Source organism: Vitis vinifera, chromosome 4 (assembly GCF_030704535.1).
Source record: "Vitis vinifera cultivar Pinot Noir 40024 chromosome 4, ASM3070453v1".
NCBI classification, from domain to species: domain Eukaryota; kingdom Viridiplantae; phylum Streptophyta; class Magnoliopsida; order Vitales; family Vitaceae; genus Vitis; species Vitis vinifera.
In genome coordinates, this window is record NC_081808.1 from 21,708,420 (window position 1) to 21,847,744 (window position 139,325).

Below are 139,325 nucleotides of genomic sequence, written 5' to 3' on the forward strand. Positions count from 1 at the left end.
TATTATTTTCTTACTTCCAGAAAAAAATATAAGTATTTGGTAAAAAATTAACAAGTATTATTTTTTATGATTTAGTTAAACCAATCATAAAAAATAAGTATAATAAAAAGGATCGAATGGATAGGAAGAAATAAATATGAATAATATTAAATAAGATTTCATTTTATTTTTTAATTTTAGTTAAATTTTAGTATATTATTAGTAATTAATGTTCATTTATATTTTAGAGAGAGCAAAGTTTCTATTTTGGTTTTTGTTTTGCTAAAAAAAATTTACGTTAGGGATTTTTTTTTTTTTTTAAAGGAAAAGTGAGGGGGGCACGTGGACACAATTGAGTGGGGCCTTAGCTGGATCCGCCAGTGGACGCAACGGCTAGTAAATATACAACGGTCGAATTCGAATCTCTGATATATTTCAATCTCTCCCTCTCTCTCTCTCTGTCTCACTCTCTCCCTCTATCTATCTCTCTCCCTCTCCCTCTCCCTCTCTGAAACCCCCTCGTAACTCTCTATCTCTCTGAAACCCCCTCGCAACTCGCCCTCTCATCTACCGCATCCTCCTCCTCCTCCACCACCACAGCAGCCCTCTGAAATTCCCTTTTTTTTTTTCAAGGGGGGCACGTGGGCACAATTGAGGGGGGGCCTTAGCTGGACACAACGGCTAGAAAAATACAACGGTCGAATTCGAGTATGTTTTTCAATCTCTCCCTCTCTCTCTCTCCCTCTATCTATCTCTCTCTCCCTCTCCCTCTCCCTCTCTGAAACCCCCTCGCAACTCTCTCTCTCTCTCTCTCTCTCTGAAACCCCCTCGCAACTCCCCCCTTTCTCTCTCTCTGAAACCCCCGAAGATGCAAGACATGTGGAATGTTCCCCCTGGTTTCAGGCCCAGCACATCTGCGCCTTCGTCTCCCGCAAAGCCAATTGGGGTGTCAAGAACTCGCTCAGACTCCTTTCATGTCACCCACAAAGTCCCTGTTGGCGACACTCCTTATGTGAGAGCCAAAAAGGTTCAGGTAAGCTTCCGTTCTGGGAAATCTTGAAATTTGCCAACAAACCGAGGTTTCTTCTTTTGCGTGATTGATCTCTGTTTGATGGGTTGGATTATGACTTTTGTTGCATCAGTTGGTTGACAAGGACCCGGAAAAGGCAATTCCGCTATTTTGGTCCGCCATTAATGCTGGAGATCGAGTGGATAGTGCGCTCAAGGACATGGCCATTGTGATGAAGCAACAGAACAGGGCTGAAGAAGCCATTGAGGCTATTAAATCGCTGCGAAGTCGTTGTTCAGATCAAGCCCAAGAGTCTCTTGATAATATCCTTCTGGATCTGTACAAGGTCCTGTCCTTGCGAAATTCCTTATCACTTGTTTGTATCTGGCTATTTAAGGATTATTGAGTACTGATTTTTGTCTTTTGGAAATTCGATTCGACAGAGATGCGGGAGATTGGATGATCAAATTGCACTTTTGAGGCACAAATTGTTCTTGATTCAACAAGGGATGGCTTTCAATGGGAAGCGCACCAAGACTGCCAGATCCCAAGGGAAAAAATTTCAGGTGTCCGTGGGACAAGAAGCGACTCGGTTACTGGTAAGCACACGGTTTTTCTGCTAGTTTCAGTCCTCTATCTCACTCCCTTAAACTCCATATTGAGACGAATTTCCATTTCAGGGGAACTTAGGATGGGCATTGATGCAGCAGAACAACTATATCGAAGCAGAAGATGCCTACAGGCGGGCACTTTCCATGGCTCCAGATAATAACAAGATGTGCAATCTGGGTATCTGCTTGATGAAGCAAGGGAGGATTCTGGAAGCCAAAGAAACCCTTAGAAGAGTGAAACCGGCTGTTGCAGATGGCCCGAGAGGTGTAGATTCCCACCTCAAAGCATTTGAGAGGGCACGGCAGATGCTGCTTGACCTTGAGTCTGAAATGTTGAATAAGGGAAGCGACCCTGTCGAGCAGAGTCGGCTCTTTGATGCCTTCCTCAGTTCTTCAGCGCTCTGGCAGCCTCAGCCTTGTAAGGACCAGCACACAACGAATACAATCAAATCTCAAGATGATTTTGGGGATGAGAACTTCGACACCAACAGAGTCATGAAGGTTCTTTCTGGACAGAAGATTGCCAAACCAACGGCTGTTCATGCGAACTCACTCAACGTCGCGGCATTGCCATTCTACTCATCAAAGACGACCAAGGACCCAATTGGAAAACCACTGCAGGAGTCCCTTAAGAGAACAAGATCAGGGCATGGTGCTAATTCGATAGGAGTGAATGAAACGGGGGCGTTCAGAAAGCCCTTAATGGAATCCATGGAACCAGAAAATAAGACTAGAAGGCGATCTCTTTCACCCGAAGAAAATGGGGACAAGTGGGCAGACTTTCTGCCAGACAGCAAGGAGTTTGAAGCGGCTCTTATTGCTGCAGTTCTGGGTTCAGCCACTGAAACAGGGAAGAAGACTGTGGAGACTGGAAACAGTTCTGGAATTTTACAGAATAAGATTGAGAGTAGGTTTAAAGTCTTTCAAGACATAACACTCTCTCTGAGCCCAAGAGCCTAACCTCTCAATTAGTGTCAACTAATTCAATTTAGTTTTTACAAGCTATAATAATATAGGTTTTAGGTTGGAGATGATCTTGTTCTCCTGGGCTCCTGTTCAAGCAGAAGGGGGGGAGGAGGGAGTACGCAGCTATGCAGAGAGTATGGTAGCAGTCCCTGCTGGGGTAGTAGCAGCAGTAGTTATAGTAGATGCAATTCATTAATTCTTGTCTACCTCTCAAAATAAAGGGGGGCACACATCTGTAATAAAACATATTATTAGCTACATTTTGACTCAAGAAAATGAGGATCTTGCCTTGTTCTATATTGTGAATGCTGATTTCTCTTCCTCATTTCAAAGTGTATGGCATTTAATTTTGATCATATGAAGAGCTCCTAATTGTTTAGGAACATAGTTTTCTTCAATGAATCTTTGTGAGGTGAGATCTTCTAATAATACATGGTTTCTTCTTATACATGATCGATCCTGTTTTACTCCTGTTCCCTTTGACTTCTTCGTCTATAGTAGAAAGTAATGGCTATAGCAGTCGTCGCAAAAGCAACTCCTGCAGCAGTTTTTGCCATGGTTGAACTGTTCTTCACAGCTGTGATTACCCTGGAAAAGTCCAAATAGGAGGAACAAACCTTAGCTCCGAAAGCTGCTTGTGGGATGCCGCATAATCTCTGAAGAAAGCCTCCAAATCCTGCCATGTACCAGAAATAATATGATAAGAAAATCAGCAAAGGGGGTTACAAGAGAGACTGCATGAGACTTACGTGAACACCCACGAAGGTTCCAGCATAAATACTACATTACCTGTTCATACAACCTAACATATTCTAGGAATTTACCTGTTCATACAACCTAACATATTCTAGGAATTTAGGATCCTTTATTAATGCTTGGTCTGTGGAAAATATAAACAATCGCCTGCCTCCCTGTTGAATCCTCGCCTGCAGCTGAAGAAGAAGGTTTCTGCTGTGAATACCCTGTTGGAGGGTTACTAGTTGTAAGAGACTTGGTTGATGATTTCATAAGCTCCCTGATTACAATATTAATCATAACATATAGCCATCATATATAATTGAAACATTACTGCATTTATATGCGTTCCAATCAATGAATTCTCAAATGAAACCTTACTTGAAATACGAATTGTCGAACTTCCAGGGCTCCTCTGTCCACTTGCCATCAAAGCCTGGAACTTGCTTACGTGCCCCTCCCTACAACACCAAACCAAACAAAAACTACATGCATATGTGCGGGTGCTGAAAGAACTTTTTAAAGATAGCTGCAGATCTGTGGAGGAAGTTACCAATGTATGAGCTCCGGAGAGGGCCACAATATCCTTGTCCTCAAGACCCATCCGGTTAAAGACTGACCTTAAATGTTCAGCACCTGCAACAAAATTTAATAATAGAAATATAAATTTTATGCTTGGTCTTATATGGGAAGTATAAGACAGCTCTGATTTCTGATGCATAACAACCAAGAAACAATTTGTAGAAGGAGCACAGCTGAAAAGCTAGAGAGGGGACCAAGGGGTGAAATGACAGAATTCGACAAACCATAAGGTTCAAGTCTCTATGCATTATCTGAGTTATAGAGCAGAATAGGAAAATGACTTCTTTTCCATAAACAAGGCCAGAGAGCATAAATAGTGGGGCCTCCAATAATCTCAACTACAACAACACCAGCAAGCTGACAAAACCCCAAAGGAGTCGGGAAAGTGACCACATCGGCATCCAATTGCAAAGATGATACAAACCAGAGCTTGTTTTTATCTTAGCTTCTCAATGAATTCAAATTAAATCACAGAACAGTTGATTTCTGAAACAAGAGTCACCTGGTAAAGGTCAGCATATGTAATGCAATGATGCCTCCTTTTCACCTCCTCTGACATCAGAATAGAACCAGAGTCCATTAGAAAAAAAAAATTAGTATTTCAATTTCAAGTAGGAAAAACTGAGAGTTATGGTGGGATGAAGTCCCAATCATACCATCTCGGCACTGAACCTCATTAAAAGGAGTTTGATTACAATACAAGCAGAAAAAAAAAAAAAAAAAAGAAGAGGGGGGGGGGGGGGGGGGGGGGGGGGGGAGGGGGGGGGGGGGGAGGGGGGGGAGGGGACAAATCTGTTGCCAGTGTGCAAGGGCAAAAGGGAAAATGAATCTCACCACAAAGATCAACTGCCGTTTTCAAACCCCTATTTGCAGAATGATTAAGCTCTTGTGGGTTTCTAATGGAGCCATTTGGGCCCCCTGTCTTTGTGAGAGCATCATAAGTGCCTGCATCATGAAACCTGCAAACAAAATGCTATTTAGCTTTTGATCATTAAACCCCTCATGCATTAAAGCTAAATTATTTCAAAATCCAATAGAGCCAGAATGCAAAAAGTCGGCTCACGATCCCCCTCGTACATGCCAAATATTAAGTCTCTGTTAATTTGAACCTTGCAAAACACACACACACACATGTATGAGTCGTTTTGTTCATGGCCTGTTCATGGCCATATTTCTGAAACACCAAAAGTTATAACACCTAGAAAAGCTTTTTTTTTTCTTTTTTCTAATTTTTCTGAAATTTTTATCTTATCTTCCCCATCTATTAAAATGCAACCACTTATGTTTTCTCCATCTCCCTTCAAAATGTCACTTCTAACATTTACTAAAAGAAATGAAACGCAGGGGAAAGAAAAAAGAAGCATAAATTAAACTTAAGAGACACTACGCTAGACGGAGCTGTAAGATTATTACATGCAATATATATTTGATCCAAGTATATGAACATTTGCAACATGAATCAAATCTGAAAAAGACTTAGAATCGTCTACTTACCTCTAGCCATTGTTTTGAGTTACTGTAATCTGTGTAAGCCTTGATTTCCAAACTCTGATATCTCCTTTTAGATGGTGTATTTCTAAAGATAAAAAAAAGCTAAGAGACGAGTTCGGGACCATGAGAGATCTATATAACTGTGGCTTCCCATCATACCACGTTGTTTCTGATTTGCCACACTATGAGCAGTTTGTAGAACATGCTCCTTAACCGTAGGGACATAAGATGGTTGGTGGAGGACGTGGTCAGGTGTTGGACCACTTCAAAGTGGTGAATGTGTGTGAACATGTAGCTGATAACATTCTCCCACTTGATCCACACCTTTAACCTAATGTCCTATCTTAGTCCATCAATTATCCGCATTAAGTAACAAATACATGAATCATGGCAATAAGTCCTCAATATAATGAGTGTTACCTTCCATGTATTATAGTGTATTCATTCTTAACATTATAATTTATGTGGCAATATTACTTAATGAATAAACCCTATGTTCATTCTTGGTCCAATGAAGTTAAATTTTCTCAAAATTAAATAAAGGTGCACATCAATATGAGAAAATATCATAATAAGAGTTTGTACAATAGAAACTACATAAGGGAACTAAGTCCCATGTTCACTACATGATCCTTGAATTTCAACAGTGGCATGCCCTTAGTCAAAGGATCAACGATCATCAATTCAGTGCTAATGTGCTCAATAACCACTTTCTTTTCTTTAACACGTTCTCTTATGGCTAGATACTTAATGTCGATGTGCTTGCTTCGACTTCCACTTTTATTGTTTTTTGCCATAAAGACTGCAGCTGAATTGTTGCAATATATACTCAATGGGCTATATATTGAATCCATAACTCTAAGCCCGGAAATGAAACTCTTAAGCCATACACCATGTGAAGTAGCCTCAAAACAAGATATGAACTCAGCTTCCATAGTAGAAATAGCAGTTAAGGTCTGCTTAACGCTTCTCCAAGATATAGCTCCACCGGCCAATATAAAAATGTATCCAGATGTTGATTTACGTGAATCAACACAGCTAGCAAAGTCTAAATCTGAGTAGCTAACAACCTCTAAATTGCTTGTTCGTCTGTACATAAGCTTGTAATCTTTGGTTCCTTGAAGATATCTCATCACTTTATTTGTAGCTTTCCAGTGGTCCAAACCTAGGTTACTCTGATATCGTCCTAACATTCCAACAACTAATATAATGTCCGGCCTTGTGCAGACCTGAGCATACATCAAACTTCAGATTGCAGAAGTATATGGAGTGTTCTTCATTTGTTCTCTCTCAAGATCGTTTTTCAGGCATTGGTTTAGATTAAACCTATCTCCCTTCGCTATAGGGGAAACACTAGGTGAACAATCCTTCATCTGAAATCTCTCTAAAACTTTATTGATATAGGTCTCCTGAGACAGACCTAAGATTCCTCGAAATCTGTCTCTATGCATCTTAATGTTAATGACATAAGATGCCTCACCCATATCCTTCATGTCAAAATTTTTAGAGAAGAATTGTTTCACCTCATGAAGTAAACCTTTATCATTGGTTGCAAATAAGATGTCATCCACATATAAAACAAGAAAACAAACTTTACTCCCACTGACCTTAAGATATATGCATTGATCCATAACATTTTCTACAAAACCAAATGAAGAAATTTTGTTATGGAATTTTAAATATCATTGGCGGGATGCTTGTTTTAAACCATATATGAATTTCTTAAGCTTACAAACCAATTACTCACCATCACTAGAGGGGAATCCTTCAGGTTGTTTCATGTAAACCTCCTCTTCTAACTCTCCATTAAGAAATGTTGTTTTCACATCCGTTTGTTGCAATTCCAAATCAAAGTGGGCTACTAATGCCAATATAATGTGCAAGGAATCTTTCTTAGATACAAGAGAAAAGGTTTCCATGTAATCGACTCCTTCTTTCTGAGTGAACCATTTTGCAACAAGTCTGACCTTGTATCTCTCAATGTTGCTTAATGAGTCTTTCTTTGTCTTAAAACCCCATTTACAACCAATGGCTTTTGCACCATTAGGCAACTCAACAAGGCCCCAAACATTGTTGTACCTCATGGAACTCATCTCATCTTTCATGGCATTGTACCACAATTCTAATTTTTTGCAACTCATGGCTTGTGAAAAAAATTTGGGATCATTTTCAGCTCCTCTATTATAGTCCCAGATTCTTGTAGATACACTACATAATCACTAGGAATTGCTAACTTCTTAGGTTAATTAGACCTTCTTAAGGTTGCACCAATATCTTTTAAGGAAGTATGAAGTTCAACTTGTTGTTCAGAAGTATCAAGAAACTCCTGATCAACTTGATCTACTGAAATGTTGTCAACAACTTGTGGAACTTCAATAATTGGTTGAACTTCAGCGATTGTTCATTCTACACCCATTTGAACTTGAGGGTGTTATGAACAACAAACAATCTATCTCTTGAAGTGGAAAGTTGAGACTCTATATGATCAATATCAGAAACTATGTTTCTAAATTGATCGCTCCCACTGACCAAGTCATATTCAAGAATTTAGCATTTCTTCATTCCACAATCCTAGTGTTGTGAGATGGATAGTAAAATCTGTATCCCTTAGACTTTTCAGCATATCCAATGAAATACCCACTAATAGTCCTTGGGTCCAGTTTTTTCTCTTGTGGATTATAAATTCTCACTTCAGACGAGCATCCCCAAATGCGCATTTGTCGCAAACTCGGTTTCCAACCTTTCCATAACTCAAATGGCGTCTTTGGGACAACCTTGGTTGGAACTCGGTTTAATATATATATTGTTGTCTTAAGTGCTTCAGTCCACAAGAATTTAGGAAGTTTTGAGCTGCTAAGCATACTCCTCACCATGTCTAATAAAGTTCAGTTTCTTCTTTCTATTACACCATTTTGGTCTGGAAAACCAGACATGGTGTATTGGGCAACAATCCCATGCTCTTGAATAAACTTTGCAAATGGCCCAGGTGCTTGTCCATCTTCCAAGTATCTACCATAATATTCTCTACCTCTATCTGATCTCACAATCTTAATTTGTTTATCACGTTGTTTCTATACTTCTGCCTTGAAAACCTTAAAGGCATCTAATGCTTCATTTTTGTTATGAAGTATGTAAAGATACATGTATCGTGAGAAATCATCTATGAAAGAGATGAAGTATTTATGACCATGAGAGTCCATGTCAAGACTACATATATCAGTATGTATGATTTCTAATATGACGGAACTCCTTGTAGAACCTCTTTTTGACTTGTTGGTTTGCTTTCCCTTAATGCAGTCCACACAAGTCTCAAAGTCAGTAAAATCTAGGATACTAAGTACCCCATCATTCACCAACCTTTTGATTCTATCTATCGAGATATGACCTAATCTTCGGTGCCACAATATAGGGGAATCCTCATTAACAACACATCTCTTAATGCCAATTTGGACATGTAATGAATTATAAGTGGTATTATTTTGTAAGAATATGCAATAAAGACCATCAGACAAAATATCATTCCCAACACAATCAGATTTATAAATCAAACTGAAAGATGTTTATGAAAAATGAAAGGAATATCCAAACGGTACAACTCTAGAAACTGAAATCAAGTTTTGTGGGAAACTTGGTACATAAAAGGTCATTTTCAATTCCAAAACAAAACCACCATTTAAAGTTAAATAACATGTCCCTATTGCTTCCACATGCGAGCACATCTTGTTTCCAAATAATATGAATTGTTCATTTCTCACTGGTTTCCTTAGGTTTTGCATTCCCTACAAGGAATTTGAAATGTGGATTGTAGATCCAGAATCAATCCACCATGTGTTGGTATTTACATTAACCATATTAGATTCATAACAAACAAATGAGGTAGGGTTACTTTTCTTCTCAAATCATTTCTGAAATTTCAGACATTTCTTCTTGACGTGTCCTTTCCTTTTACAGAAAAAACATTTTTCGTCTTTCTTAATGTCAGATTTGGGAGGAACTTGTTTCCCTTTCTAATCGGCTTGAGATTTTCCTTTCTTTCATTTCTTTTGTGTCACCAGCATGACACTTTCTCCTTGTTCCATCATTAACCTTCCTTCATCTTGAACACACATGGTCATCAATTCATTGATAGACCACTTATTCTTATGTGTGTTGTAAGAGATTTTGAAAGGTCCATACTGAGGCGGAAGAGTGTTAAGGATAAAGTACACCAAGAAAGATTCAGTCATTTCTACCTCAAGCTTCTTCAATTGAGCCACTATGTCCATCATCTCCATGATGTGTTTGCGTACACGTCTTATGTCGATGAGCTTTAGGGATGTGAACTTCATAATTAGGGTGCTTGCCAAGGCTTTATCTGAAGTAACGAATTGCTTGTTGCTTGATTGAACCACGTATACCAGCACTAATTTTTGTCTTAATGTACATCACGCTGAGATGATTAGATTTCTCTCAGCGTTCGTACAATAGAATTTCATCAGGTGTGCTGGTATCAGTGATCTTATGTGGTTTATCTTTCCTTATGGCATAATATATGTCCATGCACCCTAATTGAAGAAGAATTCTCTCATTCCATATCTTAAAGTTATCTCCCTTGAGTTCGGGAACCTCACAACCAATATCAGATATGTTAGGTAAAACTGCACAAAAGGATTAAAAGCTTATTAAAATTTGAGGCTTTAATTTAAATTCATGTTTTACCAATGTAGAACACACTTAAAAAATTGAATCTAATTTTATTAAAAATTGTTCGTGGATCAAATCTTTAATTCAATCAGATTCATTATCTTTATGATAGATTTTATCAAACTATTTTACTGAATTTATGAAATTTATTATGAATATAGTTTGATATTTTCTATCTATAAGCTTTATAATAAACCTATTAAATTAATTATTCCTAACTTCTGTGGGTAAATTACGAAAAATTAATTTTAATATTTTATCCTAATTAATTATATAAACATAATGAAATCCCTATGGGGTAAAATTATCATATTTATTTAATTAATTACAATTAATGTCCATAATGTGATCCCTATTTTCTTAATATATAATTTTATATAATTAAGAATGTTGTAACTATTCCTTAATTATTTAAAATTATATGGTTCACTAGACATTAAAACTATATGATATAAATTTAATATATCTAACACAAATTTAGGCAATAATTTTGCACATACGAACATATAAATTAGAACAAAATAATTTAATTTACATGTATAAAAATCGCATAATAATTTAAAAATTAATTTAAAAGGATTTCAAATTATGAATGGGTGCCTAAATCCAACAAAATTATTTCAAACGTGCCATAAGGGCCTAAACTAGCCCAATTTGAACAATTATCCCATGGCCCATCAATTAAAGCCTTTTATTTTTTGCAAAATGGGCCACTGCCCATGCATTGAGCCTAATGGGCCTAATAGTCACTTATATGAAGGCCTAAAACAATAGTGGAACCAACTAGCCCAATTTTAACAATTATCCCATGACCCAACAATTAAAGCCCTTTATTTTTTGCAAAATGGGCCACTGCCCATGCATTGAGCCTAATGGGCCCAATAGTCACTTATATTAAGCCCCAAAACAATAGTGAAACCAATCTCTCTCTAGATTCAACAAATTAATAACACCTGCATCGAAACCCACCATCCTAACTTTCCGCTATCCCGTGGACTGCTTCATTCCCAATAGCGCCATGCACGCCACGATCCGCGTGGACTGCATCATCACCAACAGTGACGTGCTTGCCGCTACCCACGTGGACTGCACCATCATCAGCTAGCTATGGAGTCGCCTGCAACATATGGCAGGAAAAGCCCCACCACACGCGGTGCATCCACGCATGGTGGCTCACCAGCAAGAACAACTTATGTTCTCATCGGCCATATCAAGATGGTTGGTCGCGACGGCGTCAACAGTCACCACAAACGGGATGGGCTGCATCCACCGGAGTGCAGCCCTGATTCTTCCATTCCCGCCTTTACGCGAGCTTCTCCACGCCAATATCGATACCATGAAGGCCTATGACATGAGGTGGTAAGGTTAGTTCTGTTTGCGGTGGGCGGCACCGCCATCAAAGAGTGGGCCTGTGGCATGGGATAGAGAGGCTAGTGCAGTTTTTTTTTTTTTTTTAAGGGACCAGTTAGACTACCGATCGGAGCTTGAGCATTTCTGAGGGCCTGAGTGGTGATGCTTTAGGCATTTCATTTAAGTATCGGTTCATAGAAAGCATCGAAGGTTGCGACCTTTTGGCCGTGAGAAAACGCCTTGAGTTGGAACCTGAGTGGTTGCGCCTATTGGATGTTTCTATCAAGCATGGGTATTTCGTTTTTAAAATAGTGATTTGATAAATCAACTTATGGATGTTTCTATCAAGCATGGGTATGACTATATCTTACAATCAGAAGAGAAACCATTAACTAAGCGATTCTGGTGCAAAACAGATACCAAGGCAGAGGCAAGATTGAGTTGGCTCTGATACCAAATGTAAGATTATTACATGCAATATATATTCGATCCAAGTATATGAACATTTGCAACATGAATCAAATATGAAAAAGACTTAGAATTGTCTACTTACCTTCAGCCATTGTTTTGAGTTACTGTTATCGGTGCAAACCTTGATTTCCAAATTCTGATATCTCTTTTTAGATGATGTATTTCTAAAGATAAAAAACAACAGAGAGACGAGTTCGGGACCATGAGAGATCTATATAACTATGGCGTCCCATCATACCACGTTGCTTTTGATTTGCCACACTATGAGCCGTTTGTAGAACATGCTCCTTAACCGCAGGGATGTGAGATGGCCGGTGGAGGATGTGGTCAGGTGTTGGACCACTTTAGAGTGGTGAACGTGTGTGAACATGTCACTAATAACAGGAGCATCATGGGTGCACATTTTTTGTTGGAAATGAAAGCACAGAGATATCTATGAGCCCTTTCGATTTCTTTGTAGTATTCTACATTTACAACTAGTGGTGCTGGAGTTGGTGCTGGTGTAGAGGCTAAGGTTGAGGCTTGGGCTTCCATGGGAGCTCACCCACCCTGCAAAGAATTGAAGAGGAAAAGAAAAAGAAATAACGATAGTGGAGGGAGGACATATGATAAGTTTTGTCTTTATAAAGAGGGAATCACAACAAAAAAAATGGGTGGAAGAAAAAGGGTGGGGGAGAAAGGAAGCAAAGGATTGATTTTGCATGGAAAGGGAAACGGTTCCAATTATAAACATGCAAGGGACTACAACTATTGATTGTCTTCCTTCTTCGTCTTTTTCAAATCTTCTTCAAAATCTTCTTCTTCTTCGAAATCTTCTTATCTCTTGAGCGTTGTGTTGATAAAATGTAATATAACATTCTATGGATGCAATCCAAGATTGTTTCCATACAATTACTATGTAAGGATGGAATGAGCATTTGTTTCAATGAAAATGAAAAAACAAATAAATTGGTAATAACTTTCATGTATATAGTTTAATATATATATTTTTATTTAAAAAAACACATTATTTAAAATTATTATTTTTTAATTTAAAAAAAAATATTTGAAAGGTTTTTTTGCTAAATAATAAAAACTTGACCCTCTGATTTAAAAACATTTCTAAAAACCAAAAATTGTTTTTGAAAAATTATAACATTGTTTGGTTGTTGTTTTCTATAAATAAAAATAAAAATAAAATAAAAACAAAATAAAATAAGAAAATCTTTTTTAAAGAATAAATAAAAATTATTTTCACTTATTTAAAATATAAATAAATAAGAAAAAATAAAAATAAAAAACCATATAAACAAATGAATGTATGTATGAAATAAAAAAAATCGTTCATTTATATTTTTAAAATTAAATTTTATTTATTTTTAAATTCATTCAAAATAAAATAATATTAACAGTTATTAATTTTAAATTGTTATTATTATTATTATTTCTTTCCAACAAAATAAATCAATGATGCTTTTATGAAAATGTTAATATCCATTATTTATAATATTTATAAAAAATATGATTTTATTATAATATTACTATTCATAATTTATTAAATATATTTATTTTTTTATTTTTATAATTACAAATTTGTTTTTATTTTTAATAAGACTTGAATTAAAATTAGTTTACATGATATAAATTGAATTTATGGTTTTTTTTTTTTTTTACAAAATCAAACAAAAAAAATAAACAACTTATTTAAATAAGATTTTCGTTTTTGTTTTTTTTTTTTTTAAAAAAAAAAAAAACTTCTTTGAAAACAATCTGCATGTAAGGAACCAAAATACCTCATTCTCTTAAAGGTAAATTAAAATCCTATTTATAAGTAAAATTTTATTTTTATTGAAATAATTTTATTTTTTAACATTCTAGTTATTGACGGATATTTTTACTTGCTTCTAATAATTTTAGAAGAAAGCTTGAAGGCCATAAAATTGAGGGGCTTTTTGAGTGCTTATATAAGAAAAAGCTTCAAGTACGTGTACGTCATCCTCCATGACGTCTTCTTCAACCAAAAGATTCATGACTACTTCCAATACAGAGTTTTGGCTCAAAATGACCCATTTTTTAAACTTTTGAAAATAAGCACATTTTCAAACTATTATTCAAAATGCCCTCTTTGATGCCACGTAGGCGCCATATCATTAAAAAATATTTTTTTTTCGTCATTATAGTGAAAACCGCAGTTGGAAAACGCGGCTTCATTTTTGTACTAAAGCTACAGTTGGCAAATGCAGCTTCATTTTTACACTAAAGTCGCAGTTGTCAAACGCGACTTCATTTTTATACTAAAGTCGCAGTTGCCAAACGCGGCTTCATTTTTTAACTAAAGCCGCAGTTGGCAACTGCGGCTTTAGTTAATTTTTATTTAAATTTAAAATTTAATTAAAAAATTATTAAATTATAATTTATGAATGAAATTTAAAAATATACTTAAATAATAAATTATTTATATTTAAATTTAAAATTCTAATATTACTTCAACAAACATAAATTGATAAATAGAAGATATTATAAATGAATGTTTTATTTATTAATAAATTAATAATCTTAAAATAATAAATTTATATAACATATAAATAATATATAAAATTGTATAATTTATTAATTTAAGATATTTAATTTGTTAATTTTTAAGATATTAATTTATTTATATTATGATAAATTTATCTTTATCAAAATAATAGTATAGTAGTTAATAACTGAGATTTCAATTATAACATTTTTTTTTACTTTTAAATTTAATTAAAAACTATTAAATTACAATATATGATTGAAATTTAAAAAATATACTTAAATAAAAAATTATTTATATTTAAACTTAAAAATCTAGTATTATTTCAACAAACATAAATTGATAAATAGAAGATATTATAAATGAACATTTGATTTATTAATAAATTAATAATATTAAAATAATAAACTTATAAAACATATAAATAATATATAAAATTGTATAATTTATTAATTTAAGATATTAATTTATTTATATTATGATAAATTTATCTTTATCGAAGTAATAGTATAGTAGTTAATAACTGATATTTCAATTATAATATTTTTTTTGTACTTTTCAATTTAATTAAAAACTATTAAATCACAATTTATGATTGAAATTTAAAAAATATACTTAAATAAAAAATTATTTATATTTAAACTTAAAAATCTAGTATTACTTCAACAAACATAAATTAATAAATAGAAGATATTATAAATGAATGTTTTATTTATTAATAAATTAATAATCTTAAAATAATAAATTTATATAACATATAAATAATATATAAAATTGTATAATTTATTAATTTAAGATATTTAATTTGTTAATTTTTAAAATATTAATTTATTTGTATTATGACAAATTTATCTTTAACAAAATAATAACATACTCTTAAGCCATAGTTGTCATATATAGATTTTTTTTACAAAATTAGTTAATGAAATTAATTTCAAAAAGTCTACTACAAAATGTAATTTTTAATAGTTTAATTAAAGTCACAAAAAATATCCACTAAACATTAATATAGTGGAAAATAAAAAACATATGTAATCTCACATACCTCCACAAGGAGAGAACCTATGTGTAACTGGTATTCTCTTCCTTTTTGGACAAGAACCTATATATAATCACACATGATAAAATTTATTTCTCACATGGATACAATTGGCCGGATAAATGTCGAGGCTAGAAATTGGTTGGAGCAAATTCCTCTTGAAAAATCTATATATGACAACTACGGCTTAAGAGTATGTTATTATTTTGTTAAAGATAAATTTGTCATAATACAAATAAATTAATATCTTAAAAATTAACAAATTAAATATCTTAAATTAATAAATTATACAATTTTATATATTATTTATATATTATATAAATTTATTATTTTAAGATTATTAATTTATTAATAAATAAAACATTCATTTATAATATCTTCTATTTATTAATTTATGTTTGTTGAAGTAATACTAGATTTTTAAGTTTAAATATAAATAATTTTTTATTTAAGTATATTTTTTAAATTTCAATCATAAATTGCGATTTAATAGTTTTTAATTAAATTGGAAAGTAAAAAAAAAATATTATAATTGAAATCTCAGTTATTAACTACTATACTATTATTTCGATAAAGATAAATTTATCATAATATAAATAAATTAATATCTTAAAAATTAACAAATTAAATATCTTAAATTAATAAATTATACAATTTTATATATTATTTATATGTTATATAAATTTATTATTTTAAGATTATTAATTTATTAATAAATAAAACATTCATTTATAATATCTTTTATTAATCAATTTATGTTTGTTGAAGTAATACTAAAATTTTAAATTTAAATATAAATAATTTATTATTTAAGTATATTTTTAAATTTCATTCATAAATTGTAATTTAATAATTTTTTAATTAAATTTTAAATTTAAATAAAAATTAACTAAAGCCGCAGTTGCCAACCGCGACTTTAGTTAAAAAATGAAACCGCGTTTAGCAACTGCGGCTTTAGTACAAAAATGAAGCCCGTTTGCCAACTGCGGCTTTAGGGCAAAAATGAAGCCGCGTTTCCCAACTGCGGCTTTAGTACAAAAATGAAGCCGCGTTTTCCAACTGCGGCTTTCACTATAATGACGAAAAAAAATATTTTTTAATGATGTGGCGCCTATGTGGCATCAAATAGGCCATTTTGAACAATAGTTTGAAAATGTGCCCGTTTTTAACATTAAGTTTCAAAAATGGACCATTTTGACCCAAAACTCTCCAAAACACGATTGAAGGTATCCAAGGAAATGTTTGAAAGAGTCCTATGAAAAAGTCATTAATAAGTACTTTTGCAAAGCCCTTTCAACCATGATACAAAATTTTTCAAGTCTAAAATCTTTTAAATTAAACAATTTCTTCACATATTAACAACTATTGACTCAAAATAACAATAATTCTTTTCTCCTATTCTTGTAAAAGTTGTATTATTGCTATTGAATCATAGCTTATATTTTATCCTAAATTTCAAAATGTCACTATTAAATCATAGTTTATCCTTTATCCTAAACTTCAAAATGTAAGTGAATTTGCTAATACATCTCGTTTTTTTTTTTAAAATAAATTTTGATAATAAAAATTTAATTAAAAAAAAAAAAGATTTCACAAATTAAATCCTCTACCAAAACAATTCATAAATTTATGCTTCTTATCCACATAGATATCCATGACTACAATTTTAATTTTTTTAGATGATTAAAATTATCATTAGTAACTACGATAATTTTATCGTAGCTAGTCACTATGATAACCTTATCGTAGTCACAAACTACAATTTTATGTTTATAAAAATGAAATTCTTAGGTCACATGCTTGAAATGCACTAATTCAAAAAATTATTTTGGTATAAAATTATGGTTAGTTTGGTCATGTTCTCTAAAACTTGTTTTTAAAAACTGTTTTTTATTCTTTAACTTAATAACAGATTTTAAAAGCAAGTTTAGAAAACATGACCAAATAGACCCATGTTTTCATTTTGTTTTTAAAAATTGATGAAAACAACTTCTACTTGTTCTTTAAAAAATTATTTTCTATTTCACTTTATTTTTAAAAATCATTTTCAAAAAACAACAACAAAATAATGTTAAAAAAATAGTTTTATATCTTAAAAACAAAAAAAAAAATTGTTTTTAAATCACATGGTCAAACAGACTTTTAAATCACATGGTTAAAATTCCCAATTCACATGTACTAATTTAGGATGATTTTATACATAGAATATAAGTTTAGTTTGTGAACCAAATGAAAACCCATTTAATATTTCTTTTTCATGGCATGCACATGTTGAATGTGGAATCACAAGCCTGTAAATTTTTAAACTTTACCTAAGAAGAAATTGTTACCTTTTGGGATATTTTTAGGTGGAAAGTTGTAAATTGAAAAGTTTGAGAAGGGTATAGTTGTCCAAAAGGGAGGATATTTTTGGCATTTCCCCTGGAATGCTCTTCTCTGACAGATTGATTCCAGTGCCACAGTTCCCTGAAAAAAGCAAGCAAATTTATTAATATCCCAAAACACCCCAAATTTCAATTGGCAGATTAAAATTTTAGATCATGAAACGGTGTCGTTTCATCGGGGTCCATGCAAAACGCTTTACAAAAAATCCTTGTCTTCTTAAAATCTGGTTTTTTGATACAATACATTTATATCTTCCATTTTTGAAATGCATAGTTACCAAAACACCCCTCCCTTCCTTCCTTATTAGTTCCCTTGTTCTCCGCACGTCCCAAGGGCATGCCGTGAATAAAGGCACATTCTAGGGGCATTTTGGTCATAATACTTTATTTGATAAAATTACTCCACTGGGCACCCTGCCCAACGTTCATTTGTCTGCTTACATCTCAAAACTGCCGCTCCGTTGCTTTCCTCCTCACAACCAGAGAGTGGGGGAGAGAAGAGAGGAGATGAAACGGTGTCGTTTGTTTGGGAGGAAGTGAGGTTAAAGATTCTGAGACACAAAAGAAGTGAAGGAGAAAAACGGTGGCTTTTTGAGACCCGCCATCGATGAAAGCTTCAGAAGCTTTACCAAAGTGAGAGAACGCAGAAAACGTTTTGGTTGTTGTTTTGTTTTTTGAAAATCAGAAATGGGTTGTTGTTACTCGAGAATAGAGAGAGAAGAGATGGTTTCAAGGTGTAAGGCGAGGAAGAGATACATGAAGCAGTTTGTGAAGGCGAGGCAAGCCCTGTCTGCAGCCCACAGTATGTATATCAGATCCCTGCGTGGCACTGGCTCTGCTCTCCTTCAGTTTGCCACCGCCGAGACCAATCTCTACCACCACCATCTCACACCGATTCTACCCTCTCCACCGCCGCCCATGAGTCCCAGCTCCGATACGTGGACATCATCACAGCCTCGCCCTCTCATCTGCCGCCTCCGCCTCCTCCTCCTCCACCACCACAGCAGCCCTCTGAATTTTTTTTTTTAAGGGGGGCACGTGGACAAAATGAGGGAGGGGCACGTGGACACAATTGAGGGGGTCCTTACAACGGCTAGAAAAATACAACGGTCGAATTCGAATCTCTTTTTCAATCTCTCCCTCTCTCTCTCTGTCTCATTCTCTCCCTCTATCTATCTCTCTCCCTCTCCCTCTCCCTCTCCCTCTCTGAAACCCCCTCGCAACTCTCCCTCCCTCTCTCCCTCTCTCTCTCTCTCTGAAACCCCCGAAGATGCAAGACATGTGGAATGTTCCCCCTGGTTTCAGGCCCAGCACATCTGCGCCTTCGTCTCCCGCAAAGCCTATTCGGGTGTCAAGAACTCGATCAGAGTCCTTTCATGTCACCCACAAAGTCCCTGTTGGCGACACTCCTTATGTGAGAGCCAAAAAGGTTCAGGTAAGCTTCCGTTCTGGGTAATCTTGAAATTTGCCAACAAACCGAGGTTTCTTCTTTTGCGTGATTGATCTCTGTTTGATGGGTTTGATTATGACTTTTGTTGCATCAGTTGGTTGACAAGGACCCGGAAAAGGCAATCCCGCTATTTTGGGCCGCCATTAATGCTGGAGATCGAGTGGATAGTGCGCTCAAGGACATGGCCATTGTGATGAAGCAACAGAACAGGGCTGAAGAAGCCATTGAGGCTATTAAATCGTTGCGAAGTCGTTGTTCAGATCAAGCCCAAGACTCTCTTGATAATATCCTTCTGGATCTGTACAAGGTCCTGTCCTTTCGAAATTCCTTATCACTTGTTTGTATCTGGCTATTTAAGATTATTGAGTACTGATTTTTGTCTTTTGGAAATTCGATTCGACAGAGATGCGGGAGATTGGATGATCAAATTGCACTTTTGAGGCACAAATTGTTCTTGATTCAACAAGGGATGGCTTTCAATGGGAAGCGCACCAAGACTGCCAGATCCCAAGGGAAAAAATTTCAGGTGTCCGTGGGACAAGAAGCGACTCGGTTACTGGTAAGCACACGGTTTTTCTGCTAGTTTCAGTCCTCTATCTCTCCCTAAACTCCATATTGAGACGAATTTCCATTTCAGGGGAACTTAGGATGGGCATTGATGCAGCGGAACAACTATATCGAAGCAGAAGATGCCTACAGGCGGGCACTTTCAATGACTCCAGATAATAACAAGATGTGCAATCTGGGTATCTGCTTGATGAAGCAAGGGAGGATTCTGGAAGCCAAAGAAACCCTTAGAAGAGTGAAACCGGCTGTTGCAGATGGACTGAGAGGTGTAGATTCCCACCTCAAAGCATTTGAGAGGGCACGGCAGATGCTGCTTGATCTTGAGTCTGAAATGTTGAATAAGGGAAGCGACCCTGTCGAACAGAGTCGGCTCTTTGATGCCTTCCTCAGTTCTTCCTCGCTTTGGCAGCCTCAGCCTTGTAAGGACCAGCACACAACGAATACAATCAAATCTCAAGATGATTTTGGGGATGAGAACTTCGACACCAACAGAGTCATGAAGGTTCTTCCTGGACAGAAGATTGCCAAACCAACGGCTGTTCATGCGAACTCACTCAACGTCGCGGCATTGCCATTCTACTCATCAAAGATGACCAAGGACCCAATTGGAAAACCACTGCAGGAGTCCCTTAAGAGAACAAGATCAGGGCTTGCTGCTAATTCGATAGGAGTGAATGAAACAGGGGCGTTCAGAAAGCCCTTAATGGAATCCATGGAACCAGAAAATAAGACTAGAAGGCAATCTCTTTCACCCGAAGAAAATGGGGACAAGTGGGCAGACTTGCTGCCAGACAGCAAGGAGTTTGAAGCGGCTCTTATTGCTGCAGTTTTGGGTTCAGCCACTGAAACAGGGAAGAAGACTGTGGAGACTGGAAACAGTTCTGGAATTTTACAGAATAAGATTGAGAGTAGGCTTAAAGTCTTTCAAGACATAACACTCTCAATGAGCCCAAGAGCCTAACCTCTCAATTAGTGTCAACTAATTCAATTTAGTTTTTACAAGCTATAATAATATAGGTTTTAGGTTGGAGATGATCTTGTTCTCCTGGGCTCCTGTTCAAGCAGAAGGGGGGGGGGGGGGGGGAGAGAGGAGTACGCAGCTATGCAGAGAGTATGGTAGCAGTCCCTGCTGGGGTAGTAGCAGCAGTAGTTATAGTAGATGCAATTCATTAATTCTTGTCCACCTCTCAAAATAAAGGGGGGCACACATCTGTAATAAAACATATGATGATGTTCATTAGCTACATTTTGACTCAAGAAAATGAGGATCTTGCCTTGTTCTATATTGTATGGCATTCCTATTGTGTATGGCATTTAATTTTGATCATATGAGGAGCTCCTAATTGTTTAGGAACATAGTTTTCTTCAATGAATCTTTGTGGGATCTTCTTATTATACATGGTTTCTTCTTATACATGATCGATCCTGTTTTACTCCTCTTTCCTTTGACTTCTTTGTCTATAGTAGAAAGTAATGGCTATAGCAGTTGTCGCAAAAGCAACTCCTGCAGCAGTTTTTGCCATGGTTGAACTGTTCTTCACAGCTGTGATTACCCTGGAAGTCCATGTAGGTGGAACAAACCCTAGCTCCGAAAGCTTCTTGTGGGATGCCGCATAATCTCTGAAGAAAGCCTCCTCATCCTGCCATGTACCAGAAATATGATAAGAAAAACAGTAAAGGGTTACAAGAGACTGCATGAGACTATGTGAACATCCACGAAGGTTCCAGCAAAATACTACATTACCTGTTCATACAACATAACATATTCTAGGAATTTAGGATCCTTTATTAATGCTTGGTCTGTGGAAAATATAAACAATCGCCTCCCTGTTGAATCCTCGCCCGCAGCTGAAGAAGAAGGTTTCTGCTGTGAATACCCTGTTGGAGGGTTACTAGGTGTAGGAAACTTGGTTGATGATTTCAAAAGCTCCCTGATTACAATATTAATCATAACATATAGCCATCATATATAATTGAAACATTGCTGCATTTATATGCGTTCCAATCAATGAATTCTCAAATGAAACCTTACTTGAAATACGAATTGTCGAACTTCCAGGGCTCCTCTGTCCACTTGCCATCAAAGCCTGAAACTTGCTTATGTGCCCCTCCCTACAACACCAAACCAAACAAAAACTACATGCATATTTGTGGATGCTGAAAGAACTTTTTAAAGATAGCTGCAGATCTGTGGAGGAAGTTACCAATGTATGACCTCCGGAGAGGGCCACAATATCCTTGTCCTCAAGACCCATCCGGTTAAAGACCGACCTTAAATGGTCAGCACCTGCAACAAAATTTAATAAGAGTAATGTAAATTTTCTGCTTGGTCTTATATGGGAAGTATAAGAGAGCTCTGATTTCTGATGCATAACAACCAAGAAACAATTTGTAGAAGGAGCACAGCTGAAAAGCTAGAGAGGGGACCAAGGGGTGAAATGACAGAATTCGACAAACGATAAGGTTCAAGTCTCTATGCATTATCTGTGAGTTATAGAGCAGAATAGGAAAATGACTTCTTTTCCATAAACAAGGCCAGAGAGCATAAAGAAAACAGAATGGGAACCTTTGTTAGCATCTGGGAGGAGCCCTTCTTTTGGTGAAGACAAAGAGTCCTGGTTGAAAAACAGGGGGGAAAAAATTAGGAGTAATATTTGAGAAAGGTGATCAAAAGCTTCCTCCATGAACCAACCTGTCTACCAGGGACGAAGTGAATAGTGGGGCCTCCAGTAACCTCAACTGCAACAACACCAGCAAGCTGACAAAACCCCAAAGGAGTCAGGAAAGCGACCACACCGGCATCCACTTGCAAAGATGATGCAAACCAGAGCTTGTTTTTATCCTTAGCTTCTCAATGAATTCAAATTAAATCACAGAACAGTTAATTTCTGAAACAAGAGTCACCTGGTAAAGGTCAGCATATGTAATGCAAGGATGCTTCCTTTTCACCTTCTCTGACATCAGAGCAGAACCAGAGCCCATTAGAAGAAAAAAATAGTATTTCAATTTCAAGTAGGAAAAACTGAGAGTTGTGGTGGGATGAAGTCCCAATCATACTATCTCGGCACTGAACCTCATTAAAAGGAGTCTGATTACAATACAAGCAAAAAAAAAAAAAGGGGAGGGACAAATCTTTTGCCAGTGTGCAAGGGCAAAAGGGAAAATGAATCTCACCGCAAAGATCAACTGCCGTTTCCAAACCCCTATTTGCAGAATGATTAAGCTCTTGTGGGTTTCTGATGGAGCCATTTGGGCCCCCTGTCTTTGTGAGAGCATCATAAGTGCCTGCATCATGAAACCTGCAAACAAAATGCTATTTAGCTTCCGATCATTAAACCCTCATGCATTAAAGCTAAATTACTTTAAAATCCAATAGAGCCAGAATGCAAAAAATCAGCTCACGATCCTCCCCCCCATACATGCCAAATACTAAGTCTCCGTTAATTTGAACCTTGCAAAAAACACACACACATGTATGAATCGTTTTGTTCATGGCCTGTTCATGGCCGTATTTCTGACACGCCATAAGTCATAACACCTAGAAAAGCCTTTTTCTTTTTTTTCCTAATTTTTCTGAAATTTTCATCTTATCTTCCCCGTCTATTGAAATGCAACCACTTATGTTTTCTCCCCTCCCTTCGAAATGTCAGTTCTAACATTTACTAAATGAAATGAAATGCAGGGAAAATGAAAAAGAAGCATAAATTAAACTTAAGGGACACTACGCTAGACGGAGCATCATGGGTGCACAGTTTTTGCTGGAAATGAGAGCACGGAGGTATCTACGAGCCCTTTCGATTTCTTTGTAGTATTCTGCATTTACAACTAGTGGTGCTGGAGTTGGTGCTGGTGCAGAGGCTGAGGTTGAGGCTTGGACTTCCATGGGAGCTCACCCACCCTGCAAAGAATTGAAGAGGAAAAAAAGAAGGAATGATGATAGTGGAGGGAGGACCCTTGATTAGTTTGTCTTTATAGAGAGGGAATCACAACGAAAGAGATGGGTGGAAGAAAAGGGGTGGGGGAGAGAGGAAGCAAAGGATTGATTTTGCATGGAAAGGGATACGATTCCAATTATAAACATGCAAGGGACTACAACTGCTGATTGCCTTCTTCTTCTTCGTCTTCTTCTTCTTCAAAATCTTCTTATCTCTTGAGGTATGAAGATTAAAAAACCTAAATAGATAATAACTTTCATGTATATAGTTTAAAATAATTTTTTTATTTAAAAGAAAAACACATTATTTAAAATTATTATTTTTAAATTTTTAAAAATATCTTTGAGAGGCTTTTTTTTTTTTGCTAAATAATAAAAACTTGACCCTGTGATTTAAAAACACTTCTAAAAACCGAAAAATGTTTTTGAAAAATTATAACATTGTTTGGTTGTTGTTTTCTTAAAAAAAAAAATTAAAAACAAAATAAAATTAAAAATCATTTTTAAAGAATAAATAAAAATTATTTTCACTTATTTTAAATACAAAAGGAAAATGTAAATAAATAAGAAAAAATTAAAATAAAAAACCATATAAACAGATGAATGTATGTATGAAATAAAAAAATCATTCATTTATATTTTTAAAAATTAAATTTTATTTATTTTTAAATTTATTCAAAATAAAATAGTATTAACAGTTATTAATTTTAAATTGTTGTTACTATTATTATTATTATTTATTTCCAACAAAATAAATCAATGATGCTTTTATGAAAATGTTAATATTCATTATTTATAATATTTATAAAAAAAATATGATTGTATTATAATATTACTATTCATATTTTATTAAATATATTTATTTTTTATTTTTTGTAATTACAAAATTGTTTTTATTTTTAATAAGACTTGAATTAAAATTAGTTTACATGATATAAATTGAATTTATAGTTTTTTTTTACAAAATTAAAAAAAAATTAAAACAACTTATTTAAATAAGATTTTTGTTTTTGTTTAAAAAAAACTTTTTTTAAAACAACTTGAATCTAACGAACCAAAACACTTCATTCTCTTAAAGTTAAATTAAATTCTATTTATAGGTAAAGTTTTATTTTTATTGAAATAATTTTCTTTTTTACATTCTCCAAAAAAAATAAAATATTTATTCTCACTCCTCATTCCTATATAAAAAAAATGGATTTAACGTCAAATTTTAGAAGAAAGCTTGAAAGCCATAAAATTGAGGGGCTTTTTGACTGGTTATATAAGGAAAAGCTTTAAGTATGTCATCCTCCATGGCGTCTTCTTCAACCAAAAGACTCATGAGTCATGACTCCTTCCAAAACACGATTGAAGGTATCCAAGGAAATGTTTGAAAGAGTCCTACGAAAAAGTCATTAATAAGTACTTTTGCAAAGCCCTTTCAACCATGATACAAAATTTTTCAAGTCTCTAATATTTTAAATTAAAAATTTTCTTCATATATTAACAACTATTGACTCAAAATAACAATAATTCTTTTCTCCTATTGTAAAAGTTGTATTACTGCTATTGAATCATAGCTTATATTTTATCCTAAATTTCAAAATGTCACTATTAAATCATAGTGTATCCTTTATCATAAACTATTGAATTTCCTAATACATCTTGTTTTTTTTAAAAAAAAATAAATTTTGATAATTAAAAAAAAGGAATTCACAAATTAAATCCCCTACCAAAACAATTCATAAACTTATGCTTCTCATCCATGTAGATATCATGACTATGATTTTAAATTTTTTTTAGATGATTAAAATTATAATTAGTAACTACGATAACTTTATCGTAACTAGCCATGATGATAACTTTATGTAGCTAGCCACTGTGATAACCTTATCGTAGTCACAAACCACTGTTTTATGTTTATAAAAAAAAAACTCTTAGGTCTTTATACATACTTGAAATGCACTAATTCAAAAAATAATTTTGTTGAAAAATTAAGGTTCATTTGGTTATGTTTTCTAAAACTTGTTTTTAAAAATTACTTTTTATTCTTTAACTTTATAGTTTTTAAAAACAAGTTTCATAAAACATAACCAAATGGACCCATGTTTTCATTTTGTTTTTAAAAATTGATGAAAACAACTTCTATTTGTTCTCTAAAAATTGTTCTCTATTTCACTTTATTTTCAAAAATTATTTTCAAAAACCAACAACAAAACAGTATTAAAAAATTTTAAAAATAGTTTTATATCTTTAAAACAAAAAAATTGTTTTTAAATCATATAATCAAACAGACTTTTAACTTCATAAATTTTGTTTTTCAAATGAATTATTTTTGCTCAAAACTCATTTTCTCAAATTTGAAAAAAAAATAAAATTATATGAAGGATATTAAAATTCTCAAGTCATATGTACTACTTTAGGGTGATTTTACACATAGAATATAAGTTTAGTTTGTGAACAAAATGAAAACCCATTTAATATTTCTTTTTCATGGCATGCACATGTTGAATGTGGAATCACAAGCCTGTAAATTTTTTAACTTTACCTAAAAATCCAATGGTGTGTGATGAATATTTTAGTAATAAGGTATGATGCGGACCATGTGGTAATGGTGGCCCCTTGCTCAATTGTTTTAGATTTTGTTAGCTAAGTTCCAAGTTACCATTGTGGAACATATTTGGAACTACCACATGGTGCCCCCATTGATTTCACCTTCAAAAGGCTGCAACTTTTGATTTTCTTATTGTTGCTTTAGCTTAATGCTTTATAATCAATTACGAGATTATATATCATCTATTATTAGATTACTTCAATTTAAGTTAATCTATCAAAATCCGATACCTTATGTCGGATTAGGAAAAAAAACTTATAACACATAACTTTTTTTAACATTTTAGATGTCTATGTGACTCAAAATAGACGATATCTATTATCAAAATATAATATTTTTTTAGTACATAATATACTAGCACGAATAATTAAATTTAAACTATTAAATACAAAGAGAAATCACAATTTAAATACGAAACGACACCAAAATATAAAAATTAAAAAATTAAAACCCGAGTAAAATAAAATGAGATCAAGACTAAAAAACCAATCTTTTATCTTCTTTTGTCAAATACAGATACATACTAAAAATGTAACATAAAAATTTAACAAATTTAGGTATCATAATAGCACCCATGTGGACCTGAGAATTTTAAGATTCTCTATAAATTAAGAAAAGAAGAAGAACAAATTGTTACCTTTTGGGATATTTTTAGGTGGGAAGTTGTAAATTGCAAAGTTTGAGAAGGGTATAGTTGTCCAAAAGGGAGGATATTTTTGGCAGTTTCCCCTGGAATGCTCTTCTCTGACAGATTGATTCCAGTGCCACAGTTCCCTGAAAAAAGCAAGCAAATTTATTAATATCCCAAAACACCCCAAATTTCAATTGGCAGATTAAAATTGTAGACAATGAAACGGTGTCGTTTCAGCGGGGTCCATGCAAAACGCTTTTACAAAAAATCCTTGTCTGCGTAAAATCTGGTTTTTTGATACAACACATTTATATCTTCCATTTTTGAAATATTACCTTCCTAAGGCTGTATTGGCCGTTGAAATGCATAGTTACCTAAACACCCCTCCCTTCCTTCCTTATTAGTTCCCCTGTTCTCCGCACGTCCCAAGGGCATGCCGTGAATAAAGGCACATTCTAGGGGCATTTTGGTCATAATACTTTATTTGATAAAATTACTCCACTGGGCACCCTGCCCAACGTTCATTTGTCTGCTTACATCTCAAAACTGCCGCTCCGTTGCTTTCCTCCTCACAACCACAGAGTGGGGGGAGAGAAGAGAGGAGATGAAACGGTGTCGTTTGTTTGGGAGGAAGCGAGGTTAAAGATTCTGAGACCCAAAAGAAGTGAAGGAGAAAAACGGTGGCTTTTTGAGACCCGCCATCGATGAAAGCTTCAGAAGCTTTACCAAAGTGAGAGAACGCAGAAAACGTTTTGGTTGTTGTTTTGTTTTTTGAAAATCAGAAATGGGTTGTTGTTACTCGAGAATAGAGAGAGAAGAGATGGTTTCAAGGTGTAAGGCGAGGAAGAGATACATGAAGCAGTTTGTGAAGGCGAGGCAAGCCCTGTCTGCAGCCCACAGTATGTATATCAGATCCCTGCGTGGCACTGGCTCTGCTCTCCTTCAGTTTGCCACCGCCGAGACCAATCTCCACTACCACCACCACCACCACCACCACCATCTCACACCGATTCCACCCTCTCCGCCGCCACAGCAGCCCTCTCCTCCGCCTCCACCGCCGCCCATGAGTCCCAGCTCCGATACGTGGACATCCATCACAGCCTCGCCCTCTCATCTACCGCCTCCGCCTCCTCCTCCTCCTCCGCCGCCCCCGCCCCCGGCGCAGTCCAGCTGGGACTTCTGGGATCCGTTCGTGCCGTCTTCGTCAAGGTCCGTGACGGAGGAGGAGTGGGAAGCTACGACGATGGCGTCGGAAGCCCCTGCCACGACCGCCGTCTCCGCCAGCGTCACGGCTCCGCCTTCGGTGGTCAGTGGGTTCTCTAAGGACACATCGAGCGAGCTTGCTATGGTGGTGTCAAGAAACAGTAAAGATCTCGCTGAGATCGTCAAAGAGGTCGACGACTACTTTCTTAAAGCCGCCGACGCCGGTAGCGAAGTCTCATTACTCTTAGAAATTCCAAGGTCCACTTTCTCCAATCAGACTGGAGGTATTATTTTTCACAAGTTTATTCTATGATCATGGGTTTGCTTTAGATTTTCCTTTACTCTTGTTTGGCTGATGAGGAAGAACAAAAGAAAATGAGGAATGTTAATTTTGTCTTATGTTGTCTTGGCGTTAGGCACAATTGAGTGGACCCTTTTGTTTGGTAGCCCAGAAATAAATGAAAATTTGAAACACAAGTAATGGGTTTTGATTCTGTTGTTTACAGGTAAGGTTTATAGCTGTGGAAAGAGTTCGAATCCATTATGGTGTCCATGGGCTTCGAATTCGAAATTGAATGGGTTTGGGAGACTGTGTGAAGAGATGGTTGTTACTGATATAGCTGGTGGGGGTATTATCAGTGGTAGTAGCAGTCACTGTTCTACTGTGGAGAGGCTATATGCTTGGGAGAAGAAACTGTTCCAAGAGGTTAAGGTAATATAATCCTAAATTTTCAATTCCACCACCCCATAAAGAAATTCTCTCTCTGATGTCTTGTTTCTTTGCTTGCGTTTTGAAGAATGCTGAGAGTATAAAGATAGAGCATGAGAAATGTGTAGCCCAGCTGAGGAAGTTGGAGGTAAAGAGGGCTGCTGACTATGTGAAGACTGAGAAAACCAAGAAAGAGGTTGAAAAGTTGGAGTCTAGGATGATGGTTGCATCCCAGGCCATTGAAACTACCTCTACTGAAATCATCAAATTAAGGGAGTCAGAGCTTTACCCACAACTCCTTGACATCGTAAAAGGGTTAGTCTTCTTCTCACTCCCACCACCACCACCTTCACATGAATGTATTATTCATTTCTTATTTTTTTCATGTGGGTTAGTGAAATTCCACTGCAGAAACAAGACCATATAAAGAATGTGCACCACATAGAAAGGGAATACATTGCCTTCTTATGCATTAAAGCGCTCAAGCCAAGTCAGAATTATCAAGTGTCTAAGGTTAACAGCTTGAGCTTTCTGAACATTTGGCCTAAACCATATAAGAAATTGCTATACAAAGGCCTCAATGGAGACCCTCTATATTGGCCTAAACCGTGAAAAGAGCCACCCCCACTCCTGCACAGAGCAGCAGGTGATGGAGATTTGAAAGATGAGACTTTTTTTTTTTTTTTTTTTTCTGAACCATTGGTTATCAGAACTAGGGTTACCCAAATCAATGTCTAAAATATAAGGTATTATTTAGGTTGGGTCTATTTTCCCAGTATCCTGTTTGGTTCTCTAGGGGGTTTGAATTTATGCACAGTGAAGCAGATATACAACTTACCCACTCTGAGACTTGGTTGCTTCCTAAAGTCAAATTCAACTTTATTGTATTGGGATCAGATGGTATGCCATGGGCAATGGTAGTACAAGCAGTCAAATTTGCTTTTGACTGCTTTTACTGTTTGATTTCATGGCTTTTGTTTGCTTTTGTTGCAAAGACTTACTGAGCCCCGACCGTGCAACAGTTGAGTAATCCATTTGGGGGGGTGGGTTGGGGCTATCCCCAACCTTCAATTGGGCTTCCCTTTAGTGTGAGGAACCATCTTTTGTGAACCCTCTTTGCTTTAATGTCTTCCAAAAGGAGGCAATCATGTGGTTCTCGTTCTGACTGTACCATCTATGATGGGGTCCATCAGATTGGATAAGGTACATGGCCAACTGGGTAAGGTGGGGACTATAGATGTACTGGGTTGGTATTCAACTGGACTATGGTCTACAGTAATGCTTTACTAGGGAATTTAAAGTCTATTTACTTCTCTCTTGACAGTAGAGAAGCTAGGGCAGGGTTTTGTGGCTGGTTGTTTTAACTTTTAAGCCATTTGTCATGTTTTGATTTTCTAGACAAGCTTGATGAACTGTGCTCGATCCTCATTGCTACATTTATTTTCTTAGGATCATTATATTTATGGAAGTTATTTTCCACTCTTACTGATTTTACTTTCATTGCAGATCGATGAGCATGTGGAGAAGCATGTACGAGTGCCACCAGGTCCAAATGCACATAGTTCAGCAGCTCAAATATCTCAATGCTATCCCATCAACTGAGCCCACATCCGAGATTCACAGGCAATCAACTCTCCAGCTCGAGCTTGAAGTCCAGCAGTGGCACTCAACCTTTTGCAGCCTAGTAAAAACCCAACGAGACTACATCCAAGCACTTACGGGCTGGCTCCGTCTTAGCCTTTTTCAGTTCAGCAAAAACCCACTATCCAAAACCAGACAGGAGTCCATGATTTACTCCCTTTGTGAAGAATGGCACCTTGCACTTGACCGGGTTCCAGACAAAGTGGCATCTGAAGGGATAAAGAGCTTGTTAACAGTAATTCATGCCATTGTAGTTCAACAAGCTGACGAGCAAAAACAAAAGAAGAGGTCAGAATCTGCATTTAAAGATCTTGAGAAGAAACTGGTTGAGCTTAGAGCACTGGAATGCAAACAATCCCCATTTTCAACGCCTGAATCATCTGCCATCACAAGAAGCAAGGACCCAATAGCAGAGAAGAGAGCAAAGGTGGCAACTTTGAGAGCAAAAGCAGAGGAGGAAAAGAGTAAGCATGAAAAGGCAGTGAGTGTAACAAGGTCTGTGACATTGAACAATTTGCAGATGGGGTTCCCACATGTCTTTCAGGCAGTGACAGGTTTTGCAAGTGTATGTACTCATGCATTTGAATCGGTTCACAACCAGGCCAAGTGTATGGACCAAGAGCTCGATGTGAAGAGGATACTGCCTTAATTGAGGATCCTGCCTGCTGTCTCATCAGGGCAAGCATATACTGGAAAACCAAATGATCCAGAACTTGACGTCTGTCTATAGGTTTGCATTTCCATTTCAGTTGCCGGCTTGAACCCCAGAAATTTTCCGAATGCAGGTTGACAGTGACTTACCTCCTGCACAGATCTATGAGATACAATCTCAAACACAGTGCAGAATCAATAGCAATTATAGGTATACAGCCTTTTGTACGTAGTCTCTCCTGATGGAGGTAGAATTGGGGGTTTATACCTTTGTTTGAATGGTTTGAATTTTCTCTTTGTTAGAGAAGAAGCCAAAAAAAAAAAAAGAGGTTCTTTTTGTGAATCTTTGTGAAGGATTTTAAAGAGTTGTTTATTTATTATGCTGTTCAGAGAGGGAGTTTCTGTGTGGGTTTGTCACTGAGGGTTACATTTTTGAGAGGTGCCCAATTAGTGGGAAATGAATGAGAGGTGGCAATTTTTGAATAGAAAGTTGATTGAAAAATTCAAATTTTGAGCCATTTAATAAAAACCTTTGAAAATTTTGATCAAGATCATGACACAGAATAAAAATTTTCAAAAAATAAATATCTTGCAAGGGTTAAGAGATTCAGATGCCATAATAAGCTAAGGTATGTACATGATACACCAAAATCTTACAATTGATGGAAAAATCCCTAGGGGCTTGTATCCGGCTTGGTGTTAAACCAAGAAATTGATCCTTCAGCAATGATTGAAGTATAACAATAGAAGTTAACCAAAAAAAAGTCTGCTATCTGGTGCTTATTAGGTTATAGAACAGATGGCACCAAACACACAGTTTAGTATAAGCCTATGGAACTAACTAGGTGAGACAGTACACTTACCACACAGCCATGTATACCGTTTGTCACTCTTGAGAGACAAGAATATTTCCCTGGCATTGGGGTTGTCAAATAAATCCAGAGCAGCAAAATAGACTCGCTCATCAACACCTTGTATCTCATCCAATGCTTGAACACAGTTGGTTATAGAGAATTTGGCATTCCGTTGCTTTATAGCAGCTGTCCTCAGTTTTGAAGCAGCTGCCATTTCCAGTATAGCCCCTGCAATAACATTGTCAATTCCTCTGCGGCCTCTTTTGCGAGAACTAATTCCAGTAGGTAGAGTAGACTGAAAATTGTCTTGCCCGTCTGCCATCTCAGCCACATCATCTGACTCTGATGAGGACTCCTCCCGGTGCATGCTCAAAGGTTCTGGACAAGGATATTCATAGGGAATTCCTTCCTCATGTTCAGCTGATTGCTCATTTGTCCCATTGGCTCCTGATTCTGAGAATATTGTGCATAGCTGTTTGTAAATTGGGCAGCCAGCGCTTCTCATACTCTCAGCATCAGGATGTTCCTGGTTAGTAAGTTCCATCCAAACATTGTGATGGACAATAAATAAATAGTATAATCTGCTCCCTCCTGATCTTGGAGGAACTCCAACTATATTGTGTTTAAGGATATCATTGATGAATCTGGCTTCATGGATTTTCTGTGGAATTTTCAAGAATACACTTTTCCCTTTTGGTATTATAAGTATAACCCTGAAAATTTTGCTACAGACAGATATACCCCATGTAGCCAAGAAGCCTCCTGCTATCTCTTGAGATGAAAGAAGGTTCCTCCATCTCAGGCAGGCATAATTTTTTGCTCACAATAAGGCAACAAGTGAGAGGAGCATACCTTAATGTAGTTGTCCCATGCTTCATCCTTGGCCGTGATAATGCCTGTGTTTTCATCCCAATTAAAGTCACTTTGATCAAGAAGTGACTTGACAATGACATATTGCCTCCTCAACACAGCATACCGGTTCTTCAGTTGCTCCTTGTCCCATTTCAATCCTGTTTTCTTGAAAAAGTCATCACACATATATTTCCATGCTTTCTTTCCAAAAGAATTGTTCTGCCTATTCCCCTTTCGGACCTGGTCAACCATCAAGTCTGCAAGTATCTTAGTGAGGGATGCTGTCCACTTAGCCCTCGGCTGTTGCTCATGCTGTTGGTATGGTCTCCTCAATCGAGTGGGCCGGCTAGCCATCTGCAATACCACAGAACAAATATAAGAAAGAAGCAGAACACATAGCCAAACGCATAGCCAACATCACAAGAAACAACAATTAGGAAGGCTGCTCAAAGAATCCATATTATATGAAATATATTTTTTTTTATAGACCCTATTATATGTAATATATAGCAACTGAGAGAAGTCAATATCAACAGGTACTAGAAGTCTAGAATGACGAGTATTGGCCCATGTCCCTAAAAATTAAAGGAAAAAGGAGAAGTTGAAAATAAGCATATGTGAGTGCTGCAAAATATCTTCTTCAACCTCCAAAGCCTCCACCACCCAAAGCAGACCTCTGTCAAATTCTTCAAGAAGTGTCCCATATTTTTGAGAATCACTCCAATAGTGTTCAGTATATTATCATGCATGAGCAGGTTACAATTCTAAAGATGCAATACTCGTTAGCAAGCATGGGGCATATGGAGATTTTCATTTTACTTTTTTTCACATATAGAAGTATGAAATTTATGCCCATGTCACAAGCCAAAGCCTTGAAAAGATCACTAACAGAATACCAAATTTAGAAGCCCATTTTCTATTGGTAATGTGTCAACACCTTGACCTAGAAGATGTGGCACCAAGGCCTCATGAGTTTGCACCTTGCACCCCATGAATTCCTATTGAACAAGGCAAGGTGATGACCGAGGCTTACGAGTGATCGTATGGAGGCTTGGTGATTTCTTGAGGTGCAACACACATTGCTAGTATAGGCAACACGTGGTGTGGTTCAACACAACCAGAATTCAAGTGTGGGATTTTGGGTGGCTGGTTTTTTTTTCTTGAAAGAGGAGGAGGTTTCTGAGTGGAATTTTGATTTTTTTGGAACTTTTTTTTTTTTTTTTGGAAGGGGCTGCATGACTAAAGGTCATGATGGTGACACAAACTATGCCACATCAAAGGCACGACATGAGGAGTTTGGACATGAGCAAGGTACGATGGTGAGCCTTGCTAGCATGCTAAGCACAATGCCATGGGGTGTAGTGCAACCCTTGAGCACAATGACACCATGCATGGCTATGGCACACAGATGAGCATGCTTGACTTGGTTGGAAGGACCAGATGGATTGGCACACACATCAGCCAACATAGCAACACAAGACAATGAGCTAAGAGGGGGTTTAGCATCACGCAAATTGCAAACATGTGGACAAAGAGAGGGCTTAGCACATGAGCTGCCTAGAGACACAAGCAACGAGTGATTTATGCATGGGCTACCCAAACAACGCAAGTAGACTGATGCTCACAACATCAGTGGACTGACAGTAAACATGGCACATGAAGGGGACCTTGGTATTGGGGCAGGACCAAGGAAGGGGTTTCCAGCACTACAGGCTTGATGCTAGTGAGCAGAGAATGAGGCTAAACACTTGGCATGAGCCAAGCACATTTCTCCCATAAGAAGGTAGGTGGCAAGCACAAGTACAAGGTAGCAACTAAATCCCTAAAATGGTGGTATGGGCTATTGAGCTTAGGAACATGTGGCAGCCATGAAAAAGAAGGCATTGCATGCAGCTTGTAGCTGGCAAGACCAAAAGCAATCATGGACATGTGAAAATGGTTGAAGCTTGCAGACAAGCTGAATTTGAGTTTGAATTTTTGAATTTTAAAGGATTTGAACTTGAATTCAAATAATTTGTTCATAGAAATGTGGGCAGTTGTTGTCTGGTGATGCCTATAGATAGGTGTGCCCTCTAGCCATTCAAAGCATGAACTCACTAAGAAAGAGTGTGGGAGTGTTGCTTAAGAGAAGGCTGAGTATTCTTGTAAATTCGTTATAGATGTAATACAAGTTGGGGCAGAGTTACCCTATAGTCTCATGTTGCCTTATCCCTTTCTTGTGGCAATCTTGTGTGGGTAAACATAGGCTAGCTTAAAGGGCTTCTAAGCACTATACAATGCGAAATAAAAAAAATTGTGGGGGAACATTTGCATTTGTGACATAATGGATGTAAAGTCAAGTTTTGGCATGACTCTTGGTGCGGTGAAGGATCTCTAAAGGACCAGCTCCCAGGATTAATCAAGGTTGTTAGATTTTGTCAATAATATAGGGATTGGTTAACCAGTCAATGTTTGTGGTTTTGTTTCTTTCTTGTTTGTTTGTGTTTCCGTATACTTCGTGTGTACATAGGTTGCACCCCCTTCTTTTGTTAAACACTTATATTAGTATATTTATTCTATTTTTCCTATAAAAAAAAATATATACTAGGATATTAGGCACAGAGGGTTGATATTTTACTAGGTAAATTAATGTCTCAAATGGCAAAAAAAACCATCCTGCCTTGGAAGATAAATTACTATGAGCCATACTTGGCATTTAGGTATCCACTTCAAAGGAAACTTGCCTAAAACAACCTATAGGTGCTAAAGGTCTAACCATTTGTGTAGTGGGTCTAGAAAAACGGAGAAATGATTCTTAAATAAATTTCATAGAAACATGAAATTAAAGCAGGTGATAGAAGTAGCTAGGAACCATGGACATGGAAATTTATAAGTTCTCCATCTTGCTTAGCCTTGAAAAACATAATGTCGATTTCATTTATAGTTAATTATTTAATAATTAATAATAATGAGAAATGCATAGCTGCTAAAGGCTGAACTATTGATGTACAATAGTTCTAGAAAAAGGGAGAAATGATTCATATCTATAATTTGTCGAAACATGAAATGAAAGTAGGTGATAAAGTAGTTGGGAGACATTGGAAAGAAGAGATCTGAAATTTATTAGGTTCTCTATTTTGCTTAGTCATGAAAGACATTATGTCAATTTCATTAATAGATAATTAGTAAATAATTAATAATTATAAGAAATGCATAATTTATTATGTAATTTAACCATCATAATTTATTAATTTAGTAATTAATAATCATGAGAAATGTCATGGCATACCCTCTTTTAAAAGAATCAATATCGTTTCACACTAAAAGACTATCTGCATTCACTCACAACACCCACATCTCTAAGGGAATAGTATTTATAAGAAACATTAGCTCCCATAAGCACTCCATATCACTTGTAAAAGGTTATAGAGCCAATAACACTACATGTCTCCAATGTTAGAAGATTCCAAAGGACTGATCCTTGCATGTACAACATATAAACTACATGCAAATCAATTAGGATAGGAAACAAAACCACCTCTGCATGTTCACATCAACTCCCCCACAAAGAAATAATTTATTGATGCTCCACGTAATAACATAATAAATAAATAAATAAGGAAAAAGAGGCTAGCCAATTTCAACTCAATGCAGATAAACAGAAGAAAAAAAGGGAAGAGACAGTATAGTCACATTCCTCCTATATCCCCTAACATAACAACCAACATCATGCAAGTTCCCAGGCAACAAGGAGATTTATTCCCTTGTTTTAATTGGGTAGGACATTGGTGATCCAGTAGCTAGTTAAAAATAGGATGCTGTATGGACAGACCCCAAATTGCAGTTTAGGTTGCTCATATACACAAAACCTGCCAAATAGTTTAGAGACTCATGTAGAAACCAAATCTTAAATTTCAAATGCCAAATTCAAGTCCAAGTTTTAAAAATTGATTCTAAGTTCTGACAGTGCTTTCAACTCAACCTGTTCTCTGACAGCAAAAAAAGGGCCAGACATTAGGTAAAGGGATCTGTTGAATTGGCCCCTGAATAAAGGAATTTTCTAATAAATTTGAATTTAATCAAATGTTATCTAGTAAAATTATCCTCCAATACAAGTAAAGAAGGGTGCACATATGCATAAAGATTAGCCAAAATTCAGGTACATGTTACTGGAGTTTTTAACATTCTAGTCCATATATTTATATAATCTCCCATGGAAAATGTATTAGAAATAGAATTGTCATATTTAAGAGCCTAAACTTTTACGAACCCAAATTCAGCTCTGTATGAAAGAGAAGAATTAAAAAAAGAAAAAAGAAAACAACAACAACAAACAAACAAAACAAAACAAACAAAAAACATCATATCATATCAGGAAGTAAGAAAAAGACTATCTCAAGAACCGCACTTGATGAAATAAAATAGTATATTAAAGGTTGTAACACCCACAGTGTGTTTGCTTGTATACCTGGTTTCAACACACGCTCAAAATTGTAGGCAAGTTTGAAAGAGGTGGAATTCCATTAACACGGGCAATGTAAGGCAATTATTTCGAACAAAGTTGAATAGAAATCATCTTTTGAGAGACCCGCAAAAGGAGGAAAAAGAAACTTGACATTAGCTTTCTATACAGTAAAGATGGGCATTTCTCTTAAAAGAGAGCAGCAACAGGAGGAGAGAGGATCCTGCGCTGGGGTGTCTATGTGCTATAGGTATAGATGTCTGATATGCACGGAGGCAGGCGGTAGCCGTTTGAGAGTTAAAAGTCCTTATGAGAATACAGTAAGGGCTAAGTTTGATTGAATAGAAATCAATTATTTAGTTAATCCTAGCACCAAATTAGCCTATCCTTGAATTCTACAGCGAACTTTGGGTGGGGGAAGGGGAAGAAAAGGGATTGACACAAAATTCGAATTTCATTGAGAGGGAATTTGGGTATTTGAACTCCGCCCAGACGGGATAGAGTTTAGAAGGCATTGAGCCAAAGGTTGAAATAGAAACAGGAGAGCATCCCCAATCGGTTCTCAATTCACACATTCAGCTTCCTCCTCTGTTTCTCTAAACCTTGCAATCTCTGTTCATCATCCAACAATCAATATAAAACCCTCAAAAAACTCTTGGGATTCTGTCATACAAGGTTCCTTAATTCTATGAGAAGAAGAAGGGAAAATGAGTTTTGGATTAGGGTTAGAGTTAGGGTTAGGTTTAGGGTTACCTGGAGGAAGATGCCGTAACCGTTTGTTTCGTCTCTGTTCCTCCCGCGCTCTCGCTCCCTGTCTCTTCCTCACTTGAAGCCAGCGGTGAAAACCAAACCCATTTTTTTCAAACTGAAAAACAAATAAAATATAATAAGTTTACTGGTTGAAGTTTACCTTAATTATTAAAATTTCAAAATTTTCTCAAATCTATATATAAAAAATATTAAATTTGAATCATTAAAAGGAAAAAAGAGATCGATAGATACATCGTGTGGGCCCCGTTCCATGAAAGTAAAATATAATAATAATAATAATAATAATAAATTTGAAATTTGATTTATTAAAAAATTAAATAAATTTTAAAATATAAAAAAGCCATATATTTTTATATATTTAAATTTTATATAAATAAAATAAATATATAAAAATAATTTATCTCTTTTTTTTTCTTTCTAATTTTCTTTTTATTCTTTTCTTATATACTTGCTATTAAATTTCCTAAGAAAAAAAAATATATATATATAGAATTCAAATTTCTTTTTTTATGATAAATATGACAAATTGAATAAAATATATTAAGCAATTTGGAAATTTTAATATTTAAATAAAATAAATAAACTCCAAATTATTCCGATATTTATTTCCTTTAATATCTGGGAGCTAGTCTCCACCAAATTACCAACTCTTTCTTTTGACTTTTTGGTTAAAAGCCCTGGAAATGCTGAGGTCTCATCAATGAAAACTAGATGTCAAAATTTTAGAAGAAAAATAAGAAAGAAAGAAATAAGAGAGGAGAAAATTTTGTATCCTTGGTAGGTGGGAGGGATGAGATTATCCCTTTCAAATATAAATCTTCAGTAGTGTCAAAATTGGTAACCATACAAAATGTCAAAGGGAGAGAGATATAAAATAGAGAGTATGAAAAATGAAACCCGATCATCTTATTGAAGGAATCATCAGAGTCTATTTCAACTTTCTTTACAGTGACAGCATCAGTGGATTTGGATGTCATATCCTCTCCATTGGTAGAGCAGGTTAATATCTGTCAGCACCATGGAAAACAAAAGAAGAAAATAATGCTCAACACAAGGAAAAATTACACTGAAACAGATACCAAAATCTTATCTAAGAGGGTCCGAGCCATAACTGTACCAGCTTATCCTGTCAATTTTTTATCCTGCAACAAGTGCTTGATGGGTTGTCCCAGAGATGCAGTCTGCATCTGAATTTTTCCTGAAATGCTGTTGTGCCACTAATTTTCCATGTGCTGGGCCATATGAGCTTACCGTTTACCATCCATGTGGACTCCAGAATAACAAATGCAAATTCAGTGAAGGCCATTCGGAAATATGCAAGTAGAATATCAAAGTGGCCAATATCAGGAAAATGCAACAAAAGGCCTCTATTTCACTAGGCAGTTACTGTGCACTTTCAGTTCTCCAAACCATTGGAACCTTTAGATGGCAAGGATAGTATGTTTTGCCAAGGTTTTCCTTTGTGGGTTAACACACCATGTTTGTATTACATAATGGTCTTCAACTTGCCGACTGGCATGGATTCCCTGCATTTCCAGGGTAACTTGTATAATGGAGAATGCCTCAAATCAGATATGCTTTTGAACTGAAAATACTAACTGATCTGGGCAAAGTCAAATTGAGCTACTTTACAGGTTGAGAGATATACAGAGGCCCAACTTGCTACTGAAGTCACTCATGGTGCTTACCAATCTTCTATTTCATCATCAGAAATCTCATTTTCCTTTTCATCCAAAATCATACTATCATTGTCATCAAGTTCTGTCTCATTGCCCTGTATTAATGCCTGATAATCTTCAAAACCCCCAGATGCTCCATATCTAAGCCATTTAAATATAGGTATATACTCAGTAGCAATAACTGATACATTAGATGTGCTCAAAGCAACCAATCTCTGGCCTAGTATCTCACACTGTAATCACAATCAGAAGGCAAATTGAAAACATTATAAGCGAAGTTATAATAATTGCCACCAGAATTTAATTTGCAACTTGCTTCATGAGCATGAAACCAGTTAATGATTTTCTTGGGTATTGCCCCTGAAGGAGGAAGAAATTTATTTGTAACCCACCTTATTATGTAGTGAGGATTGCTCAACCTGCCAGAGCTTTGGGCGGCGAATAGCATGCCACCTGCAAGCCCAAAAAAAATTGGTGATGAAGTTCTACTTGTTATTGTTTATACAAAAGTAATTAATTCAAGCATATAAGGACCTGGAAGCCAATGGGTGTGAATTTCCAAATAGCACTCCACGGGCAGCAACTGAAGCAGCAGCTGATTGTAGAACATTCCCTGCCTCATAACTTGTGGCTAACATTCCACGATGAGCAGCAAGAAGGAAGTCAGAATCACTTAAATATGAAGCCACAGCTGATGCATCATCAATTGCTTCCTCACTCAGAAAATCTAAAACTGCAAGCAAATTGCACGCAATAGCATTGGAAAACTGTGGCATCTGAATAGGAAAAAATCCAACAGCAACACAAGTTGCCAACATTTTGCTGCCTCTCATTCATGTACCAATGAATTTTTTCCTCTTAAACTTTTACAACATTACAGTAGATGAACTCAGTAGTGAATAAGGCAGCTGCAACGTAGCTCATCCACAATTCACAAATTTATATCACTTTTCAAGTTATGGCTGATGGGATTATCATCTGGGTGAGCTATGGTTTCCTAGAAATTTTGAATAGTCAAATTTTTCTAACTGAATTTCAACAAATGATTATAATCCTTTATTTATTTTTATTTTTTTTATAGGTCATAATCCTAATTTTTTTTATTCAAATCATTGTTTCAGAAAGTTCAACCAAATTTTCTACAGTTCACAAATTTCTCATTTTTTCCTTATGTGAAATTAAGATTAGAGCCTTCATGTGATCTGCCAACAAACCAACAAACAATTTTTCTGGTTTTAGAGTTTACACATGTTGGAGTGTATAATATACATTGTGGACCCAAATTCTAAAAGTTTTAGCTTGTAGGAAAATTGGCTGTCCAACATAAGTTTTTAGAAAAATCTGGTTGTCCAATATAGTATAAAAGCCTCATTGGGTGAGAGGTCATGTGTTCGAACCTTACCGCATGTTTATTTCCCCCACTTGATTAAGCCCAAAGGAGGATGTTTGTGGTCTGTTTATCTGTGGGTTTGTGTATGCCTATGTCTTTCTCCACATGTGGATATGGGATCACAAGGGAGAATGTTAGAGTGCATGATATACATAGAAAGCTTAAGATTGTAGGAAATTTGTTTGTCCAACAATGCACACACATGCATGACAAAAACTTCAATACACATCCTCAAATGTTGCTCACCACATTAACAGTTAAAGAAAATCAAAACAGTGAATTATAAAGGAATAATAAGTGAAGAATCACAGTCACTTCAGTTATTTGTAAGCTCAGCAAGAATCCTGAATGCTTCCACATAACAGTTTTTGAGTATAAACAGCAGAACGTTACAATCCTAAATAATGATGGAAAAAAATATTCAAGAAGAGAGCAACTTGAAGCTCACCATTTTCATGCAGAAAATCAACAACAGGTCTTGCTTGCACATGTGCTTGACAAAGAACCCTTTCTGGAGCATCCATTTTTAACGGTAATCTTGTCAATCTTTCCCTCACAAGAAATGCTTCCTGGCCTTCAATACAAGAACAGGAGCTTAAAAAAGAGGATAAAACAAGTACATGATACTAAAACTCACCAAATTTTGTACCCACAGCTCCTATTGGAGGCACTACAAAATGAACTTGTTCCTCCAGAATTAGCAATTTTATCAAAATCAAACTGGCAAACCAGTGACCCAGAAGTGCCAGTCTGGGATGACCACTGGGTCCTTTAGGCCTCAAACCCAAACAGAGGATGAATCTTTAATTAAAAAAATTGCAAAGATCATGAATCATAGGACTTGAACCATGCATGTCAAGAGTGCAAAATCAGGACAGACCTGGGGCAATTGCATTTTCACTCTCTCTTTTGTTATGCAGAAATTTTCCCAGGGCATGAAATAGGGAAAGTGTTTCATCTCTGCCAAAGGGTAAAGAAAATCCATCATCCAAAGGATTGAGCTCATCTGATTTTTCTTTCGAATAAGTGCGGGCAGGCTCGGAAAAAGATAAAGAAAGCATCGGGTCTGGTTTCAGACAGAAGTATTGTAAAGATGTAATTGCATGTCTGACATCACCTCCGCTAGATCTTGCTATTAGATCAATCTGATCAGCAGTCACACCACACTGCTCTTGTCTGCATATTTTAGAAAGTGTCTTCTTAATGGAGTTACTTGTGATGGGATTGAAAGCAATCTGAAATTTCCACAACCAGTTTAAAATGAGCATTTAATAATGAGAAAATAGGGAACACCAAATCAAACGGGTCAAACAATGCAACCTTACAAGCCCCAGCATTCTCCAGAGACAACTGAAGTTCTTCCAAGCAACGGGCGGTGGCAATGTTGTCTGCAGAGTCAGCTTTACCATAATCGGTGATCAATATAGCCGTTGGAATCTGAGTTGATTGCGCAAGAAGTTGCAAGCAGTTGCGAAGTCTTCTATAAGAAGCATTTCCATTGGTCACAGGAAGATCATCAATTAAAAGTATGACGGATGATTTGGATTCTCCAGCAAAGGACGGTGGGATTAAACCATATTTCCTCATCCTCTCAACAAAACTTTCAAACTCATCCAACTTAGATGTGTAGCGTATCCCTAGTTATGTCATATAACATGGTCACTATGAGAAAATAACAATCTTATAATAATTTGTGCACCCATAATTTCTTAGCAATATAACAGAAACTGCCAACAATATAGTCCCTACAAGGAAAAAATCTTTTAACCTCTAGGACATTAAAAAAAAGATAAGACTTATTAAGTATTGTTGCAGTTTGAGCCCCAAATTTGGATTTACCAAAAGCAATTATGAATCAGTAGAAATTGCCAAAAAAAATATATGCCGCATAATAATTAACTCCCACTGCTAAAAGATGTCAACCACTTCTCTGTTTTTAGATACCTATATGTTCACCATACAGAGTGCACACCATTCTACTTATTCAAAAGCAATAATTAAACCGTGGCATCCCATTCATCTTACAAGGGAGATAGTTGGTCAACTAGATGTGACATGCATATAATTCTGATATCCAATAAACATTGCAGTGAACTTTGGGAGAGAAAACAAACTAAAATTCCTGCATTCTGCCATTAGGTGGGATGCAGGGTCAGGCTGGGCAGATAGCCAATTTACTGTTCAATGCATTGCAATGAGCAATTCCAATCTCAAAAGAATGGGATCCACAGAAACATCATATAAGTTGAGCAATGAAGCACCGACTTTTGCAATGTCCCCAGCCTGACCTAAGCATGCCTCTAGTTACTCAATGAAAAACATTTAAGTGCAATACCTGAATTTGTGTTATGCAGATGTTCTTGCCATATAGTAGGAATAGGCGTGTTCCATTCACATAATCTCGCTCCAAGATGAGACGCAATGGCATGGATAGTTGCCTACAAGGTTTGATTCATAATTCTTTAGAATGTCAGTGGGTTATGCTTATAAGAGCAGTACAAAACTAAACTAAACCCTTTGCAGTATTCTTATTTATTTATCAACATAAAACTTTCTTCTACAAATTGAAGCTAGAACAATTTGCAAGGAAAATTGCAATTTTATCAATATAATTCCAGGTTATGCTTTTAAGAGGCTTATGTGAATACCCATACACGACATCAAGCAACAATACTTGAGTTCAAGTTATGCCCAACATGAGAATATCATTTAGGACATGGAAAAACAGAGCTACAACATACAGATTTCCCAACTCCAGCTTGTCCAGTGATGACAAGAAGATTGCACATTTCTTCCTGTAAACAACAACAAGAACTTGAGCCACAATCTTAATGGAATACAATAAGCCTCAGAAATGGAAGAAAAGGAAACAAAACTAATGCAAATATGAGCACTTTAATGTTTATAATTTTAGTTACATAACAGCTTTGTCCATCACAATAACCTTAAGAATCTTCACTTTTATGCATTATCATGGGTCTCGAAACAACAGAACATGGACCAATGCTGGTTATGTTCCCAAGTCCATGTGCTGGAGGCAACTTACCCCTGTAGGAGATTGAATTAACTTGTACATCTGTGTTATAAAGTGCAATACATGAAATCTATAATCACCGCATTTTTAGGAATTATTGGTTCATAATAAGCATCATCACAATCATCATTCAACTGGGCCCAAATATCTGGGTCAGCAGGATGAATTCTGCTAACAATTCCATACCATTTTAAGCCACCTTGAAAGACACCAGCAGTATCAGCAAAGATTTTGACAATTCTTACAACATTGCCAATCTTAGTTGAAATTAACAACCCAAAGCAAACCTTTAAATCAGCATAATTCTATAGTCACTTGTGTCATAATTAAAAAAAAAAGTTATATTTTGAAAGGCCTTCATAAGAAGAACCCAAGCTCAAAAATGGCAAATAAAAATCAGACATCCATAATCCATTCCATGGGAATTTACTAGATCCTAAACACCCCATCACAATCTAGTTCCCGACTCAGCAAAATTCAGTGTCTTTACTGAAACTATAGAAATATAGAATCTCAAAACTAGTTTTCTCATGCTTAATGGAGGAATGAAGCATGTCAAAATAAGTAATATTGTTGTAATACCCTTGAAGTTCTCAATCTTTTCTCAAACCATACTGTAACTTCTTCAACCTGCAAAAGCAAGGACATGATCTGTCACTAAAACATTCATATTTGTAAAACAACACAAACTGACTAAAATACTCCTGTTTGTGAAACAACATAAACTAACTTGACCTTTTTCTTGTGAACAGCAAGTTCCTCCAAGGATCGAGGTTTATATTTATCAACCCATAACTCCTTTCCTCCACACCTACTAGAACCTGATTCGTGTTTCAACTATCTTTCAGCTAAAATGGCTCAGAGATCAACGAGAAATAAATGGATTACAAGAAGTCTCACACCACAATGTGGAATTCATAACTTTAATTTGAATCAGTAAATATATCATTTGAAACACCAATACCAGCTCCATAGATTTTGCTTAAACATAAAAAACATTCCAAACCTGATCTCCTAAGCTTCTAGTATATAGGGACATAAATTGGTTTTATATCAAATAAACATCATTATGCATTGGCATGTGGATAAGTTGCATCATGGCCCTAAATGTGAAAGATGATGATGATAATAATATCAGTTTACAAAGAGATTCTGCCTCCAACAAGCACAGAATGAATGCAGAACAGTCCACAATGTGCTAGGGAAAATAAGCTACAGCTTCAAGCCAATTGCAATTTATTTCAGAAGAAGAAACTATGAGAATAGCATACCAGCAGATACCTTGAAACCTGTAAGCCCTTCACCAAATTCTTCACAAAACAATCTCATCTGCAACATACAATGTCAAACTGCAAATTGTAAGTACTCTAAGAGAAAACATCAGATTACAGAACAACCCAATTCTCTTAATGAAATGATATTAAGAATCTGCAAATCATAAACTTTCATTTAAGCTGTATGCATGCAATACTTGTTTGTATGCCACTGAAGAACCTGTTCTTCAAATATAGTACGCATGTAAAGCAAAACCTACTCCACAAAACAAGCAAATCATCATTGGATTCACATAGAACATAGATTTCGAAACGTATAATCATTTTGTGATTTTTTTCCTCCACTAATTTCTTCCATGAAAAAATACTTCTTTCTATGCTTCGACTAAGGGTTATAACTGATTGTCAAATCGTTATAAATTCGACATGAGTAGACCCACAGTCTCAATTCACTCTATCAGCACAAACTCATTTCTTTTCCAGACTTCATTACCGACCAAAACAAACAAACCAGGTTCAGTTTGGACCAATTCCAAACCAGCGAGAACGATTCAACCATGTTCACCAATCCACAACACATTTATTAAATATATTAAACATATTAAACATATTAAATACCTCATCGAACACACTGGAATCTCTACACAAGCGAGACTGAGAACCAGAAATCCGAGCCTTCTTCGCTCCGCTAGGGTTTTTACGCCTCGATTTGCACCTCGAATAACCCCGCTTTGAATTGAATGAACCATCTTTTTCTTCATCCTCCGATGAAGAAACCACAATGGTGCTCCTCTTGCTCATTACTGTCACCACTGAAACCCTGCTCTGTTATGCTTCCGTACCGATGATTTCAGCTGCAATTTAACAAAAACCCTAGAACAGCATGGAGCTTCTTCAACGAAACCCTACATTGAGAATCGTAAAGAGAGTACCGAGACTTCAAAAACAGAGGAACCGAGATCGTAGATTGGAGACCAAAGTTGCTGGGAATCTAATATATAGAGAGAGGGCTCGCGGGTTCGAAAAAACGCGGGTGTTTATCAATTATCATAGCGTAGCCGAGAAGCCGATGGAAATTAATAATGCTACGGTGCATCGCGGTCTATTTTAATAGCTGTAAATCACCAACCTGATGGAAAATTTATTTTATTTAAAATAATAGTCACAATCATGAACCCTTGAATAACAAAAAGTCTTATCATAAGATTCATAACTAACCAAAATATTTACTAAAAAGGAATTTCCATTGGACATAAGAAATAGGGAGAATAATGTAATAGTCTCCTATCTATAAATAAATAAATTTTTTTAAACTTTGAATTTTTGCTTTTGAAGTTCATTCATTTTGGAGAAAATAATCCTTAAAAATGCACTTAAATAATAAAAAATCCTTAATATGTCAAAATTACCCTCATCATCCGAATTTCAGCAGTAGATTATCACCAATTTTATTTTATTTTTTTACTTTTACATCACTCACCACTCATTATGATTAATATTTATAAAAAAAAAAAAATTGACATGTGGCAACCTCATTCGATTTTTCTTTTTTCTTTTTTTTCCTCCATAATACTTCCACATTTTTTTTTGTTTTTTTAATATGTTGGCTTCATAAAAAATTTTAAATTTCAATTTTTTCCACAATTTTATATTTCATATTTATTTATTTTAATTATTTATGAACATTTTAAACATAAAATAATAATATATAATAAATTATTAATGAGAACAAATTTAATATAAAAATAAATACATAATAACACATTTAGAGATTTAGGACATAAGATTTTCTATATTCCTAAAACATAAGATTTTTTATTTTATAAATTTTATTATATTTTTAATTTTCATGTGAAAATCAAAATTGATGATTATGGTTTTAATTTTTTTTGTTTATAGATCTAACTTCACCACGGTTTAAACTTTTCTTGGGTTAAAATGTTTAATATTTTTAATTAAAAAAATGAAAACTTGGTTGTGGTTTTAACACTTAACATTTTGCTTTGTTAAAATTTAAAATTGTTTATTTATATAAAATAAAAACAAATTATATTTTTCATTAAAAAATGTATTTAATGATTTATATTATTTTCTCTTAATTTTGTTAAAAATTAAAATTTTTGTTATGCATCCATCAACATAACTCTTTGGAAAAGAGAATACCACACTTGTTTGGAAAAAAAAAAAAATACCACTCTTTTGTGAAAAAAAAAAAAAAGTAACACAAAAATATATCAATAGTACCAATGTGATGGGAATGATGTACCAATCTTCTTTGATTTTCTAGAAAAAAAAAAAAAAAAAAAGGAGTATCACTCTTTTATGAAAAAAGTAGCACTAACTAACGTATATTAAAAGTATCACAATAATGGAAAAGACATATCATTGTTTTTTGGTTTATGTTAAGATATGCAAAAAAATTAATTTTTAATAAAAAAAATTAATATAAATGATAAAATACAAATTCTTTATGAAAAATGTATTTTATTATTCATTTTATATAATAAAAATTAAAAAATTTAACAAATTAAAATGATATAACCACAATCAAGTTTTTATCTTCTTTAATTAAAATTATTAAACATTATAATCAATAAAAAAAGTTAAAACCAAGACGAATTTACATGTCTATAAGTAAAAAAGTTAAATTTGTTTATTATGTATTTATTTTTATCTTTATTTATTTATTATATGTTATTATTATTATTTTATATTTAAAGTATTCATAAATAGTTAAAATAAAAAAAATGAAAGAGTGAAAAAAATGAAATTAAAAATATTTTTATGAGAATATGTTAGTGACATATTATAAAAAAAGTCAAAAGGTAAAATAAAGAAAGAGGAAAAAAAAATATATTGTTGCAGGTTGATTGCCACATGTCAAGTTTAATTACATTGATAAGCATGATTGAAAAAAAAAATCATACGGCATGGTTGATTGTCACATGTCAATTTTCTTATAAAAAATAACAATAATAAATAAAAAAAACTTAAAATAGTTAACAACGGAAGAGAGAAAAAGTGAAGGATAATTTTGAAATTTTGTTTGTGTTATTGTTAGAGTGCATGTTTTCAAATTACTTTTTAAAAAATCTATATATATATTGTTAGTGAACCTTTATATGATTTCCCCTAAGAAATATTTACCTAATTATAAAATAAATTTAAAAATTCTCACAATAAATACATCTTTGACATGAAAAAAAAACATTCATAAAAATTACTTTTATCAAGAAATATCACAAACTTATATATAAACTTGGTTGAGTAGTAAATAATTAACATAATCGAAAAAAGTGGAAACAATAAAAAAAATTAATAGTACATTTAGTAATGATTTTAGAAAATGTTTATAATATTTCTAACACTTAAATAATAAAAAATTTCAGGTATTAAAAATATTGGAAGCATTTTCTAAAATTATTGTCAAACAGACTCTAAATATGTTAAAAAATATTATTAAAATGATTTTATGTTATCAACATTCTCATTTGTGTCGCTCTCTTATAATAACATCTTATAGCATTCTATGCATATATGTTTTATCGTTTCATAAAAGAGTTTAATTTCTTATCAACTCAGTGATTTAAGTAACAATGTAGATTTTAACCACTTTTCCTCAGTATTTTTTAGTGGAAGTATTTTTATTTTTTATTTTAAAAAAAAATAGTTGTTTGACAAATTTTAGGAAATATTTTTAAAATTTTGAAAAATCACTTATAATATCAATAAAACATTTAATAGGTGATACTCCTAAAAACACTTTTTTTAAAAATCACTTTAAGTGGAAACACTATCAAACGCACTTTGTATTTTTTCAAAAAAAATATTTTAAATGATTTTTCAACTCTATAAGTGATTTTTCAAATGATAAAAAGTGTTTCCTAAACTTTGTTAACTATAATTTTTTTATTTAAAAAAAAACAGTTTTTAGGATAAAAAAAACTTTCCAAAATCATTGTTAAACCAACTCTATATTTATTCATTAAACATTATAAATGATTTTTTAATATTATATGTAACTTTTCGCATTATTAAAAATATTTTTTAAATTTTATCGAATATTTAATTTTTAGGTTAAAGGCAATCCCTAGAACTGAGTCTTAATTAGCTGTTTGAGGGACAAAACGAACGTAGCGTAGGTGTGCAGTAGAGTTGGACCGGAAAACAAAATATGATAGAAGCAGGTTGGTTTAATTTTCAAAACTGGGTGTGCAAACATGGAGAATATTCCCTTGGACTTGTTGGGGGTATGGATAGGTACTGAAACCAATTTCACACTAGAAAAAGAAAGGTAACAGTTGGAAATGTTAAAAAATTCAATCAAATTTCTAAATTAGACGATATCATCATTCTCCCAACTTGTAGGCTGGGTTTCAAATTTGGCTGCAGGCAGCGGGGGGAAAAATCCAAGTTGCTAACTTACTAGGCGATGTAAACAAAAGAAAAAGAAAACAAAAGACTAATAAAATAGTATTTGCCTTAAGACAAGGCTCCTCCCTCCATTATTATAATCCAAATTGGCACCCATCTGAGCTGATTTATGAAGCCATGGTCAATGGTGGATGTGTTATGACTTGTGAGAGGTTTGAGAGGAGAGATCAGAGATGACGAAGGAGAGCATGGGAATGCAGCAAGTCATCTGCATGAAAGGAGGAAAACTGAAATTTTCCTGAACACCCTTTAGGAAAACTGAAATTATATTTAGTTATTAATTGATTTACTGAACAACCTTTAGGAAAACTGAAATTTTCTAAAGGATTTGAAAATGAGGGGATTGGCAAACGAAGAATTTGTAATCTCCAGAATTTTGGATTTTGTTGTTTTGTTGAATGATGCTGGTGGATGGTGGCGGCGGCCATGATGTTGGTGATAGTAACTTCAAATTAATTGGTTTATTTATGTTGTATAGACTGCATTATCATCCATGTCAATGCCCCTGCTGGAGCAAGCAGTGCTAGATTTATGTTGCACCACCTTACCTGAGAGTGTCGCCATAGCAGGCCTTGGCTGTTCATCAGGCCCAAATACCTTTTGCGCCGTCTCCGAAATCGTGACCATCATCTACAAGAGGTGCTGTCAACTAGGCCGGTCACCACCAAGATTTTGGGTTTTCTCGAATGATCTTCCAGGGAATGACTTCAATTCTGTGTTCAAGTCATTGCTAGCATTCCATGAAAAGATGAGGGGGAAAAATGGAGAGGAGTTTGGGCCATGTCATGTTGCTGCAGTTCCGGCTTCTTTCTACCACAAGCTTGCTCCACCCAGAACACTACAATTTGTGTACTCTGCTTGCAGTCTCCATTGGCTTTCCCAGGTTGGCTTATTATCCAAATTCATCTACAAAGAACATAGTGCCTTAGATGCTGATACTTTCATAGGTTCCTCCGGAGCTTCTTAACAAGCAAATTTCAAACAAGGGGAAGATTTAACTTACAATTTCAAGCTCACCACCTCTCATAGATGCTTACGCGGCTCAGTTCCAGAGGGATTTCTCTTTGTTTCTCAGGTTGAGAGAAGAAGAAATAGTCCCTGGAGGATGCATGGTTTTGCCATTCAAGGCCAGGAGAACCCCAGACCCAGTCCCGGATGAGAGTTGTCTGTTGCGGGATCAATTGGCACAGGCATTGCAGGAGTTGGTTTCAGAGGTATGTGTTGTACACTTCTTTCTTCCTCATCTCAAGCTGAAACATAGGCATGTAACGAATCGTGTTTCCGACAGGGGCTTATTGCAGAGGAGAAATTAGATTCCTACAATGTACCATTCTATGAACCTTACACGGAGGACATAGTGACTGAAATCGAGAAGGAAGGATCCTTCAGCATCAACGGCCTTGAGATCATGGCCTTACCATGGGATAGCCCCTATGGTGGACAAAATTATGACAGGCCAACAAGTGCCCAGAAGCTAGCAAAGGCGATGAGAGCAGTGCATGAACCAATGTTGGCAAGTCATTTCGGGGCAGAAGTCATGAACCCTTTGTTTAAAAGGCCCATGGAGATCATTGCAGCAGATACAAGGGAAGTGGAGCATGTTGCTGTTCTTGTTTCCACGACCAGAAAGACTTGATTCCACTCTCAAATTATCTCAGTATTGTCATATTGCATTTGCCTCTCAGACACTTGTTTAGTTATTTGCATCTCTCTGTACAAGATCCATGGATTATTGGACCTATATATCCTAATGCCTGTTTAGATAGGGGGAAAGAACAGATGTCAAAATGTTAGCCCAGAAGAGAAAGTGGGCAAGGGGGGGCTGGCCATGTAAGGCTTCCATTTGCCCAAAAGGTGGCTTGGAACCTGAAAGGTAATAAATTGAACTTGATTTTCTATTTTATTATTTGCCAAAACTATGTAAGGAAAATTCTTAATTATTTCTTCTTTTACCATCTCTCTATTTTTTTCATTGAATTTCTCATTGAAACTTGAAAATATGAAAAGTAAAGTAATAACCCAAACAAAGTTAAAAAGAGTTGGCCACTTGACTTAGTAAGGTACATGATAGCATGTTGTTCTAAAGCTATTATGGCCTTCCTAACCCTAATCATGGGCTCCCACAATGTCTTCTATATGGACAAATTCATGAGAAGACTACCGAGAACCCATTCCCAATTTAGTTGCCTAGAAAACGTGAAGACTAAAGAAGAAGAAGAAGACGATCTCTTTAGTATTTTTTTTATATTTTTTCCCCAAAAAAACAAGGCTCCAATAACTTGATCAAACTTAAAAATTGCTCTAGGTCAACAGCAACTCGCCTTGTCTTCTTTTGAACATATTGTCTTGAACCGCAAAATTTTCAAATCATTCAATTGAGTGCATTCTCAAGCATTGTGGTAGGTCTGCACTTATTGCCATACATAGATCACACTTCTTCTCCATGTACAAGTTGTTTGACAAATTCTTTGTCACGTACAATCACTTCAAATTGTTTTAAAGTGTTTTTGATATTGATTTTAGAAAACGTTTCTATTCTTTTTATCATTTAAATGATAAAAAATTTTAAAGTATTAAAAATGTTAAAAATACTTCCTACAATCACTATCAAACAAACTGTAAAAGTGTGTTTGGTAATAATTTTAGGAAGTGTTTTTTAGTATTTTTAATATTTGAAAGATAAAAATTTTTAAATATTAGAAACACTTTTTAAAATCACTATCAAACGCACTCTAAGAATGCGTTAGACAGTAATTTTAAGAAGTATTTTTATTATTATTAATACTTGAAATTTTGTATCTTTCAAGTATCAAAAAGACTAGAAACGTTTTATAAAATCATTGTCAAATACACTTTTAGAATGTGTTTGACAGTAATTTTAGGAAATGTTTTTAGTATTTTTAATACTTGAATGATAAAAATTTTCAAATGTTAGAAACGTTTTCTAAAATTACTACCAAACGAGTTTAAGTATCTTCAATTGCTTCTTCAAACAAGTTTACATTAAGGAAAAAACTACACCATAAAACAAATATAAAATAACACAAGATTTATGGATATTCAACAATGTGCTTATGTGTTTGGAAGAGAGTGATGCTCTATTCAATATAAATTTATGGAAATGGTTAAAATTCTAAGGGCATGTTTGGTTGCTGTTTTTGAAAATTGTTCTGGAAAATAATTTCTGAGAATAGTTTTTTGTGTTTTAAAAAAAAAAAAATTGTGTTTGGAAACTGAATTATGGAAAACAGTTTTTATTCTCAAAAACAAAAAAACATGTTTGGTTGAGTTAATAAAAAAGTTTTTTAAAATAAGTGAAACAAAAAACATGTTTGAAATTTATTTATTTTAATTAATAAAGTGTTTTATTCCATTAACTTGATATAATAAAAATAAAAATAATTTTCACATGCAACATTCATTTAAATTTAAAAAAATTATTCTATTTTGAAATTTTTACACCAGTTATAATTTTCTTAAACAAATGATGATTTTATCATTATGTGTAAGTATATTAGTTTCAATAATTTTAGGAAGAAGAAAGGGTTCATGGGTGAGAGTGTGATGTCCCACATCGGATAGGGGAGAAAGTTCATGACACTATATATGTAGAGACTCTTCTTAACCAAGTAGACGCATTTTAAACCTATGAGAGCCCCATTGGGCTCAAAGCGGACAATATCTACATGGTTGGGTGCGGGTCATTACAAATGGTATCAGAGCTAATCCTCGACCCTGGTGTGGGGGTTTGTTTGGCCTCATAAGGGGTGTTTGTTTGTTTGGTCCCGTAATCCCATGGGACACAACGAGGACGTTGTGTCTGCATGGGGGGATGTTTGTGATGTCCCACATTGGATAGGGGAGAAAGTTCATGGCATTATATATGTAGAGACTCCTCTTAATCAAGTAGGTGGTTGAGTGGAGCTCACATTTGTGGAAACACAAAAAACAGTTAAGAAAACACAAAAAAAGGAAGAAAAAATACAAAAAATAATTTATTTTTTGAATAGTGAAAAAACAATGAAAACATCTTTTTATTATTTTCAAAAAAATGATTTTTGAGAAAACAGAAAACATAAAAACTAAAAATACACCTCCTTTGCCAATCAAATTTTTTATGTTTTTTGTTTTCAAGAACAGAAAACAGTTCTTAAAAATAGGAACAAACATACCCTAAAGCTCTCTATGTTTCAATCAAAGGTTCAATCACGCCCACAGTGATCACCATGCATTTGTCCTTTTCTTTTTTTGTTTCACAATATTTTTTATTCATTACGTGAGAATATTTCATCAAGAGAACAAATTATGTACTTATAAAACCTATTTTATAGAAAAAAAATTCGCAATATGAAACCCCTCTTTTTAAGAGAACATCACAAGGTTAGAACTTATTTGAATAAAATTGGTATAAATATTAATAATTTAAAGATTTTTCCCGTTTTTATTTTTTAAAATATAAATACTTAAAAAAATATATATATGTCATATGCTATAAAGTTCTTTTCAAAATTTTAAATAGAAGTAACAATGAGACGGTCTTTTCAAGTATATATATATATGATAATAATAATAGATACTTTTAAATGAAATAAATTATAAAAATTATAATATTTTAATTATTTATAAAATATATTTATTTTAATTTTTTTAATTTTTTTAAAAAATAATTAAACTCTTGACCTCTCTTGTTAACTTTCGGATGAAGATGAAAATTACTTTGAATAATAAGATATGGTTGGAATGAAGATGATAAATTATCCCTAATTTTAAGAAGTAAAAAATTTTACTTTCTTAAACTTTAAAAATTTTAAAGAGTGTTTTCAACTACCTGCTTTTTAAATATTTGTACATAAATTTTTTTATATTTTATACAAAATTTTCTATTTTTATCCTAACAAACTCACAGCTATATTTAATAAACTTTTCACGATTAGGCCAACCTAGTGTAGGAGTGCAGTAGGTTTGGACCAGAACACAAATATGATGGAAGCAGGCTGGGTTTCGAATTTGGCTGCATGCGCGGAGAATCTTTTCCATGGACTCGCTGGAATATCGGTGGGTAGAGTAGTTAACAATTTTTCTTTTCTCTTTTTTTTGTTTTTATATATTTTAAGGCGAATCCAAAGTGGTTGGGTGATGTAAACAAAAGCAAAAGAGAAAGAAAACCATTAGGAGGGCGTTTGGTTTTTTGACTTTTTGATAAAAATAATTTACTTTTAAATTTTAAGTTTGTTTGTTTTTTTTATTTTTTAAATGATTTATTATAAATTTTTTATTAAATAAAAAAATAAAATATTAATTTTTTTAACTCTCTAATATTTAATAAAAATAAATTATTTAATATTTAATATTATTAAGTATTAATATTTTATTCAAGGTTAAGTAAAAAAACAAACACCACGTATTTGGACAATGCAGGACGGAACAAACCCGTCTGGACTTGTCCTCCATTATTATTATAATCCAAACCCGCACTCATCTGAGTTTATTTTATAAAGCCATTGTCAATGATGGATGTGTGGTGAGAGAGTTCAGAGGAGAGATCAGAGATGAAGAAGAAGGAGAGCATGGGAGTGCAGCAAGTTATCTGCATGAAAGGAGGTGTCGGAGAGGGAAGCTATGCCCGTAACTCCAAATCACAGGTTGGTTTCTCTCTCTCTCTCTCTCTCTCTCTCTCTGTGTTTGCGTTTTTTTGTGAAAGGGCGGCCAGCTCCTTTGATGGTTTCACTAAATAGCTTAACAGCTTTTAGATGTCCATGGCATCAAAGGGCTCAACTTGAATATGCAAGCTGAAATTGATTTTTCAGAATTCTTTGGTTTGTAGAAGAACTCTTCAGAAAGTGAGAGAAAGTTGAAATTTTGGGTTAATAGTTAGCAGGAATGTGACAAGGAGGTCAGATCATAAGAGGACACCATGTTAAGGTTTTGGATGGTTTTCCTTTTTTGGATGCTGAAGCCAAGTCTAGATTTTTAAAGGGTAATAATGATTCATATTGACAGCGCGGAGTTAGGATTTGAGACCATTCACTCTTCATTTCAAAGGGCTTGAGCGCTTGCCATTGGGGTGGAGTCACTGGACTAAGTTAACCTGTACATAAATTTTCAAGTCTTGATCCCATTAAGTGATTTTCTTGCTCTACCACTAAATATTGGTATTGTAAAATTTTTATTAATTATGAGAAAATTTGGGATGGAAAATTTTTAATGACTTCCATATTCAGCTCTTTCTTTAAGTCATAACTCTCTGAATGAAATTAGATAAAAAGTTACTTTAAGTTCTTATCAAACTTAAACATGAGTTTTTGGCCTCTCTGAAGTCAATTTTCAATACCATCTTAAATTACCCTTATTCTGAAAAAGGATTTAATTTCTTGGAGAATGGGATAATGCTCTCTTAAGAAGCAAACCAAAATCAGTGTGGCTGAGTTTAGAAGAAATAAAACAAAGCCCCAACAGAATTGAACGGATCGTGCTGGCCTTTTTATATGAGTCTCTTGGCTTTCCTAGGCTCAGGGCCTGGGGCAATTTGGCCAGGCAAGCTTAGGTATAAGGACAACATTATGGAACTTTGGCTCACGGTAATTGTTATAAATGAGGTAACTTATTTAAGGTCTGAAAAGTTGAAATTTTTTAAAATTATGTTTGTTTCGAAAAATTTGAGGAAAAATACAAGAAAAAAAAATTAAAATGAAGGAAAAAAATAGACTTCAAATAAATAAATTATATTTGTACATTTCTCCAAATCCATGTCATTTATTTTCCTCCATTATATTTAACTTTCTTTTATATTTTCATGGTAAAATAAAAAATGAAAAAATTATTTTGTTAAGCATAAATCAAATGTGAAAAAAAAAAAAATTCCAAATTTTTTTTTTCTTTCCTTGGAATCAAACATGGCCTAAAGGATTTGAAAATGAGGGGATTAGAAAACTAAAGATTTGTAATCTATAGAACTTCGGATTTTGTTGTTTTGGTTGGATGGTTACGGTGATGGTGGTGGTGGCCATGATGCGGGTGGATGGCGGTGGTAGGTGGTGAGGCGGTTGAAGAGGATGTGGCGGTGGCGGCCATGGTGGTGGTGATAGTAACTTCAAATTAATTGGTTGAGTCATGTTTATGAACTGTTAAATAATCTATTGGTTTGGTGTTGTATAGGCTGCATTACTATCCAAGTCCATGCCCCTGCTGGAGCAAGCAGTGCTAGATTTATGTTGCACCACCTTACCTGAGAGTGTCGCCATAGCAGACCTTGGCTGTTCATCGGGCCCAAATACTTTTTTCGCGGTCTCCGAAATCATGACCATCATCTACAGGAGGTGTCGCCAACTAGGCCGGTCACCACCAGGTTTTTGGGTGTTCTTGAATGATCTTCCAGGGAATGACTTCAATGCTGTGTTCAAGTCATTGCCAACATTCCATGAAAAGATGAAGGAAGAAAATGGACAGGAGTTTGGGCCATGTCATGTTGCTGCTGTTCCGGGTTCTTTCTACCACAAGCTTTTTCCATCCAGGAGACTACACTTTGTGCACTCTTCTTGCAGTCTCCATTGGCTGTCCCAGGTTAGCTTATTATCCAAATTGACCCAGAAAGAAACAGTGCCTTACAATGTTGACTCACTCTTCTTGCTTGGGTTTACGCTGATCCTTTCACAGGTTCCTCCAGAGCTTCTTAACAAGCAAATTACAAACAAGGGGAAGATTTATCTTTCAAAAACAAGCTCACCGGCCCTCATAGATGCTTACGCATCTCAGTTCCAGAGGGATTTCTCTTTGTTTCTTAAGTTGAGATCAGAAGAAACAGTCCCCGGAGGACGCATGGTTTTGTCGCTCATGGCCAGACGAACCCCAGACCCTGTCTCAGATGAGAGTTGTCTGTTGTGGGATCTATTAGCACAGGCGTTGCAGGGGTTGGTTTCAGAGGTATGTGTTCTACGTAGGGTGTCAATTCATGTTTTTGTCGTGTACCAGCCTAGGCAATGTATTGCATAGTTCTACCCAAACCCTACGTAAATAATCCATTTAACCCATTTAATAATTCCATCTTTTTATTTAATAACTTAATTAGACTATAGTCAAATATAAGTTAAATAATTTAATATTATAATTAGATTAACCAATACGCTTTTTAAATGTGATTCAATTCGCAAATGACACGAATTGAATCAACACCTAATTATCTCAATCCAAACCCGGGAAAAACATGTTATGATCGAGCCATATGCACAAATCCCATCAAACTTGCTCACCCCTAGTTGTGCACTTCTACTTCCTCATCTCATACCAAAAAATAAGCATAATTAATGAATGGTGTTTCCAACAGGGGCTTATTGCAGAGGAGAAATTAGATTCCTACAATGCACCATACTATCAACCTTACACAGAGGACCTAGAAACTGGGATAGAGAATGATGGATCCTTTAGCATCAACGGCCTTGAGATCATGGTCTTACCATGGGACAGTGCCAGTGGTGGACAAAATTATGATAGGCCAACAACCGCCCAGAAGATTGCAAAGTCGATGAAAGCAGTGCAAGAGCCGATGTTGGCAAGTCATTTCGGGGCAGAAATCATGGACCCTTTGTTTAAAAGGCTCATGGAGATCATTGCAGCAGATACAAGGGAGGTGGAGCATGTTTCTGTCCTTGTTTCCATGACCAGAAAGGCTTGATATCACTCTCAAGTCTCAATCTTCCATGACTTGTCATACTGCACTTGCCTCTCAGACACTTGTTTAGTTATTTGCATCTGTACATGATCCATGGATCTGTTGATTATTGGCCTATATCCCAATGGTTGTTTGGATACGAGGAACATGGAGGGTGGAGGAAGAGACCAAAGCTCTATTTGAGAAGTGCTTTTGAAAAACAGATTTTGAGTTCTAATGTTTTGTAAAACAATGTTTCGTAAAATAGAAAAAGAAGTTTCTTTACCCTGATCATTTCCAAAAAATATTTATTTATTTTTTATTTCATTTATAGGTTGGCTTAGAAACTATATGACATTAACTAAAAGTAATTAAAATATATTTTCTAAAAATAACATATTTTTCGTTTTTAAGAAGAAAATAAACATATTTTCTATTTTTTAAAAATAAAAAAATATTTTTTTTTATTATTAAAAACCTGTTTGGCAATGATTCTAAAAACCGTTTATAACCTTTTTAGCATTTTAAAAGTTTTATCTCTTAGAATCATTGCCAAATAGGCTCAGAGCTAAATCTCAAAATGTTAGCCAAGAAGAGCAAGCGGGCAAGGGGTGGCTAGCTGAGGCTTTCTTTTCATTTGCCAAAAACGTGCCTTGAGGCTGACTTTTTGGTGTACTTGTTGTGCATGGGTGTGCCTTCGACTTGGACAATGTGAAACAAAAATTCAGCTACTATCCAACTTTCAACTCAGGGAGCTCCCACAATCATCCTTAACTTCTACGTCAACTCAGAAAGGAAGACATGTGATTACTATGCATTTACTAAACCAAAAATCTAATACAAACCCATGGAAATGAGAAAGGAATGGTAGGGAGCAATTGAGAGGCAACCATAAGGTTATGCACCATGCTCTATCATCTCTTTAGTTTTTTTCAATTTTGTAATAATATTCTATCCCATTGAATATACCAATTTGGTCCATTAAGGACAAATTAGGGATTATTGGGTATGTATTGACTTAGATCATTTTTTTTTTTTTTTTGTCTAGACCAGTCTCATTATTTTATATTTGGATTTTTTTTTTTACATTTAATCTTATTTTTATACTTTTATCTAGCAAAATCCTTGATAAATAAGAATTCAAACACGAAGATCCCACAAATCAAACCAGATGAATTAAAATCCCAGAAGAGTGAATTTTGGTTCTCATAATAATGATTTTTAATTTTTATTTAATTATTTTAATATTATATCTTGTTCTTTCTAATGAAATATTGTAATGAGAACTACATAGAAATTAATGTTGAAGGATATCTTTTTGAAAGTGACCACGTTAACATTATTGTTTAAGGTCAAGGCTATGCTTTGGTTTAGGTATCAGGCCAATTTGACTTATGGTATGCTTTCCTTCTCTCTATAAGACAAGAATTACCTATGAGGTATGATAGATTTATCATTTTGGAATATTTAAAAAGAATGTAATAAAAGAATTTTTGAAAATTTTTATTTAAATATGTATTTTTTAAATCATTTTTTTGTTTGGTTTAGGGGGTTGATGAAAGCTATTCTTCAATATTCTTAGATTGTAAATAGTATGATGTGTTTATTTGTTTTTTTTTATTTGGACAATTTGCCTAATCAATATCTATCAAGACAACTAAATTAAGAATGCATTTGATATTGATTTTAAAAAGTGTTTTAAAATTTTTATTTTTCAAATATTAAAAAGACTATAAATAATTTTTTTTAATTATTCTTCATGAAGAGATAACACATGACTAAAAGACATAGGAGTAGGCAGAGGTTTGGCATTGGACATTTGTGCTTTGTCCAAAGGTCATGACTATATTTAGCTTAATTCAAATGCAAAGAGAGTGCTCAATGCCAAAAAAATAATTGAGGGAACCAAGATCCATCAAGGCAAATTTGGTTTGATCCATCTTTTTGGCTATATATGGTTGCTTTAAAGGAAATATAAAGAAAAAAAATAGATAGAAAAATAAAAAGATTTAAAGTAATAATTTTTTTTATATATTACTTCAAATTCTTTTTAATTATTCATTATAAACATTAAATAAATTGAAAATATATAAGTTTATAACTAATTTTAATTACATCTTATATATTCTTTTTTGAATATTTTTTATATTATAATCAATTATGAAAAAATAATTTTCTTAATATATTTTATTTGTATAATACATTTGGAATTTTAAATTCACTTTCTTGATAACTTATTTAAAAAGAAATTTCAATCCTATTCTTCACAAAAAAAAATTACCTTAAAAAGTTGAAATATGTTGCACTGTAAGCTATAAAGTAAAAGTTATAGCAAAAGTGTTTTAGAACCCGTTTAATAATGATTTTAGAAAATATTTTTAAATTTTTTAACATTTAAAATTTTTTATTATTCAAGTGTTTAAAAAATTTAAAACATTTTTTAAAATCACTACCAAATGTACTATCAATATAAATCAATACAACATAACTGATATATAGTGATTTTAAAAAATATTTTTGAAAAAAATAAGTAAATATTTGATAAAATTTAGAAAGTATTTTTTAAAATTTAAAAAATCACTTCTAAAATTTAAAATTTATTTATAATATTTTTTTAGAAAATATTTGATAGATGATTCTCGAAACACTTTATAAAAAATTACTTTCACTAATGTATAAGAACACGAACAAACTATTAACTTGTCCAATTTATATTATACAATTCACACATATCCCTTTTTCTTCTATACATAATTTAAAAATAAAAATAAAAATGGTTGCCCAATGCCAACAACCACGAAACATTTAATCCGGAATCTCAAATTATCGCGAGAAAAAGGTTCAAATTCGCGGCCAACCGGGAGGTGCTGGGCCGTTGGCAATTCATAGAACCATCCTCACCTACCCACATCATCCCATATCCCCTTCTTCCTTCTTCTGCAGACGCAATGTTACATCTAAACTTCAAACCACCAACTTTTATCCACCATTTCATCTCCCCAAAGCGCTCCGTTTCCATCTCTCTTCCCAGCCCCAACCCTAATCCATGGCCTCTTCCGCCAATCCTTTCTCTCTTTCGCTATCCTCCGAGCTCGCTTCCAACTCTTCTCTCCACTGCGCCAACTCGTCCGAGGTCTTTCTCCGCTTCCCGAACTCTCCCGCGCCCCCCTCGCTCCGCTCTTCCTTCGTCTCGCCTATTAAGATTGAATTGAATCGAGTCGGTGTTTCTGCGTTGAAAGTGAGTCGAATCGGTTCAAGGATTTCGGCGAGTTCAACTCCGGTGATGGATCAGTCGCCGAGTCAGACGAGTCCTAGGGTTCCTACTGTTGTTGAGGTCGATTTGGGGAACCGGAGCTACCCGATCTACATCGGATCTGGATTGCTTCAACAACCCGAGCTTCTCCAGAGGTATTTGAATTTGATTTTTGTTCAAGTTTTTGTTGATATTTATACATGTAACGCGTTTGTAACCATTTAAAGTTTAGGGAATTTGTGCTATGTGAAAGATAGATGACGGACAAGTGAATACAATTGAAAGTTGTTATTTTGGTTGGGTTTGGCTTGCTGTTTGGTTGCTGAGAAGATGTAGGAAAGAGAAAGAAATTGGAATTTGAACCGTAAAAAAATGACCATTTTCATCATTTACAAACTCAAGAAAACAGAACTCCATTCAGCTCACTCTGGGCTATTGCACTGCTTGGATTAGTTGAGTTCACATTTTTTGACAAACCAAAAACAATAGAAAACAGGTCATACATTGTAGAGTGGCGGGCATGTGGTCCATGTTGTTTTCGCCTCTGGAGTTCCTTCAGTGTTGGTGTTTGTTCATTAAGGGACTTTGACTATTAGGCATGGAAGGTTTACACAGAAGGAAATGAGGAAAGTATGAAAAGCACCACATTTGTGCTTATTTTGGTGTTTATGGAAGGAACCTAACCAATAAACATCTGAAGGTCAAATGTGATTAGAGTTGCAGGTGAATATTTTATTCCTTAGATCTTTGGTTGTTTGATCAATAGATTTTCAGTAGTGGGAACCTTCTTTTCTAAAATTGAAGTCATGGGTCTTAGCCTAAGGCTGTTGTTTAGATGGTTTTTCTCATTTCTGTTCTTTGTCTGATCCTTGTAAACTTACTATATCCCTGGGTTATGCATCTTTTTTGAGGTGTCTGCATCCAGAAAAAAAGAAAAGAAAATAAAAAACAACAACATGAAACCTGGGGCCCTTTTTTTTTTATCGTCTGTTTCCAAAAAAACTCAGTATTGTTTTCTTTTTGTTCCCTTGGTCTTCACAGCAACTAAATGGAGGGTGTTGGGAGAATTGAGTTGATTCAAATATTGGATGAGAATGTATTCTCTGTCTCTAAAACTAAGGCTCTGTCTAATTTCAAAAGAATAAGGGAAATGAAAGGGAGGAAATGCTGAAACTAGACCGAAAAAGGAATCCATTTTTGGGCAATTACAAATATTTCCCTTCCTCTCCTTACTTTCTGAGGCAAAATGATATGCTCTGATGTTGTTCATTTATATTAATTTAATGCTATTTCATAGACATGTTCATGGGAAGAGAGCTCTTGTGGTCACCAACACCACAATTGCAGCATTATACCTTGATAAAGTAGTTGATGCTTTAACTCGTGGAAACCCAAATATTTCAGTTGAGAGTGTGATTTTGCCAGACGGTGAGAAGTACAAAAACATGGTAGGTATATTCAAGTTTCAATTAACGATTTGTGTTTAAGATGTGATTGTAGTTGCATTAATTTAATTGCTTTTATGTATTGTAGGACACACTAATGAAAGTTTTTGACAAGGCAATTGAGTCACGGTTGGATAGACGTTGTACATTTGTTGCCGTTGGTGGTGGTGTTATTGGTGACATGTGTGGATTTGCTGCTGCTGCCTTCCTTCGTGGTGTTAATTTCATTCAGATTCCTACAACTGTAATGGCACAGGTATGTCTTAAATCACAGCACCTTTTTAGCTGGCTCTTGCTCCCTTTGCATGCTTCAGGTGTACAAGGGCTGGACACCTTCTTTCTTAGGTGCTCCTAATCTAACTGTTTGCCTATCAGAAAAAAAAAAAAAACCAAAAACTAACTTTAATATTCTTTTTTAAACTTGGCACTTATGTTGAATTTCAGCTGGCTTCTGAAAAAATAACTATTTTTTTTTTCTAGGTGGATTCTTCAGTTGGAGGCAAAACTGGCATAAACCATCCTCTAGGAAAAAATTTGATTGGTGCTTTCTACCAACCTCAGTGTGTACTTATAGACACTGACACATTAAACACACTGCCAGAGAGGGAGTTGGCATCAGGTTTTGCTGAGGTTATTAAGTATGGGCTTATTAGGGATGCTGAATTCTTTGAGTGGCAAGAGAAGAATATGCAGGCATTAATGGCAAGGTAATAAAATATTCCATTCTCATCATATTCTTCTTAAAAAAAATTTGATTTTATGTGAGATTAGCTTATAGTTCAATACTTAAGATTTGCATTCAGTGATTCTCTGTACAATTAGTGGGCATATCTTTTCAATGGAAGCACTAAACTTACCCAGATGTTTGAAAAGGTTTTCAGACCCAGTAAATTTATTGGTAGCATTTTTCTTGTAAAACATTTGAAGAAAGATCAAATTACGTTCTTGGATTGAAACAAAGAGGAAATCTTTGTATAAACGAAGTTCAAAGGTTTTTTCTATTATTTTGAAGTTCAAAATTTTAGGGATTCTAATTAAGGTTTGTTGCAGATGCTGATGTATATCCACAAACACCAAGTTATCTGCATTGGGGCCATGCTTGGTCCATCCTTGCTATTTGTATAGCTTCTGAGAGGAATGTCATGCATGAAAATAATGGTTTGGTCCTTTGCAGGGATCCAGGTGCACTGGCTTATGCTATCAAGCGATCATGTGAAAACAAGGCTGAGGTAGTATCTTTAGATGAGAAGGAAAGTGGACTGAGGGCGACATTGAACTTGGGTCATACTTTTGGCCATGTGAGTTTTGAGTTCATGTGAATGATTATGTTCTTTTTTTGCTTTATAAATCTGCTTGTTGGCTTTATGCTGGTGCCTCTCTTATATGGAAATTGCTATTATGATTCATTGAAAAATAATTGTTTCCTGAAACTTTTTATAATTGTAAGGGGAAACCAAAAGTAAGAGTAATATCTCTGATAAAAAAAAAGGTAAAGAGTAATATATCTCAAAATTACAAGTTCTCGTTAAAGCATCTAATCCCTTGAAATTTTCTGAAGTAATGTGATATCATATTATCTTGTTTGTTGTGTCATTCCATATTATCTTGTTTTTGTGGACCTTTTATCAAGTTATACATGCTATGTTTGGCTCCTATAAAATTTGAGGGAAAATGCTTGGAAATGAAAGTAGAAAAGAAAAGTAGAAGGAAAGAAAACAAAAAGGAAAATAAAAAATAAATTTAAAGTCAATAAATTATTTTTATATATCACTTCAAACTTATTTTACTTATTTTAGCTTCTCAAAATAAAAGATCAAATAATTTGAAAATGCATAAGTTTTTAACTTATTTTAATTATATTTCATTTTCTTTCGTATTTTCCATTGTACAATCAAACATGAGAAATCATTTTCCTTAACATTTTTTTTTTCTTTCCTTAGTACTTTCTGGGAACGAAACATAACCACAATGTATTGACTTTTTCCTTAATACAAAATTTTTGTAAATATTATTGCTTGTCCTTTTAGTTAAAGTTTTACTTATCATCAAGTGATCTCCCAGGCTTGCCCTCCTAGAGAGACTTGTGCCTCATCTGTTGAATTGATGTTAAGGTGTCGTGGTTTACCTAGTAACATCTGAATTTTACTTCTCTAAAAATTACACATGCAACTACAAGTTTGGTTTGAGGAGCTTTTAGTTGTTATCCAGTCCCATGTTATATTTACCAAAGAAACCCCTTTAAGCAATCCCATTCTGATTATCACATCTTTTCTTCAGGCAATAGAAACTGGGGTTGGTTATGGGCAGTGGCTCCATGGAGAAGCTGTTGCAGCTGGCATGGTATGGTATCCACAATTTTCTGTTTTCCTCATCCACCTCCCCTTGTTCAGTCAAGTCTGTATACATCCGCATGCAAGCATGTATGCTCATGGGTGTATTTGTGTGTCCTTATCTCTTTTTTTGATCACTATCATGTGTATTCTGCACCAATGTTTAGGTCATGGCTGTCGACATGTCATACCGCCTTGGTTGGATTGATGATTCAATTGTGAAGCGAGTTCACAATATCATAAAGCAGGCTAAGCTACCCATTACCCCACCTGAAAGCATGACAGTGGAGATGTTCAAGTCAGTCATGGCGGTAAGAGAAAATATTGCCAATGCTAACACATTTGAAGCTTAAAAAACTCCTCTCATTCTTCTATATGTTGGGATGCAGGTTGATAAGAAAGTAGCCGATGGACTGCTAAGGCTCATTCTCTTGAAAGGTCCTCTAGGCAACTGTGTTTTCACTGGTGACTATGACAGGAAGGCACTGGATGATACACTCCGGGCATTTGCCAAGTCCTGATTCCTCAATTGGACTGTTCCTATTTAATCTGCAATTTTTGTATTAGATCCATGTTGTGTATTTAGATAGACATACCAAAATGTCTTCCCTGTAGTTTGAACGGATTTTCGCTTGGACTTTCCTAAATCTTATTTGGTAGAAAGCCTCTTAAGAAGTTGTAATTTAAGCAATCATGCTATTAATAAGAATTGCCCTAGTCTCAAAATTTATTGGGGGTATTCATATTCGTATTTTTGCCTTTTGCCTCGTTTTGTCCTTTGACTCGTTGTCCGTCACCTGCTCCCCTGCATACTGCATGTATTCATGTATTTCCATATGAGATGTGAACCAATGTCAGTTAGCTCTGTTTTGGTATATTGTCAAAACAAAACGGTACGTATTCCTGCGTCTTTTGGCTAGGGAGGGTGCCGCACCCTATTATAACTACTGACCGTTTGTGCCCCTTATAAACAAGGGTCACTCTCTCACTCAGTTGCCAGGGGGGTTCCCCTGGACCCCCATTTGTCACAGGCCCCTGATCTCCACCACTGGCTCAGTGGAGTTCGGGCATCTATCTCCTCTCCGATCTCTACTAATTATAATGCTAACGAGGTACTAGCTTTTCTACAGGGAAGAGAGAGAAAGCATATAACTAAGTAAACGAAAGATGACTCGTTCAAGCCTGTTGAGCTTGATAGTTCATAGAGAGGTTAACTATTAAGAACATGGTAGGCACCGACTCGTTAGTGATTGGATTTTAAGCGATAAGCTTTTTGAACAAAATTAGCTCAACATATGTTAGATGGGCTTAGAATGTGGCCCAATGGGGCGAGGAGCGTGAAACCCAACCTGATTCCGAAAGGGGCCCAGCTGGTTTAGGTGTCTGTGTCACAGCAACGAGGGTAGTTGAAGATCAAAAGAAAAAGGGGAAAGGAAAATCCAAAATGAGAGAGAACAAGTGTTGGATTCTCCATCCAACAGGTAGCAACAAACAAGGGCGTAAGTGTCACTCGTTAAGGCTGCAATGTGTGACAGACAGGCGAGCGAGTTGGAACTTGGAACAAAAAAATGAAAAATGAAAAATGAAAAATAAAAAAAAATAAAAAAACAGTCGCACTGCATTTTCAGCAAAATAAAAAGAGGCCATACCCAATACCTATTGCCTGCACAGCGCAAACCCTCACTGACCATCCCATATTCCCAAATTCCATTCCTGTGGAGGCCCACTGGAAACTCCATTCATCCTCAAGCCTCTCTCAATTTCCTATTTAGACCATGCCGGTGCTGGAACTCCCTGGATCCCGCATTCGTTGATCGCCGCCCACCGGTGATCTCTGCCCTTGTATGGACACTCCCGGTCGGAAAGCGGCGGAGCCCTCCTCAGCTGCCGCTTCCACTCACTCCCTGGCTCGCTCCTCCAAGAGACCTCGTTTCCTCGCCTCTTCTTCATCGTCGCCCATCCCCACTCGCTCCCATCGCAGTTCGCGACTCATGGAATCGGCCACTGAGGCGTCCGGTTCTAAGAAGGGCAAGGAGAAGGAATCCGAGTTGAGGTTGAAGATCAAAGAAAAGCAGAGAAGCTTAGGGTTAAGTATCGATAGCGACGATGTGCTTGGTCGTGATGACGACGACGATGACGACGACGATGATGATGATGACGAGGACGACGGTGAGGGCAGTTTTGGAATTTTGCATCAGAATTTGACCTCTGCGAGTAGTGCTCTACAAGGTCTTCTCAGGAAACTCGGTGCCGGACTCGACGAATTGTTGCCGTCGGCTGCCGTGGCCGCGACGCCGGGGAGTGGGCGGCTCAAGAAGATACTATCCTCACTGCGGGAGGAGGGCGAAGAAGGGCGTAAAATCGAGGCGTTGACGCAGCTCTGCGATTTGCTATTGATGGGGACGGAGGATTCGCTGTGTGCTTTTCCGGTTGACTCCTTCGTGCCGGTGCTTGTGGAATTGCTTAATTATGAGAGCAATGCGGACATAATGTTGCTTGCTGCTAGGGCAATTACGCATCTCTGCGACGTGTTGCCATCATCTTGCAGTGCGGTCTTGCATTACGGTGCGGTTCGGTGTTTCTGTGCCAAGCTGCTGGAAATTGAATGTATGGACTTGGCTGAACAGGTGATTTCTTGTGGGCACATGTAAATTCATTGTTGTAAAACATTTTATATTATTTGATTGCTGACAAAATGGAGGAAAACTACAAAAAAAAATTATGTTTCGGGTCTTAATGTTAATGTTGAATCTTAATGTTTATGTTGTGGTATTCAGTTAAGATAATCATTTGATTCGACAAAGCTGAATGGTTTGAGACAGGCTTAGTTGAGTGGACGTTTTAGTTTTCCGAGGTCCCAAAGAATTGAAAATCCAAAATTTTGATTTTTGTTCCCTCTGTATTCTCAGAAACAATTGGTGATCTTTGGGGAAAAGGCGCCGAGTTCCAATATCTGATATTTATGTTTCTGTTTATTGCTAGAAAACTGGGTGTCCATATTACGATACACATTTTCTTATTGAAACAAATTTCTTTAGCTATAGCTGATAAAGGGCTCTTTGTTTTCTGGTTGGGTGAAATAAATTTCTTTGGCTGTAGCTGATAAAAGGCTCGCCCTTTGTTTTGTTTGTGACAATAAGTGCAGTCTTTGCAAGCTCTGAAGAAGATATCCCAGGAGCAGCCTACTGCCTGTTTGCGAGCAGGTGCTCTAATGGCAGTGCTTTCTTTTCTTGACTTCTTCCCAACAGGTGTTCAGGTAAAATTTTGGCTATTTACTCGTATGCTGTGCTCCTTGGTCTTCTGGGGCCATATTGGGATTTTTCTGAAGAAGTTTATTTCCATGTTTTCAGAGAGTAGCATTGTCCACTGCTGCCAATATGTGTAAGAAACTCCCTCCAGATGCAGCCGACTTTGTGATGGAAGCTGTGCCTCTTTTGACAAACCTTCTTCAATATCAAGATTCCACGGTAATAAGAGTATTGCATTAACTTCCTCTTTTGGATCCCAAATTTTCAAAATAAAACCAGAATAAACATGTCTGTGCTGATAGATGGGGTTGCGCATCTTCAGAGGGCCAAGATTATTGAGCTATATCATTTAAAAATTTATATAAATCAGCCGAATTTAACTGACGCATCCAGCTGCTTTCCTGGAAAATGGAATCCCAGAATTGGGGAAGCTATTTTATTTGAATTTGAAGAAAAAAGGCATTTTATCAGCATAATACCTATAGCATATTGTGCTGCAAGTTTGGCACTTTCTGAATTCAATTTCAAGGGTCTACTTCCCAAATACTGAACAGTGCCTTTTGTAATCCCTTCCATAGCCTTTTTGTATTTATTCTCGTATATAGGCTGTGTGTTATATTTTCAGGTGTTAGAGCATTCTTCTGTCTGCTTGACTCGCATTGTGGAAGCAATTGCTTCATCCCCTGACAAGTTAGATGAACTATGCAATCATGGACTGATCGAACAAGTTACTGCACTTATTTCTACAAGTAATTCTGGAGGTGTTCAGGCATCCCTGAGCACATCTACATACACGGTAGTTGAAGATGTACACTTTCAGATTGATTGCTTATCTTTGTTTGGGTCAAATTCTGACTTATCGGTCATGCAGGGCTTAATCCGGCTTCTTTCAATATGTGCAAAGGGGTCTCCCTTAGGAGCCAAAACTTTGCTTCACCTTGAAATCAGTGGCATTCTTAAAGATATACTTCCAGTTTCCAGCTTAATTGGAAGTGTTTCTGTTCCCCCTTCTTTGACCAGACCCCCTGATCAGGTAATATCCATCTTCCCTTTCTACTGCTTTCCCATAGATTATAATAAATTATGGATAATATTACATAAGAAAAGGAAGAGTATAATATAGATAGATAGATGGATGGATGGATGGACAGAGGGTTAGAGGGTTATTATGTAACTTAGTTTTTTCAACTCTGGATACTACCTAGTGAAATAATGTTCCTAGTGTGTCTCTGCTGATCCATCCATCCATCTCTTTTCTCTCTCTCTCTCTCTCTCTCTCTCTCTCTCTCTCTCTCTCTTTGTATATATATATATTGGATGAATAGATTGAGAGAGAGAGAGTTATTATGTAACCTATATTTTCCAACTCTGGATACCACCAAGTTGAATAATGTACTTGGTGCATCATAAAACACATTAGTAGTGCCTAACCTAATTTCTTAAGGTGGCTAACTGCCCAATTGGAAAACAGTTTAGATGACTAGGCATGAATTTGATAATCAAAACACTATGCTGAGAAGGATAGCTCATGTACATGTCAGACACCAATACTTGCTTGTTGATGTACTTGTTATGTAGTTGAAGTGTAGCTTTGCATATTAATGATTAAGATGGATGTGCCTTCTTTAAATGATAAAAGAGAGTACAAAAAATGGCTTCATATTCATTTCTGGTCATTACAGCTTGTGAATTATGATTCAAATTGGGCCTTGGATCAAGATTTACGGAACGCATGGGATTTGTAAAACTAAAACAATGCCCCTTAAAAACCTTTCAAAGGGACTCTTAATCCCAAAATCTCCCTTCTCTTGTTTTGGCAAACATAATGGGTCATTTCATCGAGATGCATGCTTGTTGCTGTTCAGTAAATGATGGTGGGAAAAGTTTAGGTTGGATACCTGATGATGAAAATACTCCATGCTTGAGGTTCATTTGTTATTATTCAAACTTTCCTGTGTACATGGGTTGTGCACCCTTCTTTTTTTATTAAGCATCCTATTATCTTTTGTTTGCCAATTAAAAAAATTTGTTACTGCTCAAACCTCTACAGTTGGAGTTATTTTTCATAACGCATCAAAGAAGTTTTACATAATGAACCTTGCAAAGTCTCTCTATCATTGGATTTAAATTGATTTTCATTTGAATGCACAGATTTTCGAGATAGTGAACCTTGCAGATGAGCTTCTCCCCCCACTACCAGAAGGAACTATCTCCCACCTGAATTATTCTAGTTTTCAAATGAGAAGTTCTGCAGGAGAGAAGTCTCCTTCCAGTGGTTCTGGTAAGGAAGAAATTACTAATGGAAGTATGCCTGAGGCTTCAGCACGTGAGAAATTATTATGTGATCAACCAAAATTTCTGCAGCAGTTTGGAGTGGATCTTCTTCCTGTTTTAGTACAGGTTGGTACTTGTAATGAACTTGCTTGCTCTATAATTTTTACTCACTCCATTTCATTAATAAGGAGGTTTTGGATTTCTTGAAGCAGGTATATGGGTCCACTGTGAATGTCCAAGTTCGCAACAAGTGTCTCTCTGTCATTGGAAAGTTAATGTACTTCTGCACAGCAGATATGATTCTATCTTTATTAAATTCAACAAACATATCAAGGTACTTATTTTTCTTCTTCTTGTGAGAGCAGAATTTTTGAAACTTCAATATCTGAGTTTATTATTTGGCTTTCCAGTTTCCTAGCTGGTGTTTTAGCATCGAAGGATCCGCAAGTTTTGATTCCTGGCCTCCAAATGGCTGAGATTCTCATGGAAAAGCTTCCTAAAACTTTCTCCAGGATGTTTGTGAGAGAAGGAGTGCTTCATGCTGTAGACACACTTATATCTCATGATTTGGAAAATGTAGGTGGTGACCAAATATTGTCTGCTGAAAGGGGTAATGATTCCATATCTGGAACATCATTGCGTTCAAGGTGTTATCGACGGGGAATGGGCTACTCTAATCCAGATGGAAGTTTTCTTGAAGAACCGAAGGGTTATATTTCAGTTCACAATGGTTCATCTTCAGCATCAGTAGAAATTCCATCTAGAAATTCTAGGAGACTGGCAGTTAGTACCCGTGCTAAAGCTTTCAAACATAAATACTTCCCTTCATGCCCTGGGGAAGCTGAGGTTGGAGTTACAGATGACCTTCTACGTTTGAAAAATCTCTGTGTTGAGTTGAATTTATGTGTAAATGATCAAAATACCAAGAGAAAGGGAAAATCTAAAGCTTCAGGACCCAACTTGACCAGTCCTTCTGCCAGTAAGGAGGAATACTTGATTGAAGTGATATCTTCCATACTGGCAGAGCTGGGCAGAGTAGATGCTGTATCCACCTTTGAGTTTATTAGTAGTGGAGTTGTTGCAGCTTTGCTGAACTACTTCTCTTGTGGTGCATTTTCCATGGTGAGAACATCAGAAGCTAACTTGTCTAAACTTCGACGGCTAGCATTTAGAAGGTTTAAGTCATTTATTGCAGTTGCCCTTCCTTCCAGCATTAAGGAAGGAGATGAAACTCCCCTGATTATTTTAATTCGGAATCTTCAAAATGCTTTATCCTCCTTGGAGCGATTTCCAGTTGTACTGAGCCATTCATCTAGGTCATCCAGTGGAAATGCACGTTTCTCATCCGGACTTAGTGCACTTTCTCAACCATTTAAGCTTCATCTCCGTAGAGCACAAGGAGACAAATCTCTACGTGATTACTCTTCAAATATTGTATTGATTGATCCATTGGCAAGTTTATCAGCTGTTGAAGAATTTCTTTGGCCCAGAGTTCTGCGAAGTGAATTGGGTCAGAAAAAAGACCCATCATTTGTTGAAAACTTGGAATCTGAAACCCCAACTACAGAGACTGGTGCTTCATTGTTTTCAACTTCTAATCCTGCTTGTACTTATCGCCATCCTGCTAGATCAAGATCATCAGTTGCTGTGGGAGGCACATCTGTAGAGACACCACCGCAAGGGAGAAGTGAAAACTCAATGCAAGGAAAGGGTAAAGCTCTTCAGGAGTCTGCTCAAGATGAGGAAAGAGGACCTCTGACAAGAAATATTGCATGCCGAGGAACTGCTTCAGATAAAGATTTGACCACAAAACCAGACTTTAATCCTGAGGTATGATGCTGTAGTAAGTAGAGTTCGTAACTTGACTATTCCTGAATTTATCATTCTTAATGTCATTTTGCTATAAGTTAGTATAGTTCCTAATTTGACAATTTCCTGAACTTTTATATGAAGGAATGAATGAATATCTTCACTGTAGGTTTTTTAATTCATGTTTATAACATTCAGTCACTGCATTCTTTAATGCCCTACAAGGCTACAACCTCTGATATCAGAAGTCTGTGTTTCATATGTTATATATTTTTTGTTACATCTTGTAGGATCGGGAAGTCAATATTTCTCCAGTTGAGATTGATGATGGTTTGGTAATTGAAGAGGATGATCTCTCAGACGATGAAGATGATGCCAATGAAGATGTAATTTGCCTATTCAATTTTTCTTTATTTCCTTTGTCTGCCAATTTTATTTTGAAGCCTGTATCATTGCTTGTACTCAGCAGTTCTAGATGTTTAAACGGATAACAGTAGTTTACCATTGGGAACAGATGTTTTCCCAATGCCTTCTTAGTAGTTTTGTAGTCTTGGTTACTTAGTTTAAGGTACTGTGTAAATACATCCTTGCCTGGTATCTGGAAAGTGTTTGTTGGCTATCGGTTGAGCCCTCATTTTATTAAACTGTTTGATACAATTTGAAGTGCAACAGTTCTTAACAGTATTTTCCTTGAGGGATTCAATCACATTGCTCATATATTCTTTTTTTTTTTTTTTTCTTTTCAGGTGCTGAGAAATGATGTCCCATTTTGCACATCAGAGAAAGTGCATGATGTGAAATTGGGAGATCCTGTGGAGGATGGTATGGTTGCCTCTGCTGCAACTGAGGCCCAATCAAATCCTAGGTCTGGTTCAAATAATGCAGTAAATTCTGTGCATGCTTTTGGCTCAAAAGGTACAATGTCAATTGCTGCATCTGTTGCCATTGGCGGGTTAGTACCTCCAAACCGTGGAGGCATTAGGAGTGGCAGAGATAGGCAAGGAATTACCCTGACTGGTGGCAAAATTGATACTCCTAAATTAATATTTTCCTCTGGTGGAAAGCTGCTTAACAGGAACATGACCATATACCAGGCTGTTCGACGCCAGGTTGCACCAGATGAAGATGATGATGAGAGGTATGGCAACGAAGTTTTAGCCAGTGATGGAAGCAGGCTATGGCGAAATATTTATACCATCACATATCAGAGGGCAGACAACCAAGTAAATAGAATATCAACAGGAAGTTTGAACCCAACCCCATCAAAGATTTCCGAATCTAGTTGTGCTTCCAATTCCAATCCTGGCTTCCACTTGAATAACATATCACTTCTAGATAACATTTTTCAATGGGAGCTTCCTTGTGATTTAGAAAAAAGCAATCCCACTTATAATATATTAGCATTATTGCGTGTATTAGAATGTTTAAGTCAGAACATACCTCGATTGAGGGCCCAAGCCTTCTGCAATGACTTCTCAGAGGGAAAGATTCTGTGTCTTGATGATATGAGTATTGCCCACATTGAAGTTCCACCTGAGAAATTCATCAATAGCAAGATCACACCCAAATTGTCTCGACAAATCCAGGATGCCCTGGCAGTATGTGGTGGTACTCTTCCCTCATGGTGTTATCAGTTGACCAAAGCATGTCCATTCTTGTTTCCTTTTGAGACCAGGAGGCAATATTTCTATTCAACTGCTTTTGGGTTGTCTCGTGCGTTGAATTGGCTTCAACAGCAACAAGGAGCTGATGGTCAAGGCTCTGCCAGTGAAAGAGAGGTTCGTCTAGGCAGATTACAGCGTCAGAAGGTTCGTGTTTCAAGAAATCGGATTTTGGATTCTGCCAGAAAAGTGATGGAGATGTATTCTAGCCAAAAGGCTGTTCTAGAAGTAGAGTATTTTGGTGAGGTTGGCACTGGATTGGGTCCAACCTTGGAGTTCTATACTCTGTTAAGTCATGATCTACAAAAAGCTGAACTGGGGATGTGGAGATCTAGTTCTACATCAGAGACACTGATGGATATTGATGATCAACCAAATGGGAAATCTGACCATTTCTCTGATGGGGAGGAACAACCTGGCTCTGTAAAAGGAAGTGGAGTTCTTGTGCAAGCTCCTCTTGGATTGTTCCCTCGTCCTTGGTCTCCTACTGCAGATGCTTCTGATGGTAGCCCGTTTGCTAAAGTGATTGAATATTATCACTTGCTTGGACAAGTGATGGCTAAAGCGCTTCAAGATGGACGACTCTTGGATCTGCCGCTGTCTATGGCTTTTTATAAGCTTGTGCTTGGTCAAGTAATACAAATTTGAGTTCTATATTGTCAAATTTTACCTGCCTCTGTTTAACATATTTCCCTGTCATGGGAGGTTCATTTGGTCAAAATTTCAAATTTATGATCCCTTGCAGGATCTGGATTTGCATGACATCCTATCATTTGATGCTGAACTTGGGAAGATTTTGCAAGAACTGCAAGTCCTTGTTTGTCGGAAACAGTATCTGGATGGTGTGAGTGGTAATGGTTGCGATGCAACTGGTGGCTTATGTTTCCGTGGTGCCCCTGTTGAAGATCTCTGTCTAGATTTCACCCTTCCTGGCTATCCGGATTACATTCTGAAATCAGGCTATGAAAATGTCCTTGTAATACTTTTGGCTATTTGATTGTTCATCATTCAACATTTTGTTTTAAATTTGGTTCATGTTTTTGCTATGTTTCTAAGATCATTATCCTTTTTGTCTAATTGGTTAGGTGGATTCCGATAACTTGGATGAGTACGTATCATTGGTAGTTGATGCAACTGTCAAGTCAGGGCTAATGCATCAAATGGAAGCATTTAGAGCAGGGTTTAATCAGGTTTCCAACTCTTTCTCTTTCTCTTGCTCTTGCTCTTGCTTTATACACACACACGTCTTCAAATTCTTCCATGCATATTTTGGGGTGTTGATTTTGCTTCTGATGTTAGTGTGTATTCTACATTGAGCTTGTACTGGTAAATCAGTGCTATTGTCATTCTGTTCTAGTTGTAAAAGGACTAACGTCTTGGACCAACTGCTAAACTAATTATTTTTGCCATTTAAGGATGGTTTTGTATTTTCTTTTTATGTGAATATGACCATGTGTTTTTGCACTATAAAATAGGTTGGAAAGTCACTTTTATATGCAGAAAATGCATGACCCATGGTTTTGGAAAAATGAGTTTGTAGCTTTATCCTAGAAAGAAAATTGTCAGCTGCATTCTATAAAACAAAATTGTCTTGAATTTTCTTGGAGCTACCTCAACTTAGAAGTCAAATGGCTAATATCTTTGGATACAAGGACATGATGTTCTTCTTTCATTTTGATTTTGGATGGATATAATTACTAATCATTCCATGGTGTTGTTACGGCACACTGAGATGGTTTATTTTCATTATTTCTCGTCACTTGTTTGAAATATCGTCATTCTATAAGGAAAGTTGTTGATTGCTCTGAACTCTTGACACTGCAATTTAGGAGGTATTCTGTGGCTGTTGGAAATGAAAATTTTTCTCATATGCCAGCCTCATTCCTACCATGCTATTAAGATCCAATCCTTATTTTTAAATGCTTATGGTGTTTTACCTTGTTCCTCTTCTCTAGTTATTTTTTATTTTTTGTTTTTTGTCCAGTTTCTGTGTGTTAATTTACCTGTACTTTCTGACTTCTAGGTTTTTGACATTTCATCTCTGCAAATATTCTCTCCACATGAATTAGATTACTTGCTCTGTGGCCGTAGAGAATTGTGGAAGGTAATTTCATTTTCTATATTTTATTTCTGTAGAAACAAATCATGGTTTTCTATATTTTATTGTTGTAGAACAAATCATTGTGAAAACATATATCATGTTTTTTAAATTATGTAACTTCCCCATTGTTGAAGATGGAGACACTTGTTGATCACATAAAGTTTGATCATGGATACACTGCCAAGAGCCCTGCGATTATCAATGTAAGATTCTTCCTATATTTGGGGCATTTGGATTTATTGGGAAACAGGGTGTAATGATAACTCTTATATATTGACTGCATGATTTGTTTATTGTAATGCCTTTGCTTTCTAGTTACTTGAAATCATGGGAGAATTCACTCCTGAGCAGCAGCATGCATTCTGCCAATTCATTACTGGTGCACCTAGGCTTCCTCCTGGAGGTCTGGCAATGTTGAATCCAAAGTTGACCATTGTGAGAAAGGTATAACTCGGTATTTATGCCAATCAGTTATAAAACACTGGTGTGCATGTGTAGCATGGTTTCGAAGTTGTAATGGTGTTCTCTCCTGCTTTTGGTAAACAGCATTCCTCAACGATGAACCCGGCAACCAACATGATTGGACCTTCTGAATCAGCCGACGAGGATTTGCCCAGTGTTATGACTTGTGCCAATTACCTCAAGCTTCCTCCCTATTCCACCAAGGTAAAAAAATTAATATATGGTAGATATGTTGAAAATAAAAATCAGATACCTAACTGCATGCTCACACATGCTCTATTTAAATTTACCTTTCCCCTTTCCTTTCAGGATATTATGTATAAGAAACTACTTTATGCCATCAATGAAGGACAGGGATCTTTTGATCTGTCGTAGTCTCCATCATCACTAATCAGGCTGAATGATAAGATTCTGTCAAAATGCTTTTGGCCTCCACAGTTATATCTTGCTAGTTTCAATGTTGGAAGCTTGTTTGATTTTGTCAGAAAATTACTTTCATGGAGTAGAATCTCAGAAATCTTGGGAAGATGGATGGGGCCAAGTTCCGTTTAAATCATAATGTGGCGATGGACTGGACTGGTTGGTGGAGGCACTGCATTCTCTCTCCTTCCCTCTCCATTCCGTCTCTGTAAATTTCAATATATCTTGCACCTTTTTTAAGAAATGATTTCTTCATTTGTCAATGATACCAACCCCCATGCTGAATATTAGCAGCAGCAGTTGTCGGCTTTCTTTTTAAATTTTTTGTTTCAGTGGGGAGAATAATTTATGGACACAAGACAAAAATAGGAAGAAAATCTATGAAATATTGACGTCTTTAATTTCCCTACCGCCAACCTCCAAATTTCAAAATCTATATTATGAATGCCATGGAAGTCCGTGGATGATGCATTTTATGTGGAGTCAATCCTTGAATCTTGATGGATAAAGCAACCCTAGTGAATTTCGATACTTGTGAAGAATACATTCTCTTAAGCCAAGCCATTATTTTACAACTTTCATTTCTATAATGCCCCTCAAATTCTCAATGGATTGTCCCTTATACAACACACTGTAATTCTTCTAATGGGCACACAGCACCTGGACAGCCAAGGCTTTTGTAATACCAGAACCTGAAATTGAAATTCCATCCTTGCTAACTATCTCCTGCTCAACTGGAATGGAGCAGCTACTTTTTCCCAGGCAATGCTTCTCCACCACTTTCTAACTATTGGGTGCAGCACAATTTCCAGGAATGAACTCTCAACAGGTGCCTGTTGGATCACCAAAGCTTAGCCTTTGGCTTCACACCGTCTACAAACATTTGTATGTCACTTGCCTCCCTCTTCCATGACCTCACATGTGTTGGATGGTGTTCACTTATGTAGCAACAGATCGTATCTCTGTTCAAAGTTAGGATCTCTATTCCATCTGGGTTTCTTCCTGTTTCCTCGAAGAGAACCAAAAGATTATCTGATGTCTTCAAGAAGGCTCTCGGTACATGGTAGCTGAAAACAGAGAAACACACATGGTAATGAATTCTAAGCCTCATCTTCTACATGTATATAAACTAGACTAGCAGAAATACGGGGGGCAGTGCTTACACTGACTGGGAAGGCTTTCCAAGAGGGGAGAGGTAAGAAACCCAGTATCAGTCAATGCTTTTACCATTTATCCAAGCCATGCCTTTGGCCATGGTGCTCAGTTCAAGAGCAACGGGGGCATCTCCTTCTGGGGCATCAAAGTAAGCCTGCAATTCCAAAAGTTATGCAGGTTGTGTGAAGAGATGGAACTTGTCTCCATTCAAGCCTACCTGAAACATTGGGGAAAAAAAATCATAAATCTTAATCCATTATTCATCAGCTGACCAGAAGTAGTTCAGTGGAAAAGGATAATATGCTAACCTTGTGTCCCCATCCATTCTTTGGCAGATCGATGGTTCTAGTGTTGAGACCTTGGATGGCTACGTTATGTACCCCAGCAAGCCTATGCTCCATGTATGAACCACTATCCTTCACAGATGAAAAGAGAGATTCACAATCACTCCTTTCTTTCTAACACTAGGAAAAGGAAATTGATGTGATTAGATCTTTACTGGTAATCCAACCGTGGCACCCAACGGTGCTATCTGGTTAAGTCCTGCCTTTAAGGTTATGGGTTTATTGAACACAAAGCTTTTTTCTACATTGCTTCCATGTCTCGTTCCTGTTAGATAGAATTCCATCTTCATAGTGTAACACTTTCCTGAATTTTTTTCCAAGGAGAGAGAGAGAGAGAGAGAGAGAGATGATCAACAAAATTTTAACTTAATCACAATCTACAAGTTAGAGGTTCCCCACAAGCTTTACCCTACTGCAGCCTTCCCCCCTCCAACAAAATAGCTAGGGGTTAAAAGGGTTTGGCATATAAATTTGTTTATCCCACATCACCAGATGACACGGAAGGTTTGCAGGAGATGAAAAGAGAAGCATTACCACATATTCTCCATTTAAAAATGCATGCATCACATGACCTAGATTGGAAACCTGAGGGACACGAAGAACATCTTTCCTGAAAGGCAAGCCGGTGCGTGCCAGCTCAATGCTGCAAATAGAATTACACCGAATATTAGTTGAAGCAATGGAAATCAAATATTGGAATGGTTATAATAAAATCGAGTATTTCCCATTGTTAAAAACTTCTTCAGATGATGGGTTAGGATTTGCTTACTTGGTGGTGTACCACAAGTAGTCTGTAGTATCCTTGGTCATGGTCATCAGTTCCACGGGACTCTTTGTTTTAGTGGGACATTCTTCATAAGTTGGCAATGCATCTTGGGACATCTACCATTGGAGGTTCTTGTTAACACTATATTGGGAAACAACCTGTTTTCATGTTGGGTTCATTCAAACTATCGAACACTCATACAAGAAATGGGAATCATCCAATTTTTTTCAGTTATTCTCTTTGTAGTCCTTCAAATTTTAACCACATACTTGAAAAGGGAAAGATCAAGTAATTGGACGCTACTGTCTGTGTGTTGAAGACGACAGTTTTGCAATCTGGGAGGTTGCTTATGGAGTGCTGGGGCAAGTAGTATTTGGAACCCCTTAATGTTGTAGTTGTAGGTGTTCTAGTAATGTTATTCAACAAGAAAGTAGCACAAATATTACTACCTGGCTTTTCGTAGATTCGGGCCTGCAGGCATGATGCACTTCACCTATCACAAACATCATTAGTCTTGTTGCTCTACTAATGTTCTAAGCATGAGACTACATATACTGATAAAGCAGCTCTATAGAAACTTTTTCTTACCTCTAGGTCCTCTCCCAACTTTTGGGCAGAGGTAACTCCCCAAAGAAGAGCTTTCTTAGACAACCTCAAAGCAGCATGCAAGTCTCGGAGGTGGCCCCATTTGGTTTCCCTTGGCAAACCTGGATACATTTATGAAAGCAGCTCCTGTGGTGAGTGGGAAAAGCTGATTTTGTTAATGTACTTCTTGGTTGGCATTTTGGAAGAAGGATTAGCTTTTGAGAGAACAGATCATAGCAATTTTAGCTTCCAAATGCAAGTACATGTCAAAATGCCAACCAGATGATGCCAAACTCATGAAGTTTCAAACAGGCCTAACCATATTCATCAAGAGGAGCTTCATCATAGTAGCAAGTCGTAGCAAAGGAGGACGTAGTTCTACCAAAATTTGTCACACTATAATACTGAAACAAAAACATGAGTGTTTAGGCTGAAAGTAGAAATACTTTATAATAATTTGTTCAGAAGCTCTCTAAAACAGGGCTGCAACTCTATACCATATAGTAATTTGCAAGAGTACCATTCTTAGAGATGAACAGAGAATGCAAGATCTTCTGCTGCCCTTTGAGATGGGGGGTCTCCAAATACTCTGTACCTATAATCACCAAGGAATCCAAACAAAATGCAGTTAGCATCTTAACCAGACAATAGGAAGAAAATACCACTGAATATAATCATGTGTGATAAATGAAGGAAAAACACATCCCTAGTCAGTGGTTACTTACTGAGCGCTTGTTTGGTCTATTGGGGCCTGTAAATGTATCTCCACAGTTCCTCCCCTTGCATGTGTTGATCTGAAACCATTTTTCTTTTTTCAGAAATCTTTCCTTCTGGGGATACTTAAATTATTTGAGCTCAGAAAGATTGATGCAAGCGGGGCATAATGTGCTAACGACTGGATCAGGAGCATCCTTTTGCTTGCACATCACTCATGGGATTCCGGTTTTGAGCCCAACAGCCATAGTCCCGGCCCAGTGAACACATCGTGTCCCCATTTCTTTGAATGCAATTTGAATGTGTTGGATATTTTGGTAATTATGGGTTACATATTAACACATTGTACATTAAACTATTTTATTTTTTAGCTTAATTAAATATAATCAATTAAGTTAATGATAGACCTTCAAAGTATCTCTATATATGGATGGTATGGGTTTTACAATGTGTAGAGACCAATTTTATTTTATTTTATTTATTAATGATGGACCAATAAATAAAATAAAATAATAAAGGATATAAATAGGGTTATAATCCTGGTCTAAATGAGAAGAGATAGAAAAATTGTTAATTATTCACATCCCATTAGTGAGTAATTTCAAGGTTATAATACTCGTTTCAAACATGGAAGACAAAATCCAAGTACATAATTTCAATGGATTTAGGTATGTCTTCCAATGTTATTATCTTATAGATTTAACATGAGATTCTGACATATATACTATTAAGTTAATTAGATTCTATAATCATTCTGTATGATTTGCAATTTTCCAACAAGTGGTATTAGAGTCACTCTTGTTAAATTTATTAGGTTTTAATTAAAGTTGTTTCATGATGGATTGAGTTTTTTTTTTTTTTTTTAATCTGACTTCCATTCATTCATTCACCTTTTTTGTGTGTTCGGTTGTAAGGAAAATTTTCTTTAATCCAAATTCCCCGAATTTTCTATTGTAAATAATTTTTATAAATAATTTTTTTAATAAATATCAATATTGTTTATTAAAATATATTTTCTCTGGAATTGTTTGCATATTTTTAAAGATAAAATATAAGTGTTTTTGAAAATTTTGGGGATAAAGATGAAGTGGTTGGGTGATAATGACCTATTTTTCGTCATTATCTTGTTACATTTTGTTAAGTTTTTAATTAATAATGTCATTTGAACATTGAGTCTAAGTCTTTTAATAGGGTATTTTGGACATTGGGACTGAGTCTTTTAATAAGGTGATTTTGACATTCAACCTAAATTATTATATTGGGTCATTTGGATTATTGGACCCAAGTCTATTTAAGTTGGATCAAATTTTGGGTAGGGTTAGACCTTTGATTGATCCGTTTGATCGATCCAGTGGACCTTTGATTGACCCATTTGACTGTTGACCAAAAAAAAACTTGGAATGTTTAAAATCCAATATTTCAATATAAATTAAATTGAAATTATATGTCACAAAAATGACCTCTATTATGTAAATTTATTTATCTTGAAGGGTGTGGATTTTATTATGGAATTCTATGAGTAGTATCTAAATCTATGCATAAAATAATCGGCCCAAAGGAAGGTTATTTTTTATCAAATTTTAGACACTTGTGATAGTAAATATGTGATATTTTAGTGATGTCCATGCATGCAATAAGTCGATCCAAAGATAGGCATATTGTTGGCAAGATTTGTTATCAGTATTTATTAACTATTTTTTATAATAGTACCATTTACAAATTGTTATTTTATCCAAAGACTAAATATCAATGTTGTGTTAGGTATATTGTAAGAGCCCATTTTATTGCTTTTATGTCATATATATATACATGTAGTTAATTCTTACATGCTTAAAGTAAATGACATTGTTGTATATTGTGAGCTTATTATTTTATTCTGTATACAATTAATGCTTCTGTTATATTTGCCAACATAAACAACATTCCAATGCTTGATGACACTAACTTCGGAAAATGGAAAGAACATATTACTATTTTACTTGTGTGTATGGATTTAGACTATGCGATCCTGATTGAACGACAATCTGTCCTTACTAATGACAGTACTACGAAACAAAGGGCTAACTTTGAAAAGTGGGAGCATTCTAACTACATGAGTCTTATGATCATGAAGCACTCTATGGAAATGTCTAATCTTGTTGCTTGATTGAAGGCACTAAAGTTGGAATTGTCTGATGACATCCTTGTGCACTTGGTCTTGATCTCTCTCCCTGCACAATTTAGTCCTTATAAGATAAGTTATAATACTCAAAAGGAAAAATGGACTCTTAATGAGTTCATTGCTTAATGTGTGCAAGAGGAAGAGAGATTGAAACAAGAAAATATAGAAAGTGTTCACTTAGCTACTACCTCTTATGACAAAACTGCTAACAAAAAAAGGAAAAGAAGCAATAGCAATAAAGGAAAAAAAGTTGTAGACAATGGGACCTCACAGCCTAAGGTGCAACGGAAACAAGATAAGATCATCATTTGTTTCTTTTGCAAGAAAGATGGACATGTGAAGAAGGATTGTCCTAAGTATGGAAAATGACTTGTCAAAAAATATAAACTTCTCAATTTTGTTTGTTTTAAAGTTAACTTGGCTTTAATACCAAATCACACTTAGTGGATAGATACAGGTGCATACTCACACATAAGTGTGACAATGTAGGGTTGTCTAAGTAGTCGAGTGCCAATTGATGCTGAAAGATTTAACCATATGGGAAATGGTAACAAAGCTCTTATTGAGATGATTGGTTTATTTAGATTGCAATTAGAATTTAGTTGTTATTTGGATTTAGATGACGCTTTTTATGTATTGTCATTTAGATGGAATTTGGTTACTCTTGTTCATTTGGAAATGGAAAAATGAGTTTTTTTCAATATTCAAATATGGTTGGTACAAGTTCTTTAGTTGATAATCTATACAAATTAGATATTAACGTCTTACATATTAATGAATCCTTGCATGCAAGTGATTGTGGTACAAAACGTAAGTTAACTTATGAGAATTCTTCCATGTTGTGGCACAAACGTTTAGGACATATTTCTAAACAAAGGATTCAAAGACTTGTGCCAGAAGGAATTCTTGATTCCCTTAACTTTTCAAATTTGAAAAGTTGCATTGAATGCATTAAGGGAAAGCAAACAAACATTAGAAAAATTGGTGCCAATAGAAGTTTAGGTGTCTTGAAATTAGTTCATACTGATATTTGTGGTCCATTCCTTACGGCTTCTTAGAATGATCAATAGTATTTTATTACTTTCATAGAGGATTATTTTTGTTATGGGTACCTATATTTGTTCATGAGAAGTCTCAATCGTTGGACGTTTTCAAATCCTATAAAGCTGAAGTTGAAAATAAACTTGGAAAGAAAATTAAAGTCGTTAAATCTGATCGTGGTGGTGAGTACTACGGTAGATATGATGGATCAGGTGAACAACATCCAAGACCTTTTGCAAGATACTCACAAGAATGTGGCATTGTTTCTCAGTACATCATACCAGGGACTCCAAGTCAAAATGGTGTAGCTGATAAACGAAATTAGACCTTAAAGGATATGGTAAGAAGTATGATAAATCATTCTTCCTTACCAGAATTACTTTGGGGAAAAGCTATAAAAACTGCAATTTATATCCTTAATCGAGTTCCAAGCAAAATAATAGCTAAAACCCCATATGAGCTATGGACTAAAAAGAAGCCTAGTATTAGGCATCTTCATGTTTGGGGTTGTCCAATTGAGGCAAGAACATAGAGGCCTAATGAAAGAAAACTGGACTCAAGAACAGAAAGTTACTACTTTGTTGGGTACTTAGAAAGGTCAAGGTGTTTTAAGTTTTATGATTCCTCGAGCAAATTATTTTTTGAGACGGGTAATGCTACAATCATTAAGGATGTTGAATATGGTGGGAGTACTGGACACAAAAGTTTTGTCTTTGAAGAGGAATATGTTATTATTTCTACAGTTGCAACTGAAAATGTTCAGGTAACTATGCTTGGCCTTATTCAGGATGTAAATCCAGAAAGTCCAGACACTCTTGAGTTACCTCCTACTCATAATGAAGAACCCACTCCTATTCATGAGGAGGAACAACAACAACCTCAATTGGAAGTACCATTAAGGTGATGCACTAGGGAGAGGAGAACGACGATTCTAGATGATTATATCATGTATCTCCAAAAACATGAGTTTAATATGAGACTAGAAGATGATCAAATATCTTTCAATCAAGCCAAACAAAGTGTAAACTCTCAGAAATGGATAGAAGCCATGAAAGATGAGATGAAATCAATGAAAAACAATGATGTTTGAGATCTTGTCAAATTGTCTGAATGAGCAAAACTAATTGGTTGTAAATGAATTTATAAAACCAAGCAGGATTCAAAAGGCAATGTCGAAATATATAAGGCACGTCTAGTCATCAAAGGTTTCACTCAAAATGAAGACATTGATTATAAAGAGACTTTCTCTCCAGTTTCAATGAAAAACACTTTTAGAATCATTATGGCATTTGTACCTCATTATGATTTGGAGTTACATTAGATGGATGTGAAGACTGTGTTTATCAATGGTGACATTGAAGAAACCATATACATAGTGCAACCAAAGAATTTTGAATCCAAAGAGTAAAAACATTTGCTATGCAAATTAAAGAAATTCATCTACGGTTTAAAACAATCATCTCGTTAATGGTATCGAAAGTTTGATCAAGTGATTACCTTTTTTGGTTTTAAGGAAAACACTGTTGATTAATGTATTTATCAAAAGATCAATGGGAGTAAATTTATTCTTCTGATATTATATGTAGACTATATTCTACTAACAAGTGGTGATATAGGCCTATTGCATGAAACTAGGAGATTTTTTTCAAATAAGTTTGAAATGAAAGATCTTGGTAATGCATCCTTTGTGTTGGGCATACAGATGTGTCAAGATCATTCTTATGATATTCTTGGCTTATCACAAAAAGCACATATTGATAAAGTTCTTAGTAGATTTGGCATGAAGGATTGTGCACCGGGAGATACCACCATTGCTAAGGGTGATAAATTCAATTTGCTTCAATGCCCAAAGAACGAAATTGAGAAGAAAGAGATGGAGAACATCCTTTATGCATCAATAGTAGGGAGTCTCATGTATGGTCAAGTTTGTACGTGTTCGGATATTGCATATGTAGTTGGTATGCTTGGTCAATATTTAAGTAACCCAAGAATGATCTATTGGAAGATAGCAAAACGAGTCATGTGGTATCTGCAGAAAACAAAAAATTTCATGTTCATATATCGAAGATATAATCATTTAGAGATCATAGGGTATTTCGACTTTGACTTTGTTGGCTACATTGATGGTAGAAGATCCACTTCTAGCTATGTTTTTATGTTGGCTGAAAGAGTTGTCTCATGGAAGAGTGTTAAGTAATAACTTATAGCTACTTCCACCATAGAAGCAGAATTTATAGCTTGTTATGAGGCATCGAACCAAACAATATGGCTGTGGAATTTTATCATTGGATTGCATATTGTTAGTGGCATTGAGAGACCATTAATGATAAAATGTGATAATAAAGCTATAGAATTAAATTATAAGAACAACAAAAACTCATCAAAATCAAAACATATTAACATGAAGTTTCTAGTTGTTAAGGAGAGAGTTCAAAGTTTTCAGGTGTTTATTAAACATACTACTACAAACTTAATGATTGTGAATCCGCTTACCAAAGGTGTACCACCTAAAGTGTTTCATGAGCATGTGGCTTGTATGGGTGTAATTCATCTTGGTGATATGTTTGTATAATGGGAGTTTGTTGATTGATGTTCATTTGTTAATGACATGTTTTTTTTATCAAACTTAAGTACTATTCTTGTTTTGCTTATTGAAAACTCTAAAATAAAGTTATATTCTTTCAATTGTAGTTTTGCATAAAGTTTGAAAGTGTGTTGAACTTTTTTAAGTTATAAAGTTGGACTGGTTGGAAATAGGCATGATATGGGATCACATTTCATGAAATTTTTCATGCTATACATTCATACTTGATCTATGTCGTTGATTGTATTAATGTGGTGATCATTGATGGGTCTAGTTACAAAACATGTAACGAAGATTGCTTTGGTTCTATATTGGTATAATTGATGGACCAGATTGTTTTGAGATGCTTACAGTTAAGATAGCAAATATTGAACTCGTTTTTGTTATGTTCAATTATTTAATGACATATATGGCCCAAGTAGGAGATTGTTGGATATTTTGGTAATTATAGGCTTACATATTAACACATTGTACATTAACCTATCTTATTTTTAGGCTTAATTAAATGTGATCAATTAAGTTAATGATGAGCCTTCAAAGTATCTCTATATATGGATTGTATGGGCTTTGCAATGTATAAAGATCAATTTTATTTTATTTATTAATGATGGGTCAATAAATAAAATAAAATAATAAGATTTATAAATAGAGTTATGGTCCCCCATGAGTGATTTCAAGGTTGTTTCAAACATGGAAGACAAAATTCAAGTATATAATTTCAAAGGATTCATTATGTCTTCTAATATTATTATCCTATAGATTTAATATGAGAGTTTGACATTCATTTATATTATTCAGATGATCAAATTTTATAATAATTTGATTTGTGATTTTCCAATAGAATGTTGTTTTCAATCTGCTCAACCCAACAAAGACGCAGAACCACCTACCAACCATGGCCCCTACTCTTCAAATCAGGAATAGTTCTTTTCAGTTACAGCAGAATCAACCAGTGCTAGAATGATGGGACCCCCTTGAGATGCAATTTACTTCTCCTTGCTCATCATATCTATGATCATCCTGGTGAACCTTTTCATGTGATCCTGCATATGGGGAAATATCCAGTTGGGTGTTCCTGAACATAATCACAGATATTCAGAGATTACCTGGCCTGAACAGGCTCATGAAGGTTCCAAAACGCATAAGTATGAATCACATTCAGCCCTCCATGTCTGGCTTTACTATGATGTCTGGCCACATCTGATCACGATTCAGCTAGCTCATTACTCCAATCCAATTAAAAAAAGGAACTAATGTATTGGACTTCGGGGATAGAGTACCTCAGGAATACTACGAGGATAATGTATAGAACCGGAGAAGAGAAGCTCTCTCTTCCCATTGACTATCAAAGGTCGGCCGTCATAACTCACTCCCTTCACTCCCACCATAGACAACCTCACAACGACCAAACAAACAGACCAGAGCTAACACTACCAATCTGCCAGGTGTAGTCCATATTGTAACCTTAGAGGAAAGTGTTCACGAGGAAAAATGAAAACCATAAATTTGAGGATTAGAGGGAAAGCCGGAGAGTGAAGTTACGTGTTGGGCAATGGAGAAGTGGAGGCGGTTTGTTTGTTCAGACACAACTCCAAAGTCCAAATACTCAGTCTTCCTGGGAGATCCTCTCTGTAGTCTCTTTCTTCTTTCCATATTTGAAAGGCTGAGAAACGGGGGTTTGAGTGAACACCCGCTGAAGTTGGTTGCTGACCCGTTCACTCCTTTAACGAGATTTCGAAATTGGCGGGTGAATTGTCTAAGGGCCTGTTTGTCTCCTTATGTTCCTAAATGATCCGTTAACGTTTGTCTTAGATTAATTTTGAAATTTAAGATTATAAATCAATCAAAACACAGAAAAGGAAACATACATACTGGGTTTCCTATTTTATTTTCTAAATAATTTAGGAAATTATTTTTTTTTAAGAAAAAAAAATTATGCAAATTATACCAAATATATATATTTAAAATAAAAATAAAAATAATAATAGGGATTTGAGAACGAGTGATAAAATAGGGGTGTAGGTGGCGAGAGGTGGTTGGCTCAACGAACGCTTCAACTGCATCGTTTCGCGGCTCTTAAGGTACTTGTTTCTCTCTCTAAAAAATCTCAATGCGTTTTTCTCCAGGTCTAGGGTCAAAATCGGATCTGATCATTCATGTTTCTCAAACTTCTCTCAATCCTTTCAACGGGGTTTCTTGTTTTGTAGGGTTTTGTTGAAATTCGTGTTTTGTTTTGGTTTCGTCTTCGCTCTACAGGTGTGTCTGGGTTGAGGGGTGTAGGAGACGAAGACGAGGAAGAAGGATTGTGGAGGTCGTGTGATCAGGTCTTCGCGTGAAGATCTGAGGCTTTTGGGGCTGAAATGAGTGCTTCAAGGTTCATCAAGTGCGTCACTGTAGGGGATGGTGCCGTTGGCAAAACTTGTCTCCTTATCTCCTATACCAGCAACACTTTCCCCACGGTGAGTCCTCATTTCCCATATCTAGAGTTTCCTATTTGGGCCCGTGGAGATTAGGGGCTTTATTCCCCTCCGGATGATGTGGAAGAAATTTTCTGGCTTTCCGACGTTCTTTTGGTTATTGGGAAAATGAGGGAAAGACGGAAAATGTTTGCTCACATAATCGAGCCAAATATTAACCAACCCTTGTAAGATTCGTGTATGAGGTGGTCAGTTGGTTGGAAATGCTGATTTACTTTAGGATTGTTACAAAAAAGGGAAAATTTTTTATGTAATGTTATGTGTTGTTATTGGTAACCAAGAAATTCAAAACTGGCTTAAATCACAAGAAAAATATGTGAGCAGAGATTTGTTGTCTGAGGGATAAGATAATGGAAAATGTAAGATTTGAATTCTAAGCTTCTTTGTTTTTCCTTCATTTTCTCGGCAAACAAATGTTGGTTTGTTATTAACGTTTTTATTTTATTTTTTGTTCTGCATTATGAAAAGAATCTTCCAAAAAAATTAAGGACTTCGGATCATTCTTTTTTTTCTTTGATAGGCAAAGGACTTATTGTTTTATTTTTGAATTATTGGGAAACAGGATTATGTGCCAACTGTTTTCGACAATTTCAGTGCAAATGTGGTTGTCAATGGGGCCACTGTTAACCTTGGGTTGTGGGATACTGCTGGTAGCTTCACAGTCACTTGTTTCCTTTTTTGTTTTCAATTACTAACAAACATTTTGATTATTTTATGGCTCTGAATTTGTTCTCTTTGGAACAGGGCAGGAGGATTACAACAGATTGAGACCTTTGAGTTATCGCGGGGCAGATGTTTTCATATTGGCATTCTCTCTCATCAGCAAGGCCAGCTATGAAAATGTTTCCAAGAAGGTGAGGACTTGATGGATCAAAATGAAGTGATAGCACTTTTTAGTGAGTAAAGGAATACCAATTTTAGATGGCAATTTATTATGTCCTGGGAGATTTTTTAATGTTTCGGCTTCATTTTCAGTGGATTCCAGAATTGAAGCATTATGCACCTGGTGTTCCGATAGTTCTTGTTGGCACTAAGCTTGGTTAGATTTCCTTTCAGCTTTATGGTTCCTCTTCTTACTGTAGACTCCATAGCTGCTCTTTTCTTATGTTCATGAAGATGGTTTCAGATCCATGTCCAACCCCAAAATGGGTGTTTCATTTGCTTTTGAAATTTGATGCATAACATGTTACTAATGCATTTTTTCTGTGGAATGGTTATACTGTTTTATTCTCATTATTTTTTTTAATGATTTATGACAGAAGTTTTATGCATTCCATTCTTTTTCATGCTAGAGAGTGTGAATTTGATAGTGGGATATATTCCATGATTTCTTGTCTGGTGATGAAAATGGATTCAGCAAATTTCCTTGCATTTAATAGAGTGAAGCCCTTTGATCCATGTACTTCAGTTACACTCTGAAATTACATGAAATTGATGAGCTGTGGAGCCTTGATTAAGCAGGCCCCTTCTCAACCCACATCACTAGATGATCATGGCAAGGGCTTCACCTTTTGATTAATTCTACACTTTAGGGTTCCTCTATAATGCATTGATGTAAAGAACATATACGACTTTGTTAGATCAGTATTTGTATTACCTGTCTGTTGCATTCATGTTCTCACAAAAAGGTACACATACATGTATGTTCCTTGCACTCTAATGGACATTCATCCTTTTTTACGTAAATAAGATATCATAAAATGAGCAGTACTCTAATGAATAGATATTGCCCAAAGTTGCTCCTCTCATGTCTGGATTTTGAGAGTAAATTGTCCAACACCTTAGAACCAGCCTTATGCTCTTATGGATCAACAGAGTGTTTCAGTCTTTGAGCTTGTACATTCATTGAGTTAAACATATATTTGTTTATTTATTTTGATGAGAAATGAAAATTGATTTGTATGAATTTTGAGTTATCCTTGAAAAAGATTACAAAATTTAAACTACATAAGATTATAAAACTACAACAGAAAACTCCAACAGAAAACTCCAACTTAAGGACAAGAACTAGAAACCTAAGGTTACAACTCAAGGTGGTAGAAAATCCTCTACAAAGAGACCTTACCACAAGGCACCTCTCATAGTTAGCTAATGCAATGCCCAGTTAGCTAAATTAGGAATCCATTTCTAAGAAAATCACAGAGCTGTATCAACATCATTAACTTTGTGTAACCACACATCTTTCTTCCATGAACCTCTCTCCACCTTTAACACCTAGGAGATAACAGTAATTAAATCTCATTCCACCACGAGATTAAAAGAAATCAAAGCTTTAGCCTAAAGCAAGTTTCCTAAAAGGGCCAACACCTCTGCCATTCATGGCCAAGTCCATCATAAGAGGTCTAGAGAGGCTGTCAACACTCTACACAATGATCTCTCTGTATATTACCAATCTATAGCCATCCCTGGTCATTCATGGAGCATTCATCAACATTTAACTTAGGTGAACCTACTGAAAATGGTGACTCTTCACACCTTTACCATTAGCCTAGTATTACAAGCAAGGCGCACAATCATGTTCAGCAGAATATCTGAGAAAGTGGCAATAGCTAATGTCCAAAGAGAGAAGTGAAATGTGTCCAACAAAGGTTCTAAAATCCTACTTCAGTCCTAAAATTCTTCCTCTCAAATTATAGTTATTCATTTGATGGTGATAATAGCCACCAGCCAAAGAACTCCAACCTCTTGTGTGTCCTCTAGAACCATTGGAAGCAATGATCATGTCATTACATTCCTAGGAGGAACCCATTTTATCCATGCAGGCCTTAAATAATTTTGCACCACATCCCTAACACAACTGGGCAACGTAGAAATAGATGATTGGCAGATTCTCTCTATGAGCCATGCTTCATTGGCAGATTCTCTCTATGAGCCATGCTTCACCAAGGCCTGACACATAACATGGCTGAGCAAAGGATTCTTGATAATGAAGTAGGCTACCAATACTTGTACATCTGAAATAAATAAAGCTGTATTGTTTGTTTGTTCTCCAATACACCTGATAGAATTGGAAACTGTTATTTGGATCATGTAAAAGAAAGTTTATACTATTTTATGCTACATTTGAGTTCCCTTTTTTTTTTCTTTTAATTTTTCAGTACATTTCTAGTGAATGTGATTCGAAAGTGTTGACTAGTCGATTGAAAAGATTTCTTGCTTTCTTATGTCCCTGTTTGCAAATTTCTTTTTTGTGGTTGGTTTTTTAGAAATTTGATTTGTTTCGTTGTGTGTTTGTGTTTATGTTATGTAAAGGTTAAGAACTAAATTAGTAGAAGGAATTTGCAGTAGGAGTAGGTTATTTATGGTTTTGTGATAATTAACAAATTTTTTTTGTCTGATTTTCAATGTTAATTGAGCTAGATCTTCGGGAAGACAAGCAGTTCTTCATAGACCATCCTGGTGCTGTGCCCATCTCTGCAGCTCAGGTAAAATATGATGTGTCAAACATTATCACAGATTTAATCCTTAATTTGCATTTAGAATTTTTTGCAAAATAATATTTTCTTTTTTTGTTTTATTTATTTGTATTTATTCATGTTTCATCCAAGGGAGAGGAGCTGAAGAGGCTGATTGATGCCCCTGCTTACATAGAATGCAGTGCCAAAACACAGCAGGTTTATATTCTATTAACAATTTTTGTACTTCATGTATATTGTCTGATTTCTTTCACATACAATAAATGTAATAGTTCTTAGAGTTTTTTCTTTCTTTTTTTTTTTTTTTAAAAAAAGGGTTCGATTGAAGCACTTTGTGGACTTGTAATTGCAGAATATCAAGGCAGTGTTTGATCAGGCCATTAGGGTTGTGCTCCAACCACCCAAGCAGAAGAAAAAGAAGTCAAAGTCTAAGGTCTGCTCCATATTGTGAATAGGTGTAAGGAGACCACAGCTCTCCATCTACCTCTATTCTCCCACCATATTCATCATTTCTGTATTGTCCTTGATCAAGGAAGCAGCAGGCCCCCGTGTATCATCTTGCGTCAAACAACTAAGAAACATTGTGAAGCATCAAGCGACTTGATCTTTGCTTTCTAGGAATTGTGAGCTCTATTTTGTTTGGGGTCACATTACATGCTTGCCCACCTCAATTTTTTAATTTTGCTTTTGAATTTCTTTCTATATATTAGTAGATTGGAAGGATCCTTGGTAGGAAAACAGCTTTGCTTTGCATGGACACAATTATATTCATTACTTTGTATTCCCTTTAAAAGATGATGGATTGGTTTCATAAGCACGAAATTTGCCTCCAAATTGTTCATGGTGTAGGCTCTTAGAACTACTTTAAGCCAACCTTTTAAGCTTCCATGAAATGCACAATATTAAAATACACAAGATAAGTGAGCGGGGGAAACCTTTTACTTATTAATTGTCGAGTAATTGCAAGAAGCAGTCAGGACCTTTTTTTAATCAGGATTCCCACAACTGTCCCTTGATGAGTTCATGCATAGCAAGTGTGACAAAGTATGTTGGCATTAAGCACTACCCATATTTTAGGAATTAGCTGACTAACTCCACTCACATAGAGGTAGTGGTGCCTCTCATGGCTTTAGCCATTGCCTACGGTTGCAGTGCTCACTCCTGCTCATACCGCACGTGCCATGCTCAATGGCCCACTCTTGGTCATGCCACCTTTATAGGTTTTGTTGGAACATTGCATGTCACCTGCCACATCTTTGCAGAGATTTGTTTAACTCATTCCATGTGTAGCAAGCATTTCAATCCACTGTGCGCATCATGTCATATACATGATGTGCTACGAGCCCCTTACTTGGGCTTCCTCCAATACCAAGGTGTTATACCCTCGTGCCTCGAAGTGTCATATTTTAAGGTCCCGCAACTCTTGCTTGGTCTTTCACTGATGTTAAGTGTTGCATCATGTTAGCCTATGTGTGAATTGCAACCCACAGATGTGTATATACAAGGTCATGTGTGCCAAGCCCCCTCTTGGTCTACATACTTTCTACAACGTTGCCCTTCCATTAAACTTTCTTCTTGACTCATGACCTACATCTGTTGTATTAACCCATAGACTCTGTATACATCGCCATGTGTGCCAAGCTCCCTCTTGGTCTACATACTTTCTATAATGTTGCCTTTGTATTAAGCCCTCTTCTCAACCCATGACCTACATCTGTTGCATTGCAAGGCATGCATAGCTCATGTTGTGTGCCAAAGCTATAGCCCATGGTATTGTGCCCATGGGTTGCAGTACACTCATGGCATTATATCCATATATGATTACTAGCAAGGCTTATCATCACAAACTCATCATGTTCAAAGCTCCATGTTGTGCCTTGGTGGGGCATAGCCATTGCTACCTGCATTCTATCGCCGTACTTTCAGAGAATCATCTCCCTCTTGAACAGCTTTTTAGGCATTTCTCATTCTAACATGAGACATCATAAGTGCTTCCACAAATGTATGGATTTCCTATAATTGAAGAAAATCCAGAAAATTATTTCTCCACTTGGAAACTCTTTCTCAAAGTATCCTCTTTAAATGAAAAATCTTAACCCAATCCCAATGAAATCTCACACTTGAATTTTGGCCGAGTCAAATCATCCATTGGTGCCTTGCATACCACTGCACGCTGTGTCACCCTCAAGTTACCACTAAGCCACCATAACACTAGTCCCCTTGCACTAACATGCTATCCAGTCTCGTAAGCATCCCATTTGTCACCTTGTATGCAACATGGCAACACATCGTGCATGTCATAAGTTCTCATGGGTACAAGGTGTCATCATATGAGGCCTTGTTCTTACATCAATATGCTCAAGGTGCTGAAAGTTGGCTATGTTTGTGACGTCTCCTCATAGTTGAAATCTGCAGGTTCTTGCCATAGTTTTATCTGCAGGATCCTTGCTATAGTTTTATTATTTCTATGAGAATCTTCATTAGGGTTGATATTTTATTTTCTCTTCAATCATTATCAAACTGAATGGAATGCCTAGAGCCACAAACATTGTACCAAGGTCGTGCTGTAGGAGTAACCCATTACCTTCTGGGTGGAATTGCCACAATGTAGGTGAAGAATCTAAACAAGTATTATTGCAGGAATTATTACAATAGGATAATAGGTAGGAGGATTTGATAATAATATGCATGTTCCAATGTTTATTACAAGTCCGAACTGCATCATAATGGAATTTTGGTCTATAATGGCACCATCCTACCAAACTGTAAGCATCCTTCTCTAGTTCAATCATCACTGTCAGATGTTTTCTTTTTCCTTAACCAAATGAGCGTTTTTTGCAACGTTCACCTTCCTGCCGCCAAAATAACACTTGCGGATAACAATTAATCCCTACCAGTCCCACCAGAGAATAGAGCCTAACTCAAAAGAATATCTTAATTGCTCGCTACCATAGGACTATTAGAGCTTCGGAAAGGGTCATGGGTGGATGACAAGACCAATAATTGACACCCTTCCAGAAGAAGTATGCAACAGGTGGATGATGATCCTAGAAAGGGCAATCTATGAACATTTCATAAAAATCGTATTTGACTGAGTCCCCAGTTTGTGACTCAAAGCTGATACCATAATCTTGGGAAGGCAGTTCTGTATAATACCAATCATAATCATGCCTAATACTTGTATTTCTTCCACATTTCTCACCTCTAACAGAGGGAAAAAGATAAACAAATAGCCACACCAATTCTACTGGTACAGTATTCACAAGCTAGGATTAAGACAATAGCTTCCACAAGAAGGTGATGGCTGGTTGATTTCCTACTAGAAGGCCCATGCTGGTTGAGTTTAAGAATTTTCAGTTATGTTTGGTTCCAATAAAATGTAAAGGAAGGAAAATAGAGAATAAAAAAAGTCAAGAAAAATATAAAATATAAAATAAAATTAAAACTAATAAATTATTTTTATACGTTACTTCAAATTTATTTAATTTATTTTAGTTTTTTTATATAAATACTTAATAATTATAAATAAATAAACAAGTTTCTAATTAATTTAATTATATTTAATTTTTAAAATCATTTTCCTTAATAGTTTTTTTCTTTCCTTGATATTTTTTGGGAACCATATATAACCTTCACATCTGATATTCCTATTCTTCCATGGCGGCTGAAAAGAGTGCCTTCCTCATCCAAAATTCAAACAGAACATGGGGACAGGATACAAGAATGAAAAATGCTTTCCAGAAGTAAATAACATCTCAGAAGGTAGAGAAACTGATGTTTTAAGAAAGACTGGTACCATTTACTGACATAAAACTCAGTGTCAATACAGATTTCTACACCATCTTATTCTTGTCAAATAACCTCAACAAATGAGGATTTACTTCTTCACACGAACAAAAAATTTAAAATATATATAATGATGAAAATAATCATTAATTTCCAAAGCAATATATGTGTGATAATGGAATTAATAGAACCCTAAGCACAATGTGTTTCCCTTTGACAAAATAACGATAATCCAAATTGCATTGGACTAGGATGCTACTTCCTACACTAGGAAATAGCAGCCATCTAATGTCACTTGGTGAGGGAAGAGTCAAAAGGACAAAATACAATTTTGAACCTCAGTCCAAAAGAAAGAAAGAAAGAAAAATGTTACCTTGTCTGCTGCTGTTACATGATAGAGGTACCTCTGTGGGATAAAATTCAGCAAGTCACACCTTAATGGACTCGTACTTCTCAGCCAGTGCACCACCTTTCTGTTTCTGGAACTGGATGTACCTTAGTGTGCTGGCAAAGAATGCATCTGCAGCAGGATCCTGTGACATAGTGTCACTTTGAATCTCAGTTGTAATTAATTCAATCAGGCTCTGGATTGCAGCAATAGTGATTTGTGGGTTCCCCTTCTCAAAGAAATAGAGGTACCTGAAAGTACAAGTTTCTCAATCTTTTGTAATTAAAAGGCGAAACCTGCAGTAACTAAAAAAAGAGGAACTTCAGTTAGATTAGGTGTGCAACTATTTACTTGTTCAAAATTTCAACAAAGAGCGTGGCAGATCCACTGCTTCCCCGTGTCACATTTGCCATTTGTTGAGCAGCATTTGCAATTCTTAAAGCACGCTTCAGGCAGAGCAGGACCCTGGAGAAACAAAAAATAACAAATTCAAGATAAATCTCAGCAGTAGCACATTTCCCTCTTCTTTCCCAGTTGTACAAAATTCTTTTAATAGGGGCAGAAATCAGCACTTCATAGCACGCATCCCTCATCTGAGGACACCATGTATCAGGGCTCAAATCTAGGACCTCCCATTCCTGAGCAGGAGCACCTGCCAGTTGACCTGTCCATGGGGGCAAATTGAAACCCTCTACCTCCCTTGGTCAAAAGCACCCTCATGACATGCAGGGATGATGAAGCAGCATGAACAAGGAAGAAGATGTTATGCTTTATTTTTTATGATTTATTTATTTATTTTGATAAGCAAATAGTAGAAATATATTAAAAAGCGCCCAAAGACGACGCATCAAAGTACATGGGACATATACAAATAGCACCTAAAAGCGCATCCAACAAAAGAGAACACAAGATGTTATGCTTTGTAAATGTCAAGGATATAGTAATGCACCTCTCTCCATCTCTGATGCTATCTTGATCGTCAACCCAGAAGAGATGTGAGCATGCATAAACGGCTCTGCACTGATCAGGCTTCTTTAACAGCTTTGCAGAATACTGCTCAAAATAAAAGCTTCAAATCAGGGTTTCAGCAGAGACAGGCTGAACTGGTTTTATAAAGAGATGCAATTCTACTAATATTACCCCTGTGGCCTTGTGTGTTAAGGTATCCCTGTTCTCAACACCAAAGACATGCATCCTCTGAAGAGTCCCTACTATTAGGTGTAGAGCAGTCACCTGTGCTTTGGAATCCTAGTACAATATACATATGAAAGAGAATAAACAAGCATATATATGTTTCTGAAGCATGCTTACAAAAAACCCTATAAACCAGGATTAGTTCCCAAGAATAAAAAATTAAGAGCAGGAACCAGAAAATGCTTGTCAGAAATCAAGTACCGCAATTTCTTCTTCATACAATATGTAAGCTTGGGTGAAAAATTCATAAGCAACAGGTTCCAAATCACAATCATTTGCAGCCTGTATATTACAAAATCAAAAAGAAGATGCTGGTTAGAGCTAACATAGCTTTGTTACATGGTCCACCAATGATTTTTAACACAAAACATACTCATGTACCTCTGCGCATTGCAGGTACAACCGCAGTGCCAGTTCAGATGCTGGAACAGCTGACAAAGCCTCAATGGTCTGGAAAAGAAAGAAAAAAACAGATAAATCACCAAATAATATAGTAAGGAAGATGAATGCATAGATACAAACTGCAGAATAAAGTAGTGGAGACACAGAGCTGCAAGGAAAATTAAGGAAAAGCTGACCAACACATCCCCACACCCTTCCCCAATTCTCACAAATAGAAAGTAGAAACAAAGAAAAAACAAAATTATAAACAAATTCAGGCAATATTAATCGATTTCAAAGCTCATCTAAGACATTTTAGATGCCAGTGCAGCAAGAGAAACTCATAACAAGCTAATAACATCAAATAAAATATGAACTGATACCAAGATCAAGTTTTGAGGCATCAACACAATGGGAAAAGGGCCACATATGCAATTGGTTGCAAATGTTTATTACCCGCCTGTGTTTATTACATTAATTTGTCTATATACTTCTTAGAGAAGACCTTCAGTAGATTACCTGATTTAAAAGCTGGAAAATTTTCTTTGGTGAAGCCGATGCCTCTTCTCCAACAACATTTTCATCCTGACCTTGCAGTTTCCTGATCAACTGCACATTACAGACCAGAGCACAAACAATGTGCCTGAGTGCCCATAAAAATGTGAAATGACTCAAAATGGCAATCCTTATGAGTCATGACATTTTATTGAACAGGTTTTAGTTTATCAATATTATATGACTGTTGCTTATCAAAAAGCTTTGGAAAAAATATGAGCAATCTTATGATAGTGAGAGTCTGCAAATGGTGTCATAAACAAACATACATCAAGGAGCATGCTTCAAAAACCATCTATTTCCCCAACTACCTGAGGTAGAATTTCTGAATCTACATGCACCTATTAGCTATTGTAGCACATCTAAAAGGGTAAGAAGATTGAAAAAAAATGCACCAACTAATTCATTTATTTTCCTTTAAGCACTTTTGAAACATGAAATTATCCTATGAAGAATTTATCAAATTCAAGGACAGGGCTATTTTTATTTTTTATTTTTTAAATCTTTTTCATTTTTCCATATTAAAATGTCTAAAATCTGGATTTCAAAAAACTATTGTAAATAGTAATTTGAGGAAGTACATCTAGCAAGTATGGGTTTGAAGCCTTGGACAAGTGGGATAATAACCATGCTTGGAACCATAAATTCAGTTGTGTATAACTGCCTTTTATACTATTTCAAAACAATTTTTACTCCGTATTTCAATAAGTAAACTCTATTTGTTTAAAACCTTATAGTGCTTCATCAATCAAAAACAATTCATACCACATTTATGGATGATCTTGCATCCTTTTTATCTTTGATAGGTAAATTTTTGTCCCCATTAGGACTTCAACCTAGAAGCTCCCACAAACCCACCTCAACCCTTTACCACTTGAGCTAGGTGTTAAGGGCAATGATCTTGCGTCTTATGAATAATTATAATACTAGATTGGCAGTTTTTGATACTTCTAATCATGTTTTGTTTAGTGAATTGTAAATTATTGATTCAACATATTTTAAATATTCTTACCACAAAGTCCTTGGGGCCTAGCTCAAGTGGTAGAGATTTGAGGTGGGTTTGCGGGAGGTTCCAAGTTCAAGTCCCAATGAGGACAAAAAGAAAAGAAAAAAAAATTACCTATCAAAAAATATTCTTACCACAAGCCCATGTACTGATATAACATAGACATGCTAACCCCCCACACCAACACCAAACCCATACCTATGCATATGCACAGAGTTCAAATGGACAGCTACAGTCCATATTTGTTTGGCTTTATTTTCAATGTTCTATTGTGTATCCATAACACATATCTCAAGTACATATCCTGAATTTAACTCGCCATTATGCAGGCTAGTACATATAATCACACCATGCTTGTTTCAGGAGCTTTAATGATAGTTATCACATCTAGAAAAATATGTCAGCATCATAAAAAGCAGTGAAAACAGAACCAAACCTTAAGAGAAGAAAAAACAAGGGGGGGAATGGTATAGGGTAGACGTTGTGGTCCTCCAGTCAGGAAATGCTTCCTCACAGCACATATGATCTGAAAATCACAACATAAATTATGGCTAACAACTTTGAAAAAGGTGCTGAAGTTCATAAACAGCGTAATCAACTAAAAAAACATAAAGTGAAACTAATATGAAGGTGAGCATTGCTTCAGAGTTAGATGGAATACTTTCCACCCACACACAAACCATACATACATACATGGGTATATACCCACCAGAAAAAGGAACACTAGAAACTGAGCTAAAGAAGAGAAATCACATTTCAATAGTGAAAAGACAACAGAAACATATTAGAAAGCAATAAAAGACTTTCAGATTGAACATCTAATCAATAAATAAGTGGAATTAATAAAGAGATGAGTGTTTGGAAAGCGTGATTCTGAAGCTGCTAAGCCACTTTAACACTGTTTTCATGGAAGACTATGGAAGCCGCACAAAAACATCACATTTAGGTAAACTTATTCAAATCCAGTATAAACTGCAGTCCATCCAAATGAAAATCTTGTTTGAATAAAAAAAAAATGAAGGATTTGGTAGTTAACCCTGTTATAAATAAAAAACAAATTGAAGTAGCCACAAGGGTCTCAACAACCCAAGTTTGACATCCACAAGAGAAACCACCAACAGAATGCATGAGAAAACTCACAAGAGTCACTACTATAAAAGATCCACAGATGCAAAAGAATAATGTAAAAAACAAAAACCTTGATACATATAGAGTACGTAACATGCATGAAAATCTTAACAAATCAATTACCTGTAACATCTCATCTGGATCATCACTATACAGCATCTGGATAAGACGTGCAACAGAATTCTGCTCTTCTTTGAAATCCTCATCATCAAGCTGAAGGTAAAAAATGATTAAAAAAATTGAAGTTTCAGAAGCATTTCCATAAAAATACTACCATGTTATGAAGGTTCAGTTTAAAGTAACAAATTGAATAAAAAAAGAAAAAGAAAATAAGCAATGAAATTGCTAGAAATAAGACAGTTACAAGGAATAAACATGTATTGGGAGAAAAGCAATAAGCATTTAAAGAAGTGTCTTTATTATCACCAAGTAAATAAAGATGGCTAAAAGATAACTTGCAACAACCTCATCATGAAGATCCCCATCCAAATCCTTGATAAGCCCTTTTATTAATTCAAACAATGCCTCAACCTACATAGAACAAGTAGTGGCACATGATTAGGGAGGACACTGAAAAGAACAGAACAAACATCAATAGAAGAAACATACCTTTTCAGCAGTAGCAATACACGTTTTGTTTTTCATAATGCTTTGAATTATAACGATTGCCATCACTTTATTTGTTCTGTTGTCAAGATATTCCATGACACGGGGATAATTTGAAAGCTTCAGGACAGTCACAATATCATTATATTTCTCCAATGGAGCACTTAGTAGTGCAACAATCTGTTTTGTTGATTTGCTATCTTCAAGTTTTCCAGCACTAGAGAGTTTCGTAACACATGCTCCCTGAAGAAAAAAGGAGAAGACCAGTTATTCCAGCATTGAACTTCATCCATAAAAATATGAAGTTTATTAAACAACTCCTATGGTTTTATGAACAGAACTTATGTAAAGCATGTATATGAAATTTAATAATAGTGCCAGACCTTATCAAAAGAGTATCATTTTTTTTCTTTCTTTAATTTTATAAATCAAGAGAAGGTTATATCCTTTTTCTTGGCATAGAACAAAGCATACAATAGTTTTTTCTCACTAAGGAATAAGCCATCAAGATTTTATTTCACTCATAGTTTTAAAAGGCGCAAAAGTCTCCTATAGCTTAGGCACAAGGCGTGCGTCTGAGTGAAGTGAAATGCAACCTAGGATGCATATCAATTTTATAAAATATGATTCAAAATCTAATCCAATCAATAAAAAATTTAAAATTCCAAACAATTAAAAAAAGCATTCAATAAAAAGGTAATGAAATTATATAAATTTCAATATAAAATTAGAAATTTCAAGAATAAAAGTGTTCAAAAAAAGAAGAGTAAAGTCGACAAGGTGCACCTCTTCAATAAAGCGCATGTCTTGGCAAGCGAGGCACTATAACTAAACAGTGGTTGTGCCTTAAGCCTAGGCGCACTTAAAGCACACCTTTTAAATCTATGATTCCACTCCAAGTCCCAAACATAGTTTTAACCCAATCACAAGCTTGTGTTCCAATCACTTTTATGCCTAAACATGGGGGAATCACAGGCTACACCATAAATTTAGTGGCACACTATATATTTGAAGTATTAGCCTCATGCATTACCGATGGGCACATGACTGAGACCCTTTTTTCTTTTTAACATTTAATTTGTTTCATCAAGTGCATCTATGGCAGCAATATATGGTTCAACCTCTGAATGCTTAAGCATTTTGACTGTCCATCCCTTGGTTTGAAAGTCTTGAATCCAACCTCATTTGGTGTATGGATTCCTCAGAGGTGTTGACCCCAAATCAAACTTAACTAGCTGATTCCCCAGGTATAGCTAAGTGGCGTTAAAGAAATAATGTAATACATACATAAGAAGGCATACAATGGAGAAAATAATTATGGTACAAATAGAAAATGCAAAGTCGAGGGTACCACATATGCTTAGGTGATGATATCCTTAATCTTGGTTTTCAAATAAAAAAATCAAAACTGGAACCTAGCCCGCAAAAGTAGAAAGGAGTTTATAAATGAAACATACCAGAACTTGATCCACATAATCAAGCCGATCAGGGTGCACATGCAGAGTAAAAGTGAGAAGAGATGAATATAGAGTTACAGCTCCAAAAATAGGCATGTCAACCTGTGCTTCGATGACCTGAATGAACAGATTAAGTATTACATTTTCTCCTACTTTAGTCCATTTATATACCTAATTGCACAAACGTGTAACGAAGAAATAGACATAAAGGGAAGAACACAACAAAATGCAAGCCAAGATATTAAGCTTTGGGATAAAAACGCAGATTGACTCCATCCCATACATCAGATGTTAGTGAAAAAGCAACACAAAGTTTTCTATATTAGCGTTTCTCCTGTCAGAGAATATCAGCACCCAAGTTTTGTAGCAGAAGAAATTGATGACATTTATTGCCTATATACTATCATTGCTTCTTTGTCTTATGGGAATAGGGGGTCTAAAAGTTGTACACAAGCATATAACCAAACTCAAATTGCTATCACATCTATAAAAGTTTTAATCAGATTTAACTTTAGCCACTCAAGGTGGAATTCATTTGTGAAAGTTAAAACCAAAAGGAAAAAAATAAATAAACAAATACAGTACAAACTCTCTTTTCCTTTTATTTTTTTACTTTTTTAATATCAACGCATGGCAAAAGGCACATTGAAGCATACAAGCATATAAAAAAACACCCAGTACAAACTCTCTCAACACATGGCAAAAGGGCGCATTGAAGTATACAAGCATATTTTTTTTATAGGTATCAAAGTATACAAGCATATAAAAAAGGCATCCAGTAGAAACTCTCTTTTATAATCAACAGCACTCAATCGCATTTCAATCTTTGGATTCTTCAATGAAACTAAGCAAAATTTACCTTCCATATGGCATTACTCAGCTTGGCAAAAGCTTCCACTTGCAAAAATTCAGGTAACACCTGCAATACGAAATCATCAGTAACTATATTTGGAAGCCAAGATCAAGAAAAAAGCATAAGAGTAGCTCACTTCTGCACTTGAAGCAGCATAATTTGAAAGCCTTTCCATCAATTGTGATAACACAGTCTTGATGTCAACTGATGGCTGATATACGCAAACACGGAAAGGAAAGGAAACTGTCAATGTACTAAAATTTGCTATATTTATGAACATGAAAAAGGAAAATATCATGGAAAAATAAATTTGACAATAAATGATTTCAAAATGTTTCCAAAATTCAAAACAAGGGACTGGAATACGTCTTTCTTTCCAACCAATTGCTATATCTCCATCAATGAAGTGAAAGTCCATGTTTTAGGTCTTGACTGGTGCTGAAGTGTGAGTAGAAGGCATAAGGGGGGGGGGGAGGGGGGGGGGAGAGAGAGAGAGAGAAGGATCATGTGCTAATATATAAACAATAATATGATTACTCTTCCGGTGCAACATTCATCTCTTTCAGTGTTACTGTTAACCTACTGTTCCTCATGCATATCCTAATAGTTTAAACTTTTAGGAAAGTCAGTAGCTTAACATGGTACCTAAGCTACTTATCAAAAAAAAAAAAGAAAACATGGTACCTAAGCTATCATTAACTAGAAACCTCGAGTTCAAATCCCTCCTATTATTTATCCCTGCATTTATTTATTTGTAATCTGCTAAGTTGTCTCTCCAATCCTAGAATTGGATTCATGCCATGAGTTACCTAGTAAATTATGGTAAAATGGCTCCAAAAGCTAGTTTCTATTTGTCCATTTTTTTTCATTTCTCTACCTAACATGCACTGAATTTATTTTGATTAATCAGTTGGGGCGTTAGTTTTTCCTAACCTAATTATGAACCAGATGTAATAAGCTACAACAAAACCTTTAGTCAAACCCAGGAACTTCAGTCTTGAAAATTTTCAACATGTGCTAAGGAGTAACAATAAGCAAATGTATGGTCCTAAATCAACTGGAACAGAAAAACAGGATTTCCAACCCACAACAATTGGGATAAGGTCTTCCTGAGCATGGGGTCAATTGGTGGATAAATAACATGTGGCCAACTAGTAAGGCAGTAGCCATGGACAATTTGCGTATGCAGCCTAGTCTTAGTGGTGATTATTATATGCAACCAACTGATTGGATTAGCCTTAAGGTACAGAAATTTCATCGATACAGAAGTTGGCAATCACATACTCCAACTGACAACAATTGTGAAAATGGGAATGGCACAAAAACTGTGAAACAAAAACAATAAGAACCGTATTACTCACCTGAAGCTGGGGGCAAGCCCCCAATAATGTCTCAAGAGTTTGCAAGTGGTACTCATCAGGAAAGACTTGAATTATGCAATCCATCAAATAAAATTGGGCAATCTCATCTTTACAATTGACAACCTATCAAAGACGAATGCCATGTAGGCTCCATTATGTTATAGTTGTCATGCAAAAGCCACATATCACGCCTTCAAAATGACAAATAAAAGAAGAAAACGAAAATGACCAAAAAAAAAAAAAAAAACTGTTGAGAGACAACTAAATAGATCAGACCTGCTCCAAAACTCTGGGAAGGACTGTTTCTTTGTACATATCGAGATCAACACCCTCTAGCTGGCCAAGGACATGCAGGTTCTTCCCAACCTAATGAAAAGATCAGCGGCAAAAGAGTAGTCGGTTATAAGTGCACAGAATATGCACACAGTTCTATTGGAGTGACGTAACTAGTTTCAGGTTATTGGTATTACGAGATCACGAAGCTCGCTCCGTTCTTTTTCCCGTTTCTCCTTTTCCCGTGCAGGTCCCTGCAGACCAGAAAGGCCGATTGCAAGCCTCAACTCAGGATCAGCTAAGAGTATGAATGATTCACAAGAGCACTATAACACCTGCATGACCACAAATCATGCCCTCATGATTTATCTTTACCTTTAAGACATGCAAGCACTGTGGCATGATGCATGTCCAAACATGAGAGCAGGTAACAGTCCATAAATATTTCAACCAACCTGATGTTGCATCCGCACCCAAAGTTTGTTCATCTCTGTGAAGTTTTGGAGTAAAAACTCTACAGCATCCATGACAGTGTCAGCACCCCTGCACAAGTCAAGGAAGCCATACACAGCTCAATCAATACCAGTAGGCTAAGGAGAGAACAATCATACTTTTGAATTAATAACTCATTTTTTACTATTTCTCTCCCTTACATTTCAACATCATATGGATGCATACAACAGTCAACTGCTTATGATCCTGGTGGCTCAATAAAACCAAAAAATGGTCTTTAACATTCAAATTCTGACAAATGGGACAAAATCTGAGTGACCAGCATCTAGCAGCAGCTGACTCCTAACATTCTACCACATATCTTCTTTCCTCAAAACCTCCTATCTTCACTGGTCTCCAGAAACTGAGTTTTACTTTCAGCCACAAAAATGAACTCCCTACTATATAAAATCAAAATGCAACACAAATTCACCAATTGATTTTCTTACCCTTCATATTCAGAACCAATATCAGGTAGTTTATCCCTACTGACTTGAGAAAGGTAACTCCTTAGGAAGAGGCCACGTACAGGATGTTGGATGCCACGGCACATTTCCACAAGATCCTTAAGAACATCCTTAGCAGGAGCCTCCTTAGATTTGATGTACACAGATCCAACTGTACAGAGAAGATACCTGGGCAATAGAGAACACAGAATTCAAAATTAAGACATGGAAACATTACATGAAAAAAATAAAAATTTATACAAACTGATGTCTCTATAATGTACAATCCAAATTGCAGAGAAAAACATACAGCCAAAAAATGAAGCAAGAGATAAATATTTAAATAGCTTACATAGAGAAAAATAAAAAGCAGATAGGCTGAAAAGGCAATAAATTGAACCACTTATTATGTGATTCAAAAAATTTAACTACCAATGTATCCTAACCACAGTAGAAAAGGCAGAAATATAATATGAAGAAACAATAATATAAAATAGTCTTTGGTGATCTTACTTTTACATATTTTATATTGCTGTTACATGGCACTAGCAGTGAATAAAAATTCTGGATCAAACATTATAACAAGTTAAAAGTAACCACGCATCAACATGTGCAGAACATCTAGATTGGTCAAGGGATCTATTAGAATAAGTTGATAAAGAAAGAACAGAAGATCCATGAGAAAATGCTCTAAAAAAAAAAGTACAAGGTAATAAATTACTACAGCAAATAAACCTTTGAAGAAAAAAAGTACAATTTCTAACTCTTCTGCACTAATAAGCCTTTCATCACCGTTTCCTATCAAAAAAATAAAATAAAATAAGCCTTTCTTCACCACCAATAACACCAGTGTTACTGCCTTTCCCATGTAACTGGAACCAGCAGCACATATTCACCCTACCAGAACAGAAATCATATTTCCAATTTCAAGAAGTATTTTTTTCCATACTCCTTTTCAAAATTTGTTAATTTCTTTTATTTCTTCCAATCTTCTTGCTCTTTTCGAACTTCCAACTTCACCCACAACTTCCTCTTCACTATAGCTCAACTTTCTCTTTTCCATTGTTAAAATCTAATCTCACTCTCAATGTGGATGTGTCCACTTGTGCTCTGTGCTTCAATGAGACTATGGATTTGGCCATTACATGCATAGTTTTTCCCATGCTCCTTTACAAAATTTGTTAATTTCTTTTATTTGTTCCAAATTTCTTGCTCTTTTCAAACTTCCAACTTGACCCATAAATTCCTCCTCACTATAGCTCAACTTTCTTTTTTCCGTTGTTAAAATCTAATCCCACTCTCAATGTGGATGTATCCATTTGTACTGTGTGCTTCAATGAGACTAAGGATTTTGCCAAACTGCAATGTGGTTAAAGGGCCAGTGACACCATATGATGCCAATCATCATGCACTGCCACATGCACACCCAACTCAAATATCTCCATTTACCTCGTGCTAAGACAAAAATCACACTCGGCATAGTTGCCTAACAGCACGGATACTCACATGATGCAGATGTCAACCTGAGGTGAATCCCGAAGGAGTACTGGGGTTTCTGCCTATCACCTGTGGCTGGAATGATATGCACAAGCAAGGTAGTAACTTGTTCTCCATGAAGAAGAGAGGTTAAGGGTTACTTCCCTCAATGATAAATGCAACACACCAAGTATGTGCCACATCCTTTTTCCTCAGCAAACAATTGGATTTCAATTCATTGCCCTCAACATCCTTTTCCCACTTAAATCATTCTATAGACATTATTAGGTGCTTGTCCAAACTTCTCTCTGAAGCAAAGTTCACATACAGCAAATTAGCAGTATGTATGAGCATCTACCAGGCAAAGTTTAGCAAACAAATGCAGTTCAGACCTCAGCATTTTCTGCAAAATCTCAAAACAGGATCTAAGAAAGGTTCATCGGGAAGGGAAATGACAATTGAGTCCATAGTGCAGGTACATGGAATCCCAAAACAAAATAATATATGATAAGTCAGTAAACCAGAAAATGAAAGTCTGACTAAAAGAATGGCAACAGAAGGTGTATTGTTCTTGATCAAGATGAACAAGAAACAGTATCAGAAACTAAAGACAACGTGTTTTACAACAGGTTCAAATCATAATGCGGGCTAAGCACAAAAGTGAAGCATTCACACTGACTTAGCCATTTCCATCAGATCCAAGGATGGGTGTTCGCCTGAAAATAAAAAAACTACAAAGATTCTGTTTTCCACGAGCTTCCTGGATACAAGCGAGGACCACGGATACAGTGTAAAAGTAGGTCAAAATCGGGGTTAAATCCCTTAGCCTCTCTACCCTCTCCATGGTAAATCATGGTCCATCCATCCAATTATGCCAAAACTAATATCAGATTATTCCAAGGTTACCCATTGAGCGGGAAATTTATCTAACAATCACACAAGAATCAAACAGTAAACAATCCATCTATCACCAATGGGGTGGCAAAATCAATTCATAACCAAGAAAATTAAAAGACACCCCATATACAATCAAAAATAAAAACAAGGGGTTGAACCCATCCCATTTCTCACTTACAGTCTAGGCAATATGTTGCCTGCATGTTGCACAAGTTCATAGAGATCGATAATAGAGCAACCGCGCCTTGCCTCTTCCTTGAAGAACATCTCCAGCTTCCTCAATTCATCAAATGCTCGCATGTCTTCAAAACCATACAGAAAAGGAAAATCTTGCCCTTATTCTTCAGATTTCAAATCTTAAAGTAAAAATAAATAAATAATTAAATCAAATTAAATTAAATTACATCTCGATCGACACAAAGGAGGATCGGATCGGTGAGGAGAAATTACATAGTTCGTAGTATTTATGAGGGGAGAGCCTCGAAGTACGAAGCTCGGAAAGCATCTGAGCCGAGTATTTGAGGGCGTCCCTCAGATTGTTCGAGTCCTGAGAAGTAAAAAAAAAAAAAGGGAAAAAATTAGGCTGCGTTTCTCAGAAAGGGAAAAAAGGAAAAAAGGAACGAATCTGGGGAACATTTTCCTCTATCTTCCGTCAAACCAAACATAGGTAGAGAAGGAGAGCGTGTTACCAGAGCGCGATGCATGTAAAAGGCGTTCTGTTGAAGGCCGGCGATCCCGGCGGCCAGCCATTTCTCTTCGTCTTCAGCTCTTTCTACCATCCTTCTCTCCGCTCTCTTCTCTTCCTCTCTGTAACTCTGCGGATTGTGGTTAGGATTTAGGAATGTTGCGTTTGACTTTACGCTGCTGCCAATGCCTCGGTGTGATCCTCTGCTACGCTGCCTACGCAGCTTCATATTCTCCTTTCGTCTCAACCGTTAGATCGTCTTCGGGCTTACACGATCGTCCTCCAGCGGAACAAAACGCACCCTTCTATACGTCCAAGTAGCAAAAAGACAAAGCTACCCGTCCCGCCCACTTCCAAAGACAAATCCGGAGCCTCGACCCAATTTACGAATGGTACCCATTGTGCCAAAAATTAAAATAATTTCCAATCTTTAAAAAATGACCCTCATTTTTTTAAGATTTGTAAATAGTCTTTTCAAGATGTGGAATAAATATAAAAAGTAACCATGAATTTATGGTTAAATTGACCAATTTTAAAACAATCATATGCATCTTTGCAAGTTATTGTTCAAAATAATGACTTTCTATTTTTGTTAAATTAATTTTAAACTATCTTAAGTTTTATAAAAATTAAAAATCACAATTTGAAACCGTCGTTTCAACGTGTCACTTCAAAGTTCCGACACGTAGCGTGAACCAAAAAATGAATCATTTTGATTAATAATTTGAGAAAATGATTAAAACGGATATTTTAATGATCAAAATGATCGATTTGAATCAAAACTCGTGTATCATATACTCTGCGGTCACCTCCCAACAAGCAAGTGCCAGTGGAGCAATCCGCCCATAACAAGTTTTTTGTTTCAAGAGGGTTGTTGAGAACCGTAGGTAGAAATGCCCCTGGTCCATTGACTTGCCGTTCTCGGGCAAACCCAAAAAGAGGGATCGTGACTTTGTCACAAAAAAAAAAAAAAAGTTCTGCCATTGATGCCTCTGTTCCCTTGAATCTAATTCACTTACAATAGAAGCCTTTTTCTTCATGCTCTTAAAAATCGCAAATACAAGCTTGACAAATAATATTCGTAGGCCACCAGAGAAAGAAAAAATTTGGAAAAGTGACAGACTAGGCAACAGATGAAAAGATGAAAATTGGATGATCATATTATTATGGATTAAAAAAGAATGGTCCATGTCATCTAACAGACACCCTTTTTTATTTTATTTTTTTATTTTTTTATTTTCTTGGTTGTTAAAGCACACAGATCCAGGTCATCTATCAACCTTTTTTTTGAAAAACTCCCTACAAAAACAACTCTAGCAACTAGCATTCCTCTTGGGAAACAAGAGGCACAACAAGTGAAGCTAAAACCGGCTGCTCACATAGCACATGGCACATGGAACAGTGAACAGATTAAATGGGCTAACATGCCCAATTTTTTTCTGCACTGAGCATGGCACAAAGTTTGTAAGCTCCCCTTCCGCTCCCCACATCTCATTTTCCACAAAAACAGTTTTGAAATGGCCCAGGAGCCAGTGTTGCATGTAGACCAAAGGCCCAGGCAAAAGGGAACAATTGAGAACTGGCACAAAGGAACACTGCCTCTCATTTAGAAAGGGACTGTGAATGGTAATGCATATATATCCACCTCAGGCAAGTAGCAGACTCGTGACCATTGAGCTGAGTTTCCATAACTCCCACCATCATGGTTAGTTTCACATCTTTCAGGTGCCAGGTTGTGATTCTGCTTTGTCTCAAGCAGCCAGTCCTGATTATCAGAAGCAGGGAACTGACTCTGCATTAGAGGTGGAACCGAATAGTCAAGTAAATCCTTAATCCTTAGCTCTAACAGAGAAGAGTCACTGCCAGATGAGATTGATGCAGGCGCTATCTCAGGCTTCTGACCAAAAATTTCATGTGCCGCAGAAGAGGGGCAGGGATTTTTTCTACCTAGTTTGTGGTCGAGGCCTTGGCCAGTAATCCCGGAAGCAAAACAGAGATGTTCTCCCTCTCTTCTGCCAGGTTTAGGAGCAAGATCGCACATCTCTTGCACAAAGACATCAGTCCTTCCCAGGGCAGAGCAAGGCTGTCCTTTGCTGGGTAGCACTTCTAGATCTTTGTGCCTTTGGAGAGGCAGACGGATCCGAAAAATGTTTCCTTCACAGTTTATAATAACAATTTGAGGAAAGAATCAATGCTAATTTGAAGCTAACAACAAACCCAACAAATACACAGCCCCTCCAGTTAAGGAAGAAACAGAAACCCACTCACCAGAGTTATGCTTGCCATTGGGAGGTGAGCTGTATTTTTGCCTCTTGTTGCTATTCAGGCTCCCATCAGAGGAGTAGCAAATATTCTCAGAACCAATTGGATGTCCATGTTCCTCAGTAAGGGTACTTTTCTCAAAATGATCCGTCTCATTTTTCCTACTGTTTTGATGGTTTCCTCCTTTCTGATTTTCTTGGCTCATATCATCCTTGAGCCTCTTCTTATGACCTTTCTTTTGATGTTCAATCTCTCCATTCCTCCTGGTTTTTTCCTTTTCCTTCTTTTCCCGCTTCTTCTCTTTTCTCCTTTCTTTCTTGACCTTTTTCTCTTCTCTCCTTTCTGTTTGGGCCTTCTTCTCTTCTCTCTGGAGCTTCACATCACCAAAGTAATCATTAATTATAGAACAGACTTAGACAGACAAGATTCACACAAACAAAGCAATATGCAGCATGCAATGCTGCATATTGTGTTTACAAAGGCATTGGCTCAAGCATGATAAAGAAATTGGTGGAATACCATACTAACATATCTAACAACCCAATAAGAGCTTAATTTCAATCATAACACAGACTAAATAAAATATTGTGAGCTCCAGCACAAGCCTAACATGACACTCCTAAGAAAATACAAATCGTAGCATCATAGTTGGGAATTGGTGATGCAACCAACTCGCCAGTCTTCTTCAAGAGAAGCATTTGTACAAAGATATATTGCACATCATAATTCCCCCGACATAGAATTCCTACAGTAAAATTAAAAGGGAGCAGCATACACACTAAATCTCTGCAAAGGAACCCAGAGACAGAGAAACCCAGAGACTAATTTGCCCTGCAGACAAATTAACCAGGTAGCTTACTTGACCATCTTAATGGCACACATCGTTATAGAACTAAGGATTGTGTAAATTTTTTGTCACAACATTTCAAACAAAATGAGAATGAGAGCACTTTTTCCCTATAGATCACACCTCCAAAATATCAAATTATACTGCTTTTAGGTAGCAACTCTTATCTGATAGATACTACTTCCACTCACTCCAGGCCCGGGTTAGTTGTGGTAATCAAATCATGACTTGCTATAGTACAAATTGCTTATACATTATAAGTAATTAATTGCTTATCCATTATAAGTAATGAAAATCTGCGGTTCATGGAGAACATCAACAACTAACAACAACAAACCCAAACCACCCACAACCCAGGAAAGGATAAGTTGGAGTTTAAACCCAAACACAACAACCCAAAAAAGGAAGAAGAAGAAGAACAGAACACTTTCCACACCCCTGATGCTGAAACCAGAATAAGACCACAACCCAGGAAAGGATAAGCTGGAGTTTAAACCCAAACAAAACAACCCAAAAAAGGAGAAAAGACGAACAGAAACACTTTTCACATGCCTGATGCTGAAAACAGAATAAGACACCGGAACCCCAAACAATAAACCTTCATTTTTCAGTAGCTTACCTAAAAACCCATCTATGAAGATTCTAGTTTTCTTCCATATTATGATTAAAATTTCCCAATTTCTATAACCTGTTTCACATACTCCACTAACAACACATACCAAAAAAGGGTTCCAAAACCTAATAACCCTCTCAATAAGGGACGCCAACCTCCTCGCCAAGAAAACAAACCCTATTAAAAGGAAGACCGTAGTCTTCCCGTTTTTTTTCATTTTTGGTTGTTCTTTTTTTTTTCCTTAAAGAGTAATTAAATCCTTCACTCCAACAAAGAATTTTTTTTAATATATAATGATGAAAATTAGATGATTGAATTATAAGAACAGAGGCAAGATACAACTATCACAATCACGATCATGAACCGGAAAAAGCAGTTGAGCATAAACGCAGAAGCTCTAGACAGCATGAATGCTCAACAAACCTTAATCGATTCAATCACAGCCACATCGCGAGTACAGTTCCCATTGAAATCCGGTGGAGGGTACGGAAAACACCGAGACATTGGAAAAACCGGTGACCAACAAACTTCTCAGGAAGAATTGCTCGGTCCCTAGGCCAAATCAATATCTAGGGTTTCATCAAGAAATTTACACCCGACTCGGTCTAGGGTTTCTTAGGGTAGGCGCGGGTAGGCGCGGAAAGGAGAGTGGTACTGGGAGCCGGGTAAGAGAATTAGAAATAAGCTGTGAAGGGGTATATATAGGAAGGGTTTGTGTGAAAATCTAAACGGCGTCGTTTCATTGAGTAGGTGACCGCTGTAAACCATGTGATTTATTTACGATCATACCCTTAGCACCGAATTTTAGAAAATTAAATCCAATTAAAAATATGAATCGGGCTTCCCACCTAATACCGTATCATAAAAAACAATGTATTACTTTTATTTTATAAAAATTTATAAAATTAACTTATAATAAGATAATGAGTATATTTTTACGATGATTTTAAAAAGTATTTTTAATCTTTCTAAAACTTAAAAATTTTATTTTTAAGATATTAAAAAAATTAAAAACACTTCTTAAAATTACTACGAAACCATTCAAAATCAAATTAAAGTTAAGTCTTATTAAAAAATAAAAATTAAATCCACAATTATATATGAGTTAAAAATAAATATTTTTTTAATTATGAAAGAATTTTTTTATCGTAACAAAATTTTCTATAAAATAAAAATAATTTTAATATTCATTTTTAATACAAGTCAATTAAGACTTTAATTAATTTTTAAAAAAAAATTATTTGATCATGATTTATTTTTATTTTTTTAGAAACTTTTTTAAAGTTAAAGAATAAAAAAAACAAAGTTTTTAAAACTAAGGATATTTGGGAAGTTATTATTATAAAAGGATTTTAAAAATAAAAAACAAAAAGATTTATACAGACAAATTGTTTTTAAAAAAAAAATTATTTTGATTTTGTAAAAATATTTTAAATTCAAATTATATAATATTAATTAATAAAATTTAATTGAAGTCAAAATGAAAATAATTTTGTAATTACAAATAAATTAAAAAATATATAGTTTTTACTTTTTAGTAAAGCATAAATAGTAATATTATAATAACATCATAAATTATATTTTTAGTAGAAAATATGATATTTAATTATATGTTAGAAAAAATAAATTTTATTATAATAACAAATTTCTGGTATTAATGAGTTTATTATTTAAGTTTTAATTTTTTTTTTTAAATTAATAAACTTGTTAACAAATCAAATAAATTAAGTTTTGTTTATTTTAGAGTTAATTTGCCTAGCCAAAAATAATAATAATAATTTTATATAAAAGAGAAATAATAGAGTGTGTGTTTTTTTAATTGTTTTTAAAAACCAATGAAAACAACTTTTATTTATTCTCTAAATGTTATTCTCTATTTCACTTTGTTTTTAAAAATTGAAAACAGAAAACAACAACCAAACAACGTTATGAATTTTTAAAAACTGTTTTATGTCTTTAAGAACAAAAAACTGTTTTTAAAAACTCTACCAAACAAGCTCTAAGTTCGGTAACTAAAAATTGTTTTTTATTTTTTATTTTTTATTTTTAATAATAGAAAATATGATGTTTTTAGAAAATATCTTAATTAAACACTAAACATAAAAAAAAATTAAAATATATTTAAAAATATTAAAAATAAATTACAAATTTTTTTACGTTTTCAAACAGACTTTTATTATATAAAACATCTTAAAGCAAACTTTCAAAAACTATTTTTTAAAATAGATACCACGAGTTATTATAATCACAATCATTGTGGTCCTCACCAATCATTTTGATTGCTATTTTTCACCATCATTTAAGAGAAATAATTGAACAAATGGTCACATAAGTGTAGGTGCATTAAGAAAAGGGCGATGTCACAAGTTGCAATGTTGTTCGATTCTGATTGAGGAGTGAGAGTCCTTTATACTTAGTCGAGGTACTTCTGCAAAACAAAGGATGTTTGAGGGGCTATGCGACCCCTCTCTGATGATTAAGTTGGGCAGCTAGCCATTGTGAAGGAAGAAGATGAGGATCAAAATACTTACCTCAGTCTCTACTTTGGTTGTCCATTGTTCTGCTTGCATTGTGTCATTGTCACAACTAGCATTGTGATCCTCAGATAATATTCTTGTGGGTTGTCTTTTCTACACTTATTGGAGTCCACAGCTGCAATTTAGCACTAGAGCAAGTGGTCAAAAACCAGTTGCCGGAAGTACTATATGAACAAGGACAGTAAATGGTCAAGGACCAGAAAATTTAGGTGTTGCAAAGTTGATTAGTCTAATACCCACAGATTCTTGCATGACCCGTGGGTTCACAAAATTAAGGCCCTGTTTGGTTACCTTACTTTTTTTAGAAACAGTTTTCCTTTCTTTAGGAAAAAAAAAAACAACTGAAAAAAACGTGGGGTAACTAAAAAACAAAAAACAAATTTATATTCTTAAAAATAGGAAATATGGTATTTTCGAATAACATATTTTAGTTATTTTTAATTATTTTTACTTATTTTTTTAGAATTATTTTAATCAATAATTATATAAATAAAAAAAGATTAAAAATCAAATTTTGTATATAAAAGTTGTTTTTAAAAATATAAAAACAACTTAAAAGCATATCGAGTTTCTAAACAAACTTTTATTTTATAAAACATTAATGAGTTTTCTTTTACTAAAAAGGAAATATTCATAAATATCTAAACACTCTGCAAACAAAAAAAAAAGAAAGGCAAAATAGAGAGGTAGCATAGATCGAGAGAGGGAATTTAGAGAAGAAATAGAGATGTGATGCCATAGAAAGGATTTGGAGAACATGATATTAAATGGTTCAATTGTGACAAAAAGATTTATTATATGATAAATTGTTGATTAAAAATGAAGCTAATTAACTTAAACTTAACATGGTGACATTGCAAGTCACCAAGAAAATGTCAAAAATGAATGAGATTTCCAAGTATCATTTGAGACATTAAAGTCCTCTTAAAAAAGATGTTCAAAAGAAGCAATTGTGAATGTCACTTTAATAGAGCCTTGAGAATCGACACTTATGGGAATCTCAATAGTTAGAGCAATCAACTACAATAATAACCCAGTAATTAATTCAACTTGTTCTAATCAAATGATAAGTGATATGAAAAACTTATTTGGTATATAAAAATATAAAGGAGATAGAGTAATAGTCACTGCTTACAACTTGATGTTTTTTCCTATTATTCGTGTTTACAAGAGAATGATTATTCCCTATCTTAATGATCTCTACCAAGTATAATTCTAGAATGTTTTTATATCCAAAAAACGAAGAAGAATTTAATGTCGATATTGCAACTAATAATTTCGAGTAATTATATGGTGTTTTAGTCTTAAAATTTTCAAAATATATTGAAGTCTTGAACACTTGGCACACTAATCACAGAAGAGGAAAGAAAAAAAAAACACTAAAGTCAATCTATATAATGTCAATAAAATCAACATTATCAATAAAGCATGAAAGAACAACACTATAGATTTGTGGCATGCATGGCTAATGCATGTTAGTTATCACAAGCTAAATATAATAATTAATAGTTTTACGCTAAGTTGTCTTCCCAACTCGATATCCATGAAAATACCATTTGCATCGGGTGTCAATTTAGTATGACACATCAACTTTCTATATGAAGATTTAAAGTTTAGAGTTAAAGAACCTTTCGACCTTATCCATTCATGTGTCTGGTATAATAAAATAGACATCAATCAATGAGATGGTTATATGGTGACCTTTACAAATGTTCTCTCAAGGTTTGCATGGGTGTATTTTTTTAAATAGAAGTAAGAAGTTTTGAACAAATTCAAAGGACTCAAGGGTAAAGTTGAAAGTAAAATTAAAAGAAAAATTAGATATTTACATATAGATGATGACATCAAATATACATAAACTAAATTCTTAAAATATCTAAGAAAATGTAAATATCTGTTAGTTAAGTTATCCAAGCACTTCATAGTAAAACAACTTAACAAAAAGGAAAAATTAATAACTTACAAACATATATCAAAAATACATTATAACAAGAATGTATAGTAGATTTTAGGTAAAATATATTAGAATTGTAGCTTATGTCTAACAACATGTTACTGCAAGAAAAGCAAAGTTTTACTTCATCATTTCATAAGTTATAGAATTAAACCCATAATGAGTCATTTTCGAGCTTTTGAATGTGTTGTTCATTACATACTCTTACTTGATCATTTGTGGATCAAGTTTGACAAAAGACATTTTATTACATTTTTATCAATTGTGACCATGAGAGAAAAGGATAGAGCTATTGTGACCCCATAATTGTTCATTTCTATGCATCAATGTTATAAATTTAGAATTGATGAAGTCATATCTTAATAAATAACCTAACATGTAGTATAATAGCTAAAGATTTGGAAAACAGCATGTGGGATAAGATTAGAGAACAAACCAAAGATGAATCATAAGTTAGCTCATAAAAAATGACAGATCAAACTGCAAGCCAATGATAATCGGAATTTTGAAAAAGAAAACATACAAAATTCTTAGAAAATATTTTTTAGAACATGATAATTGAAAAAATATTTTTAAATTTATGGTAGTTTATAATAAATCAAATAAAAAGTTATTGTTTGAAGAGACAACTAAAGTTATCTTTTAAATAAACAATTTTTTATTTTACAAAATTTATATTTTGAAATTCTGTTTTTTTTTAAAACAACATCAACATAATGTAACTATACTATAATTGTGTTTTCAATTGACACTTTATAAAATATAATAGATTTGGAAATATTTTTAAATACTATAAATCCCAAGCCTAGTGTACACTATTGAACCATAAAAGAAGTGTAACCAAGTCAATAAGAAAAACCAGAATTCCTCATGTAGACCTAACAATAGAAACCTAATTCAAGGTATGTAAATATTGCCTTACTTGTAGTAGGCATTGTAATAGAACAAACGGTAGCGTAGAACTTACAAGATTTTGGAAGCTCAAAATAATTACAATTAAGTTAGAAAGGTCGACATTGAGGGAGAAATTGAAAAAATCTACATTGACTTAAAGATTTCTCCTCCACCACCATTAGTATCATGGATGGGAACTCTACTACAACCTACATGATACCATTGTCAAAAAGGTCTATGTTGGCACTACCCTTGCTAGAAATCAATAATTCTCCCTCTCTTATTTAGCACCACCATTCAGTGGCAATTAGGAATGGCAATGGGACGGGTCGGCCCCATCCCAACCCGATCTTATTTATTCAAAACAATTCTCATTTCCGTCTCATTTAAAAAATTAAACGAGACGGGACGGGTATGATAAATTCCCATATCCGCTCTACCCCCGCCCCGTTTAACTTTTTTTTTAATTTTAATTTTTTTTAAATTACTTTTAAATTTTTTAATTACATTAAAATAAATATATTTTATAAATAATTAAATTATTATATTTTTATAACTTATTTTATTATTATCTATATATTAAAAATAATAAAATACAAATTAAATTAAATTAATTTTAAATTTTGAATTAAATTAAAATTTAAAATTAATTTTATATATAATCGGGGCGGTGCAGGGCGGGACAATACCTGAACCCACTCCTAACCCGTCCTGGGTTTTTAAAAAAAATCTCAAACCCGTCTCAAAATTATTTATTAAAATTGGTGTTAGTAGTATCTAAAGGCCCCTATGGAGCGTGGAAGTGAAGTAATTTGGAAGACTTTCGAGTTTGTTTGAATCTTGGGAATTTGAGCAAAAGTGGAAATTGTAAGAAAGTGTCTTAAATTGTATTTTGTGTCCATTTGGAAAGTTGTTAATAATTTCCTAATATAAGATATTATTGAAAGTGGGTTTCCTATTATTATAGAAAATATCCTATTATGAGATCTTCTTTTTAGGAAAAGGTATCTTTGACAATTATACACTTTGCTTCCTATATAGAATCTTCATTTGTAATTAGGAAAAAATATAGGTAGAGATTTTGACCAAAATAGTAAGTTTTTTTTTTTGGGGGTATAAATTGGGGATTTGGGATTTGAAAGCTTGAAGAATTGTAATTTCCTTTGAAAGTTCTTCTTCGTCTTCGCCCATGGATATAGACTTAAAGTCGAACCACATAAATTGTTGTGTGTTTTAATTTTTGTTTTTCTTATTCTTTTCTCCTTATTATTATTCTTTGTTGTAATTTGTCACAACAATATCAATGAAATACATCTAGTCTCATAAGTTTGAAATTTCATTAAATATCTTCTTTATCATTTTCATTTTTTATTTTCACTCACCCCTAAACTACAAGCTATTGCACAACAGTTTTGCAGTTATTGTTGCTTATTGCTTATTGTTTGCAGGCTCAAAAATCTCTCTTTCGTTTTTCTTCCCTGTCTCCATTCTGATTTATTTGCTTCTTCCTTCACACAAATGCTTGGTTCACCCCTCGTTGTGTTGCATTTTACAATTTCTCGCTTCCATCTATGTTTTTTGGATAGTCGAGATCCAACATTAATTTCCAATTGAAATGTCAGCTCTAGGTTTTGAGCTACTCATATGCTTAGTTCAGGTTTTACTACTAGAAGCCCTAACATTTGTTTGGTTGTGTACTCCCTGTCCTCTCCTCTTACTCAAAATAAGGGAAGTTATATGATGAAATTCCAAACTATGTGTTTAACTAAAACATTAGGAAATGTAAATGAATTTAACCCAAATTATAATTAGAAATCAATAATATAATCGCCACCTTAGTTGCCTTATAATGATATAAATGTAGAATCTAAACATGTCTATGTTATAATTAGACATGTCCCTAATCTTGAATCATAATCATACACTAAAAAACATAAGTCCAAAAATAAGTGATTAATTTGGTGAAAATAAATAAATAAATGTTGAATCCAACATTTGATTTTGCTTATATTTGTTTTTAAAATATTCTTAATTTTGAAAATAAAATATAAAAACTAAAATCAATTATTTCAAAACTCAGCCTTATCCAAAAGCACTACAAATTAAGCAAATGGCACAGCCTTTGACAGTGACACAGACCAGACAACAAAATCAAAAAAAAAACAGGTGAGTATGGCGGGGACCTATGTATGCATGCATGTATGATACATGTGATGATGTGACTGATTCACATGATTATGCATGCGTTGGGGTTGTCATCACTGAAGGCTGTGGTGTACTTCACCTCAGTGGAACTGGCACGTGCGAGATTGGAAACTTGGGGATCTTGGGAGGGGTTTCGCACGTACCCGGATGGGGCCTTCCTATCATACACCCCTGGTGCGTAGGGGTGGGGAATCTCATCATACGGCACGTAAGGCCACATGACTGGCCTCTTCCCCGTTCGATGCTTGACACGGTGGAGCACTTTCTTGGGTTCCACGTATCCGACGACCGTGAGTTTGTTCAGCTTGGGCTCGATCACGACTTGGGTCACTCCTTTCATTCCTTCCACAGACTTCCTCACCTGCCTCTCGCACCCTTCACAGTCCATTTTCACCTTTATCTCCACCGTCTGATATCAACACCAACACATGATATATTATCAGCCGTCGAGATTAAAATGACATAGAGCTTGGAAATGTATATGTACCTGGAGTTGCTTGAGTTTTCTGAGCTTATGGAGCTGCCTGCTTTCATGCAGGCTCCTACACTCACAGAGATTAGAGAAGTAGTCCAAAGCTCCCATTAACACTACAATAAAGACTGTAAGCAGCTTATGGGAGAGCCGAGAGTGGAGATCCTGTATAAATAGAGTAATGAAGCTTTTTCATACGTGTAGCTTTTGTGGAGTGACGTGTGTCTTCAGTCCACGTGTAAGAATGATAAAGAAGCACCGCTTGATCCCAGCGCAGTTTTGAACTTATCCGCTATTTAGTTGTCAGTTGTCACTTCCCCAGTGGGTTTCTCCGTTTGAGTTTCAGTTCCACATTGACATAACTGGCCTTCAATTTGCTTTTCTCCGTTCATCGAAACGATGCGTTTCGTCATCAAATTCGCTCTGGGTCGGAACCCGACCCACCTATTATGGCGGGGCGGCGGGTCCGACTTTAGGCGTAACGTGGACGATGTTCATTACGTGGGGTTTAAGCGAACGCCAACTCAGGTGAAGATGAGATGTAGGTCATCTCCGCAGTCCACGTGGAGAAACAACTCTTAATTGTCCCACCAATCAAATCGTGACACGCTTTCGACCACGCATGCAATCCAGTCGCCCATCAGAACCGACCCTAAGGCCTCCTGTTGGTTGAATCTAGGCGTCAACGGTTGGTTGGGTGGGTTTGCTCCATATGCATTGCAATTGATTTCAATTCCATACGCGGAATCGAATTTCAAAGATTTAGAAACCCTAATCCTAAAATTTTGATTGACATAGTAATCTCTCTGCAAACCAATCGGAAAACCCTTGAATTCAGAGATGCAACAAGGTGATCTAACTGCTTCGTATTACCAATACTATCAATCTTACTTTCAACATTCTGATCCTAATCCTACCTCTAATTCCAGCGATCTTCAAGCATCGGCCCCACCCTTCTCCTCCGACTACCAATCTTATTCCTCTCCATATTCTTCATATTCTCAATATTCTGATAATGTCTCCGGTCACCCTCCTACAGCCCCCACATGCCCCCCAAACCCTAATTTTCAGCCTTCCGAGCTTTCTTCTCAATCTTCATTTTCTAATCATTTTCAACCATATGACCAGAATCAGACGTCCCACAGTTATGATCCTCCGTACCCTGTTCATAATTCCAATATGAATTCATTATTTCCGGGTAATTCGTATTCAACTTCAGCCGGCCAAGCCAACACTTTAATGCCGCCCAACCATGAGGGTGGCATGAAATTAGACGGTCGGGGAGGTTATTTTGATGAAAGTGGTAGTCATGCCGGGTTTCGCAGTGATGGGTATGGTGGCGGCGTTTATGCTTATGATGGTAGTAAGATGGAGCCTTATGGTGGTCGAGGAAGTGGGCCTGAGCCATCTATGAAGACGGCCTTTGATGATTATGGGAGACCCATAAGCCTTTTGAATGCGAATGTCGAGGTGGGATCAAGACCGGTGAATAAGATTGTGAAAGCCACACCAAAAATCGAGGTTCAGAACGATACGAAGAGTGGGGTGCAGAAGTTTCGTGTCAAGCTTTTGGCGGAAGCTGGAGGGCAGAGCAACACGGATGTTCTTTGCCAGGTTTACTGCAGAACAAAATTACTGTTTTAAGATTTCTTGGTTTTAATTCTTTTTCCCAATGCTTATTTTAAAATTATGCAAAATTCTTAGCCATATACACGATGGGTTCATTTTATATTAGTTGGTCAAACCAGTCGGTTTTGCTTATTCTTATTCATCATCTTGACAATTTACTTACTTTTATGTTGACCTTCTGTCATTGTCTTTTATGTTGTAGTTCTAGCAACTGAAAGCTTAAATAAATTAAGGGTTAAACACATTGGATTTTCTTATTTGATTCATGCAGTCTTAAAAAACAATTTTTTAAATGCTATAGGTTAGCCATTAGGTTTGCAGAAATTTGAGAACTAGAAAAGATTCTCTTCTTGTTTATCTTTTCTTTCAGAGTAAGTTTGGGAGCCAAGAGCTATATGACGTGAAGCATTAGATTCTCTCTTCTCTGGTGGTGATGGAGGATTTTGTCTGAATAGCTCATCTGCTAACATCTATACCATTGTTATTATTCATTATTTTGGATTCCTAGTCAAATATATGGCATTCAATTGTTATTTTGGAGATGTTAACTCATTATTGGGAAGTATTGGTACTTTGTAACTTATATACCATCCCAATTTACAGGCTTTCATAGAATTTAAACTGGGCTGGTGCTGATATTTGTTTTCTCCAAAGAATTCCATGTTTTTAAAATCAAATATTGAGTTATTTTATCTAAACTATGTTATGATTTATGATCATATTTCAGATTGGTTTGGATGGGATTCGAATGCTTGATCCTGCCAGTGGTCGAACATTGAGAATATACCCACTTGATATGTTGACAAAATGGGAAGTAAGTTGGTTTCTTTTATTATCATTATTATTATTATTGAATGAATAGGCTGCACCTCACTTGTGAATAACTTATACTGAAATTTCTTTGAGACAATTTTGTTATTTTTTTTCATATTTAAGGTATTGGATTCATTCATCTTTGCTTTCTGGGCTAAAAGCTCCATCGACATTGAACCAAGATGTATCAGGCTGCAGTCAAACAACTATACTGTGAACATCATTCTGGACACTCTGACAGCATCATCAGTTCAGGTTGGAACAACCCTATTTTATTTTTCAGTTTCATGCCCATGTTTGACTCACATGCATCAGCTTATAGCTCTGTAAAACTTTTTATACTGCTACATGTTAGAGTAATACTGCTACTAAATGCTGCAAGACTCCATCAAAATCCGCCAATCGTTTGGATCTTCTATGGAAAGCATTTGAACAAGATCAATACCACTAGACATGTTGACTATCATCAAGCATACCAGCATAGCTTGAAGCCTACCACCTTATACTGCTATATGTTAGAATAATACTGCAACTAAATGCTTCTACTTGCATATGTTGTAGTGCGCTTGGAAAGTGAAATCTTGCTAGCGTCTTGCATGCTTTATTTAGTAATTTTGAAATATCAGAGGGGAGAAATTGATCTTTTTGCACCTTTATCTAGTAGTTTGGCTGTTGGTGCTAAATTCTCCAACTGATTTTAAATATGCTGGCATCGCATCCATCAAAAACTTGACAAGCAGGAAAGTTCATAAACCTAATATTTGATGGATTCCTTGACCTAGAAATAAAAAGAGGGATTAATTTTGAATATTAAACTCTATCTAAGAATGATTATTGGGGTGTCAATGGAAGTTACCAGTGACTCTGGTGCAGACTAACCATGACTCATGTTTTTATTTGGAAAATCATTGGATATGAGCAGAGTGATGAGTTCTATACTCTGGGGGTTCAATTCAGCGATTATTTGAAAATACATGGTGCCAAGCTTGACACTTACACATCAATAGTTTTAGACAGATTGCCATTAGTTATGTATTATTAGTTTCCTCATGAGATTCACCTTGAGCTAGTTCAACCATTTGGTTGATTCCCTGTGATTCTAGTCATGACATTCAATGGTAGGTTGTGAAAATCTGATAATGGGACAACTATGGGGACGTGCATGAAATCAAATAACAGCTTTTGCTAATGGAATGAACATTTGAGTGTTGCCAGTATAGGAATAGTATGTGCAGTTGTAGAAGGTGGTCATGCATCCACATCATTTTGCAAGAATGCCTTGCAGTTAGAGAATGTGTTGACTGATCTTTCTATTATGCATCTCAGGCAGCTTTGATTGGTAATATTATTGATCTTTCTATTATTATAGACACAGGAACGTCTATTAAAAATCACCAACAGAGGCTGCTTATGTAAAAATCTAAAACTGATGAAAGTGCTGATTAAAACTTTAAAGTTGATGAAAATGCTGATTAACAGTCACTTGATTTCTTTTTCTGAAGGCCAACTTGAATTTGTTTTTGTTGAAGCCTTAAAATACCTTGAGGTCTCAATCATAAGCAGTAGCCAACTTGTTAATCTTCAATCTTGTGCATTTTTTTAGGAACATAACATTGTCTGAAAGTAAACATTTGGCTGATGACATCAAATTTAGCATGTCACTCTGCAACTAAATATTAAGTTCTTCAGATGTTCATTCAATTTATATTTTAGCTAAAATTCCAATAATATATATCAAAGGAAAATTAAAAATGGAAAGAAATTAAAATAACCACATTTTATATTGTTAAAATTTATATTACCATCTTCCCTTCACTTTTTCTTTTTTTTTTTCATAAATTGATAAATAGTTTGGAACATTATTCCTTCCACCATATTTATTTCATTTTCCTTCTTATGTGACTGGTTATGTTTCTAAATTGTTCCTTTATGTGATAAGGTTCCCAGCTGAGGTGTCCACATCCTTCATTTTCCCTTTTATGTTACTGGTTATGTTTCTACATGTTGTTCCTTTATGTGATTAAGTTCCCAGCTGAGGTGACCATGTCCAACCCTGATACAAGGTGTCTGACAGAAAGGCCTAAAAACTATTAAATTGTGATTGAGTAGGGAAACCTTGAGTTGCCAGGTGTTTATGGCTAAGTAACACAGGAAAAACTGCAAAGATAAGAGAGCCTTACTGGGCCATTTGGAAGGAAAGGAATCGTAGAGCATTTGTCAATGTGGAATTAACAGATCAAGCTCCCAGAAACTATTTCTTATGCTCTCTTTGGATTTGGGCTAGGAGGTTTTTAGATGGAGCTTCTATGTCTATTTTAGAATTTCTTGATTGGTTGGGCAATTTGTTATGGGAACGAAGTGCTTTTTGTTACCCTCTCCTACCCATTGTCATTTCCATACCTTTGTATATTCTTTGTGTACTTTGATGCCCTTTGTTTTTTATTAGGTGCTATTAATAATATTCTTATTTGCCTACATCTATATATATATAAAGAGCCTTGAAACTAAATTTGTTTCTTATTTGGAAAGCAGCTCAATGAGATGGATGCAAGGAACAATTCTTCTGACTCTTTCAAGGTCTCTGAGCAATATGCAGACAGAAAAAGAGGCTTTTCTGATTGGATAAACATGATGAAGTCTAGCAATGAGGAGAAGGATCATTGGGTACAATTTTGATTTTCATCTGTTTTTTACTTATTAAGATGAGTCATCAAAACATTTTCATTAAATCATTAACCGTAGATTATAAATGTTCTGTGCCTGTCTGTATGCTAGTGATTGTTTTGTAGTAAAGCTGACATTTTTATCTTTCAGTTACACATCTGAATGGTCATTTTTCATTAGCACCTAGAGCTGAAAATAACCTTGGCAACCTTGCTTGTTGAAAATTCTGAATTACAGATTATATGTATGTCTGTAAAATATATAGTTCTTCAGTTATTTCTTTACATTGCAGGGTTCTAAGCATCCTTATTCTTTCATGCATTAATTTCATATCCAGATCAACCAAACTTGAAGATTCAGGCCTATTGGTATTATCATAAGATTGGGTATAAAATCTCCATGATGATTTCCCACTTTAAGTAATGGGGAAGATTGTGGCATGTTGCATGTCCTTCACACGAACAATTATCAGTTTAGTAATCAAACTAATTGTAATTACTAAACTCATGTTAACAACATATTATTGTTCACTGGTTAAGATAACTAATTTGAGGGACAATAGACTCCATGGAAATGAGGTCAAGTGGGTCTCTGGCTTTTCATTTTTGGTTGAACCAGTAGAATGACTTGCTTGATTTAGTGGTACACCTTGTATCTTTTAATGTGGTCAACATCTTATATTTATAATTTTATACAACCTACCTGTGATAGGTTAAAGTAAGCTAAGACAGGACTGTCATAACATATTTTTGAGCCTGTAAATCTTGATTTGAAAGGCTCTGTTTTCTATATATAGGTAAAACAAACTTATATTAAGAAATGCCTCAAAGGGGCTCAAACCTGGTCCCTGAGTTATTTGTTTGTAATTCTCTGCTTTTACTGTGCAGAATTCATGGTCTATTTTGATGCTTTTCTCCTTTGATTTAATGTTTTAGTTTAAACATGGTTGTTTTTAGTTTTAATCTTTTCTGCAATATTTACTTTGGCTAGAAGATAGGATTATCAATACTACATGGTTAAGAGGAGGAAGGCTCCTTTCCCACTCTTTTTACTACCTTTGTTGTAGGTGGAAAGAAAATAAAGGACCATTCCCAGTAAACAGGCTTGTTTCTAGTGCCTTGCCATGGATTTTGATATATCTTGAGGTTCTTCTCCATTAAAAATAATTAAGAATGTGCTGAAAATGTTAGTTATGGAAAATAACCTAGGGCTTACAATATGCAGTCAAGCTTTCTTGCATGCAAAAGAGCAGTTCATTGTGTTTCACATACCATTTCTATTTTGCATTTTGCACGGATATAGTTTTCAAATAAATGTTAACTTTGTATTTGCAAATTTTATATTTATTTTATTGCTTACAAGTTAAAAGTCTCACATCCTAATAAGGTGCTAGATTATGATTATGTTATTACACTGATAACTAGGTTTTTTGTTTTTGAATGAATATTCAACTTTAAAGGAATTGATTACTGAGTTTGTTATTTCTGTTTTTCTCAATTTCTATTGTAATTAGGTCCCTGATGAAGCAGTTACTGAATGTACAGCTTGTTGCATAGATTTTGGACCTTTCGTGCGAAAGGTTTGAGCTTTTTATGAATTATTATTTACTGACTTTTAGCTGTAGGATTTGCTTAAGTTAAGATACTTGTCTCTCTTTCAATTTAATATCCTTATGAGATTCCTTTTCATCTCAGCATCACTGCAGGAATTGTGGGGATATTTTCTGTGACAAGTGTACTCAAGGTAGAATTGCCCTCACTGCAGAGGAGGGTGCTCAGCCAGTTCGAGTTTGTGACCAATGCATGGTATGAACTTTTGGTAAATTTCCCTGTTGGGAAATTTAAATTGTTTGTTTCTGGCACTGATCCAATTGTCTATTTGCTTTATAGGCGGAAGTAACCCAAAGACTAAGTAGCACAAGTGAAGCTGCTCACAGAATTTCTGGATTACAGAGTCATGAAGATCTTGCAAAAAAGCTTCAGGTGTTTTGAGCTTTCCACCCTGAGAATCTAAAACATTGATTCTGTATCTTGAATTTATTCTACATCACTGCATTATTAATTTATTGTTTCCTGAATGATATTCTTTTCTTGCTATCTTTGGATACAATCTTTTCTAATATGAGATTATATCTAGAGATGTTGCATTCTTTTATAAGAGGTCATGTGAAATTCTATTAATATACAATTGTTTTGGGTGATAATACAGGAGGAGATGAACAGAAAATGCAAGACATCATCAGGTAATAACTGTTAAAAATATTGTCCTTCAGGTTACTTCTGAACAAGACCATCATGTTTCATTTTATTTTAAAAGAACATTGAATGAGAAGCAGTTAAGGTCTAGTAGACTAGGAACTGTATGGTAGCATTCCCTGCCACTGATTTTACTGCCTGCGGGAATATACTAAAAAATCAAAGAGTGGAGGCACACAAGTGCCATTTTTACCCAGAATATTTTCTTTGGTGGGGATTGCTTGTTGCAAATTTGCAATCCCCATTACGGACTTCCTATGGCACCTCAGCAGGGAACAGGGCACTCCATTAGAAGAGCCAAGGAGATATAGGCTAGTTTTCTTGGTTGAAGATGCTTTTTCTCCCTTATCTGTTTGAATTTAAATTTTGATTTCCTGGGTGAAACCCTACGATTCTAAACATATTTAGATGGAGCACATAACTTTGTACATGCAGTCATTTGTTCTCTACTGAAGAAAAATGTTTCCTCTTTCCCTTGTGAAATACCTGACATGTGCTGATCTACAGGTTTGAAGTCTGATGGATCTGGGATGCAGATGAGGGAGGTTGCCTGTCCAACTTGCACAGTCCATTTGCAGGTTTCCATCCCTGTTCAATTTTTTCCTTATTATCAGTACCTTATGACTTTGCCATTTCTATTTGGAATAGTGAAACTGGACTTATGTTCACCAGATGCATGCAATACCGCTTTTAATGGTTTGTGTAATCTAGGTTCATCTTTTATGTTGCCATTTGGTTTTTACCTGAATGCATTTCATTTATTGGTGGTGCAGGTCCAGGTTCCAACCTCTGGTTCAGAGACCATAGAGTGTAGTGTTTGCCAGCATCCATTTCGTGTGACTGCTTAATAACTTGTTTCGTCGCTGATTCTTGTGCATCAAGTCAACCAACGCAAAGACAGTTCATAGTTTCCCGAGTTCTTTAAGTTGTTATGTTAATCGATAAAAATATGGATTATTGGATTTATAAACATGATTTAGGAGTTGATATTACAATTTTTTTCTTTCCTCATTGCAGTTTCTACTATGTTTTACTGTGTATATAAATACACACACACATATATATGACCTTTCATTGTGAACTATTACACAAACCAATGTAGTGTTGATCGATTTTTAAGATCATGAGTCCTGAAACAATCATCAAATGAATGAACTATGTCTAAAAATCAAAATGTGTTCTAGTGTTGAATTGTATCTGCATGTCAACTTTCTTTATCATGGAGATTGTATTACTTCTGCCAAGCAGTTTCAGTCATTGAAATGAGAAATCCCAGATCAGGGTATACTTGTGTACATCTAATGCGCTCTTTTTTATTGCAATAATTGGTGGGCATTTCCTATTGAATGGATAGGGCCACATCTAATGCTCTTTGCTGGAGTTTCCAGTCATGGTTGACCATTTCATGGCATAAGATTCTCCATATCACCAGTCTCTTCTTCTGTTCTCTTATGGTGTGGTGGCTATCAGGAAGAAGCCCAGAGAAAAATCATTCAGGAAGTCATGCAGTTTCTTCCCCAAAGACATGTTTCTTGTTCTTTAACCATTCTTCTCCATCTCTACATGTATCTTTTCTTCCATTATAATGTAGCAGCTGCTGCCATGATCCCAACTAAACACGCATCGTGTGTTTGGAGATTCGATCATGAATCCAGGCAATAACAACCACCTCAAAACTCTACAGCAATTTCCTGCCATTGGGAAAGGACTTCTTTAGAGAAAAACCAACAGGAAGGTTTAGCAATGGAGAGCTCCCTTCCGACTTCTTCCGTAGGGGTCGGCATTTTTTCCGGGCACAAACCAAGCCACACGGGTTGGTTTGGATTGATTCCCTGGTTTGTTTTGGTTAGGATTTTTGCTCAATGGATTAAGTTGCGTTTTAGAAGTAGAAGTTTTTATAATCAAACCAATACGATCCTTGATAAAATTTGTTGTGTTACTTTCTATAGTCATTAAGATTTAAGTGTACATGTTCAAGGACTTCTTTCAAGGTTTTTTTTTTTTTTTTTTTCATATATCTAATAGCTTAATGAATTGATTTTCAAAGGGCTATTAATTTAGGGATCATAAAGCTATCTTAGCTAATTTATTAGCTGAGAAATCAACATAGGAGGCTGTTAAAGCTCTATTTTAGATTGGGTTAAAAATTTAAAAAGCACAACACTTAGAAACGGTTCCAAGACCCAAGATATCCACCCCTAATGCATGGATTATTAGTAATTTTACGAAGACTACAGTGATCCATATTGAGTTATAAGAAAAGCTCTCTTTTTCTCCATGTTTGTGTCTCATTGTTTACCGGACCACGTAGAGATGTTCAAAACATACATAGGGAAGTTACAAGCAGTAGTGTAAGAAGATCATATCAATAAAATATTAACCAAAAGCCATGCTCCAATTGTGCGTTGGAAGCTATAGTTCAGCTTCGATTTTCATGCAGGTGGAGTCATTTCTTGAAACAACATGCAGGGTACTGATTTATATTCTGAACACTTTAGGATGAGCTGAGTCCACATTCATTTTCCTTCTTGCTGAAAAATAAATAAATTTGGCAGGCAATATATGAATTAGAAGCAAGAAGAGTTTCAGTATTAAGTGCATCACCAAATAGGGTGTGTGCCATCACAGAGACCACTAGATGGAGGTATACAAAGAGGAGTTACAGAGCAATGCTGCTCAGTAATGTGCAGAGTCACTCAACCAAGCAGCATTGCTCTTTAACTCCAACCTCTCCTCTGAACTCGTCTCCCTCAATCAGTTGTCTACTTGGATATCTATTCTCCACTACTTTCTCTTATTCAAAACCCCACTTAGCTTGGTGAATCATACTCATCCAACCTTGAATTCATCCCATTTGAATTATAGCAGGCAGCCCACACGCCATAGCAAGTAATTGAAGAAATCAACAATATTGTTAGTCTTCTCAGTATTTGAAGTGACCAGCCAAGGATGTTGTGGTACTGCAACTATTAAGGTACCAATGCTGTGTAACCCACACAGCCCTTATACATGCACAAATGTCTCCTAATATTTATTATGGGATAGTTACCATCCAGCAGAGAAAACCGATGAGATCACCAACCAGGTCCTCAACAAGCGTATCAACTTCTGAGAATCCAATTTTCAAATGAGAGCATCCTAATCTCATAGTATACCCACCTGTTTCAATTTCCAAAACCAGCTACCATGCCCATTGTGAATAGTTATCTTTGGTTTAAGCATCCAAGAAATAAAATCAATTCTTTGGTTTAAAATTAGCATGAAGCAATGACATTTCATTGATCAATGCATTTAAAGTCAGCAAATCTATCAGCCATGCACCTCGAACAACAGAGTTACATTATCCACAAACACAAAAATATGCTAACAAAAGTCTACAAAGAGATCTAGATCATCAGGGGGGAGATGCAAAAGATGCAGTTCATGTAATAAGGACAGATCCCTTGTACATTATACTCTCAAGAAGAGAGACAATCAATGTTGATACGAATCAATATACTACTTTCTTACTCGGAAAAAACAACTACCCACTCTTTCAAAAGTATCTAGAAAACTATACAAGCAACCAGATTGAAATATATTATTCCCATAAAAGCCACCCAAATCTTTAAAGTCCCAATGCAAACCTGAAGTTCCATAAGACCTAACACTGCCCAGAAAACTACAAAACTTGCATACTCTAACTACAGCCTGTAGGTATAGGGATAGGGAAGAAATTATATACATGGAAACCAAAAAGTAAAGGAAGATCTTAGAGAAGCTTATTCTGAGCAACAGCCTGACATAACTCGTCCTCATAGAATAGAACTCGATTAGATGCCAAGGACTTGCAGAGGGGCTTTGGTAAAATTGATGGAACCATGCATCTTGAAGGTAATGCTGACTCCTGGAAGAGAACAGCAGCAATCTGCCGCATCTCAGTAACTTTCAAGCGAGAAGGTGGCCGGGGACCATGCCTTGGTGCTTTTGGGGTATGTGGACTAGCCAGAAAGACACCCTTTCCATCTCCCTTGCTGCAAATATGACACCAGTTCAAAGATAACAATGCAGAAGAATCAATATAAGCATAACAGTAAGAAAGAGGGACAAAAGGAAAACATAAAAAACAACTAGGGGTTGTAGGTCTACCTTACAAAAGGCCAGTGCTCTGTTGGGAGTGGAGTCATTGTCCTCAACATCTCCTGTCGTGAGCGGTCAGGGGTTGTGTAATTGAAGTGGAATTGCCTAGCAAGCAAAACCTGTCCCAATAGTATAAACACCGTTATCCACCTTGAATATGCATTTAAATTTGACCAGTGTCTGAGAGAAAGAAAGAGAGGAACAGAGAGCTTACTGCCTTCCTAATCCTCTGTGAGACATGAAAAACAGCCCTCAATTGGTCATGGTGCAGGTGACATAGTATTTTAACCTCAAATTTCACAAAATAATTGAAATCAGTACTTCCACAGAGTTAATATTAAGAAATATCAATACCATGAAGATCTCAGTTTAAATTCTGGAAAGAATAAACACCAAACAGGTTACTACTATGCTTATTGAGGAGTACTTGTGTCTTGACACCACATACCTATGTTGAAGCATGATACTCATGTCTATGAACACATCTATAGGCTAGCATCCAGAGAAATGCATCAATTTCTCTGGTGAAGACTCCATGATGCCAAGTCTACACAGTGTTAAATCTTGGATTTTATTAAACATGTGCATTATTATCCTGGAAATGATTAGAAATGGAACTTCTTTACCAACTTTTGTTGGGTTTCAGAAGATCCTTTATCATTGTTGTTCCATCTGTCCATCCCCCTAGCCCCACTTATATGCACAAATCCGTTTTATCTATAAATTTAAGCTGAAAATAGAGAAGCATAAGACAAGTCCCAATCTGCAATATAAAAGGGGTTTTGGCATTCAAATGAAGACCAAGAAAATTTTCATCAATTCATTCTTTAACTTATCATAGACAAAGAGTATATAGCATGGTTAGCATCAACTAAGAAATAAGAATATGCAAATTATAGTATATCACAGAAGAACGAGGGCGACTAACTACGAGAGCAACATGAAATACCAATAAATCCATAGGAAGAGACTCCAGCTTTGACTCGGATTCACACTCATCAACCCTAGGAGTCCTTGGCGTTCCCATCAAACTACTCTGTTTAAGCTGCCCGATCACAGGTGAAAATCCAAACTTCTCAGGAGATGCAATCGGAAGGCTTTCATCAATAGCCTCACCTCCCAGTGCAATATCACTATCTGCCTTCTTGGAATCCAACACCGCCACTTGTTTCTTTACAAGGTCGGTACATGACTTTGTCGCAGCCTTACTATACCGTAGCTGGGCGAGAGCTCCCGGCCTGAGGTACTTGTTGCTTGAATTCCTCTGTCGCCTTTTCTGCTTCGGAGTCTTCATTCCCCTCTCCTTTGGAGATACTTTCCCCATACTATTCCCTTCTTGTTTCCTTTTCCTGCTCGATTTCTGGCCTTTTCCCTCTTTTATGCTCTCCTTATAGGTCTTCAATTTCAAACCAAAAATAAACTTAGAATTCCATCCATTTAACCTGCGTCACACAAATCCAAAAATCCCATTAAAATCCAGCAAAGATCAAATGCTTCTACAAATAAACCAAAGCAAATCCATCACATTTTCATAAATTCTCTCATCAGTACACCGAATATATCACAAAAAATTTACCTGATTCCACCGAAGAATGCAAACCAAATTCACCTCAACGCTAACGAGCACCCAATGAAAGGCACAAAATCCTAGATAACAAAAAGAGGTCATTCGCATATATTCTCATCGCAGACAAGAAAATCAAGAATGATGACGCGATTAAAATAACAAAAGAACAGAGAAAAGGACCAGATTCATCACAGAAAGCAGAAATGGCAGAAAATTTGAGATCAACCTGATAAAACGCAGAGCACTGGAGCAGATCGGGAAAAACCCTAGACACTGATAGAGCAGCAGAGGAACGAAGAGAGAGAGGAAGTAGAAAGAGGGAGGGAGAACAGAGAGAGAAAGTTGATAGAGTGAGGGAAGAGATGTGACATCTCTAGGGTTTGGTTTTGAATTTATTGTGATTGCCCGCCAAAATTTTCATCAACAGTTACTGGAGTAATAAAAAAACACCGTGGAAAATGGCGAATATGTTTCGATATCTAGCTGGAGGAACACGTGGCGCTTTTTTATTTGCGGCGATTTTACTGGGCCAGTCTGCTTTGAGTTCTGGGCCTGATGGTGTAGATCTGGGGGCCCACTGACCACTGAGATTGCGGTGTTAATTTCTCAATAAGGATTGATTTTCCTTTTTAAGTTTAATTTAATATTTAAATATCAGATTTGAGAGAGTAAGGATTGATTTTCCTTTTTAATATTTAAATATCAGATTTGAGAGGGAAATGAAATTTTTTTTTTTTTTTTTTTTTTTTGACTAAATTGTGGATGAGGGGCGGTTAAGGGTTGGCCTCAATCAGCCATTCTTCATGATGTATTTTAATGCTTGAAAGGACTGGATGAACCTTTCACGCGCTATTAATTACGGGTGAGCGTCGGTTTTTCTGAAATTCAATGAGGGGTATTTTCGGGTTTTTAGAAATAATTTTTGGGGATCTAGTTGGCTAGATCAACGGTGCAGATGAAATTGGGCCTTGTAAACGGACTATGAGGCCCAATTTCAGGGCCTGCTTGTTTTACTAATTGGTCGGATTTGGGCCCTTGATTTTTGGGACTGAGACTTGTTATTGACGATGATGAGAAACATTATTCTTCTAAAAGTTGTGTAATTTTCTATGTAAATACTGAAAATTATAATTATGATTATTCCTTAAATAATAAAAAATATTTCATAAAAATAAAATAATAAATAAACAAATTAATTATTAATAACTAATTAATTTATGGATTTTTTTTATATAAATATTGTGGAAATGAAGAATTTAAGACAAGCCAACATTGAAGTTTATATAAAGAAAAAAAACTGGTGAAGACATTTTTGGCTGTAGCATTGTTTAAAGCCCTATTTGGATCACCTTATGAATTATAAAATTCAAAAGATTATTTTTTTAAACTCAATAATAATTTTTATATATTTTAATTAATTTTATTAAAAAAAAACTTATAACTTAAAAAATAATTTAATATAAAAGTTAAGAAAATAATATTTTTGATATAAGTTATTATTTTATAAGGCTGTAATTTGGATGAGTTGATCAAGTTAATAACTAACTTGAACCCAACTCGAATTAAGAAATAATCAATCTAAATTCAACTCAACTTTATTTTTTTAAACTCGGGTTGAGTTCAGATTGTTGAAGTTAAACTAAGGTTGGTTGATTGCATAATCAAAATCTATTTATAATATTTTTTAAAAATCATTTTTAATGTATTTATATAAAAATTTAAATAATAAATATGACCAAATTTTAAGATATCAACAAAAGAATAAACGTAAATTTACATATTTTAAAAAAAAAATGAAAAACATATGATATAATATAATTTAATATTTTTGTTTTAAAAATAAAAAAAATGAATATTATTATATAAGATAAAATACATTATGAATATTATAAAAATATTAAATCAAGTTCGAGTTGTTCTAACATTAGCTTAAGTTCAATTCAAATTAAGCTTGGGTTGAAAAAAATATAACCCAAGTTTGACCCGAGTATTAAAAATGATTGCTTAAGCATGTCCAAACATCGAGTTGGATAGGATCAACTCACTCAAATTACACCCTATTATTTTTACTTATATAAGAATTTAAACAAAAAAATTATTCGCGAAAACAGGTTAGTTTTAGAAGACGTTAAAATAATTTTCTAAGCATTTTAAAAAAGGGTTAATTGGTTGAAGGGGTCAAAATAACCCCATATTTGCAAATATAACCCACTAGTCAAAAAGCAAAAAAGTTAACCCCGTTGAGACAAAAATGTCCTTCTTCTTTTTTCTCTCCAACACATACAACTTCTCATTTCCCTTTCCCCCCTCATTTTTCCCTCCAAGACAACATTCTCTTTCCCTTTGTTTTATAGCAGATTAGGTTCTAATTTTTTTATTCGGTCATTGGTTGCTCATTCTCTCACTTTTCCTGCAGATAACAAGTTTAACTTCTTATCATTGTTTCATCTATTCTTCATTCTTGGTCACGAAAATATGAAAAAAAAAATATAAGCAACCAATAATTTTTTTTTTTATATTATCATTTTATTTCTTTCTATTTCTTGAAAATTCAAAATCTGACTTCAACATTATTGGTAAAAAATAGAGACTACATTGTTAGTTCTGAAAAAGTGTAAAGTTCATTCAAAAGAAGTTGAAAAGATTTATCCATATGACAAGGTCAAATGATGGTAAGCAAATTCACAGTCATAAATTTCACCTGAACTTAATAATGGTTAAGTTGCATTAATAAAGAACTTAATTGTGGTTAAGTTCTTTGTTCATTTTTTCACCTGAACTTAGCAGTAGTTGAATTGCATTAACAAAGAACTTAACTTTGGATAAGTTCACAGTCAGAATTTTCACCTGAACTTAACAGTAGTTGAGTTGCATTAACAAAAAATTTAACCACAGTTAAGTTCACAGTTAGAATTTTCACCTTAACTTAACAGTAGTTGAGTTGCATTAACAAAGAACTTAAATGTGGATAAGTTCACAGTCAAAATTTTAATTTAAACTTAACAGTAGTTGAGTTGCATTAACAAATAACTTAACCACAATTAAGTTTACAGTTAGAATTATCACTTGAACTTAACAATGGTTGAGTTGCATTAATAAATAACTTAATTGAGGTTAAATTCACACTCAGAATATTCACTTGAACTTAACGATTGTTTAATTGCATTAACAAATAACTTAACTATAGTTAAGTTGACAGTTATAGTTACATTACAAAAATTGTAACTTTGAGCATCAAGTCAAATTCATCCAAAATAACAACCAACACTCAACAACATATAAACCTTTTACATAATCAAAATGAAACCCACTACATGGGTAAATTTTTGAAGTAGAACAATTCAGTTGTCATTTTCTCTCTAAACCAATTAATGCGGGCATCGGTCAGTGAGCTGAATGGATGATCATGCATTAAGTATTCTGCATATTTAATCAGGAATATCCTACAATCACCAATGCATGAAACACAAGTAATCAAAATTAAGAAGGCTAAAAAAAATTTACTGTATAAGGAATAAAGGTGAAATGATAAGATGAAGTTTAGATATTTGTTTACTTACTCATACTCTTGTTGAGGAACATCATGCAATCATTCAATGTCTCACTGTTCTTCACTCTTAGGATCACCGTTCTTCCCATAATATGATGTAGCATGCAAAATACGCGATAACACTTTAGCTAAAGGTATTATGGCACCTTTTAGTCGATTATCACTATTAATGCCTATCAATGAGTCATACACAAGTATTATCCTCTGAGCAAGGTAAACTACTCCCAATACCCAATGCATACTTTGGACATTAATAGGGACATAGACGATGTCCACCTCAAACCATTTCATGGAAGGAATTGGGTGAAGCCCATTAACATAGTCAACAAGAATATCATATGCTTGCATTTGGAACATAGACCTACTCAAACACCATTGTATAATACCCCTAAAATTTCCAAATATCCCTAAAATTTCATAAATTGTCTGTAAACTTTACCCTAATTAGATGCTATTACATTGAATATATCAATTCACTCTAAACACATGAATGATAATAATACAGAAAACTAAAACAATATTAATATGCAATTTATTATTTTTCAACACACTGTAATGGTTCCCAAATATTTTCACACATCAGCTAACAAACCTAAATTTATTTCACTCAAAATACATAACTGATAACAATGGAGAACTAAAAAAAATATATATATAAATATAACAATTTTATACTTTGAATACAATTCAACAAATCCTAATTTTTTCTTCGTGCATTTAACTAATAAACTTAACCATACTCAAATATTATTGTATAACATCTCTAAAAATTTTAATAATTTATCAAATGTGAAGACTACATTCACCGGTTTAGCAAAATCACTTGCCTCTTTTGTTGGTAATTGGGATTTTTGCTCAGTAGTTTCGCTTTCCTTTGCTTCACTTTCTTCTGCTTCACTTTTTTCTTCTGTTCACAATTACCATTTTTGCAGTGTCGCCACTTTTTAAATTTTTTTTTTCTCCTATCACTCTTCAATGAACTCGTTATTTCCTTCGTGTTTGAAGATATAATATGAGATAACTTTAAAAAAAAAATAGAATAACAATTTTTCCAATGATTCAGAATGAAATAGAGGATGAAATGATAGACAAGAAATTTTCTAGGGTTTTTGAAGGAAATATGAGATTTTCATTTTATGCATCAAAGGAGGATAATGAA

General features: G+C 35.3%; 15 protein-coding genes, 1 long non-coding RNA gene and 2 pseudogenes across 25 annotated transcripts; 9 read left to right on the top strand and 9 right to left on the bottom strand.

Moving 5' to 3' along the window:
* The first annotated feature begins 445 nt into the window (after positions 1 to 445).
* On the top strand, positions 446 to 2,862 carry LOC100257355 (protein POLLENLESS 3-LIKE 2). Its single transcript, XM_002265129.5, has 4 exons — positions 446 to 1,012; positions 1,122 to 1,334; positions 1,432 to 1,587; positions 1,669 to 2,862. The coding sequence occupies exons 1-4, from the start codon at positions 848 to 850 to the stop codon at positions 2,557 to 2,559; spliced, it is 1,425 nt and encodes a 474-aa protein (XP_002265165.1). The 5' UTR covers positions 446 to 847; the 3' UTR covers positions 2,560 to 2,862.
* On the bottom strand, positions 2,802 to 4,072 carry LOC100262705 (uncharacterized). Of its 2 annotated transcripts, XR_002029984.2 has the most exons (4): positions 3,854 to 4,072; positions 3,682 to 3,761; positions 3,390 to 3,580; positions 2,802 to 3,241 (listed from the first exon to the last, which is right to left on the bottom strand). It is a non-coding gene; the product is annotated as an uncharacterized LOC100262705 (long non-coding RNA). The 2 variants fall into 2 exon arrangements; XR_009465558.1 differs by lacking the exon at positions 3,854 to 4,072 and having other exon boundaries at positions 3,682 to 3,847.
* Positions 4,073 to 18,215: 14,143 nt separating this feature from the next.
* On the top strand, positions 18,216 to 21,100 carry LOC104879120 (protein POLLENLESS 3-LIKE 2). The gene is made up of 4 exons (XM_010650695.3): positions 18,216 to 19,235; positions 19,345 to 19,557; positions 19,654 to 19,809; positions 19,888 to 21,100. Exons 1-4 carry the CDS (start codon positions 19,071 to 19,073, stop codon positions 20,776 to 20,778), a joined length of 1,425 nt encoding a protein of 474 aa, XP_010648997.1. The 5' UTR covers positions 18,216 to 19,070; the 3' UTR covers positions 20,779 to 21,100.
* On the bottom strand, positions 21,011 to 23,774 carry LOC104879121 (probable L-ascorbate peroxidase 3, peroxisomal). Its single transcript, XM_019219632.2, has 9 exons — positions 23,543 to 23,774; positions 22,992 to 23,116; positions 22,722 to 22,771; positions 22,510 to 22,575; positions 22,384 to 22,432; positions 22,022 to 22,104; positions 21,850 to 21,929; positions 21,562 to 21,748; positions 21,011 to 21,457 (listed from the first exon to the last, which is right to left on the bottom strand). The coding sequence occupies exons 1-9, from the start codon at positions 23,698 to 23,700 to the stop codon at positions 21,248 to 21,250; spliced, it is 1,008 nt and encodes a 335-aa protein (XP_019075177.1). The 5' UTR covers positions 23,701 to 23,774; the 3' UTR covers positions 21,011 to 21,247.
* Positions 23,775 to 27,523: 3,749 nt separating this feature from the next.
* Positions 27,524 to 31,559, top strand: LOC100245548 (protein ALTERED PHOSPHATE STARVATION RESPONSE 1). Its single transcript, XM_010650698.3, has 4 exons — positions 27,524 to 28,465; positions 28,688 to 28,893; positions 28,979 to 29,205; positions 30,397 to 31,559. Exons 1-4 carry the CDS (start codon positions 27,763 to 27,765, stop codon positions 31,178 to 31,180), a joined length of 1,920 nt encoding a protein of 639 aa, XP_010649000.1. The 5' UTR covers positions 27,524 to 27,762; the 3' UTR covers positions 31,181 to 31,559.
* A 210-nt stretch (positions 31,560 to 31,769) lies between these two features.
* Positions 31,770 to 38,267, bottom strand: LOC109122502 (L10-interacting MYB domain-containing protein). The gene is made up of 3 exons (XM_019219439.2): positions 38,083 to 38,267; positions 32,889 to 33,242; positions 31,770 to 32,562 (listed from the first exon to the last, which is right to left on the bottom strand). The coding sequence occupies exons 2-3, from the start codon at positions 33,240 to 33,242 to the stop codon at positions 32,020 to 32,022; spliced, it is 897 nt and encodes a 298-aa protein (XP_019074984.1). The 5' UTR covers positions 38,083 to 38,267; the 3' UTR covers positions 31,770 to 32,019.
* A 717-nt stretch (positions 38,268 to 38,984) lies between these two features.
* LOC100255852 (cell cycle checkpoint protein RAD17) lies at positions 38,985 to 46,548 on the bottom strand. 3 transcript variants are annotated; one of them, XM_019219436.2, is made up of 12 exons: positions 46,096 to 46,548; positions 45,475 to 45,532; positions 44,939 to 45,024; positions 44,786 to 44,833; positions 43,911 to 43,964; positions 43,505 to 43,607; positions 42,490 to 42,806; positions 42,050 to 42,404; positions 41,618 to 41,743; positions 40,314 to 40,512; positions 40,172 to 40,232; positions 38,985 to 40,012 (listed from the first exon to the last, which is right to left on the bottom strand). In XM_019219436.2, exons 1-12 carry the CDS (start codon positions 46,276 to 46,278, stop codon positions 39,785 to 39,787), a joined length of 1,818 nt encoding a protein of 605 aa, XP_019074981.1. In that variant the 5' UTR covers positions 46,279 to 46,548; the 3' UTR covers positions 38,985 to 39,784. The 3 variants fall into 3 exon arrangements, with proteins under 3 accessions (XP_019074981.1, XP_019074983.1, XP_019074982.1); XM_019219438.2 differs by having other exon boundaries at positions 40,314 to 40,410; positions 46,096 to 46,542; XM_019219437.2 differs by lacking the exon at positions 43,911 to 43,964 and having other exon boundaries at positions 46,096 to 46,542.
* A 3,478-nt stretch (positions 46,549 to 50,026) lies between these two features.
* Positions 50,027 to 51,547, top strand: LOC100260921 (probable methyltransferase TCM_000168; annotated as a pseudogene).
* Positions 51,548 to 55,342: 3,795 nt separating this feature from the next.
* On the top strand, positions 55,343 to 58,840 carry LOC100255863 (probable methyltransferase TCM_000168). The gene is made up of 4 exons (XM_002263423.4): positions 55,343 to 55,553; positions 57,067 to 57,471; positions 57,565 to 57,831; positions 58,232 to 58,840. Exons 1-4 carry the CDS (start codon positions 55,461 to 55,463, stop codon positions 58,577 to 58,579), a joined length of 1,113 nt encoding a protein of 370 aa, XP_002263459.1. The 5' UTR covers positions 55,343 to 55,460; the 3' UTR covers positions 58,580 to 58,840.
* A 2,761-nt stretch (positions 58,841 to 61,601) lies between these two features.
* Positions 61,602 to 66,104, top strand: LOC100266137 (3-dehydroquinate synthase-like). Its single transcript, NM_001281163.1, is given in 8 exon segments — positions 61,602 to 61,963; positions 63,106 to 63,256; positions 63,342 to 63,509; positions 63,734 to 63,960; positions 64,428 to 64,551; positions 65,531 to 65,593; positions 65,751 to 65,894; positions 65,973 to 66,104. Coding segments are annotated over 8 exon segments (1,371 nt in total).
* A 977-nt stretch (positions 66,105 to 67,081) lies between these two features.
* On the top strand, positions 67,082 to 77,967 carry LOC100266125 (E3 ubiquitin-protein ligase UPL3). 2 transcript variants are annotated; one of them, XM_010650692.3, is made up of 17 exons: positions 67,082 to 68,210; positions 68,729 to 68,839; positions 68,934 to 69,050; positions 69,457 to 69,627; positions 69,703 to 69,864; positions 70,983 to 71,231; positions 71,315 to 71,439; positions 71,516 to 72,935; positions 73,205 to 73,300; positions 73,661 to 75,208; positions 75,321 to 75,551; positions 75,661 to 75,765; positions 76,599 to 76,679; positions 76,811 to 76,879; positions 76,992 to 77,120; positions 77,223 to 77,342; positions 77,448 to 77,967. In XM_010650692.3, the coding sequence occupies exons 1-17, from the start codon at positions 67,428 to 67,430 to the stop codon at positions 77,511 to 77,513; spliced, it is 5,583 nt and encodes a 1,860-aa protein (XP_010648994.2). In that variant the 5' UTR covers positions 67,082 to 67,427; the 3' UTR covers positions 77,514 to 77,967. The 2 variants fall into 2 exon arrangements, with proteins under 2 accessions (XP_010648994.2, XP_010648996.2); XM_010650694.3 differs by having other exon boundaries at positions 71,318 to 71,439.
* A 161-nt stretch (positions 77,968 to 78,128) lies between these two features.
* On the bottom strand, positions 78,129 to 88,361 carry LOC100243805 (beta-galactosidase 14-like; annotated as a pseudogene).
* An 80-nt stretch (positions 88,362 to 88,441) lies between these two features.
* On the top strand, positions 88,442 to 93,635 carry LOC100243817 (rac-like GTP-binding protein ARAC1). Of its 4 annotated transcripts, none has more exons than XM_002262947.5 (8): positions 88,442 to 88,989; positions 89,116 to 89,367; positions 89,948 to 90,035; positions 90,130 to 90,239; positions 90,361 to 90,424; positions 92,746 to 92,810; positions 92,934 to 92,999; positions 93,154 to 93,635. In XM_002262947.5, the coding sequence occupies exons 2-8, from the start codon at positions 89,269 to 89,271 to the stop codon at positions 93,250 to 93,252; spliced, it is 591 nt and encodes a 196-aa protein (XP_002262983.1). In that variant the 5' UTR covers positions 88,442 to 88,989; positions 89,116 to 89,268; the 3' UTR covers positions 93,253 to 93,635. The 4 variants fall into 4 exon arrangements, with proteins under 4 accessions (XP_002262983.1, XP_002263019.1, XP_010648993.1 ...); XM_002262983.5 differs by having other exon boundaries at positions 88,889 to 88,989; positions 89,165 to 89,367; XM_010650691.3 differs by having other exon boundaries at positions 88,987 to 89,034; positions 89,165 to 89,367.
* Positions 93,636 to 96,709: 3,074 nt separating this feature from the next.
* LOC100248964 (vacuolar protein sorting-associated protein 35A) lies at positions 96,710 to 110,029 on the bottom strand. Its single transcript, XM_002262826.5, has 22 exons — positions 109,790 to 110,029; positions 109,551 to 109,647; positions 109,279 to 109,402; positions 106,731 to 106,916; positions 106,245 to 106,332; positions 105,987 to 106,043; positions 105,793 to 105,882; positions 105,517 to 105,639; positions 104,292 to 104,366; positions 104,162 to 104,221; positions 103,303 to 103,419; positions 101,849 to 102,088; positions 101,705 to 101,770; positions 101,363 to 101,452; positions 100,548 to 100,637; positions 99,070 to 99,159; positions 98,551 to 98,619; positions 98,371 to 98,451; positions 98,116 to 98,223; positions 97,925 to 98,028; positions 97,327 to 97,440; positions 96,710 to 97,226 (listed from the first exon to the last, which is right to left on the bottom strand). The coding sequence occupies exons 1-22, from the start codon at positions 110,012 to 110,014 to the stop codon at positions 97,016 to 97,018; spliced, it is 2,505 nt and encodes an 834-aa protein (XP_002262862.3). The 5' UTR covers positions 110,015 to 110,029; the 3' UTR covers positions 96,710 to 97,015.
* An 890-nt stretch (positions 110,030 to 110,919) lies between these two features.
* LOC100254073 (uncharacterized) lies at positions 110,920 to 114,180 on the bottom strand. 2 transcript variants are annotated; one of them, XM_059736461.1, is made up of 3 exons: positions 113,931 to 114,180; positions 112,054 to 112,414; positions 110,920 to 111,939 (listed from the first exon to the last, which is right to left on the bottom strand). In XM_059736461.1, the coding sequence occupies exons 1-3, from the start codon at positions 114,009 to 114,011 to the stop codon at positions 111,392 to 111,394; spliced, it is 990 nt and encodes a 329-aa protein (XP_059592444.1). In that variant the 5' UTR covers positions 114,012 to 114,180; the 3' UTR covers positions 110,920 to 111,391. The 2 variants fall into 2 exon arrangements, with proteins under 2 accessions (XP_059592444.1, XP_002262760.3); XM_002262724.5 differs by having other exon boundaries at positions 112,054 to 112,420.
* Positions 114,181 to 120,940: 6,760 nt separating this feature from the next.
* Positions 120,941 to 121,737, bottom strand: LOC100261510 (heavy metal-associated isoprenylated plant protein 27). The gene is made up of 2 exons (XM_002272549.4): positions 121,585 to 121,737; positions 120,941 to 121,506 (listed from the first exon to the last, which is right to left on the bottom strand). Exons 1-2 carry the CDS (start codon positions 121,678 to 121,680, stop codon positions 121,120 to 121,122), a joined length of 483 nt encoding a protein of 160 aa, XP_002272585.1. The 5' UTR covers positions 121,681 to 121,737; the 3' UTR covers positions 120,941 to 121,119.
* A 381-nt stretch (positions 121,738 to 122,118) lies between these two features.
* On the top strand, positions 122,119 to 130,049 carry LOC100241024 (protein FREE1). Of its 2 annotated transcripts, XM_059736465.1 has the most exons (10): positions 122,119 to 123,183; positions 123,926 to 124,012; positions 124,135 to 124,266; positions 126,544 to 126,675; positions 128,189 to 128,254; positions 128,370 to 128,480; positions 128,565 to 128,657; positions 128,884 to 128,917; positions 129,438 to 129,508; positions 129,704 to 130,049. In XM_059736465.1, the coding sequence occupies exons 1-10, from the start codon at positions 122,410 to 122,412 to the stop codon at positions 129,776 to 129,778; spliced, it is 1,575 nt and encodes a 524-aa protein (XP_059592448.1). In that variant the 5' UTR covers positions 122,119 to 122,409; the 3' UTR covers positions 129,779 to 130,049. The 2 variants fall into 2 exon arrangements, with proteins under 2 accessions (XP_059592448.1, XP_059592447.1); XM_059736464.1 differs by having other exon boundaries at positions 122,183 to 123,183; positions 129,438 to 130,049.
* Positions 130,050 to 132,336: 2,287 nt separating this feature from the next.
* On the bottom strand, positions 132,337 to 135,028 carry LOC100263284 (F-box protein At4g35930). Its single transcript, XM_059736466.1, has 6 exons — positions 134,843 to 135,028; positions 134,626 to 134,696; positions 133,999 to 134,491; positions 133,264 to 133,338; positions 133,059 to 133,168; positions 132,337 to 132,943 (listed from the first exon to the last, which is right to left on the bottom strand). Exons 3-6 carry the CDS (start codon positions 134,371 to 134,373, stop codon positions 132,682 to 132,684), a joined length of 822 nt encoding a protein of 273 aa, XP_059592449.1. The 5' UTR covers positions 134,374 to 134,491; positions 134,626 to 134,696; positions 134,843 to 135,028; the 3' UTR covers positions 132,337 to 132,681.
* Positions 135,029 to 139,325: the final 4,297 nt, after the last annotated feature.

Excerpts from the sequence above, each read along its gene's own strand:
- LOC100255863 (XM_002263423.4), top strand. The coding sequence starts at position 55,461 with ATGAAGAAGAAGGAGAGCATGGGAGTGCAGCAAGTTATCTGCATGAAA. Across the intron at positions 55,554-57,066 it reads CCCGTAACTCCAAATCACAG|GCTGCATTACTATCCAAGTC; the intron begins GTTGGTTTCTCT and ends GGTGTTGTATAG. Across the intron at positions 57,472-57,564 it reads GTCTCCATTGGCTGTCCCAG|GTTCCTCCAGAGCTTCTTAA; the intron begins GTTAGCTTATTA and ends ATCCTTTCACAG.
- LOC100245548 (XM_010650698.3), top strand. The coding sequence starts at position 27,763 with ATGGGTTGTTGTTACTCGAGAATAGAGAGAGAAGAGATGGTTTCAAGG. Across the intron at positions 28,466-28,687 it reads TTTCTCCAATCAGACTGGAG|GTAAGGTTTATAGCTGTGGA; the intron begins GTATTATTTTTC and ends TGTTGTTTACAG. Across the intron at positions 28,894-28,978 it reads AACTGTTCCAAGAGGTTAAG|AATGCTGAGAGTATAAAGAT; the intron begins GTAATATAATCC and ends TGCGTTTTGAAG.
- LOC100261510 (XM_002272549.4), bottom strand. The coding sequence starts at position 121,680 with ATGGGAGCTTTGGACTACTTCTCTAATCTCTGTGAGTGTAGGAGCCTG. Across the intron at positions 121,507-121,584 it reads GAAAACTCAAGCAACTCCAG|ACGGTGGAGATAAAGGTGAA; the intron begins GTACATATACAT and ends TGTTGATATCAG.
- LOC100263284 (XM_059736466.1), bottom strand. The coding sequence starts at position 134,373 with ATGGGGAAAGTATCTCCAAAGGAGAGGGGAATGAAGACTCCGAAGCAG. Across the intron at positions 133,339-133,998 it reads CTCTTCCTATGGATTTATTG|GTTAAAATACTATGTCACCT; the intron begins GTATTTCATGTT and ends GTGAAATTTGAG. Across the intron at positions 132,944-133,058 it reads GAGCACTGGCCTTTTGTAAG|CAAGGGAGATGGAAAGGGTG; the intron begins GTAGACCTACAA and ends TCATATTTGCAG.
- LOC104879121 (XM_019219632.2), bottom strand. The coding sequence starts at position 23,700 with ATGGAAGTCCAAGCCTCAACCTCAGCCTCTGCACCAGCACCAACTCCA. Across the intron at positions 22,576-22,721 it reads CATATGCTGACCTTTACCAG|CTTGCTGGTGTTGTTGCAGT; the intron begins GTGACTCTTGTT and ends GGGTTTTGTCAG. Across the intron at positions 21,749-21,849 it reads TTCGACAATTCGTATTTCAA|GGAGCTTTTGAAATCATCAA; the intron begins GTAAGGTTTCAT and ends TATTGTAATCAG.
- LOC100254073 (XM_002262724.5), bottom strand. The coding sequence starts at position 114,011 with ATGTCTCGGTGTTTTCCGTACCCTCCACCGGATTTCAATGGGAACTGT. Across the intron at positions 112,421-113,930 it reads CTGTGATTGAATCGATTAAG|CTCCAGAGAGAAGAGAAGAA; the intron begins GTTTGTTGAGCA and ends GGTGATGTGAAG. Across the intron at positions 111,940-112,053 it reads CAATGGCAAGCATAACTCTG|GAAACATTTTTCGGATCCGT; the intron begins GTGAGTGGGTTT and ends TAAACTGTGAAG.
- LOC109122502 (XM_019219439.2), bottom strand. The coding sequence starts at position 33,242 with ATGGCTAGCCGGCCCACTCGATTGAGGAGACCATACCAACAGCATGAG. Across the intron at positions 32,563-32,888 it reads CATGGGACAACTACATTAAG|GAACATCCTGATGCTGAGAG; the intron begins GTATGCTCCTCT and ends CTTACTAACCAG.
- LOC100255852 (XM_019219436.2), bottom strand. The coding sequence starts at position 46,278 with ATGAGCAAGAGGAGCACCATTGTGGTTTCTTCATCGGAGGATGAAGAA. Across the intron at positions 40,513-41,617 it reads TGATTTTCTGCATGAAAATG|TTTTAGATTTTCTGAGTGAG; the intron begins GTGAGCTTCAAG and ends ATTTGCTTGCAG. Across the intron at positions 40,013-40,171 it reads AATCCTCACTACATAATAAG|TGTGAGATACTAGGCCAGAG; the intron begins GTGGGTTACAAA and ends TTGTGATTACAG.
- LOC100241024 (XM_059736464.1), top strand. The coding sequence starts at position 122,410 with ATGCAACAAGGTGATCTAACTGCTTCGTATTACCAATACTATCAATCT. Across the intron at positions 123,184-123,925 it reads ACACGGATGTTCTTTGCCAG|ATTGGTTTGGATGGGATTCG; the intron begins GTTTACTGCAGA and ends ATCATATTTCAG. Across the intron at positions 128,481-128,564 it reads GAGTTTGTGACCAATGCATG|GCGGAAGTAACCCAAAGACT; the intron begins GTATGAACTTTT and ends TTTGCTTTATAG.
- LOC100243817 (XM_002262947.5), top strand. The coding sequence starts at position 89,269 with ATGAGTGCTTCAAGGTTCATCAAGTGCGTCACTGTAGGGGATGGTGCC. Across the intron at positions 90,036-90,129 it reads TGGGTTGTGGGATACTGCTG|GGCAGGAGGATTACAACAGA; the intron begins GTAGCTTCACAG and ends TCTTTGGAACAG. Across the intron at positions 93,000-93,153 it reads GCAGTGCCAAAACACAGCAG|AATATCAAGGCAGTGTTTGA; the intron begins GTTTATATTCTA and ends TTGTAATTGCAG.
- LOC100266125 (XM_010650692.3), top strand. The coding sequence starts at position 67,428 with ATGGACACTCCCGGTCGGAAAGCGGCGGAGCCCTCCTCAGCTGCCGCT. Across the intron at positions 69,051-69,456 it reads TTCAATATCAAGATTCCACG|GTGTTAGAGCATTCTTCTGT; the intron begins GTAATAAGAGTA and ends TTATATTTTCAG. Across the intron at positions 71,232-71,314 it reads TTCTTCCTGTTTTAGTACAG|CAGGTATATGGGTCCACTGT; the intron begins GTTGGTACTTGT and ends GATTTCTTGAAG.
- LOC104879120 (XM_010650695.3), top strand. The coding sequence starts at position 19,071 with ATGCAAGACATGTGGAATGTTCCCCCTGGTTTCAGGCCCAGCACATCT. Across the intron at positions 19,236-19,344 it reads TGAGAGCCAAAAAGGTTCAG|TTGGTTGACAAGGACCCGGA; the intron begins GTAAGCTTCCGT and ends TTGTTGCATCAG. Across the intron at positions 19,558-19,653 it reads TCCTTCTGGATCTGTACAAG|AGATGCGGGAGATTGGATGA; the intron begins GTCCTGTCCTTT and ends TCGATTCGACAG.
- LOC100248964 (XM_002262826.5), bottom strand. The coding sequence starts at position 110,014 with ATGAAGCTGCGTAGGCAGCGTAGCAGAGGATCACACCGAGGCATTGGC. Across the intron at positions 106,333-106,730 it reads ATTGGTTCTGAATATGAAGG|GGGTGCTGACACTGTCATGG; the intron begins GTAAGAAAATCA and ends TGACTTGTGCAG. Across the intron at positions 104,367-105,516 it reads GGGCTTGCCCCCAGCTTCAG|CCATCAGTTGACATCAAGAC; the intron begins GTGAGTAATACG and ends TGCGTATATCAG.
- LOC100257355 (XM_002265129.5), top strand. The coding sequence starts at position 848 with ATGCAAGACATGTGGAATGTTCCCCCTGGTTTCAGGCCCAGCACATCT. Across the intron at positions 1,013-1,121 it reads TGAGAGCCAAAAAGGTTCAG|TTGGTTGACAAGGACCCGGA; the intron begins GTAAGCTTCCGT and ends TTGTTGCATCAG. Across the intron at positions 1,588-1,668 it reads AAGAAGCGACTCGGTTACTG|GGGAACTTAGGATGGGCATT; the intron begins GTAAGCACACGG and ends TTTCCATTTCAG.